The 144,179-nt window shown below is 38.3% G+C and overlaps 2 protein-coding genes and 1 non-coding gene across 34 annotated transcripts; all 3 read right to left on the reverse strand.

The window, feature by feature from the left end:
* Positions 1-9,245: 9,245 nt before the first annotated feature.
* LOC143880197 (palmitoyltransferase AKR1-like) lies at positions 9,246-84,319 on the reverse strand. Of its 5 annotated transcripts, XM_077383007.1 has the most exons (12): positions 84,050-84,319; positions 83,826-83,975; positions 81,188-81,254; positions 80,298-80,394; positions 80,137-80,196; positions 77,930-78,026; positions 77,695-77,778; positions 62,199-62,239; positions 60,586-60,651; positions 10,080-10,139; positions 9,925-9,976; positions 9,246-9,815 (listed from the first exon to the last, which is right to left on the reverse strand). In XM_077383007.1, exons 1-12 carry the CDS (start codon positions 84,207-84,209, stop codon positions 9,727-9,729), a joined length of 1,023 nt encoding a protein of 340 aa, XP_077239122.1. In that variant the 5' UTR covers positions 84,210-84,319; the 3' UTR covers positions 9,246-9,726. The 5 variants fall into 5 exon arrangements, 3 of the variants coding, with proteins under 3 accessions (XP_077239122.1, XP_077239124.1, XP_077239123.1); XM_077383009.1 differs by lacking the exons at positions 9,246-9,815; positions 9,925-9,976; positions 10,080-10,139 and adding an exon at positions 47,036-47,092; XM_077383008.1 differs by lacking the exons at positions 9,246-9,815; positions 9,925-9,976; positions 10,080-10,139 and adding an exon at positions 49,607-49,809.
* Positions 19,464-28,756, reverse strand: LOC143880196 (receptor kinase-like protein Xa21). 28 transcript variants are annotated; one of them, XR_013251551.1, is made up of 6 exons: positions 25,959-28,755; positions 21,508-21,597; positions 21,031-21,276; positions 20,745-20,914; positions 20,380-20,422; positions 19,464-19,741 (listed from the first exon to the last, which is right to left on the reverse strand). XR_013251551.1 is itself a non-coding variant. In XM_077383004.1 (2 exons), exons 1-2 carry the CDS (start codon positions 26,386-26,388, stop codon positions 23,736-23,738), a joined length of 819 nt encoding a protein of 272 aa, XP_077239119.1. In that variant the 5' UTR covers positions 26,389-28,756; the 3' UTR covers positions 23,363-23,735. The 28 variants fall into 28 exon arrangements, 1 of the variants encoding a protein (XP_077239119.1); XR_013251554.1 differs by having other exon boundaries at positions 20,741-20,914; XR_013251555.1 differs by lacking the exon at positions 20,380-20,422.
* LOC143880534 (5S ribosomal RNA) lies at positions 46,233-46,353 on the reverse strand. The gene has a single exon (XR_013251754.1). It is a non-coding gene; the product is annotated as a 5S ribosomal RNA (ribosomal RNA).
* Positions 84,320-144,179: the final 59,860 nt, after the last annotated feature.

Here is a 144,179-nt window from a genome sequence, read left to right on the forward strand (position 1 = left end):
ACAAATTTGAAAGTGGTACACTAAATTTGAACAAGCTAATTGATGTGCATAATTGGTCACATGAAAAGTTGGAATTGGATATAAATGGCAATCTAGATGGAACAACCTTGAAAATAAGTTTTTAAAAGCCTCCTCTAGGAGAACAAAACCATGTAACTAATTGTGGACTAGAAGGTCATTATAAATTTGCTTGCTTCTATGCTAAGAATGATAAGTTCGTGTGGAAACCAAAGATTCAATTAATGAAACCAATTCAAGCAAGATTGAAAAGATATGCGTACCTAGGAGACCTAACCAAATTACTTTCATGTAGGAATGACTGAAGAGACATGAAAAGATAGACAAATGGTACATTGATAGTGGATGCTCGAGGCACATGACGGGAGGTCTCCCCCAATTTGCATCACTCTCTATCAAAGATGGTGTGAATGTTACCTTTGGAGACAACCAGAAAGGAAAGGCCATTGCTGAAGGTACCATACGTAACTTCACTTCCTCCATACATGATATCCTTTATGTTGGTGGCTTATCCCATAATTTAATTAGCATTAGTCAGTTATGTGAAAAGGTTTTGAAGTAGTATTTAAACCTGACCAATGCATAATTAAATATGCTAATGACGGTAAAATAAAATTCTTTGTACATAGAAATGGGAATGTTTAGACAATAGGGTTAGATGAACTTAAATTGAAAAAAATGTAACTTTCGTAACTGCAATAAATGAAGATTCTTGGTTATGGTATACGAGGCTAGGGCGTGCTAGTATGGAACTCATTTCTAATCTATCATCTAAAGTAGTAAAAGTTTTACCCAAGAATAAGGTTCAATAAAGATCACACATGTAGAGCATGTCAGTTAGGTAAACAAATCAAAAGTTCATTTAGACCCATAAACATAATCTCCGCCTCCTACCCTCTTAGCTACTTCATATGGACCTTTTTGGACCAATGAAGACTAGTAGCTTAGGTGGAAAGAGGTATGTGTATGTGATAGTAGATGATTATACTAGATGGGCATGGGTCATGTTTTTAGCACATAACAATGAAACATTTTAAATGTTCCTTAAACTGTGTAATGGAATTCAAACTGAGAAAGTAATTACTATATCACAAATAAGAAGTGACCATGGGACTGAATTTAAGAACATTCACTTTGAAACATAGTGCACTGAAAATGGCATAAATTGGAACTTCTCGGTACCAAGAATACCACAGCAAAATAGAGTAGTTGAAAGGAAAAACAGAACAATTCAAGAAATGGATAGAACTATTCTAAATGAAACCAATGTCCCTAGATAATTTGGGTAGAGGCATTGAATACTGCATGCTATAGCATTAATAGGGAGGGAATTCAAGTGGACTAAAAGCCCAAGTGCCAAAGAGAGCTTAAAAATGAAAACAAAAAAAAAACCAAATTGATACTTGCTAAGTTGACCAATGAATTTACAAAAGATAGAAAATAAGAGGTAGTTATCTTGAATTGAAATCGTATGCTCTATATGAGTCTCGAAAGATCTCGCAGCTGATCACAATCAGGTTAACTAAATCAAACGGAAAAGACAGTACATAAGGGAAAAGAAACTCTGGGTTTATGATTCCTCCACTTGTCCAACACCGTGGAGCGTCATGGCTCTCGTCTCTGTCTCGTTTGTCTATGGTAGGGCCGGAGACAGAGTGGTGGGATAAGAAGAGGGAATGTAGCCCTATTTACAGAGAGGAGAGAGGATAACTACCCTGCAACGAGTTTTGTAATATAAATGCAGAAAGCAGAGAAATAAATGTAAATTTACCAGAGGAGCAAGAGATCTTATCTAAAAATTGGCGACGTAACGGCACTAATTAGACGAGAGAACTTCATATTCGCAGGGATTTCGGCAGAACAACGGTGCTTCTTGGATGAGGGAGTTTCGGGTTTGCCGAGATTTTGGCTGAACAACAACGCTATTTAGATAATAGGGCTTCTCGTTCTCTGAAATTCAGCAGCACAACGGCGCTATTTGGATGAAGAGGATTCGGGTTTGCCGAGATTTCGGCAGAACAAAGGCGCTATTTAGACAGTAGGGCCTCGCGTTCTCCAAAATTCAGCAGCACAACGATGCTATTTGTATGAAGGGGCTTCAGGCCAAGATTTCGGCAGAACAACGACGCTATTTAGACAATAATGCCTCATGTTCTTCGAAATTCAGCAGCATAACGACGCTATTTGGGCGAAGGGGCTTCGGGTTTGCCAAGATTTCGGCAGAACAACGGTGCTATTTAGACAACAGGGCCTCACGTTCTCCTAAATTCAGCAGCACAATGACGCTATTTGGATGAAGGGACTTCGGGTTTGCCTAGATTTCGGCAGAACAACGATGCTATTATGGAAAAATAGCTAGTAGTTCTGCGAAATTCGACAAAATAACGACTCTATTTGAAGGATGTCGCTCCGAGTCTTCAAAAATTCGGCAAAGTGCCGACGCCTAGTGTAAGCAACTTAAGAATTTCTCTACTTTCTCTCTTCTAAAGCTAAGAAACTAGGGTTTTCTTATATTTAGAAGGGTTTTTGAACTGAAAAACTAGAGGGGGAATAACCAAAAGTTTTAAAAACTAAAACCAGAGAATAGTTAAAAACTAAAATCTGATTTTTACTCTTACCCCCTATTTATAGGGGTTCGAGCCATGAATTCGCAAAGAGTGCTAAATTTTTGGACTCTGCGAAATTGGAGGAAATCCATTTTCGCAAAGTACGAAAATGGACCTGACATGTTAATGTCAGGCCGGTAACATTTTGAAAAATGTGATTTTTTGACTTTTTGGCTTCGAAAAACATGATTATTCGTCTCTTTTGATGGGTTTTTGGGGAGTTTCAGCGGACCGTAACTCCTCTGTTTGGACTCCGAATCGTACACGGTCAAATCCATTGGATTTCTAGTTCCGAGAAGATTCCAATGAACCTAATATCGATGGTTTTCAGAACACAAAGTATTTTTGGGTAAAAATGAATATTTTTTACTCAAAGCTAACTTCTCGGTTGAAAGGCCATGTGAAAACAGACTTTTTGGATGTGCCGTGAAAGGTGGGATACCGTGTAAAGACGGGCTTTTGTTTCACCTCCGGGGTAAAGTTCTTTTCTTAAAAAAAAATCTTCCTAGTTTCATAACCTGAGAGAGATTGAGAGAAAGACTACAGGTGCTCTGGGACTCGTCATGAGACTCTTCCTCGCAACAACCTATCATTTGTTCCACCTTAACAAAATTGGGTGTCTACACTTGCCTCCAAATATTTTTGAGAAAATTTCAACTTGCAAAAATGCCAAAGTGATTTGTATTTCTCCTAAAAACCTTTATAATAACAATGCATGTCTCTTTGAATTAGTTGACTATGATAACTCAAATGCACAGAGTTAGATTTCTTATGATGGATTGTATGATGTTTCAAAAAACCTTTTAATGAAAAATAAGAACCTCAAAAATTCAATTTCTAATCTGACAAATGAAGCAAAAATTTTGAAAAACGAGATTGAGTTTATCTGGTCCGAAAATAATGATTTGATTCAAGTTAATGAAAACTTGACAAAGGAAAGCATAAACATGATTAAAAAATGTAAAGTTTTGGTAAAAGAAAATTAAAAAATGGGAAATTGATTCATCTCATAAAATAAAATGTTTGAAAGAAAAAATTGTCGAGATGAAGACAGGATATGAAAAATTAGTTTTGAAAAACCAAAAGTTACAAGAAAATAATAATCTTTGCAAACTTAATTATTCTTGTAGTGATTGTCACAATGGTCCTCCTACATTCTTAGTTAAATGTAATTATTGTCGTAGGTTGCGACATTATAAATTTAGTTGTAAATTTATATTTTTACATAATAACAAGCCCAATTTGTATAGAAAAGGAATTATTATGTAAAACAAAATCTCTTGGACCCAGGACCTTGTGGGATCCATATTCCCCAACTTGATCTTGTTTTTTGTTCTTCAAAATAGTTTTAGGGCCTTGTGCTTGAGTGGATATATATCTTTTGGAAATAAGATTGGAATGAATTTTTAAAATCATTTCAATAGTTTTGATTTTAGCCTAAGATTCAACCTCAACGTGATATCCTATGACCTTCGCAAATATATTTTAAAAACTCCTGTAAGCCCAAGGGTTCCCATGGGTTCAATCATTCACCTTACCTTCTTGTTTTGATGCTAGCAAACCCAAATTGATTAGCATTAATGGACTAATGTGTTGCTTTGAGATGTTGTGCTCTATACAGAAATTTGATATGTTATATCACCATTACACAACTCAACACAACACATAGCTTGCGAATCCACACACACAACGATCAAAGAGCTTGCACTCACAGTGAAGACATCATCATTTGGAGGATGTTCAACTCAAGAAGCTCGAGATAAAGACCCCACAAGTCCCCTATCAAGTGTCAAGTAGAAGCTTGGAGATGAACTAGCCATTGGTGACACCTCATGTACATTTCAACATGCATTGAAGATTGGAGGAAGTCACAGGAGCCTAATCAAGTTTAAGAAGTTCGTTCACAAGTGAAGAAGTACAAGGAAGTGCTAAGGAGCAAATACATTCCAAGAAGACTTAATGGTATACACTTTTAGAATGTATTTGGAGTCCTCTTTATTTTATCTTAAATGCACTTTCAATAGGTTTAAATGGTTTTCATACTTAACTTTTTATATCTTTGGAAACCATTAACATACCCAAAAATGTGTTTGAAAACCTAGGACTAAAGCCCAAAGACCATAGCCCAAAGCCCTTGAATTTTTAATGTTAAAAAAGATTTTCAAACAGGGTCGGTCGACCGGGGTGTATCGGGTGACCCCGGAAGCAAGGCTGGAAATCCAGCACTTGTCTTTCAATAGTGGGCCGGTCGACCGGGATGAGCCTGGCGACCGCGGAAATGATTCTGTTGAAATAGAATCATTCTGACATGGTTTGGGGCGGGCGACCACCATGGGTCGGTCGACCGCGGACAGTGTTTTGAGCGGAAATTTAATTTAAACATATTGCCCTCGCCGGGCGACCGCCATGGGCCGGTCAACTACGACGGTTTGATTTTTGAAAATAAAAAAGAGAGCCTGATAAGGGCGGGTGACCGTCGTACCTCGGTCGACCGCTGTGGCCTGGAAAACTAGCCGTTGGGGCTTGCAGAGCTTGACTTTTTTAACCCAGTTTTTTTACAGTTTTACCCCCAAACGGTCATATTTCCTTATGGGCTATATATGCACTATCCAAACCTTTCTAACCAAGCTTTTGAACCTTTTGAAAGATTAAATCCCATCCTTTTGAGCAAAAACTTTCATATCAAAAGTTTAACCTCTTTGAACCTGTATTTTTACATTCTATCAAGAGGATCTCCATTAGGCTTTTACATTTTCTATCTTTGGAGAGTTTGTGAGCTACATTGTTTGTAATCCGCCTATCAAGAGGCAAAGAGAGAGTTCTATTTTTTATTTTCTTCATTTGTATTTGAGGGTCTCCGATTCGGCCCGTTAAGAAAGGAGAATCCATTGTAAGAGAGAGTGTCCCCTCGCAAGGCTTCGTGCAGAAAGGGTGTGTCCCCTTTGGAGTTGGAGAAAGTGGTTTACGGCTTGGAGATTCGCCATTGAAGAATCTCATCTTTTAGTGGAGTCCCCAAGGAGGAAAACTTGGAAGAGTGGAGTAGGTCTTGTGATAGACCGAACCACTATAAAAATTCTGTGTTCTTGTGGTGTGCTTTCTCTCCTTCTTCTCTTGCACTTGTGGTGATTGGTAATCTCTAACCTCACTTATGTTTATGTTTTATTGAACAAGGGTTAGGGCATATAAAGATTAAAGTAATATCTAAACCCTAGCTTTTATCATCATGCTTATTCGAACAAGGGTTAGACTAATAGTTGCTTAATTAGTAAATTAATTTTAATAATCCACCTAATTAAGCCAAGATTTTTTTAAAGAGCCAATTCACCCCCCTTCCCTCTTGGGTTGTCACACTTGCATTTTAACCCCTCTAAATTGCATTTTTAAATTAAAAGGGGCAGTTTTATTTTTAAATAATTTCTTGACTAAGGGGGAGTTTCAATTTGCATATCTTAAACCCCATAAATTTTGATATTCTCTTTATCCCCTTCTTTTTGTTGATGACGAAGGGGGTGAGAAGTTGGTAGTCATGTTTTTAAAATAAGGTTTTTAAATAACATGCTTTGATTGCTTTAAAACATAAATTTAGGGGGAGCTTATTGGCAAATCTTCTAATCTTGTTTTGATGATTCCAAACACAACTTGATTCATTATACTAATGAATTTTCTGTTCAAGTTGAAGATCAAAATTAATCTGGATCAAGGCTTGAAGCAGTCATGAGGATCAAGGAAGCCAAGGGGAAGAATAGATCCATGAAGAAGAGGATGACTTGAAGATTGAAGATCAAATGGAAGATTCAAAGTCAAGTCATTTACGGTTAGATTGTATAAATATAAACCCTTAAAAAATCCCATTATGAGGCATTCAAGGTCACCCCATAGGGTCCAAACAAGTTGATATAATAAGGTTTGTTGTTGAAGGGTTTTTTGTTGCTATGGAGGCTTTGTTTTTTGAATTCGGTCATCCTATCATCCTACCTGTTGGTATGTTGAGTGTCTTTGTATTATTGCATGAGAACTCCAGTATGTGGACTGTCCATTGTGTGGATCAACAATGGAATTTCCACTGAATGGGTGTAATTTTCTTTGATTTTGTTAACCATTAATTAATCCTCTCCTTTGATGTTTGCTAATCCTTTCAGGTGATTGGCTTATGATCTTGACTGAGTTGTCTACATTTGATGTTACTCTTGGGTAAATTATGCCTTATTTTTCATAGTATTGCCCCATGCATCGCACGGGTCCCACTAGTTATCAATATATAGAAGCTTGGTATATACTTGAAGTCATGTTTGCCCTGTTTGGGTGCACAAACGCTCTGCACTCATTGGAATTTCAAATGCCAATGAATGCCGATTCCATATTTGGTTGCCAATATTGTATTCAAACTCCACTGACTCCCAGACACATTTGGAACATCATTACTTTTTTTTTTCTTAGGTGGTGCCCTTGTGGTGCTAATATTTCTCTCCTCATCTTCCAACCAAAATTTTCATCAAACTGCAAAGTCCAAAGCCTTAAGCTGGGGACATTTGTTTGCCCTTTAACAGAGAATAGTAATAAATAGTAGAAGGTTGAACAAGAAACTTCAAAGAAAACATAAAAGGTTAGACAGATGTTGCTCAATATGATGAATAGGTTACATGTAGGTTTGTAGTGAATTTCCTCAAGAGAAATGCTAAAAAGGCAGTGGCTGTTAAATTCTTTCCAAATCACCATTTTTCAGACCCCACACGTGTGATGAGGAAATGATCAAATTCATTGATTCAACCGGCAGCCACAAGTCTAGCTTACTGCCGTTTACTCCACCGTGAACTGATGATACTATGAAGCATCAAACCTGGTATAGAGTTCTTCCAAGAAAAGGCCAAGTCCGATAAATTTGCTGAGAACATGACAAAATTAGAGCAAAATAAACAAAATTCCCCTTTGCACGAGGAATGAAATAAACAAATTATAAGTATCAAAAGACTTTTATTACATACCTACAATAATATACGCTCCAATGGGTAAAAGATCTCAACGGGTTGAGTGTTAGAAGTACGTGTGTGTTGATGCCTAAGGGCATCGTGGGCATTGTACTCTTCTCTCTTTATATAATTGAAAGTGATCCCAGTCCAGCCGAACCTAAGCATTGAGTTCCCGTCACTCGGACAGTGACCATTTGCTGAAACATTAGTGTGAGCAGTTGATGTCGTAAAACGTCCATATACTTAAAACTCTCAAGTCTGATGAGGGCCTATCCTCTGGCTTTGAATCTGTCATCTTGTATTTCGTCCTTACCTTGATCATCTGCTTGTTGGTCACCTATCCTCTTGCTTTGAATCTGTCATATTGTATTTCTTCCTTACCTTGATCATCTACTTGTTGGTCTAAAACTAATTGACTAGTGATGAATCCGCTAAAATGTGTGATCATCGCCTTTAGTCACCGGTACAAGATCATGGATAATATCACATCCATGATCTTGTAAGACAGACTTTCAGCTACATCACCATGAACTGGCTTTAAGTTCATTACCATTCTCAACAACCTTTGAGACACAAATCCCAGCCAACAGTTGAAATCGTCAAGCCACCTACTGTCCAGGTCCCATGTTCAATGTCCAAAAAATATAGAAGAAACAAGAAGGAATCTAAAAATCGAGCATGACTACGGAGATTGAGAGATAAGGAGGCATCTAATAACTAAGCATGGCTACAGAGGTTGAGACATGGAATTTGGGGAGAAGATGGTGTTATGGAGTTCCAATGCAGGTTGTTTTATGGAGGTGATAAATTTTTGGAGGGTAAGATAGTGAAGCTTTTGAGTCCAAGATAAAATTTTGGAGGGAAGATGGTGGAGCTTTTGAGCTTAAATACTAATGAAATTGAAGATCAAGATATGAAAAAAGGATATGGGAAATGGAGGTTAAAAATCAAGGAATTTTGAGTTGCAAGATGTAGGTTTCTCAACATGAAATAAGGAATTTTTAAAGTGTCTTTTTTAATGACAAAGAACGGTCTTATTGGAGATGCAGGGTGCCATCAATCAAATAAGTGTTAAACACCGTGAACAATAAAAAAAAAATGGAGTGATGACTTTTGCATATGGAAATGTTTTAAATTGAAAAGATTTAATCACCACAAATGATAAAAAAATATGGAGTGATGAGTTTTGAATATAGGAATGTTCTAAATTGAAAAGATTTAAGAATAAACGGCTTCTGAAATGTTACGAAAGCAAGTCTTTATTTTGAATTGTCAAACGCTTTATGTCGAAAAACAGAATCTGAATTCTGCCAATGAGAAATCTTACAAGCAACTACTAATGGAAACTAGGAAATGTATAATTTATGCTTTAGAGGATCAAGGCAAGATTGTGAGGATATGAACAAAGGCATTTGGAGCCGAAAGGGGAACTTTCTGCCGGGAAAGATTGGATTTTGTGAACGACTATATAATTATGTTTCTTCATAAGGATCTTCCTTTGGGTTAAGAAAAAAAGTTTACAGTTCGCGTACAGATGATCTCCACAGATTCAAAACTAGGAAAATTTCAATATCAGATGAAGACTGTTGACTAGAAAAGACAAAAAAATTTCACACCAGAGGTGTGGTTCATCAAGCTGAGAAATACGCATGCATGCACGCACACATATACATACAAATATATTGTGAATTAAGAAAGAGTTACCACATGGTTGAGTCACTAGAGTTTTCCATTTGGCCATATATACATATATCGTGAATTAGGAGACAGTAACCACATGGTTTGAGTCACTTTACATTTGGTAACCTGGAGTTCTGTCTTGTGGCTTCTGAGAATCCAATGACTGTGTCATTGAAGAACTCGTACCAATCTGCCCTGTCAATTCCAAAACACTCCAATCTTTTTTAGGAATGGCGAAAGCTGGAGACTCCAAAACACTCTCCGAGCTGCTAGCCTAATATTGCAAATAATTACTGGCCTATCTCCTTAGCGCACATCTTAGTGGATAAACCAGTGACCAAACCCTACTTTGAATTCAGCTCGGGCCTTGACTTGAGCAGATTGTTGTTAGTAGAAAGGGACCGTGCATTGAACCCAAGTCTTCTGAGCTCTGAAAACTCAATCGTAGAATGGGCCTATTCCTCCATTTTTAAGAACTCCTTAGTGTTGCTTATGATACCCTTATGATATGGGTTTCTATATCTCATTTCTGGTATAGGTTGCCCTGAAAAAGTACATTGGAAGGACTCATGAATATTGTTAGAAACATATCGGAAAGAAACTCAAACGACATCTTAGGTTCAATAGTTCTTGTGCTGATATATGTATTTTACCTGGTTGAGACTGAACAATGAGTTGGAACTCTGGATATTTCTTCCAGTTTATCTGAATAATCAAATGGGTTATACACATATAAATGTTGGGAGCAAGATAAAGAGAACCAAGCACAGCTACGAAAATCAGTAAAATAATTGCTTTAAGAACCTACCCACTCATCGGTTTTTATGTTGAAACAGACACAATAAATATGCCATATCAAGAACACAACCTAGCAAGCCATTATAAATTACTCTGTTAGATAATCTGATGAAGTATCATGGCTATCACTTGTTTGGCAATGTTTCATTCTCAAATAAACATAAGCAGGAGAAATTAAACAAAGTTAACAACATAAGCAGAAAAAATTAAACAAAGTGAACAGGATTCAAGAAGCATCTAAAAGAAATAACCTTGTTGTATAACTAAATCAACTTCCAACCCACATGATACCCAGGAAAGATTTAGGAGACTGATATCTGCACGACCATGTTCCGATAATGGGACAAGTCACCTTGTAAAACACATTTCAACCAGCCGTCAAAGGCTATTACCATTCCCAAAATGCTCTCAGCAGCCAATCAGAGAACTGTAAACCAAAGTGAATAATCACAATATCAAATCATGGTTGTGCGGATTTAACTTCACTGCAAATATGTGATTGTTTTTTAATCTGGAATGTAACAAGGAACCCATGCTGACACCTTAAATTTTATTGATACTAAGGAAAGATAAGACGAGAACATGTCACCTTCCCTCAAAACCCAAAAAAGCAAGAAAGGAATCAGTTGGACAGAATATTAGAAATTCCCATACAACAAACCTTAAAGCACCCTTTGTAGGACTAGGAAGGCCTTTCCTTTCCTGAAAGACTTGATTATATTTCATATCACAGCCGAAATTAGCAAGAGAATTCCACTACTTGATTGTCTTCTCTATATTGGTAGGTAAACCTCAGCTTGATCTTAATCTTAGTAATGAGATCCTTTAAATCCTGCTAATAATAACTTATATACCATGGCGTCTCCTTCCTGGAGTTATCATCTCAATCATAGCCTTAGGCCATGTTCACCAACCATAAACCAAAGAATATTAGCTTACGAAGTGGTGAGAGAGGATGTGAGACAGTCTAGAGAGGGACCGAGTGAGGAGAGGGTGAAAAAAGGATGAAAAACAAGAAAATAAAAACTCTGTTGAAAAATGCAATTTATTTTTTCCATGTTTTTTTACATTTCTCACCCTCCCCTCATCTCTCAACACTAGGGAAACTAATATTCTTGGGAGAAAAAAATTCATGTTTTGGCCCGCAAGTTAGTACCAACTTCATACAAATGAGAAAAAGAAAAGATAAGCATACTCATATGACTCCTACAATTTAAAAAGTTTGATAGCGGCGGTCATAATTGCCATACAATATATCCACCGATAAAGGATTTACCGACACTACATAAAGAGGCTGATTTTTTATTGCCTATAATCTGACATAGATGTAACTCAAATTAAGAATGTAGTTGAAAAACATTGATCAAAGCACCATTTTTAGATTGAACACATGGTGTATTTCTAATTTCCATCATACTTACAGACCTACGTTGCTGTTAAGAGCATTGAAGCTATCTCTACAAATCAATGGTCCCTATAATGTGGTAGAGAAGATCTGTTGACTACCAAAAAATTAAAAAGATCTGATTAATTTTTAATTGGTTGAAGATATATTTACAATTTTCAACCTTGAAATTGGTACAATATGTCATCGTTCCATTGGATTTTCCAATTATGTTTGAGACTGGAGTGCTTTGGACCGATCTCTTAGCCTTCCTAGAAAAACGTACTGTGAAGAGGAATACATTTATATGGAGGGGAACTTCATTCCTCATCCTTTGAGTATTACATTTTTTTTTTCTTGGGTGAGAAGAAATTTAAAAGATATTTACGAAATAGATCTTATGTGCAATAATTTTTCTAGTTTAATCTTAGAATACTGTGAGAATTTTTGTTTTTTGTCATATTTGAATTTGTCTTTCAATTCCTAGAAGCCGAATTACAAAAAGAGAGGTTCTTTTGAAATGCAATTACTCCAACAACAAAAAATTGCAATTGTAACTTCAATCCTTGGAACAATATGCTGTGTGTATGTGGGGAATCCCGAACTATAATTACAATCATGTCCTTTCCATGAGCTTAGTGAAAGATCAAATTCGTTGCTCGCAGAGGAGTAATCTTTGCAACTAGCACACTTGTATGCTTAATTTTACTTACAACCCTGTATTAGCTAAGTCAAGATGGAAAGCTCCTTCTACGTCATTTGCTGAGGTGGATGAGTGTTGGCTATCTTGAAGGTCAAGGATGGATGACATGCAGGAGGCCTAACACAGAGGAAACTAGAGATATAACAATGGGTTCATGAACAGAGGTGCCTCGCAGCTAGAGGAATCAACACCAAGAATGAGCCTGTTTTTAGCCTAAAATATATCTAGGAACCTGAGCAACACCTTATATTTTATTAATAAGAATAAAAGATACAAGAGGAGGAAATAAATCCTTGCCTCTAACCTATCATAATACAAGAAAAGTAATAGTAAAACGAAACAATTATTACGTATATAAGGACTAGATAGATGGTCGCATCTATCAGCTCCTCTGGAATTGTTCGGTAGGCAGTCTCAAGTGCAAAAGACCAAATTTATGCTGGTGTCACAAACATAATTTGCCAAGAATGAGATTGGCATGTTATTAGAAAAAAACATTTTCATCAAGTTTCTTAGTAGTTGCTGAGGTAAGATGAACCTTCACCCAGTAGTAAGGCCCTATTTTGTCTTTGTCCGTGGATTCCAACACCAAGATATCGCTCTCTGATCACATTTATTTCCTTCGCAACATCTCCCACCTCCATTCGTTCTCTTGATGATTCTGCAGAACATACAATTTCAATCCTCACTAGTGACGCCAAGCACTCTTGCAATCGACGTTTCTTATCTCTGTCATTCCCAATATTATTGGTAGCTCTGACTTCTTCATCTTCTAAAAGTAATGGATCTATAATATCCATCACTTGTCCAGGAAAAGCCATCTCAACAAATTTTCGAAGGGTTAGGCCATCCTTAAACATGTCACTCGTGGGGCTCTTTCCAGTGAATATCGCTAATAGAAGAATCCCATAACTATACAAATCTCTGGCCATGGAGATATGGCAACCGGTTCCATATTTTGCAATTTTACACATATGGTATGCTTTTTTATGACAAAGGAAGCAATATGCTAATTAGAAACTAAAAAAATAAAATAAGAGATCTGATTATTAGAAACAAAATGGAAAATTTTTTCTCAAAGAAGTGAGAGACAATAGAATGAAATCTTCAGATTAGAACCCTTACTATCAAAGAAGGACTTTAGTGTTAAAAGAAATACATGCCATAAGGCATCACAAACTATAGGCTAAACGGGAATAATGACTTATCTCAATGTAAGAAAAGGTAATATTTATTTCCAATCAATGAGTAGATGGCCGACATGAAGAGTACAATTTCATACATGTTAAAATCAATTCAAGAAAAACATTTTAATCATAGCATTATAATAGAAAGAGGACTACTAACAAAACGGAAATCCGTTTTGAACAAAAAAGCAAGAGATCCTATATCATGAAACGTGTACATGCAAGAAAACAAATAAGTTTCTTGTAGTGGAGCGCTCGAATGTTTTCCTATTGAAATTTCGAACATTTAACTTATTATTGTCAAGAATTTCTTCTAGTGCACAATTTTTAACACATCTGATCCTGGTCTGCATTGAAAGAGTAGTTCAATGGAGAGAGAGAGAGAGAGAGAGAGAGAGAGAGAGAGAGAGATGTGTAGTCAATCGTCATGAAAGTAAACAATGAGAAAGTGGATAACACCTCTCATATTTCTTATATTGATGGCCCACAATCCAAAAGGCCTATATCTTAGGGAAATTATGATAAAGCTTAAAAGGCATTAATTTATGAATAGTTATAAAAATCACCAATCGATTATCTAAAAATAATTTAAAGATTATTTTACCCATTTTACTTTCTACTTAATTAAGCAGCGTCAAAGACAGATATAGGAATAAATAACGATTGAATAACAGATAGCATATGGCAATGTTCCTATTGTTTTTGTTGCAATGTCAACTCCCTTTTACATGTGAATCTTTGTGGAAAATGGGTCCATCATATCAATTAATTGATCTGGCAAAGTTCTGTTTTTTTTTTTTTGAGCAACTTTGGTTAGTGAATGTTCTGATTATTTGAACATTTTGTTTTTTATGTTTAGAATTTCCCAATTATTTTGATAAAACTTGTCTCTTTTTTTTGAGTAATTATCTGGTAGGATTTTCCTCAATCCCAACCATCTTTTTGAGGCATAAGCACTACAAGAGTAACTCATTTTTCATGTGACTTGCTGGTTTTATATGCATGTCTACATTTCACACATGGATGGAATGCTTATATTTTTGGCCATTTGGAATTATATTCACTTTGACAAAAAAAGGACAGCTAGTTAAAAACTTACTATTTTGGTTGAGAGTTTCTGATTAAGGGCCTCTTTGGATACCACCATAATACTCTCTATAATCATTTTCATACAATATTATATGCAAATGGTTTTTAGTGGTATCCAAAGAGGCCCTTAGGCTTTCTCGTGCTACATAAGCGATTTTAAGTTTCAAATATTCCATAAAACTGACCAAATAAAAAAAAATGAAGACAGGCAATAAAATTTTTACCTGGAGCAATGTACCCAATAGTTCCCTTTAACCGAATCTTGCTGCTTCGATCTTCAGAGTTGCCAATAATTCTTGGAAGAAACCTGGCTAACCCAAAATCTCCTAAGTGAGCATTCATGTCTTCATCAAGAAGAATGTTACTTGGCTTTATATCACAATGAGTGATTGCTATATGGCAATGATGGCGAAGATATTCCAGTGCTGAAGCAATGTCAATTGCAATGTTCAGCCTCTTACAGAAGTTTAGACATCTTAATAGATGTTGCCCAGAGCTACTTTTGGGTGCAGCCACTTTTCTAGACTACCATTTGGCATGAACTCAAACACAAGAGCTTTGAAATCATTACCTTCAAAATCAATACTCGAGCAAGAAGTTAAGATCTTAATAAGATTTCGATGGCGAATGTTTCTCAGTGCTTCACATTCATCCATGAAACTCTTTGCAGCTCCACGTAATTGAAGGTTGAGTACCTTCACAGCAATAACATTTCTATCTCGCTCAAGAACTCCCCTATACACTGATCCGTAACTTCCCACGCCTATCAAATTGGCCGAAGAGAACCCATCTGTTGCTTTAAAGAGATCTAAGTAAGAAACCTGTAAATATTGACCCTCCTTTGCAGAAGTGGAAGAGGGTTTCCTCCTTGACTTTCTTGTCAAGCAGAGAGCAGCAATGACACATAGTAAGCAAACCAAACATAAAACTGAACTTATGATTGGGATGATTACTCTGGAAACAAAAGATTTGCCTCGTTTCTCATTAGCCAGGATGGGGCATGCAGGCAACTTCAATTCTGGGATGCCACCACAAAGATTGTGGTTTCCGATGACCGAAATTGCACTTGCATTTCTAAAGATCCCTTGGTTTGGTACTTCACCCTTGAGGTTATTAAATGACAGGTTTATGTATTGCAAAAATTGAAACCCTTCAAGGTACTTTGGAATATTTCCAAAGAAATTATTGGATGACAGATCAAGCACTTCAATCGCAGTTAAGGCGTTCAAAAAAGGATGAATGGTTCCTTGAAAGGAGTTACCCTCGATAAAAAGATTAATTAAGCCCTTACAATTTGCAAGAGTACTTGGGATCTCACCTGACAGTTTGTTCCAAGAAATATCCAATTCCCCTAGATTCTTCAAGCTGCCCACTTCCAATGGGAGGGAGCCAGTCAAAAAATTTCGAGACAAGTTGACTTCTATTGATAGGGAGGAAATGTTGATAACTTGTTTTGGTATGGTACCATGAAGGTTATTTTGACCCATTGACAGTATAGCTAGACATTGACAGTATACCAAGAGTTGAAGGTATGATTCCTTGCAGGTGGTTTTCTTTTAGATAGAGTTGGTTTAATCCAGTAATGTTGCCTATGGACGATGGGATTTGCCCTGATAAACTATTTGCTGACAATTCCAATCCTTGAAGGCTTTGAAGCTTCCCAATTGAAGTGGGAATAATCCCAGTGAGGAAGGTTTCACGGATAGATAAAACCTGTAAGTTGAAGAGATTACCAATATGACTTGGGATGCTGCCAAAAATTTGGTTTGTGCCTAATGTTATCAGAAGTGTCAGTCGAGAGATTGACTATGGAACTAGGAATGCTGCCCCCAAAATTGTTATTGTGTACGATCAAAGTATTTAGATGACTGTAGTTGGTCAAAGAAGAGATAAAACTCAAGTCATCAAATTTGCCAGTTCCCAGATGATTACCCCACAACGAGAGATAGTTCAGATTCTTTAGGCTTCCAAGATTTTCAGACACCGGTCCGTGGAAGTAGTTCTGTGCTAATTCAAGAAATTCGAGCCTTGAAGCATTAGATATTGACATTGGAAAGCGTCCGGTAAATTGGTTACCTCCTAAAAGTAGAGTTTTGAGATTAGGAAGAGAAAGCCCTAGGTCGGGTGGAATGCTCCCGTTGAGTTGGTTTGACGTCACGGCAATTATCTCTATAGACGAGAGATTATAAATAGAGGAAGGAACAGTGCCAGATAGTTAGTTTGAAGAAACTCCCAAGTCTTTTAGGCTCTCAATTCGGGAAATTTCATCCGGGATGCTTCCTTTCAAATGATTTTGAACTAGATAAATACTGATTAGGGATGAAAGGTTTCCGAGTGAACGTGGAATGCTTCCTGTCAGGTCATTTTCACGGAGATCCAGCCAGAGGAGCTTTGACAGAGTGCTAAGCTCAATAGGAATTTTCCCCGTCAGTTTGTTGTACTTTAAATCGATGAATCGGAGGTGGGTACAGCTGGTGAGATTTGCTAGAATTTCCCCTTCAAAAAATTTTTGGCTCAAATTAAGGTATCACAGGCTGAATAGACCGCCAATTTCTTGAGGTATTTGGCCATTGAAGTTGTTTTCTTGGAGGTTGATTTCCTTAGAATCATCCTTAACAGTTCGAACTGTGGAGGCAAAAAATGGACAGATTTGTGAAGGTTTATACACGTCCATTTTACCTCCACAAATCGTAGGGTTGGGATGATCCTATGGAGCTGATTTTTTGTCGACACCTTATCTATGTGAGGGCCAATCAAATGAATTGTTTGAATCACCCAAACAATATGCCCTCCACTGTATTTTAAGCTAGTGTGTAGATAACTTATCTACACTTTTGTGTAGAAACTATTTTCTCATATATATATATATATATATATATATATATATATATATATATATATATATAGAGAGAGAGAGAGAGAGAGAGAGAGAGAGAGAGAGAGAGACGTAGGTAACTTACCTACTGTGTCGGCTCAAAATACAATGGGGGCCCATATTGTTTGGATGATCCAAAGCATTCACTTGATAGGTCCTCACATAGATAGGGTGCGACCAAAAAATCGGCTCCATAGAATCATCCTAACCCTTCAATTTGTGGAGGTTAGAATGGACGGGTATAAACCTTCACAAATCTATCCATTTTTTACCTCCACAGTTCGAAGGGTTAGGATGATTCTAAGGAACTAATTTTTGGGCACACCCTATCTATGTGAGGGCCTATCGAATTAATGCTTTGGATCATCCAAACAATGTGGGCCCCCTTTGATTCTGGCTGACGGAGTAAATAAGTTATCTACACGATCGTGTAGGTACACCTCTCTCTCTCTCTCTCTCTCTCTCTCTCTCTCTCTCTCTCTCTCTATATATATATATATATATATATATATATATATATATATATATATATATATATATATATATATATATATATACCTTTTTAGGCTCCACAAATCGAAGCCTTAGGATATTGAGCCGATTTTTCGGGCACACCCTATCTATGTGAGGGCCCATCAAATGAATGCTTTGGATCACCCAAACAATGTGCCCCCACTGTATTTTAAGCCCACAGAGTAGATGAGTTATCTACTCCGGGGAGTAAGAACTCCTCTCTCTCTCTCTCTCTCTCTCTCTCTCTCTCTCTCTATATATATATATATATATATATATATATATATATATATATATATATATATATATATATATATATATATATATATATATATATATATATATATATATATATATGAGAATAGAGTTCCTAAGGTGTCACCTCATATAGCTTATATGAGGTGGCGCTCACAAAACATAAAGGGCCCACATTTTTTGGGCGTTCCAAACCACTCATTTGAAAGGCCCTTAAATGGATATGGTGCCTACAAAAAATCAGGTCCATAGGATCATCCTAACCCTTCCATTTATGGAGGTTAAAAATGGGCAGATTTATGGAGGTTTATACCCATCCATTTCAACCTCCACAAATGGAAGGGTTAGGATGATCCTATGAAGTTGATTTTTTGGGCACATCCTATCTAAGTGAGGGCCTATCAAATGAATACTTTGGATCATCCAAACAAAGTGGGCCCCTTATGTTTTTAAGTGCCACCTCATATATGCTATATGAGGTGACACCTTAGGAACTCTGTTCTCATATACTAGCAATATATATACTAGCAAAAAACTCCATGCGATGCACGGACCGACAAAGAAATGTACAGACCGCATCATAGGTTGATCCAAACCGTCCATGTGATGGAACACAACATAAATAGGTTGTGCCCCACAAATCATTTCCATAGGCTGATCCTAGCCCTCCTATCTATAGAGGTTTCCATAATTCCTGTTAAATCGGATGGTTAAGATCACCCTATAGACTGTTTATTAAAAAACCATAAAGGAGGGGGGTAAGATTGAAATTATATGGCTTTAATGGGTGCCTTCGTTAAAAAGCATAAAGGAGGGGGTAGGAATGAAAATATGTGAGTTGAATGGGTGCATTTGTTAAAAAAAGTGATGTGCAATTCTCATAGATTTTCAAAAAATTCTCTTCTTTTCTCTTCTGCTATATAGTATACTAGTTGTAGACCCGTGCGATGCACGGGAAAAAAAAGGTAAATGTTAAGTTAAAAAATGTGTCCAAAAATTGTAGAGAAAAGAAAATGCATGTAAATGATTCACAAAAAGAAACTAAGTAAAAAATTTGAATGATGCAAGTAAAGAAAAATTTCAGGGAAACCCATATTCAGAAAGTAAATTCATAGGGAGAAATAAATTTTCATCTCGACCACTGAAAACTCTCTTCACCCATTTCTTAGCGTTACTTCTCCTTGGCTGCTAAGAGTGACCGCAAAGGGTCAAACAAAAAGTACTATGCAGTATGCACGCATGAAACAAACATGCTTCACAATCTACCATACGGAGGATGGGGTGGAATATTATTAAAGAACCTAAAAATTACAATCAAGAATCAATTGCCAAACCAAAGAACACAGTCTATAGTTTTATGAAGATTAAAACTCGTGTTCGTCAAAAGCTTCGAAAAAAAATGCCATTACATAGCAAATCAACACTTTCATCTACAAATATACAATTATCAAAACACCCATCCATTGTAATAAAAAGGAAAAATACCCATCCATTGTAAAAAAAAGAACCCCAGCAAGGTAGTATGATTGAGGAATGTGTAGGTACTCCAACAGTCCATCCTAACACTAATGAGATGCAACTTTTTGCGTAGAAGTGAGCGGGATCAAACCTCCAACATGTAGATTGTCACACACACAGCTCTTCTAAGTTGCTCAATTACGACGACCTGTGGATGACAAATGAAAGAATTACCATTTCATTCTTTTAGGTAATTTAATTACTCAATTTTTGAAACAATGATATGTACCAATCTCAAATAGTTTACATATGCAGGTGTATCTAGTGAATAAAAGGAAGAAGAGAGATTACCCTGATAAATAAAGTAGCATAAGATGCTAACACTGTAAGCTATATACCATGCTTGAGACGAATAAATAAAACAAAGAAGAGACAGTTGTTAGCTGTTAGCCCATTCAGGAGAGGACCCAGATAAATACAATTGCAGTAAAGGACATAAGGGGCTACACCCATGTCTAAAAGAGTGTTAGCAAAGCGGCCATAAGGGGTTATACATTGTTGGGAATACCAAAAAGTCATGAAAACCTTAACATTAAAGACGACGCAATTTCGGCAGCTACATCTGCTGAAACAAATTAAATTTAGAGATTTATGGTTGTGGCATTCATTTGATGGCAAAATCGAGCAGGGAAAGAAAAATGGGACCTAAATATCCAAATTTAAGAGAAAACCCCTGCAAACATGACTCAGATGCCACACTAAACCATTCACATCATAAGAAAGAAAATATTTGACCCATAGTGAAAAATTACAGATATGGAAAACACCCTCTGGGAATATACTCACTAATTTTGTTCCCCCTTTTGCTCTCTTCAACAAAAGAGTATACCTACAAAAAATTGAAACCCGTCTCAAATAATTAAAAAGAAAACCTATAAAGAAAAGGAAATTCATGAAGTTACCACATGGCCAAATTTCATGTATGTAGAGATGATTTGAATCATTTGCTTAAAAATCAGTTCAATAGCAAGAATCACTTGAAACTTAAGTGAAAGAATGAGTCTTAATAGGAAATACATGCAACTATAGAATCCTCTCTCATTTGATACAGAATAGGCAGAGCACTTGAAAGTTGGGAAAGGCCTCACTAAGAAATCCATGCAACTATAACAAACAATCACTTGTGCATACAAAAAGAAAGCATTACCAACCATAGAATCCTCTCTCCTTTGTAGTATCATCTCTCTAGTCCCTTCTCCATCTCCCCAATGAATTTAGATGCACCAAGTAATACAATAAGATTGCATGCTATTCTTTTATTCCTTTTCCCAAATATTAATGTCAACTTGAAGTTTTTTGTCATCGCTGTGAACATTATACACTGCAAATTTGAGCAACCAGAAATGGCCATGATGAGTCATCTCTTCCAAAATCTGATGAAGTTTGACAAAAATGCTGAACCATAAGTGAATGGATGCATGGAGTGATTTGACTTACCTACAAATTACTCTACCAAAAGCAGAGCCGTAGCAGCAAAGCCAAGACCAGGCTATCATGGTATGAGTCTATGAAATATTACCATGGAAAGCATCTTAAGTTGCAGTAAAAGCTTGGGAGGTAGTGTCCTAGTCTTACCAACCCATGGAAAAATTTTGGAACCACAAAGCACCAGAAATACACAAACTTCTTATCTCGTATTGAGACACCCAAAAAACTATTTTGTCCATTTCTACCAATGGAGATCTGTAGAAACAGGGAAAAAAGTTCTTAGACATTGAATTACCATCTCTACCAATGAACTAAAAGGAATGAATTAACGGAGGATAGATGTTTTAAAAATGTCATTAGAGTTGAGAATTACCGATAAATGAAGAGCAAAAAACAATAAAAATAAATATATTTTTTGTGCGAAGGAGAAAGTGCCAAAGCCTGATACAAAAAATGAAATGAAAAGAAAATATATAGCTTTATTACCTGATGCAAAATCCGTGGGCAAAAAAGAGAGCAAGAGGTTGTTGCTTACATCTTACACTCATGTCACTGTGATCCTTCCCCGATCTCATCCTGCATTGGAGGAAATTCCGAAGTAGATATTAGGGCTTCTATTCTTTCATTGATGAACAAAACTTGGCTTCAGTTCATTGATTTGCCATGGTGTTCTTTCCAATCCTGATACAACCAAGTCAAATATGGGGATTTTAAATTACTTCAAAAGCACCCCAAATATCTTCTGTAGAGGAAATTTGAGTGAGATTTGGGGATGCTACAGAATTCCTTCATTCCACTCAATATTCGATCATTAGAAAAACCCACCGTTCCATGAATCGAACTGCTCCATAGCTACCTACAGAAAAAACACCAACTAAAAACCCTAAAATAAAAAACTCATAGCAGTCCATCTACAGAAAAAACCCAAAAAAAAAAAAAAAAAACTAAAAATAATACCCTTTACCAATCAGTTCGTGACTCGTTACTATCGTCGGCCAAGCCACCTTGCGATCCACTTCCAGCCAGATTAGTCAGAGATCGATACTGGCCAAGCGCCTCTTTCTGAGATCAATCGCAGCAAAAGGAGGGTTTGAATAAGAGAGCAAGAGAGTAGTTTGGGAAAGGGCGAGAGAGAGATTGATTAATAATGGAGAGAGAGAGAGAGAGGTTTTATTTTTCTTTTGCCGTTTAACTTGCGAGCGGGATAGAAGAGGGGCTGCCATTAATCGATATTTATTTATGGAGGCGTATTTGGAAAGAGTATTTGTAAAAGAAGCAACTTTTGGAATTCCTAACGTGTAAAACGGGATTAAAACAGGATGCTTAAAACGCCATGCTGTAAATCAAAGACAAAAGGAGAAAGAATCCGTTTCTCTCGCCCTATTAAGTAGGCGAGAATGAGGAGCGTTGCGCAGGACCTTTGAAGCGTTGGAATTTTAGGGGACATGAGAAAGAAGAAGAAGACATGAGGAGAGAGAGAGAGAAAGAGAGAGAGAGAGAATTTAAGGGCATAGGAGGTATTTTCACTTAGATGTGTTGGAATCTTAGGGCATAAGAGGTATTTATCTATTTAGGGGTGATGTGTAATTCTCATATAATTTTCAAAAAAATCAAAAAATTCACTTCTTTTCCTTCCAGCTTATAGTAGTAGATAGATAAATATATCTTATGTACAGCTTGTTAAAAACCATTGATGATTTCTATTTAACTAATTTGAACTATGATGGAAGTTATGGTTCCGTGGATGAATGATAACATCATTTCAAAAGCACAATGGTTCTTCTACTTAACCTTCAGTGAAGTACTTTCAAGAAATTCATGGCTGAATCATAAGTCTTGAGAAATGTATTACACTGGAATCTTGTTAATATCTTAACTTCGTGTGTCCAATTGTGGATGATGTAGTTGATTATTATTTTTGTATAGCTTCCATGTGATGGTAGAAGGTTATTTTTATATTGCTAATCACAAGTGAAACAACATTCTACGAATCCATTAATACATAATTTAAAAACACAGAAAAAATTCATGAAGCTAACATGATGCAAATTTAATGGGTTGATTCCACTAAATGATATAAATGAAAGATAATCATACTGATTTTGACATGATTATGAAACAATTTTTGCCGTATCATCTAAAATTTTTCTTTATTCGTCATTTAGGCTTGTTAAGGTGGATGAGTGGTGGCTATCTTGAAGGTCCAAATAGGGATGACATGCGGGAGGTCTAACACACAGACGATGCTCAAGATATAACAATGGGTCCATGAACAGAGGAGGCTCATGGTTAAAGGAGTCAACACCAAGAATCAGCCTCTTTTTTAAACTCAAAATTTATCTAGGAACCCGGTGCAACACCTTAAATTTTATTAATAAGAATAAAAGATACAAGAGCAGGGCATAAAACCTTGCCTCTAACCCATAATAATACAAGAAAAGAATAGTAAAAGGAAACATGAATTATTACATAAATAAGGAACGCATAGGTGGTCGCATCTATCGGCTCCTTTTGAATCCTTTGGTAGGCTATCCCAATTCCAAAACACTGAATTTATGCTGGTGTCACAAACATAACTTGCCAAGAATGATCTTGGCATGTTATTAGGAAACGAAGATTTAGATATTGACAAAAAGCATTTCCATCAAGTTTCTTAGTAGTTACAGAGGTAAGATGAACCTTCAACCGGTAGTAAGGCCCTATTTTGTCTCTCTCTATAGATCCCAACACCAATATATCTCTCTGATCACATTCATTTCCTTTGCAACATCTCCCATCTCCATTCGGTCACTTGGCAATTCTGCAGAACACACAATTCCAATCCTCACTAGCGATACCAAAGACTCCTGGAATCGACGTTTCTTATCTCTGGCATTCCCAATAATATTGGTAGCTCTAACTTCTTCATCTTCTAAATGTAGTAACGATGGATTCATAATATCCATCACTTGTTCAGGAAAAGCCAACTCAACAAATTTTCGAAGGCTTAGGCCATCCTTAAACCTGTCACCCGTTGGGCTCTTTCCAGTGACTATCTCTAATAGAAGAATGCCATAACTATACACATCTCCGGCCATGGAGATATGGGCACCAGTCCCATATTCTGCAATTTTACACATCGTATGCTTCTTTAAAACAAAGGAAGAAAGATTCTAAATAGAAACTAATAGAAAATAGGAAATATGATTATGAGAAAAAAAGAGAAACATATGATTATGAGAAAAAAGAGAAATTTTTTCTAAAAGCAATGAGAGACAATAGAATGGCCTGATCACATTAGAGTCCTAGTATGAAAGGAGTTTTGTGTTAAAAGAAATACATGGCTTAAGCAATCACAAACTATGGCTAAAAGGGACTAATGACTTACATCAATGAAAGAAAAGGTAATATTTATTTCCAATCAACGAGTAGATGGCCAAAGTTTCATGTCGTTCGAGTACATTTAAATATATGTTAAAATTAATTCAAGAAAAATATTTTAATCATGGCATTATTATAGAAAGAGGATTGCTAGCAAAACAAAAATACATTTTGAAGAAAAAGCAAGAGATTCTATATCGTGACATATGTATAAGAAAACAAATAAGTTTCTTGTAGTGAAGAGTGCTCGAATCCCCACGAATGCCAAAAATTAATACTATTAAAATGAACAAATCGTAGGTCATTTTCACTCACTTCTTTATTTTCCGAATAGAATTTCCATTTTAGGAGTTTTTTCCTTACAGAGATTTCAAACATTTAATTTCTTAATGCCAAGAATTTCTTCTAGTGAGCATTTTGTAACAAATCTGATCCTAGCCTGCGTTGAGAAAGTGTTTCTAATGTAGAGAGTGATGTGTAGTCAATCGTCATGAAAGTAAAAACAATGAGAAAGTGAATAACCCCCCTAATATTTCTTATTTGGATGGCCCACAACCCAAAAGCCCTAAATTCTTACCAAAAATTATCATAAACCTAAAAAACACTAATTTAAGATTAATTATAAAAATCACCAATGGATTGTCTAAAAATTGATTTGTTTCTTTTTGTTTGTTTCTTTTTTCTACTTGTATTTCCTGTACTGACCCTCTCGTTCTATTTGTTTTTTTTTAATTATATTTACAATTAAAAATAAACAATTTGTCTAAAAATAATTTAAAGATTATTTTACCCATTTTACCTTTTACTTAAGTAACATCGAAGACCCAAAATATAGAAAAAAAATGATTGAACAATAGATAAGCATACAGGAATGTTACTGTCGTTTTTACAACATTGTCAACTACCTTTTACATGTGAACCTTTGTGGTGAATGGGTCCATTATATTAATATATTGATCTTGCAAAGTTTTGGGTTATTTGGTTGAGAAACTTTAGTTAATGAATGTTTTAGTTATTTTAAAAATTTTATTTTCCTTGTTTAGAATTTCCCAATTATTTTAATAATTGGGTAATTAACTGGCATGAATTTCCTCAAAGCCTCACCATATAGAAATCCTTTTGAGGCATAGGAACCAAAAGAGTAACCAATTTTTCATGTGACTTGCTGGTCTTGTATGCACGTCTACTCTTTGCACGTGGATGGAATACTTATATTTGAGCTATTTTGAATTATATTTACTTTGATGAAAAATGGACAATTACTTATCAACTTACAATTTTGGTTGAGAGTTTTAGATAAAGGGTCTCTTTGGATGCCACCAAAATTGCCCCTAATATGCAAATAAGAGTACTTAAAGTTAATCTTATTTCTAAGTGAGACATTAAGTTCACTTTCGAAGCCATTAATTAAGGGAGATATAATACTCTAAAATCATTTGCATGCAATATGCAAATAGTTTTTAGTGGTATCAAAAGAGGCACTTAGGCTTTCTTGTGCTACATAAGCGATTTTAAATTGCAAATATTCCATAACTCACCAAATAATAAAATATGAAGAAAAGTAATAAAAATTTTACCTGGAGCAATGTACCCAATAGTTCCCTTTAACCCAATCGTGCTGCTTCGATCGTCAGAGGAGTTGCCAGTAATTCTTGAAAGGAACCTAGCTAACCCAAAATTGCCTAAGTGAGCAGTCATGTCTTCATCAAGAAGAATGCTACTTGGCTTTAGATCACAATGAGTGATTGGTATATGGCAATGATGGTGAAGATATTCCAGTGCTGAAGCTATGTCAATTGCAATGTTTAGCCTCTTAGAGAAGTTTAGACTTCTCAATTGATGTTGCCCATCTACTTTTGGGTGCAGCCACTTTTCTAGACTCCCATTTGGCATGAACTCAAACACGAGAGCTTTGAAATCATTACCTTCAAAATCAATACTCGAGCAAGAAGTTAAGATCTTAATAAGATTATGGCGAATGTTTCTCAGTGCTTCGCATTCATCCATGAAACTCTTTGAAGCTCCACGTAATTGAAGGTTGAGTACCTTCACAGCAACAACAGTTTCATCTTGCCCAAGTACTCCCTTATACGCTGATCCATAACTTCCCACGCCTATCAAATTGGCCGAAGAGAACCCATATGTTGCTTTAAAGAGCTCTGAGTAAGAAACCTGTAAATATTGACCCTCCTTTGCAGAAGTGGAAGAGGGTTTCCTCCTTGACTTTCTTGTCCAGCAGAGAGCAGCGATGACACATAGTAAGCAAACCAAACATAAAACCGAACTTATGATAGGGATGATTACTCTTGAAAAAAAAGATTTGCCTCGTTTCTCATTAACCAGGATGGGGCATGCAGACAACTTCAATTCTGGGATGCCACCACAAAGATTGTGGTTTCCGATGACTGAAATTTTACTTGCATTTCTAAAGATCCCTTGTTTTGGTACTTCACCCTCGAGGCTATTAAAAGACAAGTTTATATATTGCAAAATTGAAACCCCTCAAGATACTTTGGAATATTTCCAGAGAAATTATTGGATGAAAGATCAAGCACTTCAATCGCAGTTAAAGCATTCAAAAAAGGAGGAATGGTTCCTTGAAAGGAGTTACCCTCCATAAAAAGATCAATTAAGCCCTTACAATTTGCAAGTGTACTTGGGATCTCGCCCGACAATTTGTTCCAAGAAATATCCAAAAGCCCTAGATTCTTCAAGCTCCCCACTTCCAATGGGAGGGAGCCGGTCCAAAAATTTCGAGACAAGTTAACTTGTATTGATAGAGAGGAAATATTGATAACTTGTTTTGGTATGGTACCATGAAGGTTATTTTGACCCATTGACAGTATAGCTAGACTTTGACAGTTACCAAGAGTTGAAGGTATGATTCCTAGCAGGTGGTTTTCTTGTAGATAGAGTACGTTTAATCCAGTAAAGTTGCCTATGGAGGATGGGATTTGCCCTGATAAACTATTTGCTGACAATCGCAATCTTTGAAGGCTTCGAAGTTTCCCAATTGAAGTGGGAATAATACCTGTGACGAAGGTTTCACGGATAGATAAAAGCTGTAAGTTGAAGAGATTCCCAATCTGACTATGGATGCTGCCAGAAATTTGGTTTGTGCCTAATGTTATCCAAAGCATGTCAGTCGAGAGATTGACTATGGAACTAGGAAAGGTGCTCCTAAAATTGTTTTTGTGTAGCAACAACATGTTTAGATGACTACAGTTGGTCAAAGAAGAGATAAATCTCAAGTCATCATATTTGCCAGTTCCAAGATGATTACCCCACAACGAGAGAAAGGTCAGATTCTTTAGGCTTCCAAGATTTTCAGACAGTTGTCCGTGGAAGTGGTTATGTGATAATTCAAGCTCTTCAAGCCTTGAAGCATTAGATATTGACATTGGAAAGCGTCCGGTAAATTGGTTGCCTCCAAAAAGTAGAGCAATGAGATTAGGAAGAGAAAGCCCTGTGTCGGGAGGAATGCTCCCGGAGAGTTGGTTTCCCGCCACGATAATTGTCTCTATAGATGAGTGATTATAAAGAGAGGAAGGAACAGTGCCGGATAGTTCATTTACAGAAACTTGAAAGGATTTTAGGCTCTCAATTCGGGCAATTTCATCCTGGATGCTTCCTTTCAAATGATTTCGATTTAGATTAATACTGATTAGGGATGAAAGGTTTCCTAGTGAAGGTAGAATGCTTCCTGTCAGGTCATTTTCACCTAGATTAAGCAAGAGGAGCTTTGACAGAGTGCTAAGCTCAGCACGAATTTTCCCAGTCAGTTTGTTGTACCCTAAATCGATGAATAGGAGGTGGGTACAGCTGGTGAGAATGGCTACAATTTCCCCTTCAAAGAAATTATAGCTCAAATTAAGATATCGCAATTTCTTGGGGTATTTGGCCCTTCAAGTTGTTTTCTTGGAGGTTGATTTCCTTAAGGAAGGTGAGGTTGGATATGGCTGGAGATATGGAACCACCCAATTTGTTCCCACTAAGGTCCAATACAGTGACCCTTTGATGCCGACGACCACATGTGACTCCTTCCCACTGGCAGATATGAAGAGTATGGTTCCATGAGGTCACGGCTCCAAGAGGATCGCTGCTTATCCCATCCTTGAAGGTGAGTAAAGCTATCCGATCTGTCTCGTTTCTAAGTAAGGAGGCAAATTCCAATGGTAATACGTGAATGAAAAAGAATAGATACACAGAGAGGGTAAACAAACAAAACACAGAGAGACTCATACCTGGTAGTTCCATTTGGGTTGGAGGTGTTCTTGTCGCAATCTGAATAATCACATGGGTTATACTCATATAAATGTTGGGAGCAAGATAAAGAGAACCAAGCACAGATACGAAAATCAGTAAAATAATTGCTTTAAGAACCTACCCACTCATCGGTTTTTATGTTGAAACAGACACAATAAATATGCCATATCAAGAACATAACCTAGCAAGCCATTATAAATTATTCTGTTAGATAATCTGATGAAGTATCATGGCTATCACTTGTTTGGCAATGTTTCATTCTCAAATAAACAAACGCAGGAGAAATTAAACAAAGTAACATCGTAAGCAGAAAAAATTAAACAAAGTGAACAGGATTCAAGAAGCATCTACAAGAAATAACCTTGTTGTATAACTAAATCAACTTCCAACCCACATGATACCCAGAAAAGATTTAGGAGACTGATATCTGCACGACCATGTTTTGATAATGGGACAAGTCACCTTGTAAAACACATTTTAACCAGCCGTAAAAGGCTATGGCCATTCCCAAAATGCTCTCAGCAGCCAATCAGAGAACTGTAAACCAAAGTGAATCATCACAATATCAAATCATGGTTGTGCGGATTAAACTTCACTGCAAATATGTGATTGTTTTTTAATCTGGAATGTAACAAGGAACCCATGCTGACACCTTAAATTTTATTGATACTAGGAAAGATAAGACGAGAACATGACACCTTCCCTCAAAACCCAAAAATGCAAGAAAGGAATCAGTTGGACAGAATATTAGAAATTCCCAATACAACAAACCATAAAGCCCCCTTTGTAGGACTAGGAAGACCTTTCCATTCCTAAAAAACTTGATTATATTTCATATCACAGCCGAAATTAGCAAGAGAATCCACTACTTGATTGTCTTCTCTATATTGGTAGGTAAAACTCAGCTTGATCTTAATCTTCGTAACGAGATCCTTTAAATCCTACTAATAATAACTTATATACCATGGCGACTCCTTCCTAGAGTTATCATCTCAATCATAGCCTTAGGCCATGTCCACCAACCATAAACCATAGAATATTAGCTTACCCAGTGGTGAGAGAGGATGTGAGACAGAGTCTTGAGAGGGACCGAGTAAGGGGAGGGTGAGAAAAAGATGAAAAACAAGAAAATAAAAACTCTGTTGAAAAATGCAATTTATTTTTTCCATGTTTTTTTACATTTCTCACCCTCCCCTCATCTCTCAACACTTGAGAAACTAATATTCCTGAGAGAAAAAAATTCATGTTTTGGCCTGGAAGTTAGTACCAACTTCATACAAATGAGAAAAAGAAAAGATAAGCTTACTCATATGACTCCTACAATTTAAAAAGTTTGATAGCGGCGGTCATAATTGCCATACAATATATCCACCGATAAAGGATTTACTGACACTACATAAAGAGGCTGATTTTTTATTGCCTATAATCTGATGTAGATGAAACTCAAATTAAGAATGTAGTTGAAAAACGTTGATCAAAGCACCATTTTGAGATTGAACACATGGTGTATTTCTAATTTCCACCATACTTACAGACCTACGTTGCCGTTAAGAGCATTGAAGCTATCTCTACAAATCAATGGTCCCTATAATGTGGTAGAGAAGATCTGTTGACTACCAAAAAATTGAGAAGATCTAATTAATTTTTAATTGGTTGAAGATATATTTACTATTTTCAACCTTGAAATTGGTACAATATGTCACCGTTCCATTGGATTTTCCAATTATGTTTGAGACTGGAGTGCTTTGGACCGTTCTCTTAACCTTCCTAGATAAACATACTGTGAAGAGGAATACATTTATATGGAGGGGAACTTCATTCGTCATCCTTTGAGTATTACATTTTTTTCTTCTTGGGTGAGAAGAAATTTAAAAGATATTTACGAAATAGATCTTATGTGCAATAATTTTTCTAGTTTAATCTTAGAATACTGTGAGAATTTTTGTTTTTTGTCATATTTGAATTTGTCTTTCAATTCCTAGAGGCTGAATTACAAAAAGAGAGGTTCTTTTGAAATGCAATTACTCCAACAAAAAAATTGAAATTGTAACTTCAATCCTTGGGAACAATATGCTGTGTGTATGTGGGGGGATCCCCGAGCTATAATTACAATCATGTCCTTTCCATGAGTTTAGTGAAAGATAAAAGTCATTGCTCGCAGAGGAGTAATCTTTGCAATTAGGACACTTGTATGCTAATTTTACTTACTACCCTGTATTAGCTAAGTCAAGATGGAAAGCACCTTCTACATCATTTGCTGAGGTGGATGAGTGTTGGCTATCTTGAAGGTCAAGGATGGATGACATGCAGGAGGCCTAACACAGAGGAAACTAGAGATATAACAATGGGTTCATGAACAGAGGAGCCTCGCAGCTAGAGGAATCAACACCAAGAATGAGCCTTTTTTAAACCTGAAATATATCTAGGAACCTGAGCAACACCTTATATTTTATTAATAAGAATAAAAGATACAAGAGGAGGAAATAAATCCTTGCCTCTAACCGATCATAATACAAGAAAAGTAATAGTAAAATGAAACAATTATTACGTATATAAGGACTACATAGATGGTCACATCAATCAGCTCCTCTGGAATTGTTCGGTAGGCTGTCTCAAGCCCAAAAGACCAAATTTATGGTGGTGTCACAAACATAATTTGCCAAGAATGAGATTGGCATGTTATTAGAAAAAAACATTTTCATCAAGTTTCTTAGTAGTTGTTGAGGTAAGATGAACCTTCACCTAGTAGTAAGGCCCTATTTTGTCTCTGTCCGTGGATTCCAACACCAAGATATCGCTCTCTGATCACATCCATTTCCTTTGCAGCATCTCTCACCTCCATTCGTTCTCTTGGCGATTCTGCAGAACATACAATTCCAATCCTCACTAGTGACATCAAGCACTCTTGCAATCGACGTTTCTTATCTCTGTCATTCCCAATATTATTGGTAGCTCTGACTTCTTCATCTTCTAAAAGAAGTAATGGATCTATAATATCCATCACTTGTTCAGGAAAAGCCATCTCAACAAATTTTCGAAGGGTTAGGCCATCCTTAAACATGTCACTCGTGGGGCTCTTTCCAATTAATATCTCTAATAGAAGAATCCCATAACTATACACATCTCCGGCCATGGAGACATGGCTACTGGTTCCATATTCTGCAATTTTACACTTATGTTATGCTTTTTTATGACAAAGGAAGCAATATGCTAATTAGAAACTAAAAAAAAAAAAAGAGATCTGATTATGAGAAACAAAATGGAAAAAATTTTCTCAAAGAAGTGAGAGACAATAGAATGAAATCTTCACATTAGAACCCTTACTATCAAAGAAGGACTTTAGTGTTAAAAGAAATACATGCCATAAGGCATCACAAACTATAGGCTAAACGGGAATAATGACTTATCTCAATGTAAGAAAAGGTAATATTTATTTCCAATCAATGAGTAGATGGTCGGCATGAAGAGTACAATTTCATACATGTTAAAATCAATTTAGGAAAAACATTTTAATCATAGCATTATAATAGAAAGATGACTACTAGCAAAACGGAAATCCGTTTTGAAAAAAAAAAGCAAGAGATCCTATATCATGAAACGTGTACATCCAAGAAAACTAATAAGTTTCTTGTAGTGGAGCTCTCAAATCTCCACGAATGCTAAAAAATACTGTGAAAATGAACAAATCGTTGGTCATTTTCACTCTAGTTTTATTTTCCGAATGGAATTTCACTTATAAATGTTTTCCTATTGAAATTTCAAACATTTAACTTATTGTTGTCAAGAATTTCTTCTAGTGCACAATTTTTAACACATCTGATCCTGGTCTGCACTGAAAGAGTGGTTCAATGGTGGAGAGAGAGAGAGAGAGAGAGAGAGAGAGAGAGATGCGTAGTCAATCGTCATGAAAGTAAACAATGAGAAAATGGATAACACCTCTCATATTTCTTATATTGATGGCCCACAATCCAAAAGGCCTATATCTTAGGGAAAATTATCATAAAGCTTAAAAGGCATTAATTTATGAATATTTATAAAAATCACCAATCGATTATCTAAAAAATAATTTAAAGATTATATTACCCATTTTACCTTCTACTTAATTAAGCAGCGTCAAAGACAAATATAGGAATAAATAAAGATTGAACAACGGAAAGCATATGACAATTTTCCTATTGTTTTTGTTGCAATGTCAACTCCCTTTTATATGTGAACCTTTGTGGAAAACGTGTCCATCATATCAATATATTGATCTGGCAAAGTTCTGTTTTTTTTTTTTTTTTTTTTTTTTTTGAGAAATTTTGGTTAATGAATGTTCTGATTATTTGAACATTTTGTTTTTTATGTTTAGAATTTCCCAATTATTTTGATAAAACTTGTCTCTTTTTTTGAGTAGTTATCTGGTAGGATTTTCCTCAATCCCAGCCATCGTTTTGAGGCACAGGTACCACAAGAGTAACTCATTTTTCATGTGACTTGCTGGTCTTACATGCATGTCTACATTTCACAGGTGGATGGAATACTTATATTTTAGATATTTGAAATTATGTTCACTTTGACGAAAAAAGGACAGCTAGTTATAAACTTACTATTTTGGTTGAGAGTTTCTGATTAAGGGCCTCTTTGGATACCACAAAAATTGCGCGTTATATGCAAATAAGATTGCTTAAAGTTATCTTATTTGTAAATGCGACATTAAGTTCACTTTGGAAGCCATAACAAAGGGAGATATAATACTCTTTATAATCATTTGCATACATGATTATATGCAAATGGTTTTTAGTGGTATCAAAAGAGGCCCTTAGGCTTTCTCGTGCTACATAAGCGATTTTTAATTGCAAATATTCCATAAAGCTCACCAAATAATAAAAAAAATGAATAAAGGTAATGAAACTTTTACCTGGAGCAATGTACCCAATAGTTCCCTTCAACCGAATCTTGCTGCTTCGATCTTCAGAGTTGCCAATAATTCTTGGAAGGAACCTCGCTAACCCAAAATCTCATAAGTGGGCATTCATGTCTTCATCAAGAAGAATGTTACTTGGCTTTATATCACAATGAGTGATTGGTATATCGCAATGGTGGTGAAGATATTCCAGTGCTGAAGCTATGTCAATTGTAATGTTTAGCCTCTTAGAGAAGTTTAGACTTCTCAATTGATGGTTCCCATCTACTTTTTGGTGCAGCCACTTTTCTAGACTCCCATTTGGCATGAACTCAAACACAAGAGCTTTGAAATCATTACCTTCAAAATCAATACTCGAGCAAGAAGTTATGATCTTAATAAGATTTCGATGGCGAATGTTTCTCAGTGCTTCGCATTCATCCATGAAACTCTTTGAAGCTCCACGTAATTGAAGGTTGAGTACCTTCACAGCAACAACATTTTCATCTCGCCCAAGTATTCCCTTATACACTGATCCGTAACTTCCCACACCTATCAAATTGGCCGAAGAGAACCCATCTGTTGCTTTAAAGAGATCTAAGTAAGAAACCTGTAAATATTGACCCTCCTTTGAAGAAGTGGAAGAGGGTTTCCTCCTTGACTTTCTTGTCCAGCAGAGAGCAGCAATGACACATAGTAAGCAAACCAAACATAAAACCGAACTTATGATTGGGATGATTACTCTGGAAACAAAAGATTTGCGTCGTTTCTCATTAGCCAGGGTGGGGCATGCAGGCAACTTCATTTCTGGCATGCCCCACAAAGATTGTGGTTTCCGATGACTGAAATTTTACTTGCATTTCTAAAGATCCCTTGTTTTGGTACTTCACCCTCGAGGCTATTAAAAGACAGGTTTATATATTGCAAAAATTGAAACCCCTCAAGATACTTTGGAATATTTCCAGAGAACTTATTGAATGAAAGATCAAGCACTTCAATCGCAGTTAAAGTATTCAAAAAAGGATGAATGGTTCCTTGAAAGGAGTTACCCTCCAAAAAAAGATGTATTAAGCTCTTACAAAGATGTATTCAAATCGCAGTTCGGATACGAGTTGGACTCGAGTCGCTGTTCGGGTCGGAGTTGGACTCGGGTCGGAACGGGTTTGGTCCTTGGGTCCTTTGGGTCGTGTGGGCCCAAGGGTTAGAGGTAGCAAGGCTGAACGGGTTCTAAGGTTAGCTGTATGAAAGTGAGGCTTAGGGGGGCGGTCACATGGACTGGAGGATGTGGATGGGTCTTCCTTAGGCCAGGCGGGCCATAGGATCGGATACATCTTTTTTTATCTTCTCCATGAGAAGTTACTGTTATGCTTTGTGTTACTGAATCATGTTCGTTCATCTTGCCCAACAAATAAAGTTTCTATTTCTATAAAACAACCGTCAGTATTAACATCATTTGATTACTACTTGTTTTACATAATTACATTTGAGTCAAATAGGAACATATAGTTGTTATTTGCATCAATCATTTGATTCGAATAATACCTATGGCTGCTGTTTGCATCATATGAAACATATTTCGAACAAAAATCTTATGATAGCATTTTACCTAGAGCATTGATATCATCCCAAAAATCTTAGCCAAGCCAATTGATCATTAAATCAAAAACCAACAGACACAGCATGCAATTGGATCAAAGACCAACACGTTTTGGCTCAAGGCTATTGGATCCGATTAAAACACACACACACAGCAATGTTGTTGAATTAAGAATTAATATAGCATGCTATTGGATTATTAAAGTAACGTGAAAGGACCGTTGGATCGGATCAAAACAGCAAGGCTAACGAATTAATGAACGAACACAGCATCTTATTGGATTATTTAAATAACGCAGCAAGGCTTATGGGATTAAAAACAAACCAAAGCTTTTTCTTCTTCTTTTTTAACATAGAGCAAACCTAGATCGATAAAATTCGAGTAGATCATTCAGACCGACCAAACGATGGGCCACAGCCTGAATGAGCTATACCCTTCAAGTCCTTTTAGGATATTGACGTTTAGGGCGTAGCAAAATGGGGGTGTCTACACATGGATCGAGGCTTGAAGCAATCATGAGGATCAAGGAAGCCAAAGGGAGGAATAGATCCACGAAGAAGAGGATGGCTTGAAGATTGAAGATCAAATGGAAGATTCAAAGTCAAGTCATTTACGGTTAGATTGTATAAATATAATCCCTTAAAAAATCCCATTATGAGGCATTCAAGGTCACCCCATAGGGTCCAAACAAGTTGATATAATAAGGTAAATCAAGTGGACAAAAGCCCAAGTGCCAAGAGGGCTTAAAATGAAAAAGAACCAAATTGGCCTGTATCTTACAGACAATGGCTCTAATAGATTTTCAAATAATTTTAAAATTGTTTTTAACAGATAGTAGACTCCCTTAGCTTTCCGGAGAGCACAAGATCATCAAAATCGGAAATGAAATGAGAGATATGTTAGCATGGGTTTACATATTATATGTGATTTATGTTGAATAAAAATTAGTACATTTGGTTCTTTTCAGGTATATTTGCAAATTTACATATTTCCATTTAGTTTTTTATGGTATTTCCCCACACCCTTCATGTGGCTGACTAATGGTTAGCATTTATAAATTGTCATCGTGTTTTTTATTCCCTCTACCCTTTTTGCTAATGTTTGCTTCTTTTTCCCTCTTACATTGTTATGAATATGGACCTGGGGTTCTTCTCAGAATTTTTTGTGAAAGATGAAGGGTTTTTTGTTGCTTTGGAAGCTTTGTTTTTTGAATTCGGTCATCCTATCATCCTATCTGTTGGTATGTTGAGTGTCTTTGTATTATTGCATTGAGAACTCCAGTATGTGGACTGTCCATTGTGTGGATCAACAGTGGAATTTCCACTGAACGGGTGTAATTTTCTTTGATTTTGTTATCCATTAATCCTCTCCTTTGATGTTTGCTACTCCTTTGGGGTGATTGGCTTATGATCTTGACTGAGTTGCCTACATTTGATGATACTCTTGGGTAAATTATGCCTTATTTTTCATAGTATCGCCCGTGCATTGCACAGGTCCCACTAGTTATCAATATATAGAAGCTTGGTATATACTTGAAGTCATGTTTGGGTGCACAAACGCTCTGCACTCATTGAATTTCAAATGCCAATTAATGTCTTGTATTCAAACTCCACTGACTCCCAGACATAATTGGAACATCATTGCTTCTTTTTTTTCGTACGTGGTGCCCTTGTGGTGCTAATGTTCTCTCTTCTCATCTTCCAACCAAAATTTTCATCAAATTGCAGTCCAAAGCCTTGAGCTGGGGACATTTGTTTGCCCTTTAACAGAGAATAGTAAATAGTAGAAGGTTGAACGAGAAACTTCAAAGAAAACAAAAAAGGTTAGAAAGATATTGCTCAAGATGATAAGTTACATGTAGCTTTGTAGTGAATTTCCTCGAGAAATGCTAAAAAGACAGTTGCTGTTAAATTCTTTCCAAATCACCACTTTTCAGACCCCACACGTGCTATGAGGAAATGATCAAATTCATTGATTCAACCGGCGGCCACAAGTCTAGCTTACTGCTGTTGACTCCACCATGAGCTGATGATAACTATGAACCATCAAACCCGGTATAGAGTTCTTCCAAGAAAATCTAAACTGTCGATTTTTGCAAGCAATCAAAAAAGAAAAGGCGAAGGCCGATAAATTTGTTGATAAAAGGCCAAAATTAGAGCAAAATAAACAAAATTCCTCTTTGCATGAGGAAAGAAATAAACAAATTATAAGTATCAAAAGATTTTTGTTACATACCTACAATCATATACTGATCCAATGGGTCACAGATCTCAACGGGAAAGATATCCATGATCTTGTAAGACGGAGTTTCAGGTACATCACCATGAACTGGCTTTCAGTTCATTACCATTCTCAACAACCTTTGAGACTCAGTTCCCAGCTACCAGTTGAAATCATCAAGTCACCTATTGTCCAGGTCCCATGTTCAATGACCAAAAAATATAAAAGAGGCAAGGAGGAATCTAATAATCGAGCATGACTACAGAGATTGAGAGATAAGGAGGCATCTAATAACCGAGCATGACTACAGAGATTGAGACATGGAGTTTGGGGAGAAGATGGGTGTTATGGAGTTCCTATGCAGGTTGTTTTGTGGAGGTGATAAATTTTTGGAGGGGAAGATAGTGAAGCTTTTGAGTCCAAGATACTTTTTTGGAGGAAAGATGGAGCTTTTGAGCTTAAATGCCAAATGAAATTGAGGATCAAGATATAAAAAAGGGATATGGTAAGTGGAGGTTAAAAATCAAGGAATTTTGAGTTGCAAGAGGTAGGTCTCTCAAAATGAAATAAGGAATTTTTAAAGTGTCTTTTTTAATGACAAAGAACGGTCTTATTGGAGATGCAGGGTGCCATCAATCAAATAGGTGTTAAACACCATGAACGCTAAAAAAAATATGGAGTGATGAGTTTTGCATATGGAAATGTTTTAGATTGAAAAGATTTAATCACCACAAATGATAAAAAAAATATATGGAGTGATGAGTTTTGAATATAGGAATGTTCTAAATTGAAAATATTTAAGAATAAATGGCTTCTGAAATGTTACGAAAGCAAGTCTTTATTTTCAATTGTCAAACGCTCTGTCCGAAAAGAGAATCTGAATTCTGCCAATGAGAAATCTTACAAGCAAATACCAATGGAAACTATGAAATGTATAATTTATGCTTTTGATACTATGCTGAAGAGATTAGAGGATCAAGGCAAGATTGTGAGGATATGAAAAATGGCATTTGGAGCCGAAAGGGGGAGGCTTTGGGGAACTGTCTGCCGGGAAAGATTGGATTTTGTGAACGACTATATAATTATGTTTCTTCATAAGGATCTTCCTTTGGGTTCAGAAAAAAGTTTACAGTTCGGGTACAGATGATCTCCACAGATTCAAAACTAGGGAAATGTCAATATCAGATGAAGACTGTTGACTAGAAAAGACAAAAAAAATTCCCACCAGAGGTGTGGTTCTTCAAGCTGAGAAATACTCATGCACGCACGCACACGTATACATACAAATATATTGTGAATTAAGAAAGAGTTACCACATGGTTGAGTCACTAGAGTTTTCCATTTGGCTATATATACATATATCATGAATTAGGAGACAGTAACCACATGGTTTGAGTCACTTTACATTTGGTAACCAGGAGTTCCGTTTCGTGGCTTCTGAGAATCCAATGATTGTGTCATTGAAGAACTCGTACCAATCTGCCCTGTCAACTCCAAAGCACTCCATTCTTTCTTAGGGATGGCGAAAGCTGGAGACTCCAAAACACTCTTCGAGCTGCTAGCCTAATATTGCAAATAATTACTGGCCTATCTCCTTAGCCCACTTCTTAGTGGATAAACCAGTGACCAAACCCTACTTTGAATTGAGCTCAGGCCTTGACCTGAACAGATCGTTGTTAGTAGAAAGGGACCGTGCATTGAACCCAAGTCTTATGAGCTCTGAAAACTCAATCGTAGAATGGGCCTATTCCTCCATTTTTAGGAACTCCTTAGTGTTGCGTATGATACCCTTATGATATGGGTTTCTAAATCTCATTTCTGGTATAGGTTGCCCTGAAAAAGTACATTGGAAGGACTCATGAATATCGTTAGAAACATATCGGAAAGAAACTCAATCGGCATCTTAGGTTCAATAGTTCTTGTGCTGGTATATGTATTTTACCTGGTTGAGGCTGAACAATGAGGTGGAACTCTGGATATTTCTTCCAGTTTATCTGAATAATCACATGGGTTATACTCATATAAATGTTGGGAGCAAGATAAAGAGAACAAGCACAGCTACGAAAATCAGTAAAATAATTGCTTTAAGAACCTACCCACTCATCGGTTTTTGTGTTGAAACAGACACAATAAATATGCCATGTCAAGAACACAACCTAGCAAGCCATTATAAATTATTCTGTTAGATAATCTGATGAAGAATCATGGCCATCACTTGTTTGGCAATGTTTCATTCTCAAATAAACATAAGCAGGAGAAATTAAAAAAAGTTAATACCGTAAGTAGAAAAATTAAACAAAGTGAACAGGTTTCAAGAAGCATCTAAAAGAAATAACCTTGTTGTATAACTAAATCAACTTCCAACCCACATGATACCCAGAAAAGATTTAGGAGACTGATATCTGCACGACCATGTTTCGATAATGGGACAAGTCACCTTGTAAAACACATTTTAACCAGCTGTAAAAGGCTATGACCATTCCCAAAATGCTCTCAGCAGCCAATCAGAGAACTGTAAACCAAAGTGAATCATCACAATATCAAATCATGGTTGTGCGGATTTAACTTCACTGCAAATATGTGATTGTTTTTTAATCTGGAATGTAACAAGGAACCCATGCTGACACCTTAAATTTTATTGATACTTGATGGCGTCTGAATCCGGGTCTGCGATCGCGCGGTCAGTAGAGTCCCTCCGCGGGGTCTGCAATCGCAAACAAAGGGGGTCAGGGGGGTCCGGGGTGGGTCCCGGACGACCACTTCGACACCCAAGTCAGATCCTTCGACCAGTCAATATAAAGGACAGCGAGGAAAGGAAGGGGGTTCGACCAGGTTTACCAGGCCCGGGTGCGCGGACTCTTTGCCTGGGTGTGTGAAAGGGTCGGAGGGGACTAGCAGGGAGAGTGGGATCGGGGTCCCTGATCTCCTCTGTCGTTGCCTCGCCTCTTTTTCCGGTTGTATTTTTGGTGCTGTGAGTGGGGAGGTTTTCTCAGAGTGTTTTTCTTCCGTTTTTCGGGTCTCTTTTCCTCCACTCCCTCCTTCTTTTTAAAGGGAGTCGGATGGCCTTTTCATCATTACAGGAGGAGGCCCCTCCCTTGAGGGATTGGGCCGCCTTCCTGTTTCGCCGGCGCGCGTGCTTCTCCGGCGTCTGCCTAGCTGGTTACTTCTTCCCCACGTTGTGATGATGAGGCTGGGGCGGTCCTTTACGGCTTCTCTCATGATGGGTTGCTCGTGCATGGATGACACGTGGCGCTCCCCGGGGGGGAGCGGCGCGTGCTGTGTCTGGAGATCCTTACGGCTTCTCTCATGATGGGTTGCTCGTGCATGGATGACACGTGGCGCTCCCCGGGGGGGAGCGACGCGTGCTGTGTCTGGAGATCCTTACGGCTTCTCTCATGATGGGTCGTCCGTGCATGGACGACACATGGCGGGAAGCGGCGCGCTCTTTGGGGTACCGTATTTATATCCTATCATTACTAAGGAAAGAAAAGACGAGAACATGTCACATTCCCTCAAAACCCAAAAATGCAAGAAAGAAATCAGTTGGACAGAATATTAGAAATTCCCAATGCAACAAACCTTAAAGCCCCCTTTATAGGACTAGGAAGACCTTTCCATTCCTAAAAGACTTGATTATATTTCATATCACAGCCGAAATTAGCAAGAGAATCCACTACTTGATTGTCTTCTCTATATTGGTAGGTAAACCTCAGCTTGATCTTAATCTTTGTAACGAGATCCTTCAAATCCTGCTAATAATGACTTATATACCATGGCGACTCCTTCCTGGAGTTATCATCTCAATCATAGCCTTAGGCCATGTTCACCAACCATAAACCATAGAATATTAGCTTACCCAGTGGTGAGAGAGGATGTGAGAGAGAGTCTTGAGAGGGACCGAGTGAGGAGAGGGTGAGAAAAGGATGAAAAACAAGAAAATAAAAACTGTTAAAAAATGCAATTTATTTTTTCCATGTTTTTTTACATTTCTCACCCTCCCCTCATCTCTCAACACTAGAGAAACTAATATTCTTGGGAGAAAAAAGTTCATGTTTTGGCTTGCAAGCTAGTACCAACAGGCTCACTTTTCAGCAGATTTTGTCTTCATTCATGAGGTGGATGCGCTCACATGCAATAGACCATCGCAAAATGCCTTCTACGATGGACGCTAGCAAATCCTATATATATATATATATATATATATATATATATATATATATATATATATATATTAGTAAAAAACCCGTGCGATGCACGGGCCGACAATGAACTGTACATACCACATCATAGGTTGATCCAGACCGTTCATGTGATGAAACACAACATCAATAGGTTGTGGCATCAATAGGTTGTGGCCGTAAAATCATTTCTATAGGCTGATCCTAGCCCTCCAATCTATAGAGGTTTCCATAATATGTTGTTCCTCTTAAGGTCCCCGGAATTCGTAAATATTTTTAAAGCTGTCCAGCATTCGTAATATCCTGAAAAAAATATTCAGGAAAAGTAGCTTTTTCATAATTGTCATATTGCTATACCTCTTCTTTGTAGTTTGTCCCGTAATTGTCATATGCAGGTACCCTTTGTCCGTAATTTATCTAAGAAAAAACGTCACTATGTGGACTTTGGCCGGCGACCAGCCAAAAAATTGTCCAGGTCCCATGTTCAATGACCAGCCAATTTCTTCCCCCTGAGGTTTAATACAGTGACCCTTTGATGCCGGCGACCAAAAATATCTTTTACGGCAGAGGATTTATTGACAAAGTCCTAGCTAAAGCTATATATCTTAATTCTTTGAGCCTAAGCAAACCTAGATTAATCAATAAACCATTTAAATCTTGTCAAAAACTCCACCCTAATAAGGGAAGTGATATATCCACCCCTTTTGATTACTTGGGACACCCAGCAGCAGTATACGTGCAATCAAGCCCATTGAATCCTTCTGACATGAAGTACATCAGCCCCTCTGCAGTCATTGATACACTGTTGCTGGGTGTCCCAAGTAATCAAAAGGGGCGGATATATCACATCCCTAAATGATAATTCAATTTTTAAACTAAGGGATTTGCTAGGGTCCATCGCAGAAGGCATTTTGCGGACCAGCTGTTGCATGAGAGAGTAGCCTCATAGGCTCAGATTGTCTTATTCATTTAATTCATATGAGGTGCCACTCTCATGCAACAGCGGTAACGAAATGCCTTCTGTGAATCCCTTTCTTCTCTGAATCTCATTTAATCTCGCTCTACCTTTAATGATATCAGAACTGTAAAAGCATCAAAGAAGAACCAATGCTCCTAGATTTTTTTTTCTTGATTTGAGTTGACTGACTCAAGTCATAGAGTGTTGTATACGTCGTGTTATCAACCTCATAAATTGGATGACATTTGGAGAAGAGACGATAAAAATGAGTCTAGATTTCTTCCCCTTGTGGGACGGCAGAAGAGTGCAATAAGAACCCTTCTACAATACTTTGAAATTCGGACTTCCACCCACATAACAATTTGTTCTATTAGTAGAAAAGAATATAAAGTAAGCCAAACTAAAATTTGCAGTGGTTGTAAGTTTGTAACTTTGCAGGGGCAATATTAATCCCCTACTTTAAAACCAAAGTTAGTACATGCGTTAATTTCTTTGTTTGCTGACGCAAGTCATACAGTGTTTGTATACGTCGTGTTATCATTTATCAACCTCATAAATTGGATAACGTTGCAGTCGAGACTAGAAAAATATGAGTCTAGAATTCTTCTCCCTGTGGAACGGCAGAAGTGTAAGATATATATGAACCCTTCTGCAATACTTTGAAATTTGGACTCCCACTTACATATCAATTTGTTCTGTCAGTGGAAAAGAATACAAAGTAAGACAAACCCAAATGCAGATACAATAAATTAGAATGAGTGGTTGTATCTTAGTGAGAGGTAATATCAACCCCCAACTCTAAAACCCAAAAATATCTCTTACGGCAAAGGAGTTAATGACAAAGTCCTAGCTAAAGCTATATTTCTTAATTCTTTGAGCTTAGATAAACCAAGATTAATCAACCCAATTGAATCCTTCTGACATGAAGTACATCAGCCGCTCTTCAGTCATCGATACACTGCTTCTAGGTGCCCCAAGTAATCAAAAGGGGAGAATATCACTTTCCTAAATGTTAATACAATCTTTAAACTAAGGGATTTGCTAGGGACCATCGTAGAAGGCATTTTGTGGACCGGCTGTTGCATGAGAGAGCAGCCACATAGGCTCAGATTTTGTCTTATTCATTTAATTCATCTGAGGTGCCGCTCTCATGCAACAGCCGGTCACGAAATGCCTTATACGATGGTCCCTAGCAAATCCCTTTCTTCTCCTAGCAAATCCCTTTCTTCTCCGAATTTTGATTCATCTTACTCTACCTTTAATGATATAAGAAATGAACAAGCGTCAAAGAAGAACCCCTGGTCCTAGATTTTTTTTTTCTTGATTTAAGTTGACTGACTCAAGTCATAGAGTGTTTTATACGTCGTGTTATCAACCTCATAAATTGGATGACATTTGGAGAAGAGACGATAAAATTGAGTCTAGATTTCTTCCCCTTGTGGGACGGCAAAAGAGTGCGATAAGAACCCTTCTACAGTACTTTGAAATTCACTTCCACCAACATAACAATTTGTTCTATTAGTAGAAAAGAATATTAAGTAAGCCAAACTTAAATGCAGATATAACAAATTAGATTGAGTGGTTGTAACTTTACAGGAGGCAATATCAACCCCCTACTCAAAGACCAAAAATATCTCTTGCGGCAAAGGATTTATTGACAAAGACTTAGCTGTTATCTTAATTCTTTGAGCCTAAGCAAACCGAGCTTAATCAATAAACCATTCAAATCTTGTAAAAAACTCCACCCTGATAAATACTAACACAATCTTTAAACTTGAAAATGTTTTGGGAATAAAAGAATTTTTTATTTTTTAAAGAGGAGAAAAGTGCTTGTGGAAAGACTAAAAGTTTAGTTCCATTGTAAAGTGAGAAAAGTGGAAGGGGTTGATTAATATCTCTCCAACTTTTCCTCTTGTTTTGAAATATTTCAAAAGTTTTCTAAATAGTGGGACCAAGGTACGATTGAATGCACCAGCAACCAGGCATGGACAATGGGTTGTAGGGCGCTAGTGGGGCTTTTTGGCCCACTTTGCACTTCGCACGGAAGCATTGTCGTGAGGAGCGGTTAAAATTTTCAAGATTTGATCTCAGTCATTGAACAAGTTCGGTGTGATTGGATGCTGATCTCGAGCGGCTGCGGTCAAAGCGTAGGATTGTGTGGTAACATGTTCTTCTCAATCGAGTGCAATCTGGATCGTTACCATAATCTACTGTCAACCAATAGAGTGCTAACTCGATTTTCTCTTCTTATGGCACTAGCTATCCCATGGAAGTGTGAGATGTTCTTGTCTTCTTGAAGCCATCTCGACCTGGACTTTTGGCATCACGATTCTCCTCTTGCAGAACTAAGCGATTGTATTCCTCTTTTATTTTTCCCAACTCCTCCACCTCCTCTCTTCTAGCAAGACCTACTCCCTTATAAATTATAGAGTAATTTATTAGGGAGATGATATTTTCACTCCCCCCCGCAGTACCTGCACGCTCCCCTTATAACGTGATTTGACGTGAAAAGTGGGCAACTTTAACACTTTTTGACGTCAAATCACGTTATAAGGGGGGCGCATGCATAATGCAAGGGGGTGAAAATATCATCGCCCATTTATTATTATAAACTTTTGGTAATTATAAACTTTTGGCCTGTTCATCGACACTTAAGGTTTCCTATTATTATATATGGTGCAAATTTAAATGCCCTAGGAGGCATCTAATAATTGAGATGGTGTTACGGAGTTCCAATGCGGGTTATTTTATGGAGGAGATAAATTTTTGGAGGGGAAGATAGTGAAGCTTTTGAGTCCAAGATACTTTTTTTGGAGGGAAGATGGTGGAGCTTTTGAGCTTAAATACAAAATGAAATTGAGGATGTAGATATAAAAAAGGGATATGGGAAATGGAGGTTAAAAATCAAGGAATTTTGAGTTGCAAGAGGTAGGTCCCTCAAGATGAAATAAGGAATTTTTAAAGGGTCTGTTTTTAGTGACAAAGGTCTTATTGGAGATGCAGGTATCAATCAATCAAACAAGTGTTGAACACCATAAACGAAAAAATATATATGGAGTGATGAGTTTTGCACATGGAAATTTTTTCAATTAATCACCACAAAAGATTAAAAAAATATGGAGTGACGAGTTTTGAATATAGGAATGTTTTAAATTGAAAAGATTTCAGAATAAACGGCCTCTGAAATGTTAGGAAAGCAAGTCCTTATTTGAATTATCGCTTTATGTCGAAAAACAGAATCTGAATTTTGCGAATGAGAAATCTTTCAAGCAAATACCTATGGAAAACTAGGAAATGTATAATTTATGCTTTTGATACTACGCGTAGAGGATCAAGGCAAGATTGTGTGGATATGAACAAAGGGTGGATTTGGAGCTGAAAGGGGGAGGCTTTGGGGAACTTTATGCCGGGAAAGATTGGATTTTGGGAACGAATATATAATTCTGTTTCTTCACAAGGATCTTCCTGTGGGTTCAGAAAAAAAGTCTACAGTTCACATACAGATGATTTTCACAGATTCAAAACTATGAAAATTTCAATATCAGATGAAGATTGTTGACTAGAAAAGACAACAAATGTTCACACCAGAGGTGTGGTTCATCAAACTGAGAAATATGAAATTTTCATCAGCAATACACACGCACACACACACACACACACGTATACATACAAATACATTGTGAATTAAGAAACAGTTACCACATGGTTTGAGTCACCTTTTTTTGTTGAAAATTGACAAAAATTAGAGGGGTGCAACACGAGGACTTCCTAGGAGGTAACCCATCATAGTACTACTCTCGCCCAAGCACGCTTAACTTCGAAGTTCTGATGGGTATCCAGTGCAATTTGTGCTAGTATGATCGCACCCATGGTTTGAGTCACTTGAGTTTTCCATTTGGTTATAGGTACATATATTGAGAATTAGGAGACAGTTACCACATGGTTTGAGTCACTTTCCATTTGGTAACCAGGAGTTCCGTCTCGTGGCTTCTGAGAATCCAATGATTGTGTCGTTGAAGAACTCGTACCAATCTGCCCTGTCAACACTCCATTCTTTTCTAGGAATGGCGAAAGCTGTAGACTCCAAAACACTCTCCGAGCTGCTAGCCAAATATTGCCAATAATTACTGGCCTACCTCCTTAACCCACATCTAAGTGGATAAACCGGTGACCAAAGCCTACGTTGAATTGAGCTCAGGCCTTGACCTGAACAGATTGTTGTTAGTAGAAAGGGACCGTGCATTGAACCCAAGTCTTTTGAGCTCTGAAAACGCATGCGTAGAATGGGTCTATGCCTCCACTTTTAGGAACTCCTTAATGTTGAGTATAATACCCTTATGATATGGGTTTCTAAATCTCATTTCCGGAATAGGTTGCCCTGAAAAAGTACATTGGCAAGACTCATGAATATTGTCAGAAACATACATATTGGGCAGAAATCAATCGACATCTTAGGTTCAATAGTTCTTGTGCTGATATATGTATTTTACCTGGTTGAGGCTGAACAATGAGGTGGAACTCTGGATATTTCTTCCAGTTTATCTGAATAATCACATGGGTTATACTCATATAAATGTTGGGAGCAAGATAAAGAGAACCAAACACAGCTACGAAAATCAGTAAAATAATTGCTTTAAGAACCTACCCACTCATCGGTTCTTATGTTGAAACAGACACAATAAATATGCCATATCAAGAACACAACCTAGCAAGCCATTATAAATTATTCTGTTAGATAATATGATGAAGTATCATGGCTATCACATGTTTGGCAATGTTTCATTCTCAAATAAACATAAGCAGGAAAAATTAAACAAAGTTTAAAGCATAAGCAGAAAAAATTAAACAAAGTGAACAGGATTCAAGAAGCATCTAACAGAAATAACCATGTTGTATAACTAAATCCACTTCCAACTGACATGATACCCAGAAAAGACTTAGGATACTGATATCTGCGTGACCATGTTTTGATAATGGAACAAGTCACCTTGTAAAACACATTTTAACCAGCTGTCAAAGGCTATTACCATTCCCAAAATGCTCTCAGCAGCCAATCAGAGAACTGTAAACCAAAGTGAGTGATCACAATATCGAATCATGGTTGTGCAGATTTAAATTCACTGCAAATATGTGATCGGTTTTTAATCTGGAACATAGTTATCAGGGTGGGAAACGAAACATGAAACGGAAATGGAAAACGTGTGAAAAAAAATATAGGGGAAACGGGAAACGGGAAACGAGAAATGAGAAAATGATAGAAAATCGTATGAGAAACGTCTTTGGAAACGAATTAGAAGTATTTCAGAAACGATAGAAAAAACACATATGAAATACAAGAGAAACCTGAAATACGTGGTTTTGTAGATTTAAATTTTATTAATTTCAAATTTCTATTTGAATTTCTCTTATTTTTATTTGTTACTGTTGTACGTATGAGTGGAGATGAAGAAGAGATTTAGACAAAAGGAAGAGAAGAACAGAGTATAGAAAACAGTGGAGAGAGAATTAATTAGTTCTCTCCAACGCACCCTATATATTAATATATATGTATGTGTGAGAATGACATGACTGCCCCTAGAGGGGTGCGCACATACACAACTTTATTCAACACTCCCCCTCAAGCTGGAGTATGTATATCATACATTCCCAGCTTGTTACATAAATCGCCCAATCGAGCTCTACTCAATGGTTTTGTAAATATGTCTGCTATTTGATCATTCGACCTTGTAAACACAATGCATATCTCTCCTATTTTAATTCGATGACGAATAAAGTGACAATCCACCTCTATATCTTTTGTTCGCTCATGAAAGACTGGATTCATGGCTATATGGATGGCAGACTTGTTGTCACAGTAAAGCGACGCGGGAGAAGAGTAGGGGAGACCTTAACCAGATCAACTCGCAACCGGTATAGGCCATAGCTCTATACTCGGCTTCTGCACTTGACCTTGATACAACTTCCTGTTTCTTGCTTTTCCATGACACTAGGTTACCTCCAACAAAAGTACAATAGCCATTTGTAGATCTCCTGTCTGCAGGAGATCCTGCCCAGTCTGCATCTGAATATCCCTCAATCCTCATGTGATTATGTTTTCTGAAGAGAAGACCTTTATCAGGAGCTTTCTTCAGATATTTCACTATTTGAATAATTGCCGACCGATGAGATGTCCGTAGAGTACTCATATACTGACTAACCACGCCCACTGCATAAGCGATTTCTGGACGTGTAACAGTGAGGTAAATCAACCTCCCAACTAAACCTCTGTATCTGCTTGGATCCTCTAGGTACTCCCCTTGATCAGGTGAAAGCTTGACGTTTGGGTCCATGGGAGTCTCAACAGGCTTTGCTCCCAGAAAACCAGTCTCCTCCAATATATCCAGTGCATACTTTCTTTGTGATAGAGATAACCCTCCACGTGAATATGCTACCTCTATCCCTAGAAAGTATCTCAGACGACCAAGATCCTTGGTATAGAATTCCTTCTGAAGAAAGTCCTTCAGCCTTTGTATACCTAGGCTGTCACACCCTGTGATTATGATATCATCAACATAAACAATCAGGAAGATCCTCCCATCTTTGCCCTGAGAGCTAAACACTGAGTGGTCTACTGCACACTGTTTCATTCCAAATCGTATCACTGCTTCACTACATCTTTCAAACCAAGCACGAGGGGATTGCTTAAGACCATATATTGCCTTTTGTAAGTTGCAGACAGCATTTTTCAACTCCCCCTGAGCAACGAACCCAGGAGGTTGCTCCATATACACCTCTTCTTGCAGATCACCATGCAAGAAGGCATTCTTGACATCTAACCGATAAAGAGGCCACGACATGTTGACTGCAAGGGATATCAGAACTCTGATGGAGGGAATCTTGGCCACTTGAGAGAATATGTCTGTGTAATCAATACCCCTTTGCGACCAATCGAGCCTTCAGTCTTTCTAATGTCCCATCTGGTAGATATTTCACTGTGAATACCCACTTACAGCCAACCACTTGAGCTCCTGGTGGAAGAGGGACCAACTGCCATGTGTGATTCTTTCATAGCACCCATTTCTGCATCCATCGCTGCTTGCCAACCTGGATTAGCCAAAGCCTTGACAACAGAGTAAGGAATGGATACTGAAGACATAGATGACAAAATCTATATCCGCTCATCCAACCCATAATCCCATAATAAATCAAGTACTTAATCAAATAACAGTCTCAATAAGTCCTAAACAATACTCACTGTCTAATAAAAGTAAAAGCACTAAAATAATGATGGTCGGAAATTGGGATCACTCCTGCACCTCCTCGTCGGTTCCACGAGGATTAAACTCTGAAAATAATAAACCACTGTCAGCTGAAAAGCTCAGTACATAATAACGCACTACAAGAGCGGGATCATTGCATGCTACAAAGAAAAGTTCACAGTAGGATGAAAGGTATCAGTCACAAATGAAGCAATTTTCACAAGTTCAATAGGGAACAAAAAGGTTCATAGAAGTATATATCAAATGTCACATCACAGGTCACATTGTTCAAAAGATCACTAAAGGGATCAATATGGGTTCGTAACCACCCTAAGATCATCAGCTTAGTTCAAAAAGCAAGCTATTGTAACCCCGACTGCTAACGGGTCCAAAAAGCGAGTTATTGCTTACACCGACTGCCCACGGTGTCGGAACTAGTTCCTAGGTTCACATACCTGTCGACAGGGCCAACGTTTATTCCCCATTGGCGGGATCATAGTTCTTATGTTCATATATATAGGCCAAAGCCTGTGCCCCTCTGACGGGGTCTTTTTCTGGGTTCATATAATCTAAGCCTCTCAATAGGTGTTCAAAGTTCACACAGTTCAAAAGGTGTTCAAAGTTCAAAGCAAGTGTAGTTTCACAATAAAGACAAGTCAATATTCCAAGGGTTCATATATTTGATAATACAAAAGGAATTGAGCATGCAAGATCCAAACAGAGATCAAAATTTACTAATGGCTTCACAAGTCAGAAAGTTTAGGGTTCACAATCCAATAATGGTATAGTATTCAAAAGGTAAATCACAACACTGAAGTAGTACGAAATTACGTACCTCAATACCGAATCACTTTCTTTATTCCTTTCCTTAGTGATCAAATACCTATTCCAAATGGTTCATTCACATCACCTAAGGGCCTAAAATTAAGGCAAAACACACACAAATTGATTGGGGAAATCCCAAATAAAATCACAAATTCCAGGTCATTGGCAGTCGACTGGGACCCACCAGTCGGCTAGCCAAAGGTTACTGATTCTCTGGAATTAATTCTCATTGGCGCTCCAGTCGACTGGGCCGCAACGACAAATTTTTCGGCAGATCCTTGACCAGTCGACTGGGATACGCCAGTCGGCTGGCCAAGACTACTGTCCCAAAACAGTACCAAAGTTCGGGGTAGACCACTCGACTAGTCGGAGCCAGTCGACTGCCTCGAGACAACTATTTCAAAACAGACGCCAACCCCGAGGCGATCCAGTCGACTGGTCGGGGCCAGTCGACTGCCCCTGGGGAAACTTGCCTTCTCCGATTTTCTCATATCTTTAATGATTCATAACTTTTCCATCCGAGCTCTGAATTACACGAGGTCAAAACCGTTGAGATCGTATAATCCAGAGGAATCCAACGGATTCAATTTCACACTATGAATCACCATGATTACTTATTAAGGTTTTAAACCCAATTCTAGGCAACATCCAAGGTTTCTATGGATACAAACGATTGATCTTAAATTCTTTGGGGATTCATCATGAAATGAATCCCAAGAAAACTAAGATCTAATACTGAATTTACCATAGATTAAAACCAAGGCCACAATCATCTATCTTTTCACATCAAAATCCTAGTTTATGGTTCTTTTTATTCGTTTAACCATTAAAGATCATTACTCTTACCTCAGTTCGTGATCTCACTTCCCAAATTGCGATCTTCTTCTCTTTCTCCTTGAAGATCTCCTCTTAGGGCTGCAAAGATGGTTTAGGATTTCTTAATCTCTCATAATGATGTATTTATAGGCTTATCTAAAGAAGCCCTAAACCAAATCTAACTCTAATCTTGAAAAGACAAAAACGCCCCTCAATGAGGGGGACGAATTTTGATGGGAGGGATAATTCGGGTATTTACATGAATACTGATTAGATATTTCAGCATAAAATGAGCGAAATATATTAAAAACTTCAGAACGATCTTTTATTACATATATAACCAAGTCATCCTTGAATAATCGTCGACAAAAATAACGAAATATCGACCTCCAAATAGAGTAGTCCCACATGGACCCCACACGTCAGAATGAACCAGCTCAAACAGACGTAGGACACGACTAACTGAACGTGACTTGTAGGAAACACGATGGTGTTTTTCATACTGACAAGATTCACACTGAAACTAACTAATTGGACCAAACACAACTGAAGGATACCGCATACGATCAGCTGGAGGGTGACCAAGACGGCAGTGCCACATGAATGAATCAACCGAAGTACTCAGCGCAGTAGGTACAGTATCACCATCAAGGTAGTAGATTCCATCCACTTCATGACCATAACCAATCCTCCTCCCAGTCGCTAGATCCTGAAAAGAACATGGAAAGAATGTCATCGAACAATTAAGACGACGAGTTAGTTGGCTAACAGAAAGTCGATTACAGGGGAAACTAGGAACACATAAAACAGACGAAAGAGATAAATGAGAACTGACAGATGTGTCCTCTGTACCAAAAATAGGGCAGTTTGCCCCATTAGCCAAAGTAACCAGTGTAGAAGAAGAATTAGGCTTAAAGAGGCTAAGTAGGCTACTATTACCAGTCATGTGATGAGAGGCTCCAGAGTCAATTAGCCATGAACTGGAATGACAAAGGGAGCAGGATGGGTTGCTACCTTCCTTCGCAAGAGTGGCAGTTGGTTGTTTCCCTTTGTCTTGTAGTCGTAGAAGAGCCTCGTATTCAATGCGAGAGACCACTAAGGTGTCAGAAGAATCAGTAGGAACAGAAGTAGGAGTCACTGAGGTAGTCCCTGAAACATGATGTGCAGCTCGAGAGGGTAGCAACTCTGGATGTAAATCATAATAGAAATCAACGGTATGACCCTCCATATCATAATGGGAACAATAACGGACGCCACGACCACCAGTGCTACGGCCTCCCTCTGTATCACGGCCAAAACCACGACTAGTACCTCTGCGACCACGACCACGACCCCGTGATCCTCTACTGTACCCAGACTGAACAATCAGGGCAGACTGCTCACCCATAGAATCAGTATGAGCATCAACCCGCAATGCTTGCTGAATACGAGAGAAGACCTCATCCATGTCTGGTAAAGTACTAAGACCTAAGATCTGCTGACGAATAGGCAAAAACTCACGGCCTAGTCCATCTAAAAACCGAGTAACACGTAGCTCATTTTTCTGCTTTGCTAAAACGGCAAGATCGGTAGATGGAGGATGATAGACGTCCAGCTGCTCACATAGACCAACAAAGTCAGAATAGTACTCAGAAACAGATCTCTCGCCCCGCTTCACACTGAAGAAATCAGTGTAAACATCACAGATCCGAGTGAGATTGTTAGTCCCCGAATAGAGAGTCTCTACACGTAACCAAACTGCACGAGACGTAGCTAGAAATAACATATGACTTGCAATCTTAGACTCCATACTCTGACACAAGAGTGACTGAAGAAGGGCATCCTCCTGACTCCACTTGTCGTAGGATGAATCCTTAGTATTCGGTGGATCAGCTGTGATAAAACTCAACTTCCCCTGCCCACGAAGATAAAGCTGAACCGATCAACTCCAGGCAGGATAGTTTGATCTGTCAAGCTTGACGGATGTCATAGATACAACAGGAAACGCGCCTGAAATGGTAGAGGAGGTAGACGAAGTCATTGCGAATACCTACTCCAAGTGACAACAAGAAGGATCCACCAACAGGCAATAAACTAAGAATCTCCACCAACACACAACGAACAACCACGGACAACACCAACCACACCAACCAAATCACAATGTCCAAAACCACATCAACAATTAACAACACAACATCAGCAACACAAAATCAACTACCACAACATCAACAATCCAACACCAGTAATCATATACCAATAACAACTACAGCTCCGATTGCCACCGAACAACAAGAAGGTCCGCAGCCACAACTACAATAAAAAACAACACCTACAACCAATGCCCTACGATCAAGAACAGCACCAATGACAATCAAGAGCAACACCGACAACATCAACAACTGATTAGCATCAGCAAACAATCCCAACTGATGCCTTTCGATCATAAAAAATGATCAACACAAATCACAACAAGCAGTCCACAACATGACTGCCGATAACATGCCTCAATATAATGGGTGGAATGAACTGGTGGTGATGGAAACACCACAAAATAAAGGAAATATGTTGGGGCGGTTGGCTTGGGAATGACAAAAGGATGGAAAAAAATAGGGTTTAGGGATTGGAGGGTGCGTCCAGTTGGATTGGGAAGAAAACCCAAAGTGGTGGCTAAGGTTAGGGTTGCAAAAGATTGACTTCGATTAGGGTTAGGGTACGGCTAGGGTTAGGATTGAATGAATGAATGATTCGGTTAGGGTTGAATGAATGATTTGGTTTGATGAAGGTTAGGGTTTGAAAAGAATCGATTAGGGTTAGGGCTTCTTGTTTCGATAGATTCAGATAGGGTTGATGAAGTCGTCGCGATCTTCTCTGTCTTCACGGAGGGAACTCATCGTCAACCTTCAGCTCTAAGACCATGTTGTACGTATGAGTGGAGATGAAGAAGAGATTTAGAGAAGAGAAAGAGAAGAACAGAGTATAGAAAACAGTGGAGAGAGAGTTAATTAGTTCTCTCCAACGCACCCTATATATTAATATATATGTATGTGTGAGAATGACATGAGTGCCCCTAGAGTGGTGCGCACATACACAACTTTATTCAACAATTACAATATACGCTATTGTTTTCTTTTTTAATATATGTTCCACAATTTTTGTTGTGTTTTTTCCAAAATGATTTTCGTAAGTTCCACACATGTTTCCTACACGCTTCACATGCGTTTTCTACGAGTGCTGCATACGTTTATCACACGTTTCACATGTTATTTACGTAAGTTTCTCGTATGTTTCCCATGTGTTTCGGAAACATTTCTCCAATTTTTTTATCACGTTTCGGAAATGTTTCCGAAACGTGTTTCCCATGTTTTAGGAGAAACGAGTTTCCCACCCGTGAGAAACGCTTTTCAAGGGAAACAAGTTTCCCACCGGCCAAGGAGTTTCCGGCAACTATGATCTGGAATGTAGGAACCCATGCCGACACCTTAAATTTTATTGATATTAAAGAAAGGTAAGACAAGAACATGTCGCCTTCCCTCAAAACCCAAAAATGCAAGAAAGAAATCACTTGGACAGAATATTAGAAATTCCCAATACAACAAACCTTAAAGCCCCCCTTGACTAGGAAGACCTTTCCATTCCTAAAAGACTGGATTATATTTCATATCACAGATGAAATTAGCAAGAGAATCCGCTACTCGATTGTCTTCTCTACATTTCAAGCAGATCTAGTTAAGATATGGCCAAAGGTATTAGGAATTCAAACCAGCTTGTCACTCTTGGAAGATATCTTCAACATTGTGGCTTTCATACTATCAATAACCTCGAGAGAGAGATTATTTTCCACGTCAGAAAGATTCAAAGTACTATCCTATAATTCCTATTTCAAGACGCCTTTCACCCTGAGTTTCAAATCTACGCCAAAGAAGTTGGAGCCAAGGTCTGTAAGAGGACAATTGTCGTATCAGTCCACAAGTAGATGTTTCCTTTCTCAACAATTCATCTGATGCTATCTAACCATTCCTCTTCAAACCAGAGCATGTCTCTCCATTGTTTTGAGTCACCCAATTTTGGAACCGTCAAATACAAGCTCTCACCTTTCAAGTATCGCGACTTCAGAAATGCACTCCATGAGTTTGATTTTTGGTGCAAGTTGTGGATACTTTTGATTTTGAAACACTGCAAAAGTCCATTAACGACTCTGCATTCAGAACTCCTTTATCTTTGGCTTATTCAACTTGTCTTAAGCCGCCCAAAGTCTCTTGCCAAACTTTATGGTGTCTCATCAAAAGTTTGCAAATATACTTTCAAACCGTTTTTGAATGCCTATAGCGAGCTTAATAGCAGAAATAATATGAATGGGGATAGATGACATCACATGATTGAGTAAGATGAGCTTACTCCCTCCGTTAGACACTTCTATTTTCATCCCACCACCCGCCATCGCACTTTCTAAATCAACTTCTCAAAATTATATAATCTTAAGTGTACCATTGTATAGTAGAGCTCCCAGATAATCTATAGAAAGACTTTTCAATTGAAAAATTGTAGCCCCGCTTATTATCTTCCTTCTGGCCAAGGGAAACTTTTCAGAGCAGGAAAAGAAACTTCTTCCTTTATTAATAAGTTGAACAGACACAGCTTCATACAGAGCCAAAAATTTCGTAATGTTGTTAATCGATCTCTTGCTACCATTGGAGAATATTATAGTATCGTATACAAAATGGCAATAGTAGATAGGAATATTCCCTCTTCAACAAAAATAATATTCAGCTAGTTGAAATAACTTCCTCAACCCTCTGCTCATTATCTCTTCTGTAACGACGAAGAGATATTGAGAGAGTGGATCTCCATTAATCAGATTTATAAACAGGCTGCAAAATCCGAATTTAGCAAGAACCACCAAAAAATATCTAATTTAACACGATTGTATGCTTTGGTCATATCAAGCCTCAAGATGACATTGCCCCATAAGACTTTCTATCCGTGTTCTGAATCACTTCTTGTAATATGGTATAATTTCAATGATGTTCTTACCTTTCAAGAAAGCATTTTGTTCCAGAAAAAAAAATATTTTGAATAATATCCATCATGCGATTAATAATCACCTTAGAAATTATTTTGTAACTGAAGTTGCATAGAGTAATTAGTGATCTGACATGCCTCTTGGAGATTCGTGCTTTGGTGTAATGGTGATGAAAGTTGGAACTGTATGATTTCGGAAATGGTTGGCCCAGGAAGAACTCTCTAATAGTCCTGATCATCCCCTTTAAATATTTTCCAACAACGAGTGAAGAATTTACTGTTGTAATCATCAGGTCACAGCGCACTATCAACTCACATCCCGAAAACTGCACTTTTAATTTCAGTTTCCAACAGTTCATCAGTTTTTCATTGCCCTCATCAAAGATACATTAAGGAATGATATCTAACAAATTAACATTAGAGGATGGTCCTTTATTAGTCCACAAATCTTTATAATATCCACACACCAATTCCTGAATAGATGTCTGACCTTCCACCCATTCATCAGTAGGCCATAATCTATTTAAGATATTATAAGAATTCCAATGCATTACCGATGCATAAAAAAACTTTTTGTCACTTTCTTTCAGCCACTTTTTCCTTGAGTTTTGCCTCATAAATATCGCTTCTTTTAGCAAAGATTGAAGGAAGGTTCTGACAGCAAGAGCCAAATATTCGGCATTTGAGAAGAGGGATTCTCATCGTACAAGTTATCAGCCAAAGTAACCATATATTCAGCATCTCTTAAGTCTGAAATACATCTCCCAAGACTTATTCCAAATTTTCAGCTTTTGTTAGCCTCTTCGGTTTAGCTTCTAGAGCATATAAGCTGCTTCCATACATAAGTTTTTGCTAGTCCTCACCCACAACAACTATGAATCTATCATCGATTATCCATATATTCTAAAACCATAAAGGTCTTTTCACAATAAGGTTTAGTTAGAAAAAATAGAATAGCGGAGTATGGTCAGAGCGTTTTCTTGCTAAATGCCTAACCTTTAATTGAATAATCTCATCATTCCAAAAGACATTAATTAAGACGGTCAAGTCTTGCTTTAACTCTGCCCCCTCCCACTTGATTGCTACATCTGGTGAATCTAGTCCAGCATTGATTACGGCTTGAAAGTCATGCATAGATCTTAAGAACTGGGGCTCTCCCACCAGCCTTCTCTTCAATGTTAAGGAAGGCATTAAAGTATCCCCTACTAACCATTTAGATTTTATAGTGTTGCGGGATTCAATTAGATATTCCTAAAGAGCTCTACGTTCTATAATGAACCAATTTGCATAAACAAAAGTAAACACAGCAAACATCATATCTCCATTATAGAAAGCAGAAACTGCATGTTGCATAAAGCTTACAATAGAAAAGGAGATGCTTCCTTTCTACCCGATCCATATTTTAACTCAGGTATCTTCTACTAAAAATTGGTCCATCCCCACACTACGGGGAATAGAACTGATATCAGATTTCCAGTCAAAGGCTTTGAGATAACTGCAAAGAGAGCATTGTTAGTCTTAATAAGATGTTTGAGCCTTAGAATAGAGGGTTTGTTTTTTTTATCCTTCTTATATTCCTTCACTTCTCAACATGATTAAAACACACGGAAAGCATGATGCATGGCCATGGACATACATGGGGATGGCCTTGTAAAACATTTAGCCTTTGGCCTCTTGGTAAGAAAATAATGACCCAGTTTTGAGAGATGTCTTTGTTAAGTTACAGCTATTGTTCACTTCTTAACGAGATATAAGCTGCTCATAGTAAGTACACGAGCACTAATGGAGACGCTCCAGAAGAACTGCAGGGTTGGAACAACTTATTTTCAGAAATTACCTTTATCATTCAATTGATGCTAGCAGAATTTAAAATTATGTGCATCAGCTTGGATATTATTTTAATGCTATCACAACCAAACAGGTCGGTTTTGTACAGGTTCATACATCTCCTCCAGCACTCAACTTCTCAAGAGAGTAGCATCATCACCACTTCCCATATCATTTTGCATTGTTACGTGCAATGACCACCCCAAGCCACAAAAACAACGCACACCATATAAGCTGCCACCACCACGTGCCAACGTCACTTGTTTCATCACTAGAAATCTCAGCCGCACAACAAACGTTGTCGCCGCCGCCACGACCTCTCTCCCGCCACTACCGTTGCGGCCACCACCACACACTAACACAACTCTTAGTCACACAACACCATTGGCTGTCGTTCCCATGGTTTTAAATTTTCACAAAACCGACATGAAATGACTTACATGTTTCCATTTCCATCCCCACCGAAATCAAAACTGCAAGTGTATTGGTAGTATATACTATATAACATCAGTATGAGTAAATATATCTATATTAATTGCGTGTGAAATGCATTATATGCATTATATTTTTTAATGATAGTGGTGCATGCATTATGCATAAATATTTATATGAATATTAAATGGGAAAGGTGGGTGTGTATTGAATAATCAGGCACGTGCCATTGTGCATGTATCGTTGTCCGTTGTTGTTATACTATTATGGATGGTTGTCTTACTTATGTGATGGTTTTTAAGTGTGCATTTGTGCTTATTCTAGCAATTTCTGAAGTTTCATCTTAAAATACTATCATTTGCATATGTTTCAATAAATTTCCGTGATTTTACAGGATTTCCACTGAAATTTCCAACAGGAACTGACATATCCATTTCGGTGGCATCCGAAACCGAAATTTAAACACCCTCCCCCCCCCCCCCCCCCCCCCCCCCAACTCTCTCTCTCTCTCTCTCTCTGAGAAGCTCCAGAAGCACTGCAGGGTTGGAACTCCTCATTTTCGAAACTTGTCCTTATTGTTCAATTGAAACTAGCAGAATTCAAAATTACGTACCAGAACCAAGCATGGACCGGGTGGGAATCAAGCTCCCCACCAAGCTTGAGATATAGTCTGAATAGACCAAAACTGGTTTTTCCAGTTCCAATTGAACTAGAAACAGATCAAACAGGCAGGTTTCGTACAGGCTCACAAATCTTTTCAAACACTCAACTTCTCAAGAGACTTTCAACATCACCACTTCCCATATCGCATACAGAAACAGCCACTACCAGACATCACCGTCGCTTGTTCCCATCACCACGTGGCATTGCAACTCTCAGTCCCACAACATAATTTCTCACCGCCCATCCACCTCTCTCCCCTACTTTCCTCCCACTCACTTGCTCCCACCATGACACACCATTACAACTCTTGGTCGCACAACTCAATTGGTAGCCCCTCTCTCTCTCTCTCTCTCTCTCTCTCTCTCTCTCTCTCTCTCTCTCTCTCTCTAAATGCTGACCGCTAGCCGCTTACTGTTAGTACCTATTGCTGCTCGAAGCCCAAACTCAAAGGAGAACCATAAAAAAACACTTTAATCATTTTGACAGAACATAAAGGTCTCTCTCATTGCAAGTAACTTGCCGCTTACTGGTAGTACCTCTTGCTGCTCGAAACCCAAAATCAAAAGAGAACCAGAAAAAAAAAGGCACTTTAATCATTTTGACAGAACAGAAAGGTCTCTCTCTCTCTCATTGCAAGTAACTTGCTGCTTACCGGGCGAACGAACCGCTCGCTGATTCAAACCCCAACTCGAAGGAGACGCAGAAAAGATACTTAAATCATTTTTGAGAAAACAGAAAGGTACTTCAAAGATTTGGTTAGACAGAACTGGACCACACAATTCTCTAATTTTCTACTTTAGAATGTGAAGGAAAATAATTTTAGGGTACCAGGTTGGTTATATACTTGGTTCCTGACTTTGATATTCGGTTTGATTTGCCTAATCCAATTTCTGATAAAAACGCAGATCTGGATATTGATACTCTCTTACAATTTTATTTAAATTCAACAATGCACTGTATTTGTTCCTTTCCTACCGCATATGATCCTATAAGCTAAAAAGCCCAAAATACAATACCAGAAAAACTAAATTTTTACTATAAATGTTCGGAGGTAACAATTCGACAGTCTAGTAAAACTTTTTAGGTGCTTATGAATATAACACTAAGGTCGCTAACTCTAAAAAGTGGTTCAATTTTTTGGCAACAGTCTAGATATTCCAACTTTTAATGTGGTTGCATATTCCACGGATTCAGTGTGCCTTTCACATCTCATCCTTGCAGTGACATATATACTAATGTCCCACAAAAATGCAGAAATTCAATGTAAAAAATCTTTTTGGAAGTCACATAATCAAGAATACCTGCCACAGAACTTGGAGAAGAGAGAAAAGCATCGTGCTGATAGCCAAGTTTCCTGAGAGGCTATTCTGAACAATAAAAGAATTCGCAAGTCATGAAACTGAAAAGTTCAAACTAAAGAAATATGTACCAATATCCAATCATAAGGCACTTGAATCAACAGAAAGGAATAAAGCAAATCTAAATAAAATGCATATCAAGAAGCCAGATATGAGAACAAGAAATAGGTTGTAGACTTTAGCAGAGCGAAATTATTGTTTATAGAAAAAGAAAGGCAAAATTATGGTTTATGGGAAAAAGAAAACGAAAATCTTTGCATGAATAAGTGGTCGTAATTTTCGAATTAACTTAAGCATGATACTTCAAGCGATCAGTTGGATGACAGTCCAAACTAAAAAAAGAAAAAAAAAATTAACAAGAGTTATAGCAAGTAAACTGAACTCAGCATAGCAATAACATTTCTGAAAAGAAAGGCCATCAAAAGAAGAAAATAGCAAAGAGCCGAATTCTGATATAGGGGGGAATGAAGACTAAGAAGTTCCAGCATAAAATTTCGTAGGAAGGTAGAGAAGAAGCTAAAAAATCAAACAACTTGTCAAGTAGGAAGTGGTATGTAAATCCAAAAAGAATAGAGAGCTCGAGTTGGAAAATTATGTTCACAGAATAATGCCCTTCTTGGTAGGGGTTTAACTTGCTATTTTGGATCTCGAGAACCTCTTGAATCATTGATTGTCCAGTTTGCCGAATCAAACTGTCTTGTACATTTCCAAGCTTGACTGGTCATGTTTCCAAAATAACAATGCGAAATATTTAACACATGGCTAGATTAGCCATATTATATAAAACAAGTACAGAAGAAATTGAGAATAAAACAGGTTCAAAGTTGCATCTATAAAACCAATTTTTTGAGTTAATTATTGCACATATATCTAATATATTTATGACAAAAAACTAGAACATTCTTCCGCAAGTGGAATGTGACAATCTTATTTAAAATGTATGTGGACAACACATTATTCACATGGATACATACGAACTAAGGAAGATTATATGATTTTAAAGACACTGAAAGAAGCAAATAATTAGTCTCATACCATACATGGAGAAGACACCTATATGTTATTTACATGAATGCATTTAGATTCAATTAGCATTGAGAGTAATTCAAGACAGTACATTAGCACTGGGCATAACAGCTAAATCAAAAGTAATCAATATTAAGCAGCATTGACACTGTCAGGTAGTTGGTACTATGAAAGATCTAACCAATAGTCAAATCTAGAGAGGAGAGAGGCACAGACATTAATATATAAGGTAGATCAAAAGCAGATATTCAAGATGTAACGTCAACAAGAACAGAAGCAACGGAAGGCAGCACACTGATCATGCATCCGCTAACACCAGGTAATTTTGAAAGAGTGCAATGACAGAACTATTTTCCAAATAATAGCGAATATAAATACTATCACACATAATATAAACAAAAGTTTTTCACATGACAATACTTGCAGACAGAGTAAAAGTATCAGATGCTACAAATCGCAGAAAACCTCTAATAGTAGAAACATTTAGCTCCTTCATCCATGAATTGACACAAGCATAATGCAGGATGTACCTCCAAGCGGATATATTGCATGTTCTGGGATTTCATGATAACTGTAATCCAGAAAAAGATAATAATCATAAATTACAAAATGGAAAGCAACATGAAACTGGCTTGTTCAAGTCTACCACCAACTGTACTATGGAAAGGTTATCGGGGCATAAGCCTTACGGTATTCAAATGAAAAATAGGAAACAAGAAGAAATATTTACAAATTATGTAAGGTGTAAAACTAAGTCATTCATTTTCTATAGTAACAACCCAATATGAAACAACTTGTAGATGACTTTAAAGCTGTAATTGAAAAGAAAATGGACAAATCGATTGGCTAAAATTAACCAATAAAATGCTTTACCACAGATCAAATATTTCCAGATGCTCATAGAAAAAAAGTTAGCATCTATAACATGAAAAACAACCCCTATAGTATACAATGTGGTTGCTCCATGAAACCAAATGATGTAAATTAAAAGATTGATTAGTCATCTCACAATGTCATCACACTGGATCAAGTAATTCTAAAATGACTGTTTACTGAAGTCTGAAACTCCTACTGCTACACTCCTAGGCACCTAATCTAGGAGGTAGTAGTAGACACTAGAGTCAAGGCATTTTTTTCCTTATCTTGGCTTGAGATTGAGCTGAAAGCATTCAGGAGGGGGCAGGGAAATAGATCTAATTTCATTGCTGGTTGCGACGTGGTTTTCCAAGAAATAGAGTAGAAAAAACAGGTATCTAGTCAAACCAATGGAAAGACTCCAACTTTGAGAATCAAGGGCTGGCTGGTTTTGAGGTCTCTTTGACTGCATCCTAAATCTGTTGGATTAGGTCCAATTTGAATTCTTCGATTCTCGCTCCTACTGGGCGGAGTACTCAAAATATCTTCCACGATATCCGGAGTACTCCCCCTATTTTAGGCTATCTCCGGTAGCAGCCTCGGCGAGCAAAAGGTCTGTAGGACTCTACCAAAATCACATCGACTTGGTCAAGACATACCATGTCCCTTATGTATGTAACTAAGGCATGAATTAGGCCAGACGGACTTCATGTGCAGTTCATGTTTTCCAATTTTCTTCTGCTCTTTTTGAGTTTAGAAAAAAAGGAGCTTGTTGCTTACTGAGTATTCCAAACAGATCTTGAAATTCAAACAATGCCACTCAAAAAGAAAATGGAAACAATGATAGACCTCTTTCAATGGAGAAAAATGTAGATCAAACCGATTTGGGGCAATCTTAAGTCTCCCCATCTTTGAATGATACTAAACTTTAACAAGAAAGAACGAAGGCAACAATTGACGGGCAAAAGCTTGACGCCCAAGCAAGAAAAAAGTATGCACTTATGTAAAGGAAAACTGAGAACAATAGGAAGCTCCTCTCTCAAAATCTCCTCTTAGTTAAAGAGGAACCTCAAGCATTGCTTTTCTCTGAACATAATAGAGAGAAACCTATTCATCATCTCATCTACCAATACTCTCCTCCATGATGTTTGTTATTCTCCATAGAGGTTAGACTCCGTGAAAAATTCTCTTAAAAAGAACACAACAAATATGCCACAAACTTCAAAATATGTGGAACAAGATGAGCCTGCAAAATCGGATAGCAGTGAAAAATTCTCTTAAAAAGAACATAACAAATATGCCACAAACTTCAAAATATGTGGAATGAGATGAGCCTGCAAAATCACATAGGGTCCGTTCACTTGTCTTTTTGGTACAGGAAAAGAAAGAAAGGAAAGGTAAGGAATCTGCCGTGGAATAATGGAAAAGAAAGGAAAAGAAACTGTGACGGGAAACTTGTCTTCTCGCTGTTCAGTTGCCCACAAACCGAGGGAAAAGAAACTGTGACGGGAAACCTGTTTTCTCGCGACGTTAGAAAACGATTTTCCTATCGATTTGGGAGGAAAGGAGTGGAAAGCATTTGCGAGAAAAGACAATTTCGAAGTATATTTTTTCTTTTCCAAGTCATTAACAATACTTTCTCGGGAAACAAAGAGAACGGTGGAATTTCATGTTTCCCGAGAAGGGGCCTTTTCCTTTCTTTTCATTTCCTGAGAACGCAAGTGAACACAGCCATAAAGAAATAGCAAGGAGGCACAAGGAATGACTACAAAAAAAGAAGCTCTAAACTTCAATCCACAAAGACCACAGCTAAGGTGCCTACCACTCCAATAATGATCCTCAATGAAAATTGAGAGTAGATGATAACTCTACTCAGCTCAAATACTTCCAAAATAACATTTGACCGCCATAGGATGGGCTCAAACTAGATGCTCAAGCAATCCTGTTGGTAGAATCTTCCTCCACCAATTAAGGACCCAACAACTCCTTGAAAATGTAGCTTCATTCGAGTCTTGATAACAATCGATCACAATCAGACAATTTCCCCCAAAGCATTCCTAAAAACACTGCCAGTTCTGAGCGATGATAACCTAAATGGCTAGTGGTATTCAGCTAGCCACAAAGAAGCCTAATCTGGAGTGACTCAAAGAAATGGTCCCCCTAAGGATGTCTTCACCTAGAGGCTGCAAAAGCAAAAGCCTATTCTGATAAAAGCCTAATGGATAGTAGATTGCTAAATCTCTCTACTTACCAACGTAGAAAATAATATGGCTATCACAGATTTTTTTTTTGTTGAAATATGGCTACTCGTTTTAGTGGTGTTTTTAGTTTATTAGAGATTATACACAGACAATGGTATTTTGGAAGTTTATATAACTTCTTAAGTTAATAAAAGAAAGGAGCCTGCTCAACTCCGCTGATTACATCCCCACGAAATTCCTCCTTGTTTTTCTTCTCTTTCTTCCTTTTTGCTTGCTTACTTTCCGTATCTACATAGTATCAAAGCGAATCTAGATCCAAATGAGTCTAGATCTATTGATCCAACAATCAAACAACATCAAGCGATCTTAGAAAAACCTATTGATGGACTCAAACTACATGGTCAAGCAATCCTCATGGTAGAATCTTCCTCCACCAATTAAGGAACCAACAACTCCTTGAAAATGTAGCTTAGTTCGAGTCCAAGGTTTTAAATTTCGGTTTCGGTGTCAGTTTCGACCACCACTGAAACCGAAATGTTTCGGTTTCGGGCCGAAATTTCGACCGAAATCATGTAAAAATATGATTATAATTTTGTTTATTTTTTTAAATTTCGACCGAAATGTCTACAATTTAGGTGTCAATTTCGACGATTTCGGTTGAAATTTCGGTTATTTCGGTGGAAATTTCATAAATTTGGGTAGAAATTATAACATTTCGGTGTACATTTTTAAAATTTCGGTGGAAATTTTGTAAAAAAAAGTCCAAAAAAGAAACTTCAACCGAAATTTAGGAATTTCGGTAAAATTTTCTCGAAATCTTGTAAAGAAACGACTTCATGTGAATTTCGTTTCGGTTTGTGCCGAAACCGTGTTCGAGTCTAAATGACAATCGATCGCAATCAGACAATTCCCCCCATAGCATTCCTAAACACACTGCCAGCTCTGGGCGATGAGAGCCTAAATGGCTTGTGGGGTTCAGCTAGCCACAATGAAGCCTAATCTGGAGAGACTCAAAGAAATGGTCCTTCAAATGATGTCTTCACCAATTGCCTGCAAAAGCCTTTTGTCATAAGAGACTAATGGATAATAGATTTACTAAATCTATCTATTTAACACCGTAGAAATAATATGGCTATCTAAGAATTTTTCTTATTGAAATATGGGTACTCATTTTAGTGATGTTAATAGTTTATTAGAGTTTTATAGAAATCAACTTTCAAAGAGAAATACTTTATTAGAGATTAAACGTATGGACGATGGTATTTTGGAAGTTTATATAACTTCTTAAGTTAACGAAAGAAAGGAGCCTACTCAACTAGGCTGACTTCTATTCCTACGAAATTCCTCTCCTTTTTGTTCTTCACTTTCTTCTTCCTGTTTGCATTCTTACTTTTTCACTATCTAAATGGTATCAGAGCGAACCTAGATCCAAATGAGTCAAGATCTCTTGATCCTACAACCAAACAACATCAAGAGATCTTAGAAAAACCTATCTCAGTCTGAACTCTTCATCAGTTGTACACATAATCTCTAATTGATCATATGCAAATGATTAGTTTGAATAGCTCATATCTTTCAGGTATTTCAGATGAATTTTAATCATTTTTTAGTTTTTATTGATTTTGGGAGGACTTTATGAAGATTTAGAGATTTAAGGCATCTGATATTCAAGGGTCCAGATCTGGTGTTCCAATTTGTCCTCTCTCTGATTAGAGTGCATGGCATCATTTTTCTAATAGGAAAAGAGATGGAACTATTCTTGTATCGTTTGGATGTGATTTGGATGTGATGTAGACAAATCTTTGAGGCTATTTTGACCACTTAAGTGCCCTCTTTATTCCCCTTTTTTATGAAATCTGTTTAATACAATGATATTATTTTATGATTTATGTTTGGATCATGTCCACAAACATGTCATCTAGCTGTTTTGTGACCAATTCAAGTCAATGTTAAGCTCGGGTAAGTCGTCACATGGGCTCGGGTAAGTCGTCACATGGACCACACTAGAGTTCATATCACGGTCATCAAGCCAGATCGAACGAACCATTGTGAATTGTCCACTGCACTCGTCCTCCCAGACGAACTTGATAGATGTCCTTTGACCTTTTGTAGGTACGAAATTCTTACGCAGTCCATCCAGAAAACACCTTACGAAGGCTTGGAGCTCGTCTTTTTGGAAACACGGGACATTAAATCTCTCGGAGTGGGCCTTTGAAAGGTATCGTCTGCAGAAGCGACCTTTGAAAGGTATCATCTGCAGGAGCTGATGGAGCTCTTCAATAGATCTGGGTCTAAAGTGGAGCAACTCTCCAAAGAATAGGGACGGACCTCTTCTCTTGGTTAAGACTTCTGGAATTGGCCTTTATTTGAATACCAGTTTTGACTCAGTTTTGACTCACGGACCAACCCCATTTATTTTAATGGACGAATCAAAGAACCAAAAAGGAATCCCAATTATGAAAAATAGGAATTCAAGTGAATATTAAAATGGGAATTCAAGTGAAGATTAAACCCATGTCAATCTTTTGACAGTTTTGTGACAAATTAAAATCAATAATAAGATCAGGCCAGTCATCACATGGACCACCGTAGAGTTCTGTTAACAGAGAGAATTGAGAATGAAATATTGTGTGTTAGCCTCCTTGCCCTAACACACACATATATATTTATTATGAAAAGACTATAATGCCCTTCGGCTACATAAGCTTATTCTAACACTCCCCCTCAAGCTGGAGTATGAATGTCATACATGCCCAGCTTGTTACATAAATCACTCAATCGAACTCCATTCAACGGCTTGGTAAACATGTCTGCAATCTGATCATTTGTTCGAGTGAACTCGGTTTGAATTTGGCCTATCTGAATCCTGTGACGAATAAAGTGACAATCCACTTCTATATGCTTAGTTCGTTCGTGAAATACCGGATTCATAGCTATGTGAATGGCTGACTTGTTGTCACAGTAGAGGGATGCAGGTGAGGAGTATGAGAATCCAATCTCTGACATAAACAACCGTAGCCAAATTAATTCACAGCTTGTGTAAGCCATGGCCCTGTATTCTGCTTCTGCACTGGATCGTGACATAACGTCCTGCTTCTTACTCTTCCAAGATACTAGATTTCCACCTATGAAGGGACAATAGCCATTAGTAGATCGCCGGTCAGCAGGAGATCCGACCCAGTCTGCATCAAAGTATCCCTCAATCCTCAAATGGTTATGCTTCCTAAAGAGAAGACCTTTCCCGGGAGCTTTCTTCAGATACTTCACTATCTGAATCACAGCTGACCAATGTGATGTCCGAGGCGCACTCTTATACTGGCTAACCACACCAACAGCATATGCAATGTCCGGACGAGTGACTGTGAGATAGATCAACAGTCCTACTAACTGTCTATATCGACCAGGATCTTCTAGTGGCTCCCCCTGATCAGGTGAAAGCTTGACATTCGGATTCATAGGAGTCTGTGCAGGTTTTGCCCCCAGAAGACCTGTTTCTTCCAAAATATCAAGAGCACACTTCCTTTGGGACAAAGATAGCCCCCTTTGTGAATGTGCCACTTCACTGCCTAAGAAGTATCTCAGAACACCAAGGTCTTTTGTGCTGAATTCATTCTGAAGGAAATCTTTAAGGCGTTGTATTCCTGCTTTGTCATTCCCTGTAATAACAATATCATCAACATATACAACCAGGAGAATCAAACCATCCTTGCTTCGAGAGCTGAACACAGAATGGTCTACAGCACATTGTTTCATACCAAATCATAGGATGGCCTCACTGAATCTCCCAAACCAAGCACGGGGAGACTGTTTAAGACCATAAATCGCCTTTATAAGTTTACAGACGGTATGCTGCAACTCCCCCTGAGCAACAAACCCTGGTGGTTGCTCCATATACACCTCCTCCTGCAAATCACCATGGAGGAACGCATTCTTGATATCCAACTGATATAGTGGCCAAGACCGATTCACGGCCAAAGAAATCAATACACGGATGAATGGAATCTTTGCCACTGGAGAGAATGTCTTAACATAATCAATCCCATAAGTCTGAGTAAAGCCCTTGGCAACAAGACGGGCTTTTAACCTCTCAACAGAGCCATCAGGTAGGTATTTGACGGTGAACACCCACTTACATCCGACTACCTGAGCACCAGGAGGAAGGGAAGCCAACTGCCATGTCTGGTTTTTGGCCAAAGCATCCATCTCAGCCTCCATAGCTGCTCGCCATTCCGAATCAAGCATAGCCTCTTGAGCAGAGCAGGGAATAGAAACCGATGACAAAGATGATATAAATGCGGTATACGAAGGAGATAACCGAGCATAACTTACCGCATCAGAAATAGGGTGATGAGTGGTACGAGAACGAGTACGTCTCGCAATGGGGGTATCAAGAGATTCATCAACCTGAGTAGCATCATCAGAGGATGAGGGTAAAGGACCCGCTTGCTGAGAAGAGATGGCAGGGCATGAAGGCTCAACTGAAGTAGTAAAACACTTGCGAGTATATACCTGAAAGGACGTTGAACCGGATCCGGTGGCAAACTGGGAACCGGAACCGGCAATGGCAACGGAGGAGGAGATACCGGTAAAGAAGAGGAAGCAGGAAAGTAGGGAGTATCCTCAAAAAATGAGACATCAGCACTAATAAATTTGAGGCGAAGCTGAGGATTGTAGCATCGATAACCCTTCTGGGTTCGTGAATAACTCAGGAAAACACACTTGATTGCCCTTGGAGCCAATTTATCAAGTCCTGGGGTGAGATCCTGAACAAAGCAAACACACCCAAACACCTTGGGAGGTAACGGAAACGGATCCCCAGAAAGGTGTAACACCGAAAAAGGGGACCGATTGCTAAGAACTGAAGATGGTAGACGATTAGCCAGAAAGCAAGCTGTAAGCATAGCGTCAGCCCAAAAAGATTTGGGAACATGCATCTGATACAGAATGGTGCGAGCTATATCTACAAGATACCGTATTTTCCGCTCGGCAACACCATTCTGTTGTGAAGTGTGGGCACAAGACGACTGATGAATAATTCCACGACTAGAAAGAAACTCCTGAAAACCGTGCCGATCAGAAAAATACTCACGGGCATTATCAGTACGTAAACATTTAAGGGAACATGAGTATTAATTTGTAATTTCAGCATAAAATAAACAAAATGTAGAAAACACCTAAGAACAATCCTTTATTATATAAAGCCAGGTCATCCTGGAAAAATTATCAACAAAAATAACAAAGTACTTCCCACCAAACATAGAAGGAGTACGACATGGACCCCAAACATCAGAATGCACTAACTCAAAAGGACTACTGACACGACTAACAGAACGAGACGGGTAGGAAACACGATGGTGTTTTCCATACTGAAAGGACTCACAATGAAAAAGACTAATAACACCAGAAACAACTGAAGAACGCTGCAGACGAGCAGGAGAAGGATGACCGAGCCGGCAGTGCCACATAAAGGAATCTGCTGAGGTACTAAACGCCGTAGGAGTGATAGCATCATCCAGGTAGTATAGGCCATCTGTCTCATGCCCCGAGCCAATCGTCTTCCCAGCCGCAAGGTCCTGAAAAACACAATAAGACGGAAAGAATGTTACTGAACAATTAAGGCAATTAGTAAGCTGACTAACAGAAAGAAGATTGCAGGGAAAAGTAGGAACACAGAGTACAGATGATAAGGATAAGTGGGATGTGGCTGTAACAGTCCCAGTGCCTGAAATAGGGCATCGAGTCCATTGGCCAAGGTGACCATCTTAGTAGGAGCACAAGAAGTAAAGGAACTAAGAAGTGTACTGTTACCGGTCATACGATGAGAGGCACTAGAATCAATAAGCTAGGAAGCGGAGTGGCTAAGGGAGCAAGATGGGTTGCTACCTTCTGTGGCAAGTTGAGCAGCCGGTTATTTCCCTTTCTCTTGTAGGCGCAAAAGTGACTCATATTCAGTCCGAGAGACGAGCATTGTGTCTGAGGGAGCAGGAGTAGGTGCAGCAGGTGTCTCAGAAGCGAAGTGGGCGGCTCGAGCGGAACGCAGCTCGGGATGGAGATCGTAACAGAAATCAATAGTGTGACACTCCATGTCACAATGACTGCAATAACGTGAGCCACGACCCACATAAGTACGGCCTCCCCCTGAATCTCGGCCAAAGCCACAGCCTTGTCCGCGACGACTGCTACCACGACCCCTAGCACGAGTGCCCTGAAAGGAACCAGACTGGGCAGCAAAGGCGGACTGGTCACCAGCAACAGAGATAGCCGGATCGAGACGTAGAGCGCGTTGAACGCAAGCAAAGATCTCATCCAAAGATGGGAGCGTGCCTAACCCAAGGATCTGCTGCAGAAGAGGGACAAACTCAGGCCCTAAGCCATCCAAAAATCGAGCAGTACGGAGATCATTCTTCTGTTGAGCCAAGACCTTAAGGTCGGTGGATGGGGGATGATAAATATCAATCTGCTCACAAAGACCAACAAAATTCGAATAGTACTCAGCGACAGTCTTATCTCCACGTGAGATACGAAAGAAGTCATTGTAAACATCAGTAATCCGCGTGAGAATGTTGCTACCGGAATAGAGTGTCTCAGTACGCAACCAGACTGCCCGTGATGTATCCAAAAAGAGCATGTGGCTCGCAATCTTTGGTTCCATACTCTGACAGAGAAGAGATTGAAGCTGGGCATCCTCCTGACTCCACTTATCATACCCAGCATCTTTCGGATCCGGAGGATCTATCGTGATGAAACGTAACTTGCCCTGACCTCGCAAATAAAGGTGAACAGAACGACTCCAGGCAGGGTAATTAGCACCATCCAATTTAATGGATGTCATAGAGGTCACCGACACCGGAAATGAACCGGAGGAAGAAGCTGATGGCAAGGCCATAATAAACACCAAAACTCAAATGGGATGTGGGTGAAGCAGACCTGACAAGACACACCACAACAATCACAGACACCCACAGAAAAGAGCAGCCAAATATAGGCAAGCAAATCACCATGAAAAATAAACAATCAGAAGAAAAAACCACAAACATCCGCCGGAAGGACCCCGAAAAAAACAAGCACGAAGCCTCATACTTGTGGAACTACAATGAAACATAGAGACAAAGCTTAAGTCATCAAGTAGGAAGCAAAGAAAAATGTAACAAAGCAGAGCCGCAACCAAAAAGGTGAGAAATGTAACGGGAAGATTTAGGGCATAAACACCCGACGGCTAGAAGAGAAGAACACTATCTTTATAGGTAAAAGAAGATGGGGAAAGATGTTACAAAAGAAGAAGGGAGAACGCGCAGGGGGGGCAAACAGGGAAGAGTAGGGTTTTCCAGGGGGGGCACGCAGGGGGCAAACAGGGAAAGTTGGGTTTCCAAGGGGGCCAACCAGTGAAGAGTTGGGTTTTCCAGGGGGGCGGGCAAACAGGGAAAGTTGGGTTTCCAGGGGGGCGCGCAGGGGTGCAAACAGGGAAAATTGGGTTTTCCAGGGGGGCGCGCAGGGGGGCAACCAGTAAAGAGTTGGGTTTTCCAGGGGGGTCAAACAGGGAAAGTTGGGTTTCCCAGAGAGGGCGCGCAGGGGGGGCAACCAGTGAAGATGGAGGAAGAAAGAGAAAAAAAGAAGAAGAAGAAGAAGTTAGGGCATGGGCATGGGCATGGGCATGAGCTTCAATGGAGGAAGACAAGAGGTCTTCAATGGATGTCCCTAGGGCATCGAGAAACCTTAGGGCTCTGATACCATATTAACAGAGAGATTTGAGAATGAAATATTGTGTGTTAGCCTCCTTGCCCTAACACACACATATATATTTATTATGAAAAGAATATGAAAAGACTATAATGCCCTTAGGCTACATAAGCTTATTCTAACAAGTTCATATCGTGATCATCAAGCTAGATGGAACGAACTATCTTGAATGGCCCCAGTCAACAAAATGTTCTTTGGTGGCATATTCATGCAAGGATATTTTAATGTACGAATTAAAGAATCAAATGAGGAAGACCCCAACTATGAAAAATGGGAATCTAAGAACCTCACGGTCATATCATTGTTATTAATAGAGGGCCACTACTTCTAGAGACTACAGAATCCGTCGACTCTCTCAATCTCTGTCAAAAAAATTTCGCCAAAAGTTGATACAAGAACTCCATTCGTCAACCCACTTGAAAGAATCTTGCACATTAGCATCTTTATCAGTGGTCACAGCATCAAGTTCACGAAATATCTCCCTTAGATATCTTTCTTTACACCATCTATCCTGCAAGAACTTGATCCTATCCCCTTTATATAATATGTATCTAATCCCTTCTGAGAATTATGTTATTGTCTAAGAATAACCCTCAACAATGTCAATCGTTTGCTCCTTCAATTATCATAAAAGGCCCAATTCCGTTGACACACCACATACTCGCTCTCTATGATCTGAGTCAAAAAGGTTAGCCTATGCTCCCTAAGCCTCCACAGCCATTTCCCAAGAAGATCTTTATTCATTCCCCAAAGATTTCGATTGCCTAATCGGCCAACTTTCAGAGGTTTACAAACCACCTCCCAAGCAACATGGTGAAACTTCCTCTTCTCCTCTGAATCACCACATTGAAAATTCTTCTAGATCTGCTCAAAGTGATTTCTCACTCCAATCAGGCATCTGAATAGAGAAAAAAATAGATAGGCAAATTCGCTAGCACCACCTTAATGAGGGTGATCCCATCTCCAAGAGAGATAAGGCCCCGCTTTCAAGACAATAACCGTTTCTCCACCCTTTCAACTATCGAATTCTGCATCCTCTTCTTGGGACTCCCCTCACATAGGAAGACCAAGATAGCTAGTCGGAAAATGATCCACAGAATGCCCAAGGAAATCCGCATACCTATCTCTCACAGCATTTGAAAGGTTGATACCAAGCATCTTGGACTTTCGAAAATTAGACCTTTGCCCTGTAACAACTTCATAATAGTGAAGGACGACTTTTATCTTAGACACTTTGGCTTCATCTGTCAGTCTAAAAATAAGGGTATCATCAGCTAACTGAAGATAAGCAACTTCCAAACTCGGATTACCAATATGAAAGCCTTCTATAAGACCACATCTACGATCTTTCTCAACCATTTTACTCGGGGCTTCAATGACTATCATGAACAGGAAAGGGGATAGCGGATCTCCTTGCCTCAAGCCCTGAGTTGATTAGGCACTAATAGGAAGATGCAAAAATGTTGAGGTTGGAGTAGAGTATTAGGCACCAACAGCATTGGAAACTGAATCAAGTTGTCTATGACAAAAGTACTCTATGATAAAAGGCATTTATGATTCAAATGTGAAGATAAGCTGTTGGAGAAGGGCAGTATTTAATCTTTTATACTTTAACACTCCCCCTCATGTATGGCCCACTTGGCAAGCACGTGGCACATGCGGTCCCACCTTGGGCCGACCATTGCATGTGGATTTTTATGACATCGGGGAGGTTTGAACTCGAGACCTTTGACTCTGATACAATGTTAGAAACTTACCGACTTCTCCAAAAGCTTAAGCTGTTGGAGAAGGGCAGTATTTTATCTTTTATACTTTAACACTCCCCCTCTCGTGTGGCCCACATGGCAAACACGTGGCACATGTGGTCCCACCTTCGGCCGACCATTGCATGTGGATTTTATTTTTTTTGACATCAGGGACATTTTAACTCAAGACCTTTGGCTCTGATACCATGTTAGAAACTTACAGACTTCTTCAAAAGCTTAAGCTGTTGGAGAAGGGCAGTATTTAATCTGTTATACTTTAACACAATGTACTCAAACAATAACATTATGTTTTACATGTCCCCAAATCTAGTTTTCTGCAAGGGCAGACCACATCTAAGTTTCCTATCATTCCATCTGACAAAATAAGTTTGTCAAAGAAATCAAACTATTACATGCGAACAAACAAACAAACAAACAATATGCCAATATCAAGTTGCCAGCAACATGACAAAATGAGTGAGCAAAGAGACAATCTTTTTACTAGCAAGCAGTAAAAGTAATTGTCCCAAATTTCCGTAACCATTTCCCTAGAAATCACAACTGTGGGTCAAAGTCATAGGAAGAAAACAGCACCAGGGCTATGGGAATCAGAGGATAAATTCAGGAAAATGGGAACTACTATGTGGCGTGATGTAATGAAATCTAAGGCCAAGTTTGCAGAAGGAAGAAGGTTGAGTTTACGCAGGGGATCAAATAAGAATTTGGTGTGATGCGTGGTGTGAGACACGCCTATTGAAGGATGTCTTCCCGGATTTGTTTGCGGTTGAAGAATCAAAAGAGGTGTTGGTGAAGGACTATTTGAACCGTAGGGAGAATAGGGTGGTGTGGACTCCCAAATTTAGAGGGGACTTTTTTGATAGAGAATTTGAGTCAGTGGGCAGACCAATGGCAACACTAGAAAGATGCTATATCAAATGTTATGGCCCAGACAAATGAATTTGGATCTCGAACTTGGAAGGCAATTTCACAGTCAAAACTTTCTATCTTCACTTAGTGACATGCCCTGTATCTTCTAAAGTCGCTAAGGTTTGGAGCATTCATGCACCACTGCGAGTTTGTGCCTTTGGATGGACGGCGACATTAGGAACGATACAGACAGTTAATTTCCTGACGGAACGGAACATTTTGATTATAGACCACTACGCTCTATGCATAGAGGTGGGGGAAATGGTAAATCATATGTTGATGCATTGTAAGGTGGCAAGAGAGGTGTGCGGTAGATTATTATCAAGATTTGGAATAGCTTGGCTATTCCCGGCCAAGCTATTGGAGCTCTTGGAAAATTGGGCCATGGATCATTGGAAGCAAAAAGGAAAAATCATGTGGCATGTCTCCTTTCTTGCAACTATATCGGTATTATGGAAGGAGCGAAATGCACGGGTGTTTAAGGGAAATTCGCAAAGGTTGCTCTCTCTATTCAACAAAATCATAGCACTCACAATTTCATGGGTAAAAACGCTACCAAGCTTCACCTTTGTTTCGGCGTATGACCTATGGTATGGATGGAAAGTAATATGCAATGAGGCAAGTGAAGAACAGAGAGCCATCCAAGATTGGAAGGCACCTGCCCTAGGGTTGCTCAAACTAAATTTTGACAGATCAAGTATGGGAAATCCGGGTCCATCTGGGATTGGGGGAGTCTTAAGAGACGACCAAGGGATGGTGATATGGGCCTATTCGGGCCCCATAGGGGTCACAGGTACAAATGAGGCGGAAGTGAGCTGTGCACCATGGAATAAAACTTCTACAAAATACAGAAATAGAAAAGGTCGAGATAGAGGGGGATTCATTGAATGTTATCAGGTGGCTTAGAGGAACTCATCCAATACCTTGGAGATTTGCTACTCTCTTTGATGAAATCCACAATTGGGTGGGCGATGCTACCTTATCTACTCACAATGTAATATGTTCCGCTAATGGTGAGGCGGATAGGTTCCCTAGAGATGGGGTTTCCAGAGAGTCTATTGAAATGTTTGACTTTCTTCCTCCTTAATCGGGGCTAGGCGTTTGTTGCGCCATCATCTTGTATTTCTATTTAGACCTCCTCGGTCCATTTTCTCTTAATAAAATCTCTTTGCCATTCAAAAAAAAAAAGAAAAAGAATAACTGTAGGGGGGGGTGGGGTGTCGTAGTACTAGAAACATAATATTTAGAAACATTTTTATTCGTGAGAGCAAATTTTATTTCAGGGTTATTCATATACCTTGAAATATCTTGTATCGAATATTTCTCATCCATAAAAAATCAATTTGGTTATTTTTAATGATAAAATCAATTTGGTTTGTTTCAAAAAAATTATTTGTCTGATAAGAACATATGCTTTATCAACATGAAAATTTGAAAGGAAGAGACAACATTTGAAAGGTAATCAAAGCATGCAACAAAAATCATCACTTGCATCTAACTAAACACACCACATAGAAAGCCTTAGTAACAACCTATGAAGCACGGGTACTCTCTGGAGGCCCAAACAACCGTATCGTGTGTGTATTGGGTGCGGGTGCGCCCAGGTACACCCTGGGTGCATACCGAGTACGCACCCAAACATCATCGGGAGGATGAGGTCATACCCGGGTGCCTCCGGACTCTCCGGAGGCACTCATCATCTGCACTGAGTGCGTAGCGGGTACTCTCCGGAGGCCCATGCACCCATATTGGTGATGTTATTGTTATTTGATTGTTCTCCAATTAAATTGTTTGAATTCTTTAACAAAATATTTAATTTTTTAATTTTTATAAATATATAATAAAATATAAAAATATATTATATTCAGCGTACCCTACCCGTATCCTCTTTTTTTTTTAAATCACGTACGCATATCGTGTCATACTCGCACCCCATACCCGTATCCGTGCTTCATAGGTAACAACAAATCCAACTAGAAACCATATAAAGGAAGATATTATTCAGTTATCTATTAGATCTGTTTTTAATGCACCCCTAAAATCCCATTTGACTTTCATTCCACAGAAAGCCAGTTTGACTCCCTATTCCACGTCCATGCCTGGACCCATCCAGCAACCAAACACTAAAGTAAAAGATTAAGGGCCTCTTTTGATACCACAAAAATAGGGGCCTTTTTGCAACTAAGGTTAGTTTGAGTTAATCTTATATGAAATTGGAATACAAGGGATTGTTTGGAAGCTATAAACTATATAGTCTAATGACAAATATAAAGCCATTGTAATCATTTTTTCAAATGACATTATGATAAATAACCTTAATTATATGCAAATAATTTTTGGACTCTATACAAAGTGTCACCGAAATAAAATGGTAACTTTCTACCATTTATTGTTCAAAAAAATAAAGACTATCTACACTTTCTTATCAATGAAAATTCATTTTTGTTTATTTTATAATTTTTTTATCTGATACAAACATACTCATATATCAACTTGAAAAATTGAATAGAAGAACAAATATTAAAAGGTGACCACAATATGCCACCGAACTCATCACTTACATTGAGCTGAGTACACTACATAGGAAACCTCAGTAATAACAAATCCAACTAGAAGAGCCATAAAGAGAAGATAATTATTTTGACCTACACACAATAAAATCAACCTCATGATCAGTTACGAGGTATACCATGTAATGCAGAAGATCGAATAAAAAGTACAAGGTTTCATTTTCACTATTTTTACAAGTTTCATTACAAGTTGCAACAAGGACGCCTTATACAAAGTATGCAGTACCTATACAATTACCAAAGGCAGGGCAATGGTGGTCGAATCCCCTTATGTATGCTTTACAGATATTACAATATCTCACACGCTTGGACAAAGGTGCATTCTACAAAAAAAAAAGAGAAGAAAGTATAAGCTAAAAAAGGAAAACAGAAAACATTAAGCCATCACTAAAAGAAATAGATCTCGGGGAACAAAGTACAACAGGTATTTTGCGAGCATAAGAACCAAGTTATTATGGACAAGTTTATTCCTTGAATGACCATGCTATCCTGAGAATCGGGATTACAATTTGAACATGATATTTAAATCTAACATAAAAACTAACAAATGAACTTACATAGTAGATATGTACAGGAGAAGCTGAGCCTACAGAGTAGAAAAAACAGACCATGCCTAAAACCCAGTCAATACGGTAGGCGAAGAATTTGAGTTTGTCACCTAGTCACATGTTCTTCATTGGTAGCGATATGTGCATTAGCAGATGTGAATTTGAGCATCGAATAAGGATAACAGTCTCAGCATTCAAATAAGGATAAAGGTCTCAACATATATTACTGTATGTCTTCTCTTGACACAACCGAAGCACCTTAATTCATCTTTTTTTGTAGAAGTCATATGACCTTTCCTTTACTTGTACCTCATGATCCTCCAACTCCACTTCTACCCCCTCTACTTCCTGATCTAGTATCTCACAGAAGTGTTGACCAATCTCCAACAATAACATTATGAAGCTGTTGTTTAGCTTTTATTCGGCCCTTCTCACATCGAACATAGTTATAATTTATAAACCATAACAAACCTCGTTAAGCAGTGGTAGAACATATCAACCAAGGACAACGACCATTGTGGCTCGTAATCAAGATTAAGTTCCAGAAAAAAATTCTAATATTCTCTTTCTTCTCAACTTGTTTTGTCAAAGCTTCAGCATTTTTCATACCACATAGAACAATTGATTCCTATTAACTAAGGTCCTCCCACATGCCGTGTAGGACAGTCCCTTTTTAGGCATCAACTAATCTCAAGTTGCAATTCATATACACAAGGAATATCTTCACATTGGTAAAAATCTGTGCAACAGCCCAAATTCGTCAACACTTAAAACAATAACCCTCGACTTCTTTGTTACTACAATAAATGAAAAAGCCACAGCATCACGATCAGATTCTCCACATCCCATCTCTCATGATAGATCGTTTTCTTGATTTATTCTTTGCCATTTATTTATCCAACTTCCTCTGACGTCAATAAACATTTTCATCAATTGTGACCATTCTATTCTAACTTGGCTGTGTCACAGCAATCCACCTAGATGGCGAAGATATGTACTCCAGTGTGGCCCAGCAAATTACTTTCGAGTGTAAAACATGTTTTTATTAGTCAAGGGAGTTGTCAAAGACCTCTTGTAACTGAAGAGATTCTAGATCCGAAATTAATCCATTTGTTGATGTGCCCTTTAATCAAAATTAATAAAAAAAGGAATAAAGATATGCAAAAAAGGGGTAAAAGACCAATAATAAGCAATGTCTTCTTGGTTGACAAAAAGACATTCCACTAAGAGCACACAAAAAATGGTAGGCTGATGGTCGTAGATGTAAGTACCAACAAAGCAGTCAAAATTCTGAAGAACCAGGAAGCTAAGATTACTCTCCTAGGACGCCTAGACACTAGTACATGCTTACGGTACCGATATTAAGCTATTAACAAGATATGTTATCAATGTTGGTATTGACCACTGTATAATAGGCTATAATTTAGATATAGCTTATTGTATCAGGTTACTGATCAAAAAAATTATTATTGTACAAGGTTCATTATTTTCTAAACCTAAATAGTTCTCATGGTATATAGGCATGTAGAATGATATATGTGTATTGATATCCTTCTCATATATTTCAACAAAAGGAATATTGTACCATTCTTGATACAATACCCATGCCAAGTCTGCATCCATGTCAGATTTTGCCGTTATATTCCCAATATTTTATGGCCAAGCATGTCCTGCAAGGATCATTAACAACTACTACAAACTATATAATAAGAAATCAGAATCGTCTAGGAAAGAGGGAATGTTGAGCAAAGAAGAGGATGCAAGAAACATTTCCCTAGTCAATTACAAATTCTAGGAAATAAAACAGTAACCTGTATATAATAAAGGATGGAACTGTCAATTTATTTAGGTCTATCTAAGTAGGAGAAATTAGAAAGGGAGGTACTTCTTCAATCATTACATTGAGCTGTTCACAAAATGCAGAATTCGTTGAAAGCTCTTCATCCTGTGCAAGTGAGTAAGTGGAGAGAAGTATTTAAATATCATAACAGATGAGAAATAAATAAATGGAAAAATGCATACAGATCAATATACAAAATTTACAACCACGAAATGAGGATTGTCTTCTGAAAATGAACATCGGTCATATCTATCCAAACAAGAATAGCCATCTGCAACCAAGCCAGGATCACTAGAAAGAATACTGCAAAAAAAAGACCATGTTTTTCAGGGTAAAACTAAATTTGGCCAAAATGCATTATCTGCCGAACACGTGCGACTGCTGAAACTATATGGTGTGCATGTACACTCACCTCATGCGGGAAGCGAAAAACAACAAATAAATGTAAATGATGAACCATCAGAAACTTCATTAACAATTTTTATAATTTTACTTTTAGAATCCAAAAGTAGTCACCCTCATAAGTAACTGGTTACATTAAGGCTGTATAAATTGTTTGCTAAAATAATTAGATCAAGGCTTGAAGATAAGACCATTTAGCCAATCGAGATAACAAAGCCGTATAAGAGTCGCATTAATCTTGCAAGCATACAAAGAAACAAGTAGATTCCATTAAAATAAATTTAGGAAGTATAATGCTCATTGTAATAGATGAACATACGAATATAAAACTATGATTAGTGGGGTTGGTAAATCCAAAATGCTATAAAAATCCAAAATGCTCATAACCCATAGCAAGAGTGAATTTTGTAATTTTGACATATCATAAACATTTCAGAACAATGATCTCACAAGTGCATGAATAATGTAAACCCAAACCTCATACCAGAAATTGTTGGACATGAATGACAAGAATCCTAAGTGAAACTTCCCACTACCTTGTAACACTGGGAATACAAAGTAAACAAACCCCCCAAGACAGCTAAATAATAAAAAAAAATGAAAGTTGACCATTTTCATCAACTTCAAATCTAGAACTATAAGAAAGACAATTAGTGGCCAAAAATTGATAAATCCTAAACAAGAAGAAGCTAACCTGTAGAGGCCAATCATAAGCAGGGCACACTCTGCATTGAACACAACATCCTCTAAAGATGGAATGCCTGCAAGACAATAAATTTTGAATAGAAGGCTGCAAAAGTTAGTATGCACTTCAATATCCTTTAAATATCTGGAAAGACAGAATAAACAATATCCTCGAAATATCTGACAAGATTCAGATGTCACATACAAGTATACACTAGAATTGCCTCACCCTGTCATCAACAATTGAGCGCTCTCAATAAAATTTACATAGGGAATGCATATGCTATCATGATTGAGATATAAATGTATATAATATAAAGATGCATAACGCATATAAACATACATACGATAGATAATGGGGAAACTTGGGTGGCCTCTGAGGTTATTAAAGCCTTATAAACGTAAACTTCCCTTTAGCTATTAAATAACCCATGACCTAAATTACTTTATAGCTATTAAATATCTTATAAATGTAAACTTCTCTAAAGCTATTGAGTACCTTATAAATGTACATTTCATTATATAGACTACATATAAATAAATAAAATTGGGGATGCCATGAGCAACACTGGAACATTTGATTCGAATGCAATTCAAATAAATGGGAAACCATGAGCAACCCGGAACATTTAATTCGAATGCAAATCAAATAAACGGGAAAAAATGGAGTGTCATAGCATGCCCCTAGGCTATTTAAAACAAAATCAAATAAATGGGAAAACATGGGGTGTCATAGCATGCCCCTAGGCTATTTAAAACCTCTCTATAAACACTTTCATTATAAAATTAGTTAATTTTAAACCATATAAATATAAATTTCTCCATAGATAGTAAATAACTTATACAAAACTTAAATTAAGGGAATCTATGGATTATTCATATAACTTTAAATTTCTCTATAGCTGGTAAATACCTTACATTAAAATTAAATTAAGGGAATCTATAGATTATTATAAACTATACTGCAATGTGATTTAAATACTAAAAAAACAAAGCGGCTCTAGGCCCCATGCATGCCATGTGTACATAATCGGATTCATTGATATGGTGGGCAAGCACAAGCCAGGCATGTTGCAGTTGGTTGCACCTAGATTGGAAAATCCTAGAATCTTGATCAATAAGGTGTCTTTGAGGGCTTGCTAAGAAAATAAAAACCATTGATTTTTGAAGGTATTAATGTTAGATATGAGGTGTCTTGCGACCAAGATCGTGTACGTCAACTCGTAGGGAGACATGTGCTATCTGGGACCCAAGGTTGGAGTATTGGATCCCGCAAAAATATTAGTTGTAAATGTTGGGAAAGTTGCCTTGTTTCCCATGGTACAGTGGGAAGGAGAAAATGGAAAGAATTTTTTTGGTTTTAGAAAAAACTAGGTATAAAAGATATGTTTTCCCTTGATGAGGCCTGGGGGGTAGGAGGCTCTTTGTGTGGCGGCTGCAAAGAGAAGACAAGAGAGAGAGAGAGAGAGAGAGAGAGAGGAAAGAGAAGAGTGCTTCTTCTTGGGTTTTTTTCTTGGGGTTTTTCCTAGGTTTGGGTGCGGTCTTACTTGAGAATAAAGGGAAGGGTTGCGGGTTTATGGGTTTCAGGTTAAATCCATGTAATCCATATATTGTTTTCTCATAGTGGAAGATCATGTTCTCGCCCGTGGATGTAGGAATCTTGGCGGAACCACGTAAAATCTCGATGTTCATCTTGTTGCTTGCTTTCGTATTTTACTTTTTCGTTTATTTGTGCACGATTTGATTGAATTTGCCCCGCTGATTTTCAGATTTTCTCAACAGTAAAAGCATATATTCTTTGCATGAATCATTTTTGTGCATAGCATGTCTCACTCTCTTGTATATCACTCTCTTGTATATCGATACATAAATACATGATTAGAAAATAGTATTTACAAAAATATAAATGGGCCTGGAATTCCACTGGAACCTTGGCATATTCATTGAATCCACATGCAATTATTTAATTTTCATGTGCATCTTGATCAAAAAACATCGGGTGGCAGCAGACACGATATTGGGGCCCACCAATCTAGACCAGATCCTAGTGGAAGACAACTCCCTTGATGCTATTTGTCGGCTCAACGGTACTATTACGCAACCTTGGCGGTTTGCGCATTGGAAGGATGAGATTAAGAACCATATTACTGGATCATCGATTTCATTTCACCATGTTAGAAGATCAACGAATAGTGAGGCAGATAGGCTTGTCAAAGATGGTGTTGATGGGGCTAGCTTGGAGATTGTTGACTTTCTTCCCCCGTTGAGGGTCTTGTTTGTACTCTTGTATATCTTGTTCTCCCTTTCTCTTTGTATTGACCATCTCGGTCGCGGGGTTTCCCCCTCACTTTTCCTTGCTTAATATATTCCATTACCATTCAAAACAATACCACAATAGATCACAACACTAACTAAATTGATATTTATGGAGCAAATAATGTGCCTGGTGAACTGAGATTAGTGCACAATCCACTATATTAGCAGAAAATCAGCATTAGATCCCAAGACTAACTAGATTTATATTTATGGAGGAATAACGTGTCTGATGAACTTCGACTAGCGCCATAAAATCCCAATTTCACTAAACGAGCTTGTCGAATCACAGAAAGATCAACTCCCCAAATAAAAAAATTAATAGATATTCGTACCTTGTCGAATCACAGAAAGATAAACTCCCCAAATAAACAAGACATTGAAGAAAACGAAAGCTGGCGCCGATGCTGAAATTCCGAGAAGTTGCCGGAAACATCTTCCAAAAACTGCAGCAGAAAGGAAAAGTAGAGCTGCAAAAACCAGCACTGAAATTTCAAAATCAGAATAGAATATGCGTTCTTTGAAGGTGGAGCTTTGAGAGAGAGAGAGAGAGAGGAACCTGAAATTGCAAGCATAGAAAGAAGAGAAGAGGAAGCGAAGAAGAAGGGAACCATGGCAAGGGAAAATTGGGAGAGGGAGACGGAAATAAAAGAGACGAGAGAGGGGAAGAGGAATGCAGGAGGAGATTTCAAATTCCTCATAAACCCTAATCCTAGCATTTCGAACACCCAAAATCAGGTATGGACAAAAACAAATGGGAAGTAGGTCGAAGGCTTTCCTCGGGTTGAACCGTTGGAAGCGCGATAGAAGGAATTGGAGTCCAAAAAACAAAAACTTGTTTGGAGATAAGTGGGGAAAAAAAAAAGTCCTAGAAGTATCCGATACAATAAAAAACCCATGTTTGGTTGACCGGACTATGGTGGGCAAAAAAAAGTCCTAGAAGTATCCCGGTAAATTAAAAAACCCATGTTTGGTTGGCCGGACTATGATGGGAAAAAAACCCTCTCCGTATCTTATTACTAAAATGCCACCGTATAGTCTATTTTCTTTTTAGATGGGTCCCACGTTACATGGTTGAATCGAACGGTCCCGATTAATTTATTTTTTCGTGGGGTTCACTGCATTTGAAGATCCAATCCAGACGTTCAATGGGAACGGCATAAATAGACTACCACGTAATCATCTTAAATAATCTTAACTGGAAGAAGCTTGATATATTGGATGGTTGGGATAAAACAAGAACACGGGATTTTCGGGGCATGGCCTATTTACATTGGGCCCCAACATATGAATCTGTTGGATTTCAGAACAAGGTGGAGGCCACTGCATTTGGAAAAAAATTACGAACTTATAGAATTTATTTTTTTGCAACATGTGAAGGGTAGACATTTTATGACAACATAAGAACGTTGTTTATTTATATCTAGAGTGACGGGAAAGAAGAAAAAAAACGGTTTTCATCATTAAGTACAATCCCAAGCATATTTACAGCCACTACACATGTCCTTAAAAAAGAAAAGTACACCACCACGCATAAGAACCATATCTAAGTAGAAGAGGAAGTTGAGACGGCAGAACTTGTTGACGCTAGTGGAAACCCTTGAACGCTGGTCTCCTCTTTCCCACGTTGTGTGCACCCACTACTACCAAGTAAATAGCCATGAAGGGCAACATCTGCCTCCTGCCTGGTCCCATATGATTGGTAACAAGCTCCACTAAACTTGTTCACCTGAAGATGGTGGTCCTGCCAATTGTCAAACACGCCAACCTGCCTTCCCTTGAAAACCACGTAGAACTTCTGTTTTGCCGTTCACCTACAAAAACGCACAATATGGTTAGAAATAAACAATAAAGCACATAGACATGCCAAAGAAAAAGGCTTCATAAATAGAACCAAATCAAAAGAATATTCAAAGACTTGAACCACAATTAATCTTCATAGGCATTTTGGTCATCTAAGTAGGCACCACCTAGGTGATCGCCAGTAAGTTATCGACCTTATAGTTATTGAGCATGAAAAGGGGCTTCACGTGCTCTATATATAGCTGAAACAGTAGCTGGTTCTCCCAACACTCCCACCTTCCCAATTGTGCTATTTGAAGATTTCAACTTACAAGTAAACAGTAAAGAAGAGAAGTCAAAGCTGTGAAGTAAAAAAAAAATTACACTTACTATATGAATTTCTAGGGACTTGATCAAATACTCATCTCATTTACACAAGTTTACACACTTGAACATGTTATTGCACAAAATATAGATGAATAGAGGTAATGTACAATTTTTCCTTTACTCTCAGCAAAGTACGAGGTAATTCAAAATCCACACCCTTTGCAGATATTATACAAAAATCCACACCTAAAGAGGAATTTTATTATAGGAAACAATTAATAAAAATGAATACATATACTATATAAGTAGTTAAAAGGCATAGAGAAGACTCACATAATCTTTGTGAAGAAGATCTCATGTTGTTTTCCTTCACATCATACTTACCAACAAGGGTACTTAGCTCTTCACATAATGGCATCCAAAAAAGGCACTGAAAATATTACTACAGAACATTATGGCTTGTGCGCCTTTGCTGCAATTTCGCAGAAAGCCATTTCACGGCTCACTCTCCATGACAGAACAACCACATCATATGAATTAAATGAATGTCACAAGTTTGCTAAAAAAGTGTCCCCATGTGATTGTTCTCTAAAATACATGCTGACATCCACAACAATGTTTTATAAAGCATGTTCATTAAACCAGGAGCCGTAGATAAAACTTAGATCAGTACAAGGAAATTTAATAACTACTGTTTTGCAAATTAACATTACAAACCTCGAGCAAACCATAGGAACCTAAACATACGCCCATAAGAACCTAAGGCAACAAATCACAGTACTTATGATAAAATCCAACCATATTCTCCAACTTCAAGCAAAGTATCCAAATAAAAGCATAGAAGCAACCACAACAACAGGACAACAAAAACACAACTGATGTCCGAAGTAGAGAAGTCACTCTACTCACTCCCTCCCAACTGACCGGCTCCGAAAGAACTTTGCGACATACATTTCTCGGAGGTCCTTCACACGGCGAACAAACAATTGCCCCTCTGCCAGGTGTGTGCTCAGATAGTCATATATGTCAGCGAGCGCTGCACAATCAAGACCATCAATTTCTTCCAGTGCCTCCATGATCTGGTCACACAGAATGTTCTCCTTCTCATTATTCTCTTTAACAACAGCGGTATTCTCTTTAATAGCAACCGCAACCTCCGATACACTGGCAGCGAAAGTGTTTATAGTTGAATTCAAATCACTAGAACCTCGCCTTTTGCGTTTACTAGGACCACCTTCCCTACTTCCCTCTCCACCCATACTCGTTTCCATTGGACTTGGTGCCTGACGAGAGGTCGACCTACCAATATTTGGCCTACTCGATGAAGTGTGTGTCATAGGGGTCGGTATCTGAGGAGCACTGAAATCCTGAGAATGTTGACCCAAACAGTCATCATGGGAGAGGAACTCTGTGAAGCTATCAACTTCGGTGGGTGGCATCTGGGGAGTGTAGAATTCCTCTACAACTGGCCGTGGCGGATCCCTGTTATTTCTCCGAAATCCCCCATCTGCGATGTCCTTCCCAAATATTTCAACCCAATCATCATACAACTCATAAGGTTTCTTGAAGAATTTAGTAGTATCGGGGTTATCCTACACAATAACGGAGACTATATAAATGAAAAAAATATATTGACTGGTGGGACAATAATTCTTTAAGTACTGTAGTTAGCCACTTCTTACCCTAACATAATTTTCACCAACGTCATTTGTAACCGTGAGCCTCTTCAACTCACAGTCCCAGCCGAACCCACTCCTGTTAACTAATCCATGCAAGATCTTAAATAATTTCTTCATTTGTTTCACATGATTCTCGATTTGTGTGAGCCTCAGTTGGAGGCCGAAAGTCTCATTCACAACCGTCGTACAGTATACATAAGCACTCTCTTTGAATCCGTTGCGGCATGTCTGCCCCTCTGCACATTGATGGCGAAATGCTGCAAGTAATACCTTATCCATCTCTGTAGACCATTTCACATTCTTACCTTTCTCGATCTCAGCTTCGTCATCCATAACCTGAAAAGATATCAGTTGGGAAAAATGCAAGAAAAAATATATTATCAATGCTTTCAGAATGTTCTCATAACCATGCTTTCAGAATTGTAGCGGCTCGTCTTGTCCTTCTATATTTCAACAATTGATTGACCAACCCATGCAATCCAACAGGAATACAGATTAGGCGAGCAGGCATGAGTTTGTGCAATTCTCAAAACATCAATTACCTAATACCATCCCGCACAAACAAGTAAACCAGTTTAGTGCAACTCTATTTTTTGAAATCATGACCACATAAACCCTTATAGCAGACTATGGCCATAACTAATCATGTCATTCAACAAAGAAAAACAATTGAATTCAAACAATCTCCAGGACATAACTAAGCAAAGCAATAATGTATGAGCGTCTTATGACAACAAAACTTGAACCAATAGTCATCACATAACCATGAAACAGGTGCTGAATATCTTAAATTTAGGTGACAAAAGGACTGAAGCAATGCAACTCCTCTATCATACACTGCAAAAATAGTATAGGCTATTATCAGAACACAAACCATGTCAAAACACAAAAAGAGATAATGGCAAAGGCATTATTTTTCTTTGTGAATGAGAAACCTCAGTTTACTCTACACTAATCATCTTAGCCACCATTGTCATTTAGATACTATCCCACACATAATGCAAAGCATTACTAGAATCATAAAAAAAATGCTTAACTCTATTGATACTACAAGTTGCGGTAAGGCTAAGACATAAAGATAACATTAACCAACTAAGAGATGAAATGAAAACAGCCACAACTATATGAAAAATGGAAAATTTAGAGGGTTACAGATCTCCAAGCCTAAAAAAAATGAAATGAGGTGAGGACAGGAATGGGAACTGGTTTTCAATAATGAAGAAGAATGGGGCTTAGCGTTTCAGGTTGCAAAAATGACTGGACATTTAAAAGGCGGTTTGAGAAGATAGTCCCCATCATTACCACCAAAGAAAATAATCAGTATGCCCAAAAAGAAAAGTCCCCATCATTACCACCAAGTCCTCACATAGTGTGCAAATTAGTAGAGAAGATACACTATCAGTAGACCTCTTGGTGATAAGGCATGTCCCAAGGCTCCTCAAGGAACTATGAAGGTATGTTAGGCTTTGATTAAGCCACCATCTTGACACTCTCCCTGGGTGATAATACCCCTCTTCCTCTGGTGCCATATAAAAACTGAAAGAATCGCTCCTGATCTTACAGCACCTGAAAAGTGCAGGGTTGTCCTCAACCCTCAAATCTCTCCTAAACCAAACTATGCTCAACCCACCACTAGACATGTATCTACGCAACCAACCCAAAATTCAAAAAGCATCCAACCTCATGTATCCCTCAACACCCTTTTCCCAACCAACCCAAAACTCAAAAAAAAAAAAAAAAATTACAATCTCATCAACAGCCTCTTCCCAACCAACCCAAAACTAAAAAACATACAATCTCATCTGTCTCTCAACACCCTCTTCACAACCAGCCCAAAACTTAAAAAACTTACAGTCTCATCTATATCCCTCAACACACTCTTTCTTCCATACAAGACACATAAACTCTTTTTGCTAGAATACAATAGGAAAGTAAGAAGAGACACCAATAATTGAGGAATGAAGAGATTAAGGTGTAAAGCAAAAATGTGTCTATGAAGATGGGTTTTTGCTATAATGGCAAGTTTCTCCGTTTTTTTAGGAGATTGGTTCAAGGCCTTAGGCAAAAAAGGCAGTTTGAGAAGATGGGTTTTCGCTATTATTCTCCTTTCTTTTAGGAGAATTGGTCCAAGCCCTTTAAGGCAAAAAAGGCAATCTCGGAACATAGGTTTTGCAAAAGTCTCACTAACTTATAACTCCACAATGATAACAAGGACCTTGCTTTCCCATCCAAAAAGTGACAGAAGTTACATAGAAGGGTCTTAAAATGAAGCACTAGTGACATACAATCCAAAATTAGTATACCTTATAAGTGGCATACAAAAATATGTGCCATACAATCCAAGCTAAAGCACCATACATGAAGCATACAAATTTTGCAAACAAGAACCATATCAAGCAGAGGGTCTATAATCTCTCCACATAGCTGAACATATTTCAGTCCTAATTCTATCTCCTTCAATCCCATCCTGAGCTCTACTTAGCCATGGCTCCCTACGCAGTTCTTCCTCATCTAATTCCTCCTCATCTTCTGCTCTTCCACCTTGCCTACTTGTGGAGGCTAATTCACTATTGGCAACAGCAGCTAATTCACGATCGACAGCACCAACAAGCCCATCCCGAGGCATTACGCCTCTAATGAAGTTGTGAATACAACAACAGGCTATGACTAAATCAACTTGTTTGGGGAAGGGGTACATTGGTTCGCCGTAGAGGACGGCGAAACGCTTCTTAAGCACACCAAATGCACGTTCAATTACATTTCGAGCTGAAGAATGCCTATGATTGAATAGTTCCTCAGCCGTCCATGGCATGTTACTTCGAAATTCATTCAGATGATACCTCATCTTACAGAACGGGGTGATGAAATGACTCAGCAAGGGAAATCCGCCATCCACAAGATAATACTTCCCAGGGTGGCAGATAATTCCCCTCTCGTTAGCAAGCGTTTCCCCCAATATTCTAGAGTCAGACTCAGATCCTTCCCAACCAGCTTCGACGAATGTGAATTTTAAGTCAAAATCACATGCAGCTAGTACATTCTGGCTAGTCCACCCCCTACGACATAAAAATCGGCCTCGTGTATCAAATGGCACTTTAGCCTGAATATGTGTCCCATCGACCGCCCCAATGCAATTCTATCATATAGGAAGGAAAATTTTTACTGACATAGTCTACAAGAAAGGAATAATTATAAGGCTACAAAGTCAATACCTTGAAGTAACGATACAATCTTCGATTCGCTCTAATCTGCGGCGGTGTATCGGTGATGGAGGTTTTATGACTAAGTCTGACATACTCATAATTGCGTCAAGAACCTTACTGAAATATCGACTTACAGTTTCCCCTGATCTTCTAAAATATGCTTTCATACAGCGGTTCCTCAGGTCATGTGAGATGATGTGTAAGAAAATAGCCAACTGCTCTTCCACTGAGCAGTGGAGCGTATCAGTTAGCAACCTGGTACCCCTTAATATATGGACAAATCTTGTGAAACATTCCACATTCATTCGAAGGAGATCATGGCAGCGCTCGTCACTTCGCAGAGCATAGGGGAGAAATGTGCGTTGGGTGAGATAGGTGTTCTCATAAGGAGAACATTCGAAGAACGCTTGTTCTTCTTCCATCACTGCCGCCAAGGCTACAGCGGTACCGGCTGCAACCAAAGCGCACCCCTGTATCGCGAAATCCATTCCACCATCATCTCCATTACCATTATCTTCGGTTGGTAGTAAGCTCATTGTAAATGAATAAGTATACTCAAGAAATGAGAAATGAATGTATCTATTCCTGAAAGAAGGATGTAAGTATGGGTAAGTATTATGACTGGAAGATTCACTCCACAAGGATATAATTACAATCTTGAATATTCAAAACTCAAATGTCTCTCACTAACCCCATCAAGTGATTTTTAACTGCCAACATGGGTTACTTAACAATATTAAGTACTGATTTTTTCTCCAATGGGAAAAGTTGATTTAAGTCTTGAATGAAGCCATTGAGGGTTAGTGATTACTGACCGTGTCATGTATATATCCAATAATTAGAGACTAAATTTTTTATTCATTTTGAACACTGGTCACCCAAATAATCCTATTTTGTTCTCGGAGAAAAAATTATATGCATACCATCCTGTCCATAGAAGGAAATTGTCTCTTCCATCGTGAAATTCATGCATTCTTAAAACAGGACATATAGAAACAATCATTAAGCATTGGTTAACCATGCATCTGTTGCCCTTAATTAGAATCTAATAAGATTGAGAAGAGATAATGACAGATTCAAGCAGAAAATGACATCGGATTCTACCAATTGACAGATTCAAGCAGATAATGACAGATTCAAGCAGATAATGAGACGAGAAAATGACATGGGGTTCTACCAATTGAGAAGAAAAAATGACAGATTCAAGCAGAAAATGCTTGAATCTGTCATCGGGTTCTACCAATTGAGGAGATAATCATCTTATTATCCAACAACAATATTTTTCCAGTAGGATTTGTAAGCAGAAAATGACAGATTCAAGCAAGGGTTCTACATGTTGAAGATTTGCTAGAACTCGCTTTCCTTTTCGGTGGGTCGATTTTGTCGAATATAATGAGCTAGAAGATGTGCTCTCCTCCTCAGATGCAGGAGTAGCTATCTTCCCTTTCCCTTCCATACACCATAACCCTTCCTTCATCAACTCTTTCTTCTTATAGAACCCTAGGACGAACTACCACCACGAATTTCTTGATCTGACCTTTTTTTGCAGGATTTTTTCTAGATTTTGTTCTCTGCTCTGGTTCTCTTTCATTACAGCTTTCTTCTTTTTTGAGGCTAGGGTTTTGACTGGGAAAGAGAGGAGGTTGTGGAAGGGACAGGTTAATCAATTTTCACCTTACGAGAGGGTAGGATTTGATTTTCGTGTGGAGAAAAAGCTAAAACCATGGAGGGGACAGGTTATTCGAGAGAGACGAGTGGGTAGGGTTTTTCGGCCTTTTTTTCTCATTTCGATCCTATTGTCGATTGGGTTTTTTGTTTGTGGGATAAACTCGACAGTTGTATGCGTGCAAATTTTGGTCCTTGGGATTAATTTTGGTCCCACTAAAAACCCACCAACCAAACGTGGGTTTCTTGCGGAAACTCCACACATGTCCCATGAAAAAAAAAACCCGGCAACCAAACAGAGCAGGGAAATGATTTTTCCCACCCCCGACTGATAAAATCCCCCTTTAACATTATCCGTTAACTTTCAATGGTAAGACAAAAACGTTAAAGGGGGTGAATTTATCCTCAAGTAGTGAACCATTCTCACGAAAAACTTTAAAGGGGGGATTTTATCCGTGTGGGGGGGGGGGGGGGGAATATCACTCCCCAACTACTAATTACGCTTTAACCTTTTTCTTTCAAAAACTTATCCGTGGCAATAAAATTGAGGAATGATAGATGCAAGCCCTCTCTATGCAGGGGCTAAAAAAGGCACTTGAATAGATCTACATCATTAAGTGCAACTGAATTCAGTTTCTCAACGACTTTAAAAATGACGTGGATCTATTCAAGGGCCCTTCTCCAACCCTTGCATAAAGAGGGCCCTTGCATCTATCATTCCAGGAATTCTCCCTCAAATCTCTATACATCTTTGTACTACCCGGGTGAATTGAATAGCCCGAGCTATGAGTTTTTCCCAAAATTTCACATTTTAGATCTGCATTGTCGGGTACACACAATCGACTCCCAAACCTTAGAATTCTATCCTCGTGAATTATAAAGTCTTGTTGCTTCCACTGTCAACACCTACTCTAATTTTCTACAACTGTTGATTGCACTATGGGGTGCCTTTATACTCTCTATCAAGGTAGGTTGAAGCCTTAGGTTCGCTATCTGAGCTACTAATACATGCTTTACCACCAAGACGTCCAGTTTTCTTAAATCTTTCAGATTAGGCTTTTTGTCTGCGATTATTTACCAGTACCCCCTGCTGTGGATATCAGAATCATGGCTGATGAGTATCCTTTGTCAGCCATACACAAAGCATCAAGGTTCACGACACTCCCTAATATCTCGCCAACTCTTCTGAAATTTTCTTCGCACCACGCCTATGGTGGGACACCGGTAATATGCCACCAGTTCTCCATACATGCTGTCATGCCCCCAACCCAGAAGCGTGGAAGCAAAGGCGCAAACAGTGACCAGGCGCCTATGGTTGACCCAGAAAAACTCAAGGTCGATTTCAATTTACAGTGACTAACACAAGGAGTTAATTAAAACCCACAGTTAATAAAAATTAAAATTTCATCAGGTACTCCACTAGTTCCATTCCTTAATAATTGAATAATCCCAAAACGACGACGTAATTAATTCTTTCATATACATATAGTTCAGTATGAAATGAAATAAATAAAGGTTCTTCTAACTCATAAAATAACTAAATCATTTATTAGAATCTCTATCTTCGTACTAGTTTTCTACATTCACCAGTCTCTCGCAAGCGACCCTAAGCATCCTGATCATCTGAATAATTAATGTGAGGAGTGAGATCATGCTTAGCAAGAGATTATATCCCTTACTTGGTCGAGACAAGTATGCCACAGTAAAAATATTAAACAGAAATCTCTGAGTAAATCATTTCACAATTTTAGAAGAAATATGCAATCTCTTAGAAATCTACAAACCAAATAGTTCAATCACTTGGGAAACTATGCACATTTGATAACCAACATAAGCAGTTAAAATATTGTGTTCAAGTTAAGAAAGCAAGTTAACCATTGAAATATCAATCATATATAGGTTAAACACTTCTATCTACATTTTGAAAAGAACTTGAAATCTACAATCATTGGAACTACGATTACACTAAGTCACCACTTTTGGGCGATCACAATTCAATTTCACTTTAGAGTCACTACATATGGTCCCTAAAACATGATCATGTGTCAGTGTGGACCCCGATCCGAAGATGTAGTGAGGTGAGGGAACTAGTCCCTACACCATCCTCTGGATCATCCACACATGAATGAGAGCTCTGCCAAGGAACTCTCGACACGGATGCCACCCTCATAGCATAGCACGAGTGGCGATATGAAAATAAAGAGATATGTCTTGATCCGGAACCGAGGTTCGAAACCGAGACATATCTAAAATAAACTCAGAGTCGCCATCCATGGATATGCCATGGAACCCTAAAATCAAATCCTCTGTGCAATGGATAACCAGAAATATATATGGGTTCGTGCCTGATTACGAATGGGGAAGGTCTGAAGAGTACCCCCAATTCGTCCGAGTGCAAGCACTTGGTCTCTTATGCCATTTTCATTAACTCCAAAGAAGTTGGGTAAAAAATCATGTGAAATGAGAACAATCCTCAGGAATCGTCTACCTAAGCATGCATTTCCTGAGGATAAAGAAATAAGCAGACATAAAATGAAATGAAAGATGTGTCACCTAAGTAAAGCTAGGTTATGAGTGACATGCCTAATGGGTGTCTAAGTTCTGGTGGGCACGCACATGCAAGCTATAGCTAAAGGTATAGTATCAGTACAAGAGAGTAAGAAAACACATCAAAACATGAAACATAAATCAATGCTATATATGACTGAAACAGACAAATCCTAAAACTCTAATGCAGGACTGGACTCGGACCAGAATGGCCATCCATCCTAGCTGCGCTCCGTATCCCGGCCTCGGGAAGAATCGGAGTCCACGTAGTTCGATGCCCTATTCTAAACTACGATGCCTAACCATCTAGAACCGCTATCCTAGACTCGATCCGCTAGACTCGACCGATTTTAAAAGTTTTTGTACTATTATTTAAATTCCAGTGAATGGTGGATTTTAGGACACCCTATATGCCCTAACTAATGCAAGTTGATTAGCCTTAAGCTAATGCAGGTGGGTCCTACAACCTATGTGTAACTAGGCTGTGCAACCTAATGAAAATCACGGGCTGACTATACGCCTAGTCTAGCCATCGGTTTGACTAAATGTCTAACCGATCGACTCGAGGCCTCCTAACTCTAGGGACACTCACACGACAGGACACACCATATCAATACAAATCAAGACAAACTCCTAACTCTAGAACACAACCTAAATAGCTAGGACACACTCCTAACTCTAGAGGAAGATCTTTTTGAAAAGGGTTTGAATATTTTTGCAATTTTTTGAAAGATTCAAATTGTTTATTTTTAAAGGTTTGGCTGGACTTGGGATGTGGATCCCAAGCTGCACTACGTACCTCGTGGAAGAGGATCAAGCCAACGTAGTTCGAAACGAACTCCCTTAATTGCTAATTCTAAAACACTCAACACTTTAGGCTTTTTAAGGTTTTTCAGATGTTTTTCATATTTTTAAAGTTTTCAAAAGTTTTTGAAGTAAAGAGTTTTCACCCTTTTGGCCAAAGACCTAAGGAAAAATACAAAGCAAAACCCTAGGGCCAAACCCTAGGGCAAATAGGGAAAACCCCTAAACAAGGCAAACTAAACTATCGATGACAACAAAATGATCTACGATCTCAAAAGGCAAAGCTATAATGAGACTGGGCTAGTCTCCAAAGAAGAAGAAATGACAACAAAATTAAGGAGGAACTCCTTACTAACAGCACCAAAGAAGACAAATAAGCCACAGACTCTCTAATACTACAACTTAAAGGAGGAATGAGTCAAAGACTCCCAAATAATACCAACGGAAGAACCAACGAGTCAAAGACTCCCTAGTAATACCACAAAAGAGCGAATGAGTCAAAGACTCTCTAATAATACCAACTAAGAAAACGAAGTGAGTCAAAGACTCTCTAAAAGAAATGGAAACATGAGTCAAAGACTCCAATAACCCACTAAAGGATAGATGAGTCAAAGACTCTCTCAAAGAGAAGGAAACACGAGTCAAAGACTCCACTAACACCAACTAAAGGATAGATGAGTCAAAGACTCTCTAAAAGAAAAGGAAACACGAGTCAAAGACTCCACTAACACCAACTAAAGGATAAATGAGTCAAAGACTCTCTAAAAGAAAAGGAAACACGAGTCAAAGACTCCACTAACACCAACTAAAGGATAAATGAGTCAGAGACTCCCTAAAAGAAAAGGAACATGAGTCAAAGACTCCACTATCACCAACTAAAAGATAAATGAGTCAAAGACTCTCTAGAAAAACCAATAAGAGAAAGATTGAGTCAAAAACTCTTTAATAACACCATCTGAAAGACAAATGAGTCAAAGACTCTCCTATAACACCACCGAAAAGGCAAATGAGTCAAAGACTCTCCTATAACACCACCTAAAAGGCGAATGAGTCAAAGACTCTCTAATAACACCATCTAAAGGATGAATGAGTCAAAGACTCTCTAACGGGGCTGACTCCTATGCGAATGGACTATCGAATAAGGAGAAGCTCACAAGTAAAAAGGAATAAGAGACCTTGTGCATATTTGGCAAAGGTAAAACACCCAGCCGGGCCGGACAGCTACCTAGCCCTAGGGTGCAACAAATGTGCAACCCAATACCCATAAGGGTAGGGGTATGAAGCCAAGCCGAGTAGGGTGTTCTCCCAAGAACCAAACGACGCACAAAGAGGAGAACTAGCGAGAGAATGAGACCGGGCGGGTGTCCCAAACACACACAAAGATGGGCTCCAAGTAACCTTATCATTGCCCTTGCAAGGGGTAAGCAAGGCTAAGACAACTAATTGACCAAATTGGTCTCTAATTAACAGAGGCACAAATTGAGGTGCAACCTCAGAGAGGATTCTACAAATGAGGCCAAGCAGGCCTTCTAAAGGCTAATTACTTACAAAGCCAAGACAGATGACTCCCTAATAACATCAATAAAGATCAAATGAGTCAAAGACTCCCCTGACAACATCACCACACAAATGAATGATTCAAAGACTCTCTAAATGAGGCAAGGCATGCCTCCTATGGGTACACCATTTATCAAAATCAAAGCAACCTCCCTGAGGTTAAGCTAAAAAAAACGCTTGCCTCCAAAGGAGGATTTCCTAATGAGACAGAATATGTCTCCTAGTACAGGTTCTAGTATCTAAAGAAGTCTAGAAGACTGCGCTAGTCCACTAAGAGAGCAGAAAAGAGCTACTAGGCAATCTCAAATTCTCGTTCAATTCTTATATAAACAAATCAAGTACTAAGCAAAGAAAGACTTATAACTAAAGAGTACACAACCTGTAATAATAGCAATCATAGCATGATAAACAAGATTGATTAGTCCAGACCAGCCGCTAGGTAGCCTAATGAAGTAAAAACAATATCAAACACTTCAAAGCCAACCACAAACCCCAATACGGGGACTCCAATGAAATCAGATGATGCCAAAGTAATCATCTGATATCATATACACATGATAATATTTCTATATCCCGCTTTGAAATTAGACAGTAGTCATGTCGATAACATCGAATAGAGTAGTCATCTGATCTCCTTCTTCCCTAAAACAATTTATTTAAGTAAAAAAAATAAGTATGATAAGCTTTCAAGATAGTCTCACCTGAACAGTCCATTCATCTTCAGAACCTAACTCAAAACTTAACATAAAAGAAGAATATTAAATTTTCAACAAATTATACAAAATGCATGCAATGATATTTCTGATTTTTATAAATTTTGGTGCATAACAAGGGGCATCAACTCGTGCAGATTCAAGTGCAAAAAACGGTGAGCCACAAAACACAAAGACGGGCTCCAAGTAACCTTATCATTGCCCAGAGAAGGGTTCTTTAAAAAAAAAAAATGGTTAAAAGAAATCCAAAAGGTTGGGTAGGCCTACTAAACAAAAGAGGGGAGCGCTACTTGGATTGAGCGAGTCCCCTAAAGATGGGCTTGGGCTATCACCTTCATCGCCCACCAACTTAACTCTGTCCTTCGATTCCTAAGCTAATTTCCAAATGCATAATATACTAACCTTAAAAGAATGCTAACATCACCAAAGTACACATTTCTTGATAAACAGGGAGAATGAAAAAATGTAAACAAGCTCATTATTACTATGCCACCATCACAACATAGATGTATTAGTCGGCAAAAATTATCAGCAGATTTAAGGAGCAACCTGAAAAACAATGCAAGTAGATAGTACTATGATATATGTGAATATTAACAAACTAAGCTATCTCACTTGATTTCAGTAATATAATTCCAAAGTCAGGTAAAAGAAACACATTTCATTATCAGTTGCCTTCATGAAACCAAACAAATTCAATGCAAATTCAATGAAATGCACTCATTGTATTCTATAAAAACCCTGTCTTATGTGAGCAAGTATATGTAAATGGCGAGGAATATTCAACATCAACAACAATTAGAAAGGAATACTATTGTTCTCATATCATCAATTTTGTCACAGTTGTACTAGAGGCTTATAGAAATAGAATGATGATTTTAAACTGAGAATGACATTACAGGTAGAAAAATGATACAGCAACAAGGGAACTTAAACTTCACTCAAGCTTTTAATCAAACATGATAGCAATTAGAGGGAAAAAACAACATCAAGCTTCTAAATCTCCACCACAACAAGCATCTAATTAAAACATATCAATTCCCATCTCCATTTAGAATGGGTGAGGGAAAATTCCAATATCAAACCAAAATTCTCCAGTCCCTCATTCTTTCAACATGAACATAGTTAATCTCCGCTTTCTCCATGACCTTATCATAACACGCCACCCGGACACAGGCACATAACTGATTTCCCAAGGACTACACAATTTACATTGGCTGAAATGCCAAAGAATGAGCATGATCATAGGGTAGTCATAATTCATGACACAGACAATTTCTAAAGGATACAGGCGTCAATATATGATCATAATTCATTACTTCTCTGGGCATGCCATATAAGGTTCAAATCATATAAGATAAACTCTATCCTGATGCTCATCCAAATGTTTAATATGAAAGATACCAATGAAATTAGAACTGAGGACAGGATTTTGCTTCTTAATCATGAGATATAATAATCAAAGCTTCAGACAATCCAATTATCTTCTCCTAATCAAAGCTCTATGGACTAATGAACAAATTTCATTCAAATATCAATCTTATGAGCCTCAAAACTTGCACAGGGAGTCCACACACAAAGAAATAATAATAAAAACAAGAACATATTCCTAACCACTGATAATAAATATAAAAATCAAAACAATAAAGAAATATGGAATTATGATGAAGAGTACCTTCTTCAAATTAGGCTGCAATTTGATGTAAATCAACGATTCACCAGATCTGATCGGAGAATAAGAAGAACTGAGAATTAGAGTTCCAGACAAGGGTTTCTAGTTTAGATCTACTCTCTCTCTCTGCTCTTTCATTTTTTTTTTTTTTTTTAGATCTGAGATCTCAGATCTCTCTCACTCTTCTTTATAAACTTCAGAAATTTCTCCAATACCTTAGATCTAAGAGATTTTTCGAATAATTCGTAATAGATCTAAGATATAGAAATAGTGATAGAGAAGGAACGGTTTAGGGTTAGAAATTGCCGAGGTAATGACGGAGAAGAGGGTATCGGTGATGCGATATGATCGGAGAAGCTTAGAAGGAAAGAAAATAGGGTAATCAAAACGAAAATTCCGGCTAAGACTTGGCCGGAATCCAGTGAAATTCCAATCGGAGAAGAGGAATCCGAGCTTAAGATTTGGGATTTCCCCTTTTCTCAGATCTCTCTCTCTCTATCTCCCTCTCTATCTCCGACTCTCTCTCTGCTTCGGATCGGAAGTTGAATCTCCGACTAATGATCGGAGGAACGATCACCGGAGGAAGAAAAGAAAACCCAAATCTCTTCTCTCGCTCGCTCTTTTCTCTGGTTTTTTTTTTTTTTTGAACGAGAATGAACAGTCCCACTTCTCATTTTTGATTTTTTTTTATATTAAAAACAAGGGTGTTGATATCTGCACCCTCTCTTGATGGGCGCACAAACTTTGATGGGCGCACGAATCGAGCGCGACCCGGACGGGATTATGTACCCCCCTTCTTCATATAAATGATATATTTAACTCCCTTTTTTCTCACGGACAACCCCCTTTCAGATGATTCACTCCCCTTTTGGTCTGCACTGCGTTTCTTGCACCGCTCGTCCTATTTGACAAATTTGCTCGGAATTTAATGAGATTTAGCGGGGGTCTTGGTGAAACCTCAATCTAGCTTGCGATGCAATTTGGGATCCTAGCTTGGTGATTGGACGAGGCTTCGCACAAACAACGCAAACTTGGGTCCGGTCAAAATGGGGTGTCTACAGTCAGTAATTAACCCCCACTAAAAGGGTAGTCTAACTGAGAATCCATAAAACAAAACATTGAAATAAAAGTTATTCGATGTAATATACACTTTTAGAAATCAAATAACAGTACGAGTAATCCCAATCCACATATTTTTACAATATTGCATGCTTGTCTCTTATCATTTAAAACATGGGTATACTGCAATCTCAATATATTTTTTATTTGGAAACATTTTTCAATTATCAAAAAGACATAGATTTTAAAAGAAACAATCATTTTGAGACCAATTTACAATTGTCAAACAATTCATTTAAATAATAGTTCTTCGAGTAGTTTAGGAAAAACAATTAAGTAAGAGGTATAACCGCTTACCTTCTTCGATGCCTTAACAAAGTCCAAATAGTTCTTTTAAGAAAGTCCTCTTTCATATCCCTCGATGATCGGAATCGAATACCCTATCAAATAATGTTATCATAATTAAATTACACTTAAAAGGGTTAATTCTGGGTACAAGAGAATGTTCGCAATATTAAATTGGATTAAAATATCTTTGGATAGCAGCCCTGGATCGGTCGACTAACTCCCCCCATTGGTCAATCGACCGGGTGATTTTAGGTTCAAATTCTAAATCCAAGCCCATTATAACATAACACCACTTTACCAAAAAAATTATTGCCATGACCGTAATTTTCATTAAAGTTCACGCTCTTAGGTATGTAAAATTACTATGTAGGACTTAATATTTATAGAGTTCGTGATTCTGAGTACAAGAGAATGTTCGCAGTATTAAATTGGATTAAAATATCTTTGGATAGCAGCCCTTGCTCGGTTGACTAACTCTCCCCATTGGTCAATCGGCCGGGCGATTCTAGGTCCAAATTCTAAATCCAAGCCCATTACAACATAACACCACTTTACTAAAAAAATATCGCCATGACGGTAATTTTCGTTAAAGCTCACGTCGTAGGTATGTAAAATTACTGTGTAGGACTTAATATTCATAGAGCTAGAGTGTAGGTAAAACATAATAGCGATGTGTCACTGTCTAGAAGGGAATACACTATTCAACAAAGGTAATGTGTAAAAATAATTCTCACAAAGTGACTAGGTAGAAAGTAAATTTCACAAAATCTACTTGTAAAAAGTAATTTTCATAAAGGCTATCATATAAATAATACCCACAAAGTTTCCCATGTAAAGGTAATTTTTTTCATAAAGCTTATGATATAAAAAGTAATACTCATGAAGATTCTCCGTAAAAGCAACTTCACAAAAGTTCTTCGAAATTACGGCTGCCTGTAGACACCCAATTTTGACCGAACCCTAAACCATTATTTTGAATAAAAATCCTTTCAAATTAGTGAATTAGGGTCCCAAATTACACCCAAGGGTAGGTTAGGATCCTACTTAGCTTCTTGTAGAATTTTGTGCAATTCGGGCAAAAGTTGCCAAATAGGACAAGCCAAGTCTGTACAAAAAATGTAGCTTTGATGCAAGAGGGGAGTGAATTATCCAGGAGGGGATAGCCGGAGGAGGAAAATAGAAGGTTCATTAGTGCTTCCAATTATTTAAAGAGAGGAGTGACTTATCCAAAGAGAGTTGTCTTAGGTTGAAAGGTGGAGATTGTAGCATTGGTTATTGTCATAGGGAAAGCGGAGTGAATCAACCAATAGAGGGCTGCCAAAGAAAAAAAAGAAGAAAATATATCACCTGAAATTCTACTTGAGCCACCCCTATAATGTGAAAATGTATAAATGAATACTTTTGAGGTTAAAACCCTAGATCCATTGTTCCCCTAACCTTGAAACCCTAATTGGAGCTTCTAAATTTTAGATCCATCATATGAAACCTAGAAATACCTACGGAGTTGTTGGATCGAGTCACATAGGAAGTCGAATTTTTGAGGATTGACAAGGATAAAGCACTCCCAGGTGTAGACACCCCATTTTGACCGTGCCCTAAATCTTTCTTGTTTGAGCAAAACCCAACCAAATCAATCAATTAGGGTCTCAAATTCTACCCTAGCTAGCTTAGGGTCCCAGCTAAGTCCTTGCAAATTTTCATTGAAATCGGAGCAGATTTGCCAAATAAGACGAAGCAAGAGAGGGGCGCAATGTAAGCATATAAGGGGGGGGGGGTGATTTATCCTGATTGGTGCAGAGCATGGATTGAATAAGACAAGATTTCTCCGCACGATCATCAGAAGTTCGCACAACCGTGCGCTTATAAAGAGTGGTAGTGCCAATATCATCACCAAAATCTGCTATAAATACCAAGCTAACCTCCTTCGTAAAAAGAAAAAAAAAAGAAAAAATTCGCAGAGAGAAAGAGAGAACTAGGGTTTCATCTCCTCCTTTTTCTTCTCCGGCGAGGCTCCGATCCTCTTCTCCGGTAAGCCCCGGTCATATCTTCTATTCTCCTTCTCCTTCTTTCATTAAGTTGTTGAGTTCTTTTGTTAGACCCTAGTCTAAACCCTAGCTTTCAAAACTCTAACCATAGCTCCTCCTGCTCTGGTCATCTTCTCTGACCAAATCCTTCAGATTCCGGCTGGATTCCGACTAGTCCTCGTTGACAGCAAGCTTTTCTCCTTGCTCCTCTGCTAGATCTGTATTCTTTTGATTTAAAAATAAAAAATAAAAAACCTAATTCCTTCAAAATCCTAAATCCTCTACAATTATTTCTTCTCCGGTGAATCCACCGACAGATTTGAGCTTCGGCTGACCTCCGATCAAACTTTCCTTATGATGATCTTGTTGTTCTAACCTTCCTTTGAGGCTTAGAGTCTTTAACCTTCTCTGGAAACCCTCATTTTCTCATCTCATACCTTAATCACTCGATCTTTCTTCACCGAGTCTTTCTTCTCCGGCGAAATTCACCGGAACTCCGGCCGGTCACATTTTGGCTAGTTTCTTCTTATCCTTTCTTTGAAACATCATTAGATCTGAGTTTTTCCTTCTTTAAAAACTACAAATTCAAGCTATGAAACCTTAACCTTGTTAATCTTCTTCATTCGATCATCTCAGGCGAGCATTTGTCCATTAAATTTTCTTTCTGTTTGTCTCGGAACCTCAAATTTTAGCAGAAATCCATAATTTGATCTCTTTTTCATTTGTGAAACTCTAAACCTAACCTCTTCTATTTCTATTGTCTCAAACTTTGGATCTAGAGAAATCTGTACTGTAAACTTTAATCGAACAATAATCAGTGCAAGGAAATCATATATATATATATATATATATATATATATATATATTTTAGATCTTTGAAAGGTTGAGGTGATTATACTTTAGTTAGGACTAAGAAGCAGGAATAAAGCAGATAAAAAAAATTCAGAAGCTTAAAGAGGCAAAAGAAGAGTGCTGAGCATGAGGTAATTCCCCTCATTTGAGTCCATAGTATGAGTTTTTAGTGAACCTATTCCATTATTTTGCTATTTTTTTATTAAAGATAAGTGAGCCTTGTTAAGATTTTGTCCATAGTATGAGTTTTTTATTCTTTCATTGCAAGGGCGATGAAGGCGTTAGCCCAAGCCCATCTTTAGAGGGACTTACTTGATCATGGTGGTACCCTCTCTCTTCCTTCCCCTTCTTTAAGTAGGGATTTCTTAGCCTTTTAGGTATCCTCGAACATAGGTTTCCATTCATCGCAAGGGCGATGAAAGAGTTATCCCAAGCCCATCTTTTAGGGAGACTCACTTAATCCAAGTAGCACTCCCCTCTTTCATTTAAAAGACTTGCCTAGTCTTTTAGATGTACATTCCTTAAATCTTAGGTCCCCATTCATTGCAAGGGCAATGAAAGAGCTATCTAGAGCCCTTCTTAGGAGACAGGCCATGTCTCATTTATCCTACTAGTCATCATCCTTTTGGAGAGCCAGGCTTTGCTTCTTTTGCTTTACTCGTCAAATCCTTTTAGGAGACAGGCTATGTCTCATGTAGGAAAATTCAAACCTTTTGGAGACAGGCTTTGTCTCATTGGCCCTACTTATCCTTTTGTTTTAGGAGACATGTCATGTCTCATTAGAGCCATTCTCAGAGTCATTAGCATAGGAATCTATCCTTAGTCAAAAAGTTTTTCCATTAGCATAGAAGTCAGTCCTTAGCTAGAGAGTCAGTCCTTCTTTCAGGAGTCAGTCCTATCATCATAGGGGTTAGGATTCTATCCAACCTCTCATCAAGTCATTTTATCCACTCCTGCAAGGTATAGGATGCTGTCCAACCCTTGCAGAGTCGTATTTCTGTCCAGTTCCCCTGCAAAGCATAGGATGCTGTCCAACCTTTGCGGGATATCAGGAATCAGTCCTGCCCTTATGATGATAGGGATTTGTCCTCTTGAGTCAAAAGCACTTGAAAATTCAAAAACATCTAAAAACCAAAAATCTCAAAAGTCTTGAGTCTTTAGTAGTAGTTAGGAAAGTCTGTTTCCGAACTACGTTGGCTTGATCCCTTTCAACAGGGTACGTAGTGCAGCTTGGGATCCACATCCCAGGTCCAGCCAAACATTTCAAAATAAATATTTTAAAACTCTCAAAAAATACAAATATTCTTCAAAACCTTTTCAAAAAGATCTTCCCTTAGAGTTAGGGATCTGTCCTAGATTTTTTGGGGTGTTTTAGAGTTAGGAGGCTGTCCTGATTTGTATTGATATGGTATGTCCTGTCGCGTGAGTGTCCCTAGAGTTAGGAGGCCTCGGGTTGATCGGTTAGACATTTAGTCGAACCGATGGCTAGACTAGTAAGCATATAGTCAACCCATGGTTTTCCTTAGAATGTACAGCCTAGATACACATAGGGTATAGGGCCCACCTGCATTAGCTTAAGGCTAACCAACTTGCATTAGTTAGGGCATATAGAGAGTCCTGAAAATTACAATTCACCTGAACTTAAGCAATCGTGCAAAAAGCTTTAAAAATCAGTCGAGTCTAGTGGATCGAGTCTAGGATAGCGGTTCTAGATGGTTAGGCATCGTAGTTAGAATAGGTCATCGAACTACGTCGACTCTGATTCTTCCCGAGGACGGGATACGTAGAGCAGCTGGGATGGACGACCATCTTGGTCCGAGTCAAGTCCTGCATTAGAGTTTTAGGATCCATCTTGTCCAGTCATGTATAGAGTTGATTTGTGTTGTATGTTTTGCTGTGTTTTCTTACTTTCATGTAGAGACCTTATACCTTTAGCTGTAGCATGCATGTGTTTGTACACCAGAATTTAGACACCAATTAGGTATGACACTCATAACCTAGTTATTCTCAGGTGACACTTATTTCATTTCTTTTATGTGTGCCTATTATTCATCTTCGAGACATGCATGATTAGATAGACGTCTTCTCGGAGATATTGGTTCTCATTTCATATGACTTTCGCCTAAAACTCTTCAAAATCAATAATAAATGGCATAAGAGACCAGGTGTTTGCACTTGGGCGGACGAGGTGCTCTTCGGACCTTCCAAATTCGTAACCAGGCACGAACCTTCTTTTATATCTCTAGTTATCCATGGCAACAGAGCATAGTATGGGATCCAGGGCCTACTTCCTTAGATGGCGACTCTTCTTTGTTTAAGGTACGCCTCGAATCTGGGCTAGTCCCCGAATCGAGAGGTATCTCACCCTTTGTATCGCCACTCATGCTGTGAGGGGCACTTCTTTCGAGAGTTCCTTGGTAGAGCTCTCCATTCATGTGGATGATCCAGAGACTCAGCGTGGGGGCACGTCCCCGACCTCTCTCGGATCGGGGTCCACAGGCTGGTGACTCTGCTGGGGACATCTTTCGAGATATTGCCTAACTCTGTTAAAATGCCATTTATTACTAACTTTGAAGAATTTTGGGCTAAAATCATTATAAATGGGAATTTAATCGTTTAGAATCCAGGGGCACCAAATAGGTGTTTAAAACAAGGGATTCACACACTGCACAGCATACATCATTTTCTTTTATTGATTTTATTATTATTGGCTCCACGGGATAGATACAATGCGTGCCACATGGGATGTCATTCCCCTGTTGGTGCTGTTGTATCTATTTTCAAGCTATGCGACAGTGCTGCAGTCGTAAACACTCGGTGTACTTGTGTTTACAGCAGCCGGTGAGCAATGAAGCATACTGTATATAACACTCAGTGTACTTGTGTTATATACTTAAAGTATGGATCATATGCATAGTGCCCGATATATTGAGTCCGGAGCTCTACTTTCATTTTACATATATTATGTATATGGATATATTTGCTGATTTAGTAAAACCTAATTAGGATCTGCATGTGCTTATATATATATATATATATATATATATATATATATATATATATATATATAGCATTCATATAAGGACGAACATGTGTTGCTTACACATGTGGAGCCTAGATTTAGGAGCCTTGTCCTGTCTATTGATTATTGTAGTTCACTTTATGTGGCTACAACGCAGTCCTAGTGTACTCACATATCTGTCTTGAGTCAAGTGTCTTGACTCTGCAGGATTATATTTAGGGCTGGTGCCCCTGGTTAGGGTGTATATATGTATATATGCCTATGTACTGATTATTAGATTAGGGCTTACTCCTTTGTAATGTTTCCTATCTAATCCAATCAGTCATATTCTTTGAGATTTAGATTTGGTCGGTGACTTCTACTTGTCATCGTTATGACCATGGTCTTTTTTTCTAATTTTTTGATCATAGATCTGATTCATACCTTGTATCATTGATCCATATTCCATATATTTAGATTATGGCCTACCTCTTAGTTAGGTTCTCCTTCGTAATATAATCAATTATTTCTATTTATTCATTCTGTGGATTACATTAGATTATTGGTTCTTTATCTATAATCTATTCCTTGATTTATTGGTCTTAAAATTGATCTGTGTTTTTCATTGTTAGATTAGGGTTTACCTCTTAGTTAGGTTTTCTTTCCTAATCTAATCAATTATCCCTATCTATTCATTCTTTTAGATTATGATCAAATCGATGGCTTCTAATCATCATTCTTATGGTCATGATCTATCATTCGATCTTTTGGTTGCAAATTCAACCCATCTCTAAATGTCGTCGTTCATGGTCAGTCCTTCATTTGATTACATTCCTCTGATGACCATATTATATTTTTCACTCATGAGCCTATCTTGCCACCATCATTTGAGTGCAAATATCCTTGCCGGGAGTCCTATACTACAGAGATTATTCATATACCCTTGGATGGCTTGTGGGGATCTCTTTATATAGCTGTCAAGCTGCCGGATTTTACCCAACACATTTTCAGTGTGATTGCTATCCTTTAGCGATATTGATAAATCATGTGTTTATCTTACCATGACCCTTCTTACAATTGTTATGCTGTTGGTTCTTACCCAAGGGAGAGATGTGCTTGTATTATCTCTTATTTCAACTTGTGTATAACATTCAACGAGATTGCCTCATACTAAAATTAGTGTTTGTCATTTCCATGACAGGAGTCAGACCTAACTGACTTCACCCATTTGTTGAACCAGTTTCCTTTTATTTCACCCAGCCAGTTCAATAGAACCTATACCAGGATTGGACTCCTCAGTCATACATCATGGAGGAAGGAGTGCCACCCATAACCTTTCAATGCCAGATCTTTTACCATCGAAGAAGTGTCATGTGATGTTTGTCTTTCGTTGAGTGTACACCAACTTTCTTCTCTCAAAGTTGGTAAGTCTTATTGTGTCGATGTCAAAAAAAAATGTGTGTCATGTTTGTCAGTCGTGTTCATTCAGAGTCTATTGTTTCCATCCTTTGTCAAGTCCAATGTAGAGCCCATTGAGGCGCGTCGAAAAAAAGAGAGTTACTGATGTACGTAAGAGTCTTCAATTCAATAAAGTTGTTCATTTTGTATCTTTGATGTTCTATGATTCACTCTTAGATCTAATTTTAAACTAAAACTAACCTTCTCGGATAAGAATGCAGACAAAATTTCCCTCGAGATCTGAAAGATGGTCAAACGAGAGGAAGAGCGTCGAGCATAGCCACTCAAAGAAGAAATCGAAGCTGTTGATAATGGTATTGAAATCCAAAATTCGGGAAAGATGGATTAGCAAAACTTTATCTCCCGAGGAGAGCGAGGAATTGATAAACCTGTTTATAGGGGTTTGAGGTAGCCTTGCTTGATCCTATAAGGATAAACCGGGTGAACGCCCTGTGCAAAGCAAGACTCCATCGGCTTTAGATATCAGTCATAAAGCAAAATTCAAGAGAGTAAAACATCAGACATCCAGTCGAGCTGATGAGAAATTTAGTGAAGACTTTCAGAAAATGAAGTCATCAATTCGAGCCCGAAAAGAGCACTTGGGCTACATATTTTCAATGAGATTCCGAAGTGGAATACTTCAAGAGTAAGGACATTCCTAATGTTTAAAAGCAAAAAAAAAAGAATATGAAAGAAAGACAAGAAGGAGAAGGGAATGTGTCTCTAAGACAACATCTTAGAAAAATCAAAGACCCAAGTGATGGAGTCTATGAGATAGATTGAATATCAGAATTGTCTCCAACAATCTGAGACTATCGAGAGCTGTATAACCTTGAGTATAAATTCTAAATATTCGAGAATCGCATAAGTTCAAATGGAGCACCGTGGTTGAAGTCTTACTTGCAAATACCGCCAGACTCTTCGACAAAAATATTCAAAGCCGTTGAACCTTATTCCTCAAGAGCTTGTACATCAAAACACCAGAAGACCATCATTGGACGTTTGAGCCTTTATAGCCAAATTCCCAACGTTTAAAAAAATCCTTTTGTGAGCCCTTGAGCCAACACTTTAAAACCAAACAATTCTTTCAACCACATTATAAACCAGGGGCATTTTATGCACCCGAACTATGCGGACCTGATCCCCAACTCTTCGGGGGTACGTAGGCAGTCTGATTAATTCAGATTCGGTCAAAACCTTGGGGATAAAAGCTAAATCATCCCCCTTTCAAAAATTTGAAGCTAAAAAGCTAAACCATTCTTTGTTAAACCCAAAGCGAACTACGCGGATCTGATCCTCCATTTTTGGGGTACGTAGGTAGTCTGGCAAGACCAGATTCGGTCTAAATCGTTTGAACTTTTGATATCTAACCCTTTTGAACCCGAGCCTACCTATAAAGTTCTTCTGGTGAAACGAGCAAAGGTTCAAGGCAATTGAAAACAAAAACAGAAAGAAATGAAAAGAACGAGAGTCTGAAGACCCACTAGGTTGAAAACCCGAAAGGGCGGCCTAGAGTCATGCGTTTGCTAAGTCAACAACCGAAAGGGTTGGCTTATGCAAAAGTGAGGGTAGCGGTCTTATGGATTGAAAACTTGAAGAGGCAATCCAGTCAGAGGCAAAGACTTCCCACAAAAAGTGAGCTGATAAGCATGGAAGGAGTTTCCTCGGTTATGAAGAACTCTGACGTTTGAATAGTGTGAGAATTCCAGACAAAAGCTGAGGCAAATGGTTTGCTAGACCAGAAACCTGGAATGCAATAATCATGAGTTCCCACTAGAGGAGACTCGAAGAGATGAAAAAGCAATCACTACACAGGGCAGGAACTTGTAATCCGAGTAGTGTCAGTGAGACTTACTTTGACACCTTTCTAAACTAGGGGCATTGAAACTGAGCAATCCAAAGGGGTAATAACCATGACGGAAATTCTGATGGAGGAAATTAGTGCCTCTTGACATAGTTTTCGAAATTGTTTTAAGAGTGGCTAGCCTTACCATTTAAAAAAAAACCACATCAGGTTTAAGGGTGAATCAAAAGTGAGTCAAGTCCCTCGAATAATATACGTCTTCTTTGATAGAGTCCTTGAAAGTCTGTTCCTCATTCATATTCGTTTTCCTTCAAGGTCCAAGTCGTCTGGCACTGGAAGAATGGATGTATACCTTCTGAAGTGATAAGAAGAAGTGAATAGACTCTGGTTTAGGTATCAGAGAAAGGCATGAAATATCATGTTCTGACATGACGAAGATGTCAAATTTCAAGCAGTAGGCGGTGGAAAGAGTGAACCTCAAATAATGGTCAATGGAATAAGAAATTTTTTCTGGCTCAGCCATCATCCTATGTTGATTCCAAAGATAAAACCCATGCAAACCCAAATTTTCTTACCTATCCTGGTTCTACTTTCCTTGGGACTCTTGTCATGGAAGTACAATACACTAGGGGCATCTTTTATGACGTAAGTCATAAAAGATATCAATCGCACAAAGGCAATCAGTGCCAATGTTTACAACAAGTTGAGATAAGAGAGATACGAGCACTTCTTAAGCTAAATCTCTGAACTCTTCAAATGAGCCCTCTTTCTGAAAGACTCTTTCTAAAAGAGTCAATTTCCAAAGAAAATCAATTTCCCCAGTAGAGTCTAGAATTTGCTCCCACAATCTTCAAAACCTCAGCAGAATGGTTTTCACCTGTTAAAGAAGGGCCAATATCCAAATCCCTGCAAGTTATCTGAGTCCAATTCTCAGCAAGGAACTCGTACTCCCAATTTCCTCGGCAAGAGGCAATCAGTCTAAAAAAAAATCATTCAAAATCAATCAATTCTCAGCAATACCCATTGGTTCACAAGGCTCTTCGTGGTCTACTATTCAGGTATACCATGGACCCTTGCTTCCTGAGTGGCTCTTCATGATCTATCTTCTACGATGTATCATGGACCCACTATCCTTGTCCTTTCTTGGCTCTTCATGGTTTACCATTTGGGTACACCATGGACCCTTGCACCCCGAGTGAAACACCCAAATTCTCCCTGAGAGTATCCACCCCGAGTGAAACACCCAATTTCTCCCTGAGAGTACCCACTCCGAGTGAAGAACCAAATTCTCCCTGAGAGTATCCACCCCGAGTGAAGAAACCAAATTCTCCCTGAGAGCATCCACCCCGAGTGAAAATACCAAATTTTCTCCCTGAGAGCACTCACCCCGAGTGAAAATACCAAATTTTCTCCCTGAGAGTACCCACCCCTAGTGAAGAAACCAAATTCTCCCTGAGAGTATCCACCCCGAGTGAAGAAACCAAAGTCTCCCTGAGAGCATCCACCCCGAGTGAAAATACCAAATTTTCTCCCTGAGAGCACCCACCCCGAGTGAAAATACCAAATTTTCTCCCTGAGAATATTCACCCCGAGTGAAGAAACTGAATTATCCCAGAAAGCATTCGCTCCAAGTGTAGAACCCAAAATTCTTCCTGAAAGCATTCTCTCCAAGCGTAAAATCAATTTTGCCTCTTTGAAAGCATTCGCTCCAAGCGTAGAACCCAAAATTCTTCCTGAAAGCATTCGTTCCAAGCGTAAAATCAATTTTGCCTCTTTGAAAGCATTCGCTCCAAGCGTAGAACCCAAAATTCTTTCTGAAAGCATTCGCTCCAAGCGTAAAATCATTTTGTCTCTTTGAAAGCATTCGCTTCAAGCGTAGAACCAAAGATTCTTCCCGAAAGCATTCGCTCCAAGCGTAGAACCCAATTTCTTCCTGAAAGCATTCACTCCAAGCGTAAAATCAATTTGTCTCTTTGAAAAGCATTCGCTCCAATCGTAGAACCAAAATTCTTTCTGAAAGCATTCGCTCCAAGCTTAAAGTCAAATTCTTCTTGAAAGTATTAGCTCCAAGAGTAGAAAGAATCAGAATCTCTCTGAGAGCATCTCTGAGAGTGCCAAGCAAACAACCAAAAACCCATTCCATTCAAGACCCTTGAGGCATCACTTCTTTCCAACAATTTGATCTTTCCAAAATCACTTTCTTCATTCCTTTTTCTTTTCAATCCATCTTGGGCCAGTCAAAATGTGTTGTCTGTTCAGCTTTGACATTCGCGCGACAAGCACGCTCTGCCAAAGAGGGGCATCTGTAGACACCCCATTTTGACCGTGCCCTAAATCTTTCTTGTTTGAACAAAACCCAACCAAATCAATCAATTAGGATCTCAAATTCTACCCTAGGCTAGCTTAGGGTCCCAGCTAAGTCCTTGCAAATTTTCATCGAAATCGGAGCAGATTTGCCTAATAAGACGAAGCAAGAGAGGGGCGCAATGTAAGCATATAAGGGGGGGGGGTGATTTATCCTGATTGGTGTAGAGCATGGATTGAATAAGACAAGATTTCTCCGCACGATCATCAGAAGTTCGCACAACCGCGCGCTTATAAAAAGTGGTAGTGCCAATATCATCACCAAAATCTGCTATAAATACCAAGCTAACCTCCTTCGTAAAAAGAAAAAAAAAAGAAAAAATTCGCAGAGAGAAAGAGAGAACTAGGGTTTCATCTCCTCCTTTTTCTTCTCCGGCGAGGCTCCGATCCTCTTCTCCGGTAAGCCCCGGTCATATCTTCTATTCTCCTTCTCCTTCTTTCATTAAGTTGTTGAGTTCTTTTGTTAGACCTAGTCTAAACCCTAGCTTTCAAAACTCTAACCATAGCTCCTCCTGCTCCGGTCATCTTCTCCGATCAAATCCTTGAGATTTCGGCTGGATTCCGACTAGTCCTCATTGACAGCAAGCTTTTCTCCTTGCTCCTCTGCTAGATCTGTATTCTTTTGATTTAAAAATAAAAAATAAAAAACCTAATTCCTTCAAAATCCTAAATCCTCTGCAATTATTTCTTCTCTGGTGAATCCACCGGCAGATTTGAGCTTCGGCTGACCTCCGATCAAACTTTCCTTATGATGATCTTGTTGTTCTAACCTTCCTTTGAGCCTTAGAGTCTTTAACCTTCTCTGGAAACCCTCATTTTCTCATCTCATACCTTAATCACTCGATCTTTCTTCACCGAGTCTTTCTTCTCCGGCGAAATTCACCGGAACTCCGGCCGGTCACATTTTGGCTAGTTTCTTCTTATCCTTTCTTTGAAACATCATTAGATCTGAGTTTTTCCTTCTTTAAGAACTACAAATTCAAGCTATGAAACCTTAACCTTGTTAATCTTCTTCATTCGATCATCTCAGGCGAGCATTTGTCCATTAAATTTTCATTTCTGTTTGTCTCAGAACCTCAAATTTTAGCAAAAATCCATAATTTGACCTCTTTTTCATTTGTGAAACTCTAAACCTAACCTCTTCTATTTCTATTGTCCCAAACTTTGGATCTAGAGAAATCTGTACTGTAAACTTTAATCGAACAACAATCAGTGCAAGGAAAGCATATATATATATATATATATATATATATATATATATATATATATTAGATCTTTGAAAGGATGAGGTGATTATACTTCAGTTAGGACTAAGAAGCAGGAATAAAGCAGATAAAAAAAATTCAGAAGCTTAAAGAGGCAAAAGAAGAGTGCTGAGCATGAGGTAATTCCCCTCATTTGAGAAGACATTGAAGGATTTTCAAGATATGTAACAATTTGTTCAGGTATTTTTTTTAATTAATTAGGCTGCTCTGAATAACATAGAATGCTCAAATTTGTGAATATATTGTTAATTAGGACAATTGAGTATTTTTATTTTTATTTATTTATTTATTTATTTTTAGTTTTTGTTGTTGTTGTAATCATAAAGATTATTTCGTTATCTCTCTATAATCTATTCCTTGTTTGAGAAATTCTTCATTGTGTGGAAGACTTTGATAGTTTATGGAGGTTTTGCCTAATTGATGGACTCTATTAAGCTCTCATTGAAAGCCCTTAAGGGAATCTATGATTGGAATAGTTTTTAGAATTGATGTTTATGTTAGTTGTTGAAATCCGAGACATAAGAATTTGTGCCTTAATTTTATAGATAAAGACAATGTTTCCTAGGGTGATGAACTTTGTTTTACTTAAATTGACACAGAGATTGTAATGGTATGAGTCTCTTATATTGATTAGAAAAGTTAAGAAGAGTTAGTGTTGACATCAAAACAGTATAGTAGTGGCATTACTGTCATTTAGTTTTGATCATTATAATAAATTAGTATGTCTTCTCTTTGGACTGCATGATGGAGATTCTGTTCATAGGAGATAAGATTGGTCGGAATATGTAGAGCTTATAAAGATGTTTATTTTTCCTTCCTTCTCTGTTCCATATTCTGATATTTGTATTGCTAACCTAGAAATTGCAGTTATACCTTGTCTCTGATCTTTAATTAACTTCTGAACTTAGTAGTGCCCCTACTACTTCTGAGTATACACACACCTATTGTCTGTTAGATGCATCACTGATTTGGATAGATAGTATTTTGTCTGGTGCAAATTATAAATGAAAAAGCTTGAATTGAGATGTAAATAGATATGTGCAGAGTTTAGCGCTTAAGGGTTTTTTTCTCTTCAGTATACGTTAGTGGTTATTACCTCTTTGGTTTTTAATTATAGATGAGTTTCAGTGAACCTATTCCATTATTTTGCTATTTTTTTATTAAAGATAAGTGAGCCTTGTTAAGATTTTGTCCATAGTATGAGTTTTTTATTCTTTTATTACAAGGGCGATGAAGGCGTTAGCCCAAGCCCATCTTTAGAGGGACTTACTTGATCATGGTGGTACCCTCTCTCTTCCTTCCCCTTCTTTAAGTAGGGATTTCTTAGCCTTTTAGGTATCCTCGAACATAGGTTCCCATTCATTGCAAGGGTGATGAAGGAGTTATCCCAAGCCCATCTTTTAGGGAGACTCACTTAATCCAAGTAGCACTCCCCTCTTTCATTTAAAAGACTTGCCTAGTCTTTTAGATGTACATTCCTTAAATCTTAGGTCCCCATTCATTGCAAGGGCAATGAATGAGCTATCTAGAGCCCTTCTTAGGAGACAGGCCATGTCTCATTTATCCTACTAGTCATCATCCTTTTGGAGAGTCAGGCTTTGCTTCTTTTGCTTTACTCGTCAAATCCTTTTAGGAGACAGGCTATGTCTCATGTAGGAAAATTCAAACCTTTTGGAGACAGGCTTTGTCTCATTGGCCCTACTTATCCTTTTGTTTTAGGAGACATGTCATGTCTCATTAGAGCCATTCTCAGAGTCCTTAGCATAGGAATCTATCCTTAGTCAAAAAGTTTTTCCATTAGCATAGGAGTCAGTCCTTAGCTAGAGAGTCAGTCCTTCTTTCAGGAGTCAGTCCTATCATCATAGGGGTTAGGATTCTATCCAACCTCTCATCAAGTCATTTTATTCACTCCTGCAAGGTATAGGATGCTGTCCAACCCTTGCAGAGTCGTGTTTCTGTCCAGTTCCCCCGCAAAGCATAGGATGCTGTCCAACCTTTGTGGGATATCAGGAGTCAGTCCTGCCCTTATGATGATAGGGATTTGTCCTCTTGAGTCAAAAGCACTTGAAAACTCAAAAACATCTAAAAACCAAAAATCTCAAATGTCTTGAGTCTTTAGTAGTAGTTAGGAAAGTCTGTTTCCGAACTACGTTGGCTTGATCCCTTTCAACAGGGTACGTAGTGCAGCTTGGGATCCACATCCCAGGTCCAGCCAAACATTTCAAAATAAATATTTCAAAACTCTCAAAAAATACAAATATTCTTCAAAACCTTTTCAAAAAGATCTTCCTTTAGAGTTAGGGATCTGTCCTAGATTTTTTGGGGTGTTTTAGAGTTAGGAGGCTGTCCTGATTTGTATTGATATGGTATGTCCTGTCGCGTGAGTGTCCCTAGAGTTAGGAGGCCTCGAGTTGATCGGTTAGACATTTAGTCGAACCGATGGCTAGACTAGTAATCATATAGTCAACCCATGGTTTTCCTTAGAATGTACAGCCTAGATACACATAGGGTATAGGGCCCACCTGCATTAGCTTAAGGCTAACCAACTTGCATTAGTTAGGGCATATAGAGAGTCCTGAAAATTACAATTCACCTGAACTCAAGCAATCGTGCAAAAAGCTTTAAAAATCAGTCGAGTCTAGTGGATCGAGTCTAGGATAGCGGTTCTAGATGGTTAGGCATCGTAGTTAGAATAGGTCATCGAACCACGTCGACTCTGATTCTTCTCGAGACCAGGATACGTAGAGCAGCTGGGATGGATGGCCATCTTGGTCCGAGTCAAGTCCTGCATTAGAGTTTTAGGATTCATCTTGTCCAGTCATGTATAGAGTTGATTTGTGTTGTATGTTTTGCTGTGTTTTCTTACTTTCATATACAGACCTTATACCTTTAGCTGTAGCATGCATGTGTTTGTACACCAGAATCTAGACACCAATTAGGTGTGACACTCATAACCTAGTTATTCTCAGGTGACACTTATTTCATTTCTTTTATGTGTGCCTATTATTCATCTCTGAGACATGCATGATTAGATAGACGTCTTCTCGGAGATATTGGTTCCCATTTCATATAACTTTCGCCCAAAACTCTTCAAAATCAATAACAAATGGCATAAGAGACCAGGTGTTTGCACTTGGGCGGACGAGGTGCTCTTCGGACCTTCCAAATTCGTAACCAGGCACGAACCTTCTTTTATATCTCTAGTTATCCGTGGCAACAGAGCATAGTATGGGATCCAGGGCCTACTTCCTTGGATGGCGACTCTTTTTTGTTTAAGGTACGCCTCGAATCTGGGCTAGTCCCCGAATCGAGAGGTATCTCACCTTTTGTATCGCCACTCATGCTGTGAGGGGCACTTCTTTCGAGAGTTCCTTGGTAGAGCTCTCCATTCACGTGGATGATCCAGAGACTCAGCGTGGGGGCACGTCCCTCGCCTCTCTCGGAATCGGGGTCCACACCAGGTAACATTTTCATTAGAAAAATAGAATGTATAGATGTGCTTTGATTCTTCTTTGAATTTGGAATGGTTTTGGTACTAATTTGCTAAACAAAGTTGTTCTATGTTTGTCATAAATTTCTTTAAAGATTTTTTACCTGGAAGCATATAGATGATGTTTATGTTTTAATAGAGCTTAAAATTTTATTTCGTGGTTCTATAAATATGTTATTTCATACAATAATTGCGCCAAATTTGAGAATTGTTTCATTGTGAATTAGTTTGTGAAGATATCGATTGCTACAATTTAGTCATGGATTGTTTAGAAAATGTAAGGATCATATAATTTTGACATGTATTTGTCGTGTAGATTAGGTCATTTTCTAGTATTATCTTTTGTTAGATGAGGAATATTTTTTTTCGAAACATTAGTTTATTAAAAGTCTTTAAAGTTGTCATGATCTATGAAAACTGTTGGTAATGAAAAGGATTCTATCTTCTAGAAATACCTTTTTTGAAAGTAGGATTAGTTTTTATTGGTAATTGAAGTAAATTAGGAGCTAGCAGATATAATCTTTTGCTTCGGTTCGTGTTGTATGACACTTTTGAATATTTACATAACTCCAGTACCATTGCATGTAGAACACGTTGGAGAATGATATTGTAGGAAATTATGTAACTAGAATTCTCCACTAAGATTCAATATCATCCTAGGTAGTTTCATCTACTTCATAAGGATACTCTCCCTCTTACATGATTGAGAAAAGTTTAGATATCATGATGTGCAGTGAGGTTAAGTTATTAGGAAAAAGCAATGCATGGTTCAGGGTGTTGGTCAATAGAATTGCTGATGGTGTATTGTAATGAAGGTGCTTTCCATTCCATTTTTTTTTTTTGAAATTTTCAAGCAACATTGGTTTTGCTATAAACTGAATGATTAGTTTTTTAGTTGATTGACCCTTCAGTGCTTTGTTCCTCATTAGAAAAGGAGAGTGGATATTTGTAGAAGAAAATGTTTCGTGGATGAGTATTTTCTAAAATAGACTTTTGCTGTAGGAATTTAACATGAGTAAGAGTATACATGATTACATTTTGGCTGTTATGATATTTGCTTTTGTATGAATTCATTAGTTAGAGTGGTTAATGATTTCTCACCTGGAGGTTGGATGATTCTTGAAATGCTTGGTGGTTTAAATAACAATGACCAGTACATGAAAATACAAGATTACTTCATAAAGAATGGGTTAGAGTAACATATTCCTTTGTTTTTTTTCGAGATGCTAGTTTAGCAAAATGTTTGGCTCATGCACTTGGGCAATATGATGTTAAATGTTTCATTGATGGCTGCTGTATTGTCTTTTTGTATATATTATCAAGGCTCTAGAGTTTTTCTGATGCTACTGTTTCTTAAATTGTTTTATGTTACTAAATCTCAGAATCTCAATGGTTGTTGTTTATCCCTATTACTTATTTTTTTTATAGATCTGTAGTTTCATTGATTGAACCTCTATTTAATTGGACTAATTCTATCATTCCAAATACTACTTTCGTACACAAAAGCATTTGTTTTAAGGAGGATATGACTGAAGATGGAACAGATTTTGGTTTATCTGTTGTTGAATTTTAACCCCAAGCCATGGATCATTGTGTTCTTTTTGTTTTATAAGGTTCATAAGTTTGAGTGCATTTTGTTTAACCTCAAAAGATATTCTTATAGATTCAAACAGGGATACACTCATTTTCTTTGATTCTTAAGTCACTGACATTAAACTAGTGTTTGATCTCATTACTATGCTTTAAAAATGAGACAGGTTTGTCTAATGAAACAGGTTCATCTCTTTTCTATGACAACACTAGTTGTCCAAGAGCAATTGTAGTTTTTGACAAAATTCAAGAAATGAGTAAGAAAAAGAGATGAATGGTTACACTCCAAAAAAAAGGGGACCTGCGATTATAATTCGATTCCAAGCTCGGTTTTAAATTGATATTCTTATTCATTAGGAGTGTGATATGATAATAGTTTAATTCTGTTATAATAATTATGCAAATTGAGTGGCTCAAATCATTTCATATAAATCCAGATGTTTGCATTTATCTGATAAAATGGCTATTGTTTGAATTATTATTCTGAACTTGTATTCTTTGACACATAGTTTGGATTTCATTTATACATGCTATTATTATTGAAAATCAGGTGTAATGAATTGCTAATGGACTGCTTAAGCATAGGGGCAAAACTTGTTTCTCAAACAATAGAGTAGTATGTATGGTGTAAAATTAGCCAGGGTTTGGTGATTATTTCATTTGCACCCATGGAATAACGCAGCGTCACTTATAATATAAAACTTGCAAGGTCTTCTTCTAATAGTTCATTTATGGAGGCAAGATGGAAATGTTTAATTTCTTTCATCATACATTACTGTATCTATTGTAGTATAAGATGTTATTTGAACAATTTTTTAGCAACCAGTATGTTCATGATATCAAGGCTTCTTATGTTTCTTTCGTTTCATAGAATATACTTGCTGTTGTTATGATTATTATGATATTTGTCTCAATAGTTTATTTTTACTTGGCTATTACAGAAGGAAGATTAGTTAAAAGATGTTGAAGGAAACATGTAGGGATGCGAAAGTTATTTTACTAGCATCCTTCAAGGTGAATACCTCAATAGTGAATAAAGGTATTTGATTATTGGTATTGGGTTTGATTAGGATCCCTATGGGTATTCATATTTTAAGGTTTTGTTTAGCAGCACAAAAATAGAATTTGGTTTCTAGGTGTAATTCTTCAACTCCGGCCAAGCATCTATAATTTGAAAGATGCAGGGCAATGAAAGACTCATCTAGAGCCCATCCTTTAGGGGACTTTCTTAAGTCCTAATAGCATTCCCCTCTTGAAATCCAAGTGTGACAACCCAAGAGGGGGGGGGGGGTGAATTGGTCAATTAGAAATTTTAGTCTTAATTAGAGGAAGATTAAAAATTAATCCTTTAATTAGGCACTAATTAGTCTAATCCTTGTTCAAATAGGTATATTAATAAAAGCTAGGGTTTAGACATTCTAATCAAGCACATTTGCTAACCCTTGTTCAAATAGACATTATAATGTAAATAGGGTTTAAACATTTCAATCAAGTGCATTTACTAACCCTTGTTCAATTAAAAGCATAGATACAAGTTAGGGTTAGAGTTTACCAATCACCACAGGTGCAAGAGAAGGAGAAGGGAAAGCAACCACAAGAGACACAAGATTTTTATAGTGGTTCGGTCTATCACAAGACCTACTCTACTCTTGCAAGTTCCTCCTTGGATGCTCCACTAAAGTTGGAATTCTTCAATAGCGAATTACCAAGCCGTACACCACGACTCCTCCAACTCCAAAAGGGCACACACCCTTTCTGGACGAAGCCTTACGAGGGACACTCCCTCTTACATGATTCACCTTTGTTAACGGGCCGAATCGGAGAGCCTCGCCATGTCTTCACTTTTCTTAACGGGCCGAAGAGGAGATCCTCGTTTTCACAATTTTTAACGGGCCGAAGAGAAAACCCTCGTCTTCACAATTTTTAATGGGCAGAAGAGAAGACCCTCGATGAAGAACAAATAAAATGAAAAACACTCAATGCCTCTTTAATAGGCGGATTACAAAGTTTTAAGCTCATAATCACTCCAAAGAAATAAGCAAATAAAAGCCCTATGGAGTGCCTCTTGATAGAATGTGGAAATACAAGCTCAAAGAGGTTTTGCTTTTGATTTTCAAGTGTAAGCTCAAAGAGAAATAGGATATGATCTTTCTCAACTGTTCAAAAGCATCTTTAGATAGGTTTTAATCATGTATATATAAGGTATTTGAAAATATGATCGTTTGGGGGCAAAACTGTAAAAAACTGGGTTGAAAAAGTAACCTACGAAAGCCCTAACAGCTAGTTTGCCCGACCATCGCGGTCGACCGAGCCACAGCGGTCGCCCGGCCCTATCGGGCGCCCTTTTTATTTTCAAATTTCTTACCGTCGTGGTCGACCGGCCCATGGCGGTTGCCCGGCGAGGCTTACCTGTCCGCTCGAAAATTCGGCTAAAAAACCTATCCCAGTCAACCGACCTACGACGGTCGCCCGCCCAAACCATGCTGGATTGTTTCTGTTTGAAACAGAAACATATCCGCGGTCGCTCGGCCTAACCCAGTCGACTGGCCCACTAAATTTCGACAAGTGCTGGATTTCCAGCTACCTTGCCGCGGTCACCCGGGACACCCCGGTCAACCGGCCCTGTATAAAATTTTATTTTTACTTTAAAGTTCATGGGCTTTTGGGCGATGGTCTTTGGGCTTAAGTCCTAGGTTTCCAAACACATTTTTGGGTGTGTGTACGGTTTTCAAAGATGTAAAAAGTTAGGTATGAAAACCATTTGAAAACCTTTCGAAAGTGCATTTACAAAATATCAAGAGGACTCTAAATACATTCTAAAAATGATACCGTTGAGTCTTCTTGGAATGTATCGGCTCCTTCGCAGTTTCTTGGACTTCTTCAGCTTGTGAGTGAACTTCTTGGCCTTGCTTCGCTCTTGTGACTTCTCCTCCAATCTTCAATGCATGTTGAGGTACATGAGGTGTCACCATCGCATGCTCAACTCCAAGCTCCTTCTTGACACTTGCTTAGGGAACTTGTGGGATCTTCATGTTGAGCTTCTTGACTTGAACATCTTCTAATGATGATGTCTCCAATGTAGGTGCAAGCTCTGGTTCCTTTGGTCCTTGATCCACAAGTCATGTGTTGAAGTGAGTTGTGTAATGGCGATTATGACATGAAAATCCTGTATATAACACAACACCTCAAAGCAACACATTAGTCCATAAATGCTAATCAATTTATTTTGTTAGCATTAAAATAAGAAGTTAAGGTGAATGATTAACCCATGGGAACCCTTGGGCTTACATTCTCCCCATTTTTTATGATGGCAAACAAATTGATTAGAGAGGTAGGAGATATCAATATAAATGATACATAAGCATTAAACACTGTGAACAATAAAGCAATGCTCCCCCTCACTAATTGCACAAAAGTAATACATGAATGTAAATCATATGGTGCATATACAATTGAACTATCTAATCAATTTCCAAAATTCTCCCTATTTTGGCAACAGCAAAAAGGTAGGGATTATGCAAGTGAAAGTGCAAGCGGGGTGTCAAGATCAATAACAACTTATCTAAGCTATGTGTCAAGTATATGATATTACATTAAAGCTCATATGATGCTTATCAAGAAAGAAAAACAAAGTGAAATGCATGATAAGCTAGATTTTTTATTTTTATTTTTAAAAGATCTACATGTTAAGCACAAATGTGGGGGCAATAGATCATGTAAACATATCATAATGATTTGTATACATATGAATATATAACCATTTGGCTCTCGCTCAATGTATTCCAGCTACCTTGCTGCGGTCGCCCGGGATACCCCTGGTCAACCGGCCCTGGGTAAAATTCCATTTTAACTTTAAAGATTCAGGGATTTTGGGCCATGGTCTTGGGATTAAGTCCTAAGTTTTTAAATACATTTTTGAGTATGTTAATGGTTTTCAAAGATGTAAAAAGTTAAGTATGAAAACCATTTGAAAACCTTTTGAAAGTGCATTTAAACATAAAATCTAGAGGACTCTAAATACATTCTAAAAATAAGAATCTTGAGTCTACTTGGAATGTATCAGCTCCTTTGCACTTTCTTGGACTTGTTCAGCTTGGGAGTGAACTTCTTCAACTTCTCTTTGGCTCTTGTGACTTCTCCTCTAATCTTCAATCCATATTGAAAGGTATATGAGGTGTCACTATGGCATGTTCATCTCCAAGCTTCTTCTTGACACTTTTTAGGAACTTGTGGGATCTTCATGTTGAGCTTCTTGATTTGAACATCTTCAAATGATGATATCTTCACTTTAGGTGCAAGCTTTTGGTTCCTTTGCTTCTTGATCCACAAGTCATGTGTTGTGTAATGGCGATTATGACATGAAATTTTTGTATATAACACAACACCTCAAAGCAACACATCAGTCCATAAATGCTAATCAATTTATTTTGCTAGCATAAAAACAAGAAGGTAAGGTGAATGATTAAATCCATGGGAATCCTTGGGCTTACAGTATTTGTCATTGGCCCTAAGTGAAACCTATGATATAGGGCATGACAAGGCAAAATGGTTGAAAAGGTGAGTGATTTGAACACTTGGGCTTCATTGGCAACTTTTGAAGCAAATAAGTCTCTACCTGAGCAAGGATATGCTCAGATGTAAGACATAACTTTTAGGTTCAGAAGTTGATTGATATAGGGGTCTCCTTGACAAGGAGCAGGCAAGTCTCTTCCAAAGCATGAATATGCTCTGAACTATAATATAGCTTTTAGAGCTTACTTGCCCCTTGGAGGATCACACATATGGAAGTGAAAGCTCCCCCTAACTATGTGCATCAAATCCAAATGTAATAGTTCCAAGCACATAAGCCCTTGATTCAAGTTTATTCACCTCTAACTATTTTGAGTTGCTCCATTCAAAAGAAGATCATAGTTTGAGCAAGAATGGATGGTTATTAGAGTTTAGGATACCAAATGAAACAAATACAGTCTAATAAACACATGAATATGAGAATGTAGCCAATGAAGTACACATCCATGTGTGGACCCTGATCTTGAGAGAGAGGCGGCGGGAGACGTACCCCACACGCTAACACTCAGGATCATCCACGTGAATGGAGAGCTCTACCAAGGAACTCTCGAAAGAAGGGTGCCTCTCATAGCATGAGTGGCGATACAAAGGGAGATACCTCTCGATTCGGGGACTAGCCCAGATTCGAGGCGTACCTTAAACAAAGAAGAGTCACCATCCAAGGAAAAGGGTCCAAGGATCCCATACTATGCTCTGTTGCAACGGATAACCAGAGATAAAAAGGAGGGTTCGTGCCTGGTTACGAATTCGGAAGGTCTAAAGAGCACCTCATCCGCCCAAGTGCAAGCACCTGGTCTCTTATGCCATTTACTTAATAATTTTGAAGAGTTTTGGGTGAAAGTCATATGAAATGGGAACGGATATCTCCGAGAAGACGTCTATCTAATCATGCATGTCTCGGAGATGAATAATACGCACATGCACAAAATAAATGAAAGATGTGTCACCTAAGCAAAACTAGGTTATAAGTGACATGCCTAATGGGTGTCTAAGTTCTGGTGTGCAAACACATGCATGTTACAGCAAAAGGTATAAGATTTGTACGTGAAAGTAAGAAAACACAACAAAACACACAGCACAAATAAACTCTATACACAACAGGACAAGACAAATCCTAAAACTCTAATGCAGGACTTGACTCGGACCAAGATGGCCGTCCATCCCAGCTGCTCTACGTATCCCGGCCTCGGGAAGAATCGGAGTCAACGTAGTTCGATGCCCTATTCTAAACTACGATGCCTAACCATCTAGAACCACTATCCTAGACTCGATTCCACTAGACTCGATTGATTTTTAAAGTTTTTTTGTGTGATTGCTTAGATTCAAGTGAATTGTAATTTTTAGGACTCTCTATATGCCCTAACTAATGCAAGTTGGTTAGCCTTAAACTAATGCAGGTGGGCCCTACATCCTATGTGTATCTAGGCTGTGCAACGTAATGAAAACCAATGGGCTGACTGTATGCTTCCTAGTCTAGCCATCGGTTCGACTAAATGTCTAACCGATCGACTTGAGGCCTCCTAACTCTAGGGACACTCACACGACAGAACACACCACATCAATACAAATCAAGACCGACTCCTAACTCTAAAACACCCTAAATATCTAGGACAGACTCCTAACTCTAGGGGAAGATCTTTTTGAAAAGGTTTTGAAGTTTTTTGTATTTTTGAAAGGTGTTTGAAGTGTTTAAGTTTGAAGGTTTGGCTGGACTCGGGATATGGATCCCAAGCTGCACTACGTACCCTTTGGAGAGGGATCAAGCCAACGTAGTTCGGAATAGATTTTCCTAACTACACTCCTAATGACTCAAGATTTTTAAGATTTTTAATTTTTCCGATGTTTTTGAATTTTTAAGTGTTTTTTGAGATGTTTTTGAATTTTTAAGTGTTTTTGATATGTTTTTGGGTTTTTAAGTATTTTTTGAGATTGTTTTTGGATTTTTAAGTGTTTTTGAGATGTTTTTGGATTTTTAAGTGTTTTTGAGATGTTTTTGGATTTTTAAATATTTTTGAGATGTTTTTGTTGTTTTTAAGTGTTTTTGAGATGTTTTTGTTGTTTTTAAGTGTTTTTGAGATGTTTTTGTTGTTTTTTAGCACCAAAGAACAGAATCCTATCATCATAAGGGTGAGGTAAACTCTTGATATCCCGCAAAGGTCGGACAGCATCCTATGCTTTGCGGGGGAAAAAAGATGGAAACACGACTCTGAAAGGGTTGGATAGCTTCCTATACCTTGCAAGAGCGGATAGAAAGACACGATATGATGAGAGGTTGGATGGAATCCTAACCCCTATGATGATAGAATTTGATTCCTGAACAAGAGGACTGACTCTCTAGACTAAGGGCAGATTCCTATGCTAGTGGACTATCAAACCAAGATAAAGCTCACAAGTAATAAGGAAAAGAGACCCTGTGCATATTTGGCAAAGGTAAAACACCCAGCAGGGCCGGATAGCTACCTAGCCCTAGGGTGCAACAAATGTGCAACCCAATACCCATAAGGATAGGGGTATGCTGCCAGGCCGAGTAAGGTGTTCTCCCAAAACCAAACGACGCACAGAGAGGAGGTTTAGCAAGAGAATGAGACTGGGTAGACTACGGACGGATTCCTATAGTAAAGACTGACACTGAAATTAGGAATTCTAAGAAGGATGTGGTAATGAGACAAGGCATGTCTCTTAAAAGAGATGGAGGACAACTATGACCAATGAGACAAAATCTGCCTCCAATGGGATTGAATTTTCTTACATGAGACATAGCCTGTCTCCTCAAAAAGAGATAGGACATCTCTACACGAGACATAGCTTGTCTCCTAAAAGGGGAGGACATTTCTGCACGAGACACAGCTTGTCTCCCTAAAGGGCATTACGAATAAAGTAAAAGAGACAAAGCCTGTCTCCTAAAAAAAAAGTAACCACTAGGATAAATGAGACAAGGCCTGTCTCCTAAGAAGGGCTCAAGATAGCCCTTTCATTGTCTTTGCAATGAAAAGGGGAACCTAAAGTCTTAAGGGATAAACATCTAAAAGACTTAGGCAAGTCTTTTAAAAAATGAGAGAGGATTCTAGTATCTAAAGAAATTTAACAGAAATCTATAAGACTGTGTTAATCTACCAAAGAGAGAAGAAAAGGCTATCAGATAATCGCAAATTCCATTCTATTCTTAATAAAAATAAATCAAGTGCTAAGCAAAGAAGAATTTTCAATAAAATAGCAATCATAAAATGGTAAACAGCATTAATTAGTCCAGACCAGCCGCTGGATAGCCTAATAAAGTAAAAGAAAACAATATCAAACACTTCTATGCCCAACCACAAACACCACCCCAATATGGGGATGAAATCAGATGATGCTAAAGTAATCATCTGATATCATATACACATGATAATATTTCTATATCCCGCCTTGAAATCAGACAGTACTCATGTCGATAATATCGAATAGAGTAGTCATCTGATCTCCTTCTTCCTATTAAACAATTTATTTAAATAAATAAAAAAAAGAATGAGTAGTAGCTATGTTGAGATTGGTACATTAAAATGAAAGAAAAACGAAACCCATATGATCATTTGTAAGTGCCATCAAGTGTAGGAAATAATGAACAGCGAATAATGAGCAACAAATTCAGCATATATGATTGTAAAAATAGTAATTAAAATGTGCAATAATGGCAACAGATTCAGCTATATAACAGTAAGAATGACCACTAAAATATTCAATGCAATTGAAAAAGGTTCAGCCCTTATGTCAATGAAGCTAGCAACTGTAGTGCGTAATGCAATAGAAACAGGTTCAGTTCCATGATATCCAAGTTAATAATCAAGACAGACACATTAACTCATCACAAAACCATACATTAATACACACATATAGACATGCAAGCTTACGATCATGAACAAACATATATACGCCTGTACACACATATAAACCTGCAAGTGGACTTAGAAATACACTCACTGGCACACACACACACACACACACACATATATACATATACACGCTTTCACAAACATCATATACACAAACACTAAAGCATTCGCACACATAGACACTCACATACATTTACACACACACTTAGAGCCACTCACACACATATAGACACACATTCACACTCACATATATGTACATACACTCTCACAAACACACACACACAAAGATACATACCCTCACATACATACACATGCATACACCCACACCCACAAATGTTCATATACTCTCACAAATACGCATACCTACACACATATACTCCTATAAACACATAGACACACACATATATTCACACACACACTTAGAGACACTCACACACATATAGACACACATTCACACTCACATATATGTACATACACTCTCACAAACACACACACACAAAGATACATACCCTCACATACATACACATGCATACACCCACACCCACAAATGTTCATATACTCTCACAAATACGCATACCTACACACATATACTCCTATAAACACATAGACACACACATATATACGCACTTATAGACATATACATTCTCACACACTTATACACACATTTCACATACACACGTACACTGACACACGCACGACATACTCACAGCCGCATACACCTCACCCCTCTCGTTTAATAAGAGAACAACCATATTATAGGACAAACTTAAGAATAAATGCAAAAATAACTTCCAAGATAGAAATTACATTAGTATGATTCAGGCATGTATATTTGAAATTTTCAAAATTAGAATGGAATTCATTTTATTTTTTATTTTTTTGAACTACAAGACATTATGCCCAAAACTCTTTTGAAGTTATTTGTCAAACACTAGGTATGCAAACACCAAGGTGGTGAAAGTGCTGCTTATATCAAAATGAAATGAAGATTATAAAGCCCAAAATGGTAAATAGGCTGCACATATCAAAATGATAGGTCTGCCATTATCAAAAGGAATAAGGGCTGTCCATATTAAAAGTAATGAGGGCTGCTAGTATTTCAAGGGAGATGGCTGTCAAAGCAAAGTGAAGTTACACATACAAAAGATTTACATTTAAATTTGGGCAACAGATGTGCAATAGATGTGCAATTCTATGAGCAATAGATATGAATATTGCCCTGCTCTGACAACCGAGTGAAGGCTGCTATAGTTTTCACATGCTTAACCAACAAAATGGGGGCTGCTATTGTTTAAAATAAAGATAAATGACCAATCATAAACAAGCTAATCATAGAGAGTATCTGAACCTAATATTATTAGAATCACACATGTAACACTACTCCATTTTGACACATCAACAATCCATGATAATATTTTTCATATTTTTTCAAAAACCTAAAATAACCTTAGTCAACAAAAAATTTAGAAACCCATAATAAGAGATCTTCGCAAAGAAAACAAATTGGGATTTTTACAAGACAAACATGGGCAGCCCAAATCTCATCTCAAAGTTCAATGATTAGTGCTAAAAAGGTAGTGATAAGAATGTCACATTGATTTTCACTTGGTTTAGGATATTGTTACTGGAAATGAAAACTGTTCAAGGTATGATCAAAGCAACAAGAGACCTACAAATGGATACAATCTATAATATAGACACGCAAAAGATAATTTTTATGATCTAAAACAAATGACAGATCCATCGTAGTTCACATTCAAGGATTTAGAAGTACAAAGCACCCCCAAATTACTGTGTAGGTACAGATCATTAAGGGTCAAAGTGGGTACAAATATCATAGTGTAAATGGCCACAATTAACAAAGTGGTTAAGGACTGCAATTATTGAAGTGTGAAGGTTGTACTATCATCAAAAGACAGGGGCTGTGTCTATCAACTGAGATGTGAAAACTGATAATACCAAAAGATCGTGTGAGCTATGGATATCATAAAAGTGAGGGTTCCCAACATCATAGTGAGGAGAGGGCTACAATTATTGAATGCCTAATGGCTGCCATTATCAAGAGTACATGTGCTGTACGTTCAAAATACTTGATCAACAGAACCACAAGTTCAACAGAGTAAGGTGAGTTTTGGGTGTATGAGGATTGTCCATATCAAATGGGATGATAGGGGCTGTGCATTTACAAATGATGTGATAGGGGCTGATTCAATGGTAGCTAATTCGAGATTGTATGTTAGCTAGTTTAGGTTTTGTGCTAATGGTTCTCAGGTTATAGGCTAGCAATTTTTAGGTTCTACTAATGGAATATCTAGCTAAACTTGATATTAAAAACAATGGATAAGGGATAGAATAAACAATGGCACTGCTTATACTTTTAATACTATGCTTTATTAATGATCTAATCATACCATACACTATATACCATGCCCATAAGAGTCACAACTTATGAAATAAATGCCAGAAATAAAATAACAAATAAAACACAATAGGATACTCATTTATCATGCTATGCACTATCCTTTGCACCTTGTTCTTCCAATAATCAGCATGCTATATGCGAATCTGTCTAGAGATCAAAGATATATTCCAAGAAAATCATAACATACAGTGCTTTTTAATAATGAACATGTGTCTACACCAAACAAAAAAAACGACATTTAAACTTGGAGATGCAACCCAAACTTATAAAACTAATATAACTTATACTCCTAAATTTCGACAAAAACAAATATTAAATAGGAACTCACCTAAGTTTTTCAAACACAAAAATCAAATTTAAAAATTCATATGCATATATTATATCATTATTTCCTATTTTTTCGAAGAGTGAGACCAAATGAATCAACTGGAAAAAAAAGAAACCAAAAGAGAAGGAATATCTCAAATCCCAAACCAAATCATCATATATCCATGGGGAAGCCGAGAATACCGATATGTTCAAAATCTAAAATATTTAAGTGCTCTGAGATAAAAAAAAAATGAAGAATTAACCTCTAACACAGGGACAAAAATACTTACTTCACTTTTTATACATACAAAGTATCATCCCTAATTGAAAATCTAAACAAATTGGGCTCATTACAAATTCCTTTTAAAAGATGTAATCATTAGAAATCAGCACAATCTTCGCAATCACTCGTCATCAAACAACTATCTAATGAAGAATGAAGATTAACACGAATTACGAAGGATCTACAACTGCATCCAAACAAGATACATCTATTCATCCTCAAACAAATGCAGAAAAGAGATCAACAGATCAAAAAAAGATTATCGAGGTCCTACACAAAACCATGACTATAAAGCATTTCTATAGATTACTGAAGTTCTGGCACTGATTCTAGACTGGCCATAGCTAGATTTCATCAAATGTTTCATCAAGTGCCAAAATAACCATAGAGCATGGAAGAATTAGCATAAATTCAAAGGAAAATTCCAATCACATAATATTGAGTAAATCCATAAAAGAAAATAATTACATACCATGAAAACTGTAAAGTCCATTGTAGTTTAAATGTCATTACAAAGGCATTATCAAGATAAATCATCATAAAATCAAAATTTTCATATAATTGTAATCGCAGAAAACAGAGCTAATTAAATTCTAAAATTCTCTCCAAATAAATTACGTACAATACCTCTATAACTAACTTAAAAAAAATTTATAAGAGAAAACTACAGATTTATAGATTTATACACTGATATTTGCATTTGAACTTAACAGATCTGATTGAATTAGAGCAAATTAATTATAAAAAGAATAAAATACCTGTAAAAGAAGAACGGATTTTTTTCTTATCTGCTGAAAAGCAACAACACCTTATCTACAAATGCTTTGATCTTTGTTGAAGCTAAAAGCTTGGATCTGAAGTGAGATTTGTCTTCCTCCTTTATAAATCGGAGCTTCTGGATAAGCAGATCGGAGCTAGGTCGGAAAAAATGGAATTCCGATCGGAAAATGACCGGAACTTTGCCGGATCCACCGGAGAAGATGATCGGAAAACACATAGATCTATATTTTCTTTACAGATTTGAGGTTTAAGCTTCGAAATTTGGGGAAAAACTTCAAGATCGGAGATCTAGCAAGTTGTCGAAGAAGCAATCGGAGAAAATGACCGGAGTTTTGATCGGAAAAGAATAAGAAAAGGTTTCGGATCTAAAGGACTAGGGATTTCAAGATCAAATGGAAAATCAAAACAACAAGATCATTACAAAGAATGAATTGACCGAAAGCTTACCGGAGAAATGCAAATGGCTGGAAAACCTTACCGGAAAATGATTGGGATTTAAAAAAAAAACGATCGGAAAAAAAACACAGATCTATTCTCTCTCTCTACGATTCTCGCTCTCTCTCTCTCTCTCTAAACGGAGATTTTTTTCTTTTTTCCTTTTTTTTTTCTTACAAATGAGCTTAAACGGATATTTATAGTTTTTTTAGAAATTTGATATTGGCACTCAATTGATAAGCGCACAAATGCGCGACCCTTAATGGCTAATGCACCCCCCACTTCCTGATAACCACACAAACTCCGCTTGTCTTTTCCGAATTTTTTCGGCGAAACTTTCTGAAATTTTGTGAGGATTTTTCTGAGGTTATAAGGCTTCTAAAAATGTATTCATGGGCACTTAGGGGCTTGATTTGGTTTGGTTTTTTTCCTAAAATACAAGATTTTTGGGGTAAATCAAGGAAACAATGCGGGCCACCCTCTCCTTGCACTACACACACCTTCTCAATCTGTTCGCTAAGCAAACGAGCCCCGATCTCGATGAAATTTTGCAGGGGGGAAGAAAAGACCATAATCCAACCTAGAGTGAAGTTTGGGACCCTAACTCATTCATTTGATGGGGTTTAGGTCAAACTTGAAAGGTTTAGGGCACAGTCAAAATGGGGTGTCTACAGATGCCCCTCTTTGGCAGAGCGTGTTTGTCACGCGAATGTCAAAGCTGAACAGACAGCACATTTTGACTGGCCCAAGATTAAAGAGTTGTAAAATTTTGGATTTTTGGATTTTTGAAAATGATACTCATAAAGTGAATGAGTGAAATAGCTTTTCACCGGACTAGGACTCTGCAAACGCTGGTGAGAAAGCCTCTCTCCAACTCTTAACTCAGTACATATTGACGAGATAGTCTCTCTTGCAAAACATTAAAGAATAGATTTGATTGTAAATGATCTTGAAATTTGGAGAGAGAATGGATTTGAATGCCGTGTAGAAACGGACTTGAATGATTTGAATGCCGTGTGAAAACGGACTTGGAATGCCATGTAAAAATGGACTTGAATGCCATGTGAAAAAGGACTTAAATGCCATGTGAAAATGGACTTAAAGTGACTTTGAATGCCGTGTGAAAACGGACTTTGAACACCTTGAATGCCGTGTGAAAACGGACTTGAATGCCATGTGAAAATGGACTTGAATGCCATGTGAAAATGGACTTGAATGACTTTGAATGCCGTGTGAAAACGGACTTTGAACGCTTTGAATGCCGTGTGAAAACGGACTTGAATGACTTGAATGCCGTGTGAAAACGGACTTAGAATGCCATGTGAAAATGGACTTAGAATGCCATGTGAAAATGGACTTGGAATGCCATGTGAAAATGGACTTAAATGACTTTGAATGCCATGTGAAAACGGACTTTGAACGCCATGTGAAAATGGACTTAGAATACCATGTGGAAATGGACTTGAATGACTTTGAATGCCGTGTGAAAACAGACTTTGAACGCCATGTGAAAATGGACTTAGAATGCCATGTGAAAATGGACTTAAATGACTTTGAATGTCGTGTGAAAACGGACTTGGAATGCCATGTGAAAATGGACTTGGAATGCCTTGAATGCCGTGTGAAAACGGACTTGGAATGCCATGTGAAAATGGACTTGGAATGCCTTGAATGCCGTGTAAAAACAGACTTGGAATGCCATGTGAAAATGGACTTGGAATGCCTTGAATGCCGTGTGAAAACAGACTTGGAATGCCATGTGAAAATGGACTTGGAATGCCTTGAATGCCGTGTGAAAACGGACTTGGAATGCCATGTGAAAATGGACTTGGAATACCTTGAATGCCGTGTGAAAACGGACTTAGAATGCCATGAAAGGCGAAGTGAAGACGGATGCTGTAGAAAGCAAGGGTTGAAAGAAACCGAATTGGATTCAAAATCAGAAAATGATTTTGAGTGACTTGAATGGGGAATTGATTGACCATCTCTTGCCGAGAAAAATAAAGAGTTTGCGTTCTCTATTGAGAACAAAACTTGAAAGACCTGAAAAGATTTTGGGTAAGCCCTCTTCCATTTCCAAAAATAGAACTTCAAATTAAAGATTATTTTTGAAAATTATTTTGAAGAAAACTAATTTTCAAAAATATGGACTTTGCTGAAAAGCGCTTGACTAGAGAATGCTCAAACTCCTCCTGTCTTCATTTGTCGAGAATATCCATCTCAAAAGCCAATGTTAAATTGATATCTTTTATGACCTGATTGTTCAGGTTATAAAAGATGCCCCTAGTATGTTTTTACTTCCATGACAGATTCATAAGAGAGCAACACACAGGGAAATGGTCAAAAGTTTTCATTTCATTGAATACTTGAGGTTACAAAAGTTTTCTCATATACAACAAACTGAATTTGATTGTCATCTTTCTTTCATTCCTGCCAACTACAAGCGCTTCGAATGAATCTTGAGAACTTGCCGTTCTTCTGAACTCTTGTTCGACTTTGTATCACCTTTGAGGAAGTATAACTGCATATATTTTCCTCTTATCACCCCAGCTTTGGGAGGGATATGAATGACACCGGACTACCCACACTGGACTTTTGAAGCTTAACCTTGACTCGACAATGACTCACCAAAGAAATGACTTTAACACTGATATCAAGAACTTGGATGACAACATGACTTGAATTCTAAGAGAGACTGAATCTGCTTCTTAGTCTGATAAGTGCTTTAAAATGGTATAGTCTACCACTCTTAGATTCTTTTGAAAACCATATTTAAAGGCGTTTCATTCCTCTTTCCGGTATTTTCGTCATGGTTATTATCCCTTTGGATTGCTTAGTCTTAACCCTCTAGCTTAGAGAGTGTCAGAAAAATCTCTACCGACGCTTACTCAAACTTTGGAGTAATGCCTCAGAAGAAATGAAAGTCTTGTTGGCTTTCAGAGGGTTTGCCCTTTATGAAGTCACTACCATGACCAAATCGCCTTTTTAGGTTTTCGATTTAGCGGACCGCATGCCTTAATTTTTGCCTGGACTGTCTGCCCTTGCAGATTTTCCATCCAGCAGGCTCAGCACCCTAATTTTTGCCTAAGCCGCCCTTTCGAGTTTTCAGCTTAGCGGGCGAATGACCCTAACTTTTGCCTAGACTGCCCTTACGGGTTTTCAGTCTAGCGGGTCTAAGACTCCAGCATTTTTCTTTTTCTTTCTGTTTCTCTACGAACCTGGGCCTAAGTACACCAGAAGGACTTTTGGGTAGGCTTAGGTTCAAACATGTTTTGACTTTTGGTAAGTTTTCACGTATTTGTTGTATTTTTGACCGAATCTGGCCCTCCAGACTGCCTACGTATCCCCAAAGAAATGGGAATCAGGTCTGCGTAGTTCGCCCGTTTAGGGTTGTAAAGATTTTTTATTTGTTTCTTTCTTTTTTGAATATTTGAAGGATTTAACCGAACCTGAATTGATCAGGCTACCTACGTATCCTGTAAAAAGGAATTAGGTCATGACGTAGTTCAAGTTTAATATCTTTTATGACGCAAGTCATAAAAGATGCCCCTGGTTTGAGTTTATCAAAAAATGAAGGGTTTTTTTTTTTTTAGGCCCAAAGTGTTTGCAAATGGTTTTTGACTTTGAGGTTGTTGGCTTTTGAGCTCTGATTGACCAAGGATGGCCTCCTGGTGCATCTAAGCATAGTATTTCTTTAATTGGTCCAGGTTTGTAGGTTCTGTTAATTTTTCTCCATTTTCATTGAGGAGTCTTACGGCTTTTCCAGACAGGACTTCATCAACAATGTAAGGACCAGACCAGTTTGGTCTGAATTTCCCTCTGGGATCAAACACCGGTGCCCGGTAGGATTTCAGAACAATATCTCTTGGTTTCAAATCTCGGACCTTGATTTTCTTATTGAAGGCTCTTTCAATTCTTCTCTGATACCCTTGGATGTGATACAAGGCTCTCAGCCTCTTTTCATCAATCATCTGCAATTCTTGATATCTGGCTCTTGCCCACTCAGACTCTGGCAGATTTGCTTCCATCATTACCCTTAATGACGGAATTCTCAGCTCAACAGGGAGGACCGCTTCCATTCCATACACTAGAGAATACGGAGTTACACCTGTAGAAGACCGGATCGACGTCCTGTAAGCCCACAAGGCAAAAGGAAGCTTGTTCGACCAGTCCTTATAAGTCTCGGTCATCTTACTGATTATGACCTTGATGTTCTTATTCGCTGCCTCTACAGCACCGTTAGTCTGCGGTCTGTAAGGAGATGACTTGTGATGCTTGATTTTAAACTCTTCACACAGGTGTACTACCTCTTTCTTGAAGTGAGATCCATTATCAGAAATCAGCTCATGAGGTACTCCATATCTGCAAATGATATTTGCACGGATGAACTTCGCGACTGTATTGGAAGTTATGGAAGCATATGAAGCAGCTTCTATCCACTTTGTGAAATAGTCAATGGCCACTAGGATGTACTCGTGTCCACTTGACGATTTGGGATAGACTTTGCCAATGATATCAATCCCCCATACTGAGAATGGCCATGGTGAGGTCATAGAATGCAGCTCTGACGGAGGCACATGAATAAGGTTCGCATAGACTTGGCATTTATGACATTTCTTTACGAATGCGAAGCAGTCTGCTTCCATTGTGGGCCAATAGAATCCAAGTCTAAGAATTTTCCTGGACAGCATTTTACCGTTCATGTGAGGGCCACAAACACCTTCATGTGTTTGTTCTATGAGCTCTACAGCCTGATCTTCATCCACACACAGAAGCTGAATCCCGTCAAATGACCTTCTGTACAATTCTTCACCACAAATGATGAAGTTGGCAGCAAACTTCTGAAGGGTCTTCCTCTCTTTGCTGGAAGCCTCAGGCGGATGCCCCTTGCCTGAAATGAAATTTCTGATATCTGTATACCATGGTTTTCCATCTGGACACCTGGCGGATATTTCAATGGCATTCACATGTGCTGGAGCCCATTGCAACCTTACAGCTAAAGGTTGAACTTCCATTGTCTCAGAAATATCCAACATTGATGCCAGAGTAGCCAAAGCATCAGCAAAGTGATTCCTTGTCCTCGACAGATGAGTGAAGGTGACACTCCTGAACTTTTTGACCAGAGATTCGAGATAAGTATGATATGAAATCAACCTCGCCTCTTTTTTTTTCCAATCCCCATTTATTTGACAAATGATCAGGATTGAATCTCCAAACACATCGATGTCTTGAATTCGCAAAGCCAAAGCTGCCTCAAGTCCTGCGATGCATGCTTCATATTCTGCCATATTATTGGTGCATTCAAACTGCAACTTGATGGATATTGGGATATATTCCTTCTTCGGAGATACCAAAACTGCCCCTATTACTTGACCATGATTATTAACAGCTCCGTCAAAATACATATGCCATTTGGAACTCGAAGTTTCTTCTTCAATGTCCATGATTTCCTCATCAGGAAAATCAGCCTTCAGAAAAGCATTCTCTTCAATAGGAGCATCAGCCAACTGCTCAGCGATAACCCGTCCCTTAATTGATTTCTGAGTAACATAAGTGATGTCAAACTCAGACAATAATAGCAACCATCTGGCTGTTCTTCCTGTAAGAGCGGGTTTTTCGAACAAATATTTTAACAGATCCATCCGTGAGAGCAGAAATATTTTATTCGACAAAAGGTAATGTCTAAGCCTTTGAGTTGCCCAAACCAATGCTAAGCACGTCTTTTCCAAGATAGTGTACTTGATTTCATATTCTAGCATTTTCTTGCTAATGTAGTAAATGGGCTTTTCCTTCTTAGATCCTGCATCCTGCTGAGCAAGCATACAACCCATTGCTGTATCCGTGATGGATAGATACATCAACAATGGTTGACCAGGAATGACTGGGGATAAGACAGGAGGCAAGCATAGGCACTGCTTGACCTTTTCAAATGCTTCCTGACATTCTTCATTACATCTCTTGGAAGAATTCTTTTTCAATAACTTGAAGATGGGTTCACATGTCATAGTTAAATGAGATATGAATCTCCTCAAGTATTGTACTTTGCCAAGGAATCCTCGAATCTGCTTTTCTATCTTTGGTGGCTGCATTTCTTGGATTGCCTTGATCTTCTGAGGATCTACTTCGATTCCTCTCTCGCTGACCATGAATCCGAGCAACTTTCCTGATGTGACCCCAAACACACATTTATTTGGGTTCAAGCAAAGTTGAAACTTCTGGATTCGCTTGAAGAATTTTCTCAAGGCAATTGTATGCTCTGGTCGAGTCTTGCCTTTGACAATCATGTCATCTACATAGACCTCGACTTCCTTGTGAATCATGTCATGAAGAAGAGTAGTCGCAGCTCTCTGATAGGTGGCTCCGGCATTCTTGAGACCAAACGGCATCACTCTGTAGCAATATGTCCCCCACTGAGTGATGAATGCCGTCTTCATCATATCCTCAGGTGCCATTTTGATTTGGTTATACCCTGAGAATCCATCCATGAAAGATAAGAGTGCATGTCCAGCAGTATTGTCAACCAGGAGATCAATGTTTGGAAGCGGAAAATCATCTTTCGGACTGGCCTTGTTCAGATCTCTGAAATCGACACACATTCTGACTTTCCCGTCCTTCTTAGGCACCGGTACAATATTTGCAAGCCATTCGGGGTACTCAACTACTTCAATGAATTTCACTTCGAGTAGTTTTTTAACCTCGTCGTGAACTTTCAACTCCCATTCTGTTTTAAGCTTTCAGAGTTTTTGCTTCTTCGGCTTGATGCCAGGGATTAGAGGTAATTTATGCTGGACAATGTCCTCACTCAATCCGGGCATGTCGTCGTAAGACCAAGCAAAAACCTCCTTAAACTCTTTTAGCAAGGTGATTAATTCTTCGTGCTCCTCAGGAGATAGAATTTTGCCAATTCGTATTTTCCGAATTAAGGATTCATCACCTATATTTACAGTTTCAATTTCCTCTTCGAGTGGTTTAGCTCGGCGACTCTCCTCTTGTTGAATCATATGTTTGATTTCAAGGGGAGTGTCATCGGCTTCCTCAATAGAGGGGGAGTCTTGATTGTTATTATCAGTTACTTGATCAGGTTTAGAAGCAGAATCAGTAGAAGAGACAAGTACATGAATATAAGCAAAAGAATCTTTTATTTCATCGGAATCAATGATTACATCAGATGACTTGCCCACATCAGGCGTTACAGACTCTAAAACAGAATGAAAAAATAAGTCGACATCAGTATCGACACAATGGGAAACATGTACAGATAAAGAATCAGTGAAGACGTCCTCAAATTCGGACTTGACGCCACCAAGAATAGACTCATCACCCACTCCAGAAGTAAACCTGACTTCTACAGTACCTGCATCAAAAGAAAAGTTAGAAATGACAGACTCTGGGATGGACTCAGAAACTGACACATATTTTGAAACACTTGACTCTTTTGAAGGGACTGGATTTTGTTGAAAGACAAGTTGGGGTATAACCTGCGAGGTCCAGTTATCCAGAGGTCCCTCAGCTGGGGTGATACAGTCCTCTGGGTTCACAAAAGGTGCGTCTCTTCCAATCATGGCAATGACTGGTGCCTCGATCTGAAACAAAGAATTCAGGAGTTCTGGCTCAATGTTCTCAACCCAGTCTAAGTCTGATTCTTCTGTCACAACTGCCTCTGCAATCGGCTTATTATAAAAATCTACTGGCAGCTCATCTGCGAAAAAGATCTCAAGACCCGGCAATTTTACCCCATTCTCATCATACCATGGCTCTGAGAAACCGTAATAAGGGCAATCAGCTCCCTCTTTTCAGAATCTTCCGTTCATGACCTTGCTGAACGGCCCCATGGGAAATTCTAAACCTCGGCGGCGACATTCGGCCCACTTAAACATGTAAGCTCTCATTTCCTGCACCTCCTTGCGAGTCGGCTTATATCTTAACCCAAACAATCCCTCAACCGTTTTCAACTCGGGCCGCTCAGTCGGACCTTGCATATGTTTTCCTAGACCCGCCCCTGGGAGATATCCAAATCGGCGCATCATCTTGACTACCCGTGTATTGGTGCTAGAAAGAAACATAATTTCTTCACCCATAGCCTCTTTCATGGTGATAGCCGAAACCTCTACTGAGAATCCTGTCAGACTAATATCTCTTGTGTTTTCAGTAACAAGCTCTTGAGATATTTGCCCAACTTCTGGCTCGGGATCTCCCCTGACTGTGATCACTCGGTTGTTTCGAATAAATTTCAATTTTTGATGAAGTGTGGAAGGGATAACTCCAACCTTGTGCAGCCAAGGTCGACCAAGCAATAGACAGAAAGAAGTCTTGATATCCAACACTTGAAATTCAATGTCAAAGGTTTCTCCTCCGATGACAATCTCAGTAGCCAATGTTCCGATTACATCTCTTCGGGTCCCATCATAGGCCAATATGCCTTGCTCAGACGGAATGAAATCTTCCGGCCTAAACCCCAGAGTAGTGGCAGTGCTCAAAGGACACACGTTCAGAGCTGACCCATTGTCTACCAACACCTCTGAAACTTTCTTCTGATTGCAAAGCAGGGTAATCTTTAAAGGACGAGTATGGTCTTTTCCCTCTGAAGGCAAGTCCTCATCTGAGAAAGATAAGGCTTTTGAAGCCTTGGTCATGGCCACCAAACCGACCAACTCATCGGGAGTAATCTCAACTGATACTTGGGATGAGTTCAGCTCATGAAGCATAACCTGTCTGTGCTTCGGCGACGCCATCAGTAAACCCCAAATAGAAACATTAGCTTGTGTTTTCTTTAACTGATTCAAAAGGTTATCTTCTTCTTCCTCAAGTCTTTGCTTCTGCTTCTGACTGTCAACCCCTCTTGCAACCTCAGCGGGATTTTCAACTCTGAGTTCAGCTGGCTTGAAGACTCGTCCACCACGTGTGACGTGACGGAGCTCATCGCATTGATCATTTAAGAGCAACAGATCTTCATCATCTATCTTAAGGATGTATGGGGTTTGCATCTCTTCTTCCTCATCATCACTCACCCTTAAGACATACAGAGCTTCACTTTCTTTCTTTTCATCCTCACACTGGAGAATGTAAGATTGGTTTGATGACCCAGCCACATCAGAGTCATTCCAGGATAAAACATACGGCTCTTCTGATTCTGTCCACTGATCTTCTTCCTCAAACCTCCAAACATAATTCCCTTCAGATTCAATAGCGAATATGAACGAGGCAGATCGATGACAGACTCTTCAGCGCAAATGACATTGACTGAAGGCGGAGGCGGCATTGCATGCGTAGGAAGGGGGTTTCTTGTTACATTTGGCCGCTCAATTACCAACTCCTTCCTATCAATCATATTTTGAATTTGGTGTTTCAAAGCTAAACACCTATCAGTGATATGGCCCGTGTTGCGGTGATAATCACAAAACTGATCCTCTCTCCAGGATCTCAGCAACGGGTTAGGAGGAGGCTTAATATCAGGCAACTTGATTTTCTTGTCCTTTAGCAGCTTCTTCAAAGCTACGGACAAAGAATAAGGAAGGGGATCAAAATGACGAGGAGGCTTCTGCTCCATCGGCGGTCTTCTCACTTCAGTGACTACTCTGGGTGGGGGCCTGACATAATTGACATTATGTACTTCTTTCGGCGCCATCACAGGTCGCTTCCCCTCTCTGCCATCAGATGGAATTCTTGATCTTAGACCTTTAGCCAACGCATCTTCTATCTGAGTCCCGGTCTTAATGAGATGATTAAAATCGAGAAAGTATTGAATAGCCATATGGTGATAATATTGTGGTGACAGATTTTTCACCACAATCTTAATATGATCCTCATCTGACAGCCGATGAGTCATCTGAGCAGCTTTCCTTCTCCATCTACGGATGAAGGAAGTGAAGGTTTCATTATGGCCCTGCTTCAAAGCCTTCAGATCTCTCTTGGTCACATCGATCCCCTCCTCCATGGAGAACTGTTCGACGAACCTATTTGCAATATTCTCTAAGGTTTTGATCTCTTCTGACTTTAAACTCAAAAACCACTTCTTGGCAGTTCCAACAAGTGATCGGGGAAATAGAAGAGCAACCTGCTCTGGAGACAAACCATACTGCTGAAGAAGCGGAAGGACAGACATTAAATGGCTTCTAGGACAACCTGTCCCGTCATATTTATCCATGTCCGGAACTTTAAACCTTGGAGGCAATGTGACTCCCGGATAAATCATGAAATCATCCATATTTAGCTTCTTCGGGCCTTGAAATTTTATATTCTCCAGCTCTCGGGCCAGCTTATCCATTGTCTGTTATCGCTTTACCCTCATTAGCTCTATCCAGATTGGGATGACAATTTTCTTTTGCATACTGCTCATCATCGAGATCGTCTTCGACGTTTAAAACAGCAGGCCTGGCCATTGCAGGAGGTGGAGGAGGTATAACTGATGGATGATGAGTTACATGCTCTCTGGAAGTAGACTCTCTGTCATTTTTCAACCTGACTATCTCTTCATTCATATTATTCATCTGCTGAAGCATAGTCTTCATCAACTCATTCATCTCGGCCAGAGCGTTTGCAGATTCAGCCATTTGTACAGAAGTAAATTGGACGGGCGAAGGGATTTCCTAAAGATTGGAGAAAGGTAATGCAGGGGAAGTAAAAGAAATTGGTGAGGTAGAAAATCGACTCAGCTTGGAATCAGCGGACTGACGGGACCAGGTTGATTTTGAAACGAGGATTTTCTTAGGAGCAATGGTTGCTCAATCAAGAATCCTGATATGAAAATATAAACACTAGATTAAAATTGAGAAAAACTATCTTGATCAAATAGTAACAAGAGAAACAAAAACACTCTTTCATTAATAAAATTCAACTTGTGATTACAATGGATGAAAAATAACAATCTTTGATCACAACTGGATAAACAGACTGACAATAATGGGAAAAACAAGAATTGAGGTAATAAAACACGACATAGATCATCAAGGTTCCTCAATCCGAGCTCTCCTGCTTGCGGGCTCTTCCGATATTTCTCCACGTCGGACTCTAGATAGCAAACCGAACCTCCTTTCCATATTTTTATTTCCCCAAGCAACCACAATGGATCGAATAAGATCAGGAGTGAGATCTTCACAAAGAGGAGGGACTATGATTCCGGGAGGACATGGGATTCCAGTAATCTGATGGAGAATTCGCGTGGGTGCATAAAAAGAAGATTTCTCGGTACCCATGAGGTAAACAAACGGATGTGGGTAGGTGCTAGTAAAAACATGGAAACATGAATGACTTACCCAACGAAACTGGCTCTCCTCTACATTTTGCAACCAATTGCGCCACTCGTCGATGGACTGAAGTGAATTGGCTATTGGTTTCCATGTACGGAAATTCTTCAGAACATACGGATTTTGGTTTTGTCGCTGAAGAATTTGAAGTTTTTCACCAAGCCAGACATACAGCAACTTCACACACCCACAGAAATTGTCTTTGATCTTTTGGGAGGCAATAAGATCTAGTCCCAAAAAGGTCTCTGCTAACATGGTAGGAATGGGATTTCTCCCTTCATTAATTTGGTCTACCACAGTTAACAAGGTTAACGGAGCAACACGAGGGTTTTTCCGAATGACATATCGCGCAAAGACACTAAAAATCAAAGCATTGCGTCGACAACTTTGAAAGCGAGAGTTAGTAAGATCGACATTTTCAGAAAAAAGGGTAATAAGGTTTTGAACTTGCACACACGTATCCGTTAAGCACGAAAGTGCGTCAACGGTTTGATTTTTGAATAGCTTGCAAAAAATGGAATGGGAGGAATCTATGTTCGAAGACTGTATCCAAAGTCCCTCTGTTGGGAGCTCTAATAAAGCACACCAATCTTCGAATATAGGACAAAGCTCGAAGGATCCAAATCGAAAAACATGAAGATTAGGATCCCATAATCCAGCGGCTGCTTGGAGAAACTTCCAATTTATATCGGATACACTCAAATGATTGAAGGTACAGATGAACCGATCAGCCATACTCCTTTCGGAAGATTCTAACGGAAGAGCCCCAATAGTCTCACTTATCCAGCCTTTCAACACATTATTCGCCATAATTTTAACCTAAACACAAAGAATAGGATGGGATAATTAGGGAATGGAGAATAACTTGGAATAAATAGGGAATAAGGATAAACTTAGCAATTTAATCACAAGGAAATACTATTGGCGACACGGAATGTTCCATTGATGATCAAAGATGATCAGAAACTCAGGGAAGAGACCACGGTCATAACATGACAAAAGTAGATCATAGACCGGATCTAAATCTGGAAGATGGACGACAAAATGCACGATCAGGTAGATCAAAAATGATAGACTATGGTCATAGAGATAGCAGACAAGCTATCGACCATATCTAAGACAAAACAAACAACAATTCGAGTAATACACATAATATACGAATCTATGACACACCAAAAGGATAGATGACTGAGGTTTGAACTTGAAGGATAATAACAGGCGGAATTTATCATCACTGAGTCAAAGGATAAACCATAACTATGAGTGTGACAAGTAAGAAGCCACTGGTCAGGTTTAGATCTGGAAGATGAATATACACAACGGATGGATTCAAGTCAGAGCTCGCTACTAGAAAGTAGGTTCTGATCTTATAATCCTGAAATGTAAGGACAACAATCTCAATGAAGAGAGCAAAAGGTAGGCCATGACCATGAGAGGGGTAAGTAAGAGCCACTGGTCGGGTCTAGAGCTGAAGAACGGACTGATATAACTGATTAGATTAGACAAGAAAACCTCACTAAAGAGTAGGCCCTCAATCTGATAATCAATATATAGATATATACATATATATATATA

The sequence above is a fragment of the Tasmannia lanceolata genome, unplaced genomic scaffold (assembly GCF_043159265.1).
Source record: "Tasmannia lanceolata isolate RefF3 unplaced genomic scaffold, GAP_Taslan_0.1 ptg000006l, whole genome shotgun sequence".
Lineage (NCBI taxonomy): Eukaryota > Viridiplantae > Streptophyta > Magnoliopsida > Canellales > Winteraceae > Tasmannia > Tasmannia lanceolata.

What these genes read in the sequence shown, in the direction of transcription:
- LOC143880197 (XM_077383007.1), bottom strand. Translation starts at nt 84,209, where the DNA reads ATGCTAGGATTAGGGTTTATGAGGAATTTGAAATCTCCTCCTGCATTC. An exon ending in TTCTATGCTTGCAATTTCAG is followed by an intron (nt 83,976 to 84,049) that starts GTTCCTCTCTCT and finishes TTGAAATTTCAG; the next exon opens with TGCTGGTTTTTGCAGCTCTA. An exon ending in AAGACAATCCTCATTTCGTG is followed by an intron (nt 80,197 to 80,297) that starts GTTGTAAATTTT and finishes TCACTTGCACAG; the next exon opens with GATGAAGAGCTTTCAACGAA.
- LOC143880196 (XM_077383004.1), bottom strand. Translation starts at nt 26,388, where the DNA reads ATGGATGAATGCGAAGCACTGAGAAACATTCGCCATAATCTTATTAAG. An exon ending in TATTGGGTACATTGCTCCAG is followed by an intron (nt 24,125 to 25,958) that starts GTAAAATTTTTA and finishes GTAAAATTGCAG; the next exon opens with AATATGGGACTGGTGCCCAT.